The sequence below is a fragment of the Salvia hispanica genome, chromosome 6 (genome assembly GCF_029641045.1).
Source record: "Salvia hispanica isolate PSC_SH4W2 chromosome 6, Shi_PSC_v1, whole genome shotgun sequence".
NCBI classification, from domain to species: domain Eukaryota; kingdom Viridiplantae; phylum Streptophyta; class Magnoliopsida; order Lamiales; family Lamiaceae; genus Salvia; species Salvia hispanica.
The window spans coordinates 24,512,617-24,649,576 of NC_142697.1; the positions used below are offsets into that span (position 1 = coordinate 24,512,617).

The following is a 136,960-nucleotide window of genomic DNA, read 5'->3' on the forward strand; positions in this document are numbered from 1 at the left end:
ATTCTATTTATTAAAATCAGTCAAAGAGAAATTAAAAAATAATAACTTGATGAAAGGAATTAGTAGAACTCTATTTTAATGTTAATGTCTATAATTGGTTAGAATCCAGTAATTAGATATATAATTTTTTTAAGAGTATTTATTTTACAAAGAATATTCTTACATATTTTAATTAAGAAATGATCTAATAATTTAAAGGAAAATGATATGCTACATACATGAACCCTACTTTCGTTTGATGCACTTTTAATATTATTTGTTTTATTTTATATATTTATTTCAACTCTAATATATTAAAAATGTTGTTGATATTTTTTATTTTGTAATAAAATTATAAAATTATGTTTATATTAGGTCGCGTTAAATATATATTTGATCCTTAAAGTTTAACTAGAACAACATTTTATAGTAACATATTTTTATACAATTTGATAACTTCTTGAGAAGTTACTCGCATTACACTACAATAAAATTTAAAGCTCGATTTATCGTTTTCACTATTAGTTCATATAAATGAATAAAATAATAAAGAAAATAAATAGAGCATTTGAATTTTATAAATTTTATAAAATAAAAATATCAATAACAGTTTTTAGTGTATTAGAACCAAACAAAATACATAAAACGAAACAAAAAACCGTAAATATGTAGTATCAAACAAGTATGATGCTTATACTGTGTAGTATCAAACAACCGGGATCCCTATCCGCGGACTACGAAACAAACAACCGTAAATATGTAGTATTAAACAACTGGGATTCCTATTCACGGACTGGCTAAGATGGAAAAACGAAACTCCTATTCGCGAACGGGGGGTGTGTTATACTAAATGATCATTATATTTTTGTGTACAATTGAACAATAAAATATTATATCGTGTCTCAATGTGTATATAGATATGTTTGTAAAAAATATTCTTTTTTTACATTATGTCATATTGTAATTATGCTTGGCCGATTCCAGTTAATCGGTTGATTTCTGTACCGACCCTTTAACAGAATTTGGATCCGAAAAATATATTGGAGATTCAATTTAAAAAATAGAACTTCGATTGATATAATATTGTAGTTTTACTTACTTTTGTTTATACGAATGCTACAATAAATTCATTGCTTTGAAGGAGTTTATAGTATCATACTTTATACTACTAATATTTATAAATGTAATACCTTGTACATTTAAATAAAAATTTATTTGGTATATTTTATTTATTTTTAATAATATTTTTTTAAAACAAAAATTTATATATTTGTTTTGGTTTTCGTGTTTAAGAATTTGATTTCTAAATGTCTTAAAAGTTGTCCAACATAGAGTGAGAGGGCGCACTAGTTACTTGCACTGTTGCTTTTTGGCTCGTCACAGACTCCTTACACTATTTATAGTTTAAATTAGAACTAATGCATTTAATTAATATGTTAATTTAAGTTAAGGGCTCCTTTATTAAGTAATGTCTCATTACACTTAAAATTCTAATTCAATTACACTAAAAATCAATCTCAAATTTACGGCCTAAAATGAAAAGTGCGAGTAACATGAGACGAAGGGAGTATTTTAATTAAGAATAATACTAGTATGTTTTTCTATATATACTTATAATATTGAAAATATCTAACTAAAAATAATTATACAGTGTAATGTTTACATTTATTTTATATATAAGTTATTTAAATGTTAATGTTAAGTATAGTAGACTCTAAATATTTATACAATTTTAATATCATGAAGATATTTATATTATGATTTCAAAAAGTAATATATGTATATATATATATATATATATATATATATATTAAACAATTAATATAATAATATAAACTAGAAAACAAATAATTGTAAAAAAAAAGAAAAATCGAAAAGAAAGCAAACATAAAAGAAACATATTTATATACTGATTTGAAAAGTAACTATGCATACTAAGCAATTAAAATAATAAATAAAAGTATAAAAAAAACTAAAACGAAAGCAAATATAAAAGAAACGAAAAGATTTAATGACCCAGTTTGTTATTTGTGCACGAGGGTATATTAGTCTCAAAAAAATTGATACTTTTAAGATGAACAAATTTCAAATAAATTAGTATTTAATGTACTATTTTTTTGTTTTATGGCCAGCCACGTTATCACCATCAACAAATCTATGTGAGCAAATTTTGTACAACAAAAAACTAGTTTGTTTGACAAAAAATAGGTCTATTTATGCATTTAATTAAAATATATACTGCATATATAGTACATGAAAGGTGCATAATATTGTGGTTATATATTTATGATTTGTGTAGAATTTTTTTTGTTTTTTTTTGAACCATAAATGTAATTAGTGCATATTTTAATTCAAATTTTAAAAATAATAGAAAGAAAATTCAAATATAAAAGTAAAAAATGATGTTAAAAGCTAATTAGTCTTTTTAACTTATCCACTTATTATATTTGTAATTTCAATATATAATTAATATATCAAATTATTAATATAACCTTATTTTGGTTGTACAAATCGTTTCTCTATTGCCATTTAGAATCACATAGATTTGTTGTTTGAGTATAATCATATCTCCCACAAAAATAACTAACCGTATCCGTGTGAGATCATTTTAATTATGACTGAAAGAGACTCGAAATCCTAGGTGGCCCATGTCATAAATAGACATGAACGACACTCATGCTATCATCCTATAATCACTGGTCCTAATCCTGACGTCACTCCCCCTTTAATGGTCAGACAGCTAGCATTAAATTTTGTATTTCTCCCTCAATCTCTTGGAAATTCGCATCACAGAAATTTTGAATTATGGTTCCATAATGCTGTATCGAATAAACATAGGTGGTTTCCCTCATAAATTTGATTAGGTAAAATATTTATAATCTCCTCAAAGAATGCTACAACAGAGTAACCAACGCATTAATTCATACTCCTATTTAGTCATGTATAAATAGTGTGTACACGGAAATCATCACACCCCAGATTCTGAATCTCTCTGATTAAAGTATTTCCCTCTCACCTTGTAGTGCGTGTTGCTGTGAGAATATTGGGTGAAACCCTAGAAATGGTAGGAAAAGAAGCAAGCTGCAACGATCCCAAGGCGGAGCTGAAGAAAGGGCCGTGGAGCAGAGAGGAAGATCAGAAACTGCTCACATATATCGAACAGCATGGCCATGGCAGCTGGCGAACTCTCCCTACTAAAGCTGGTATTGTTTTTGTTTTTTCATGATTTAACATATGTAACTTAACCAAACGAGAAATATTAATTTTTTATTTTTATTTTACAGGGTTGGAGAGATGTGGGAAGAGCTGTAGATTGAGGTGGACGAACTATCTGAGACCAGATATCAAGAGAGGAAAGTTCAGCAATTACGAGGAGAAGACAATCATTAGGCTCCATGCTCTTTTAGGCAACAGGTCATTCCTAAACATTATCAATCATAATCATTCATTGTGTTTGTTTACTTTCCAGTTTTAGCTTTCTGCGCCCATACCTTGAGACCTTCAAATCCCAACATATGTTTTTCTATTTTCAAAGCATTCACTTTTTGTATAAAACATACTCCAATCCTACCAATAAAATATTTTATTTATTTTACATTACTTTTCCAGTAATTTATTGGATAGTTATATTTAATTATACAATCAATAATCAATAATATATAAAAGTATAACTTATCATAATCCACTAATTTTTTTTACTACTTTTTTATACAAATTCAAATAATTTCTTGAAACTCGAGCGGTTAAAAAATGGGACATCTATTAGAGGATGGAGGGAGTAGTATTTTAAATATTTTAACTTTCACATCTTACTAACTAGGGTAAACACAATTTGTTTTGTCGGATTTTTTTTTAAATGTTTAACAGAAACGGCAATGTTATACCAAATTTATCAAGTATTTTTCGTTTACATTGGTCATTTTTATTTGAGTTCTGATGATGGTGACGAGTTTTGGAACGTAGATACAATATGTAAAAAATACTAGGTACTAATAAATTAACGTATGTAATTAAAACGTTACTCGTTTAATCACATCATTTTTTTGGCATCAATTATGAATGGAATGTTCTTTTTATAGGAGTAGTAATGAATAATCGTTGTAGTATTTTGTTACAATAGAAAATGTCTTAATTCATAGTGACGTGTATCTACGACATTGTCGCATATAGCAGATCTAAGCACATGACATTCATCTATCAGGTTGGTTATATTTGCTAATTAGCTTTGGTAATTACCTAATGTTCAGGTGGTCAGTAATAGCAGCTCATTTACCGAAACGCACCGATAACGAGATCAAGAACTACTGGAACACTCGGCTGAAGAAACGTTTGACGCGGATGGGCATCGACCCGGCAACCCACAAGCCGAAGAACAACCCGTCCGGCTCGGCTAAGTCGCAGCAGCACGCCGAGCTCAGCCATATGGCGCAGTGGGAAGCCGCTCGCCTCGAAGCCGAGGGCCGCCTCGCCCGCGAGTCGAAGCTCATGTACAAACTCCCGTTCCTCCGCAAACATTCCTCCCCGCCTCCACCGAGGCTCATGGCAGCGGCGCCGCCGTGTCTGGACGTGCTGAAGGTGTGGCAGTCGAGCGCCATCCCCAGCTGCTTCTTCAGCTCAGCCGCGAGCTGCAGCAGCAGCCTCGAGTCGCCGACCTCGACCCTAAACTTCTCCTGCAACAGCCTCCCGGCTCCTCCGGTGGCGCCGAGCGACTACGGCGTGGGACGTGTGGATGGCTACGCCGCCGAGGAGGAGGGCAAGATGGACTTTTCGTATCAGCTGGACAACGTTTTCGCTGACTGCGGGCTGCCGGAATTTGCTCCGTTTAGTCAAGACTCCGACCCACTTCCCCTCGTCGGAGAATTTGAAGATAGTAAGAATTATTGGAATTACTTGCTGAATTTGGTGAGCTCGCCGATGATGGAGGTGCCCATGTTGTAGGGGTGGTTAAGGGGGAAATGTGCTAATCTAGATTAGGGTTTAGGGTTAATGTTGCCAATTAAGATATTGTTGTTGCTTCTCTCATGATTACATAAGATTAGCTAGTTAGGGTTTCTTATCTTTAAAGCGTTCCTTTTTTATTAAACAAATTTGAAGTTGGGAAGATATGTTATTTTAATTTTCTTATGCTCATGCTATTATTATATCGTAAATATTCGCATACAAAGAAAAATAATTAATAACCTGTGTCTGAGGTCTCCCGGCAGGATCGCCCCACAATTATAAACATGTTAGCACACCATGTTCACCAATCGAAACAGTTACTGCGTGAAATCATTGGTGATGGCATGATATATATTACAGTATTAGAGTGTGTAATGTACCTATAATATTAATTCCAAATGCCTATATTTGATCAAATGTGGTTTAATTTGAGTGCCACCTCATATATTTCTAATAGTATATTCTATAGTACAAGCTGACGTCTAAATCATACTCCCTCCCTCCGTCCCAAGATAAGTGACTCATATTCCTTTTTGGGACCTTCCAAGATAAGTGACTCATTTCCTTTTTTGGTACTCTCTCTTACTTTTTCTCCCTACTTTATTAACTCTCTTACTTTATTCACTTTTCACTTTGCTAAAAAAACCTCATTTCCTTAAATCCCGTGCCGAAAAGTTTATGGTCACTTATCTTGGGACGGAGGGAGTATATATCTTGCTTTGTTCAATGGTGCATACCAAACTAAATAAACTCTGCAAATGGGTGTGATTAATTACTAACTATAATTAATTTAACATTATAAGATTTGAAAGATCTAATGGTCTATAAATTTCCTTATGTAAATTTATTTTTTTATTTTTTTAATATTAAAAACTCTAAATTTAGGGTTTCATATCAAAATGTGAACACAGTGAATTGAATATATCAACACCATGTTTTGAATATGTCAAGACAGTTTCATATTGACATTTTACATGTAATAAGTTGACATATTTTGTTAGTTATATTGACATTATCTGCTTGACAAAAAAAATACGAAAATTCATAAAAAAATTTCAGATTTTGATCTTGAAACATATGGAATTGAGATTTCGTTGGAATTCTTATCAAATTATCTTTAATTTGATGTATGTTGTGTGATAAAATAATTTAAATTAAGATAGTTATAATCATTTAAAGTTTAGAGATATTTTTCATAAGTTAGTTACAATTAATTTTTTGTAAAACCCATGTCATACACAAATTGCCTATTTTTTTTTGGACGGAGGGAGTATATTATAATGCGACCACTGCAAGTCTGGAACCCCATATTATAATGCGACCACTGCAAGTCTCTCTGAATCATATTTTATTGATTAAGTTCTATGCAATCATAAAGAAAAACTACTTACAGATACTTTAAATTTACTGCTTATTATATACTCCATGTTTGTCGTACGGAAAGATTCATTGTATGTACAAGAGAAACTTTGGATGTCTTTATGAACTACTAGTACACTACTGAGAAAGGATGGGTTTTTATTATATTTTGAAAGGACGGAAGAGTGACAAGTGAGAACATAAAATTTAATTATAAAAATTACGAGGGGTTCATGAAGTTTTATTGCATATGCATAAAAATCATAAAAGACATTTGCATGGAAACAGACTTAAAAATTACTAGAGGTTCATGAAGTTTTCATTATATGATTGTTTATTTTAGGATTAAATTACGAGATTATTTTAATAGGAGAGAGGTGAGTATGAGTTGTTATTATATGATTATTCATCTAGAGTTAGAGTTAAATTGTGAGATTCAATCTTATGAACCAAATATAATATATCTTTAATCAAGAGGCAAAACCCTTAAAATATAATCAAAGGATAATCTATACAATAGCGTGGGCTCAGTTAGTTGAATGGATAAGTTTCCATTTAGTATAATGGATTCATTCATCATCGTATGAATGGGCCACAGCTATTGAACATTGGGCCTAGTAAGCGAATGATTTTTCACGAAGCCCAAACAATCAAGCCCAATAACTATCGGTTGAGTAAAAACAAAAAAGCTGTTTCAAGTCCAAGCTTTCTCATTCAAACAGCGCCTTGTAAATGGACGCTGGTGACCGAGGGGTGAAGAAGATGGCCGTGACGTCAGTCGCGGCAATGGTGGCGGAGACGACGACATTCCCGATCGATCTTCTCAAAACTCGCCTCCAGCTCCACGGCGAGTCCGTTCAGTCTGCCCGCCCAGCGTCGGCGCTCAGGATCGCGCTCGAGATAGCTCGGAACGAAGGCCTTTTGGGAATGTATAGAGGCCTGTCTCCCGCTGTTTTTCGTCACATGTTCTACACTCCTACTCGAATTGTCGGCTACGAGCATTTGCGCAACAAATTTGTGCGATCGTCTGATCGTTCTCTCCCCCTTTACGGCAAAGCAGTAATCGGTGGGATTTCTGGAGCTATTGCTCAGGTAGGTTTCGCTTGATTTTTCTATTCAATTGCATAAATATTGCACATACTTCGCGTTCGGAATTGTTTTTTTTTTAATTTCTCCTTAGATGCCGAATACAATAACACTACGATTTTTATCCTTAAAATTCTTAGTTTTGATTTATTCATGGAGTAGATTAGCTTTACTTATTAGAGAATAGACATTGTGAATACATGGAAAATTCATGCTGTTTTGAGTTCGGAATTGATTGATTAGGAGAAATGTATTTTTCTGAAGAAGCCTGTATGATTAAAATATTGGAAAAACTAATTTATTGATTCATATCCTACTCGGTAGCTATTTAAAGAAAAAATTGTATAAATGATTAGAGAGTTAGACTGTTAGGGGAACTTCATTCGGGTTATAGACTGGATTTCCAGTATGTATCAGATTGAGTACTTGAAGGATGATTACATGATGCAACACATTCAGAGTTGCATAATTCATCAAAGTAAATGGTGGATTAACATACTGTCATTATATATATTCAAGTTATCAGCTAAAGCTAACGTCCTCAGAGGATAATCTTTTGTCCAATTGACAGACGCTGATCCATATTTTGAATTGGTTTGGGTCTAAAAACAATATTCATAGGCACATTTATATGTTGTTCATTAATATATTAAGGGATGAATGATTCATAAATTGGTGTTAAAGATCATATGCTGGTTGGAAGGAAGATGCATTGTTATGGTATTTGTTACAGGATAGGCAGGATGAACGAGATATTTGTGAAAATTTGGTTTATCAGCATTCATGATCAGGTTGTGAATGGGTTGAATTAATTATCCCTTGTTGTGTACTGAGAAATTACACGTGTCTATGTTTACGTTGTAGAAGTCAATGCTTAGATGGATAACTCATGAATTTGGGTTTTGTAGCATTTCTTCATTTCTATGTTGTTCAGTGTATTATATATTATTGAAGCTTTTATTGCATTATTGCATACCTTGTAGATCGTCTATTCTGGAGTCCAGAGTCTTCGTATAAATACTTCTTAATAACTATTGCTACTTAGTTTCTCCCTGAGTGTTCTGATTTTTGAACACAAATAGTGTTAGGTAAGATATATAATGATGATTTTATGACTTAGGATTAGGGAATCCTTATTAGAAGACTTGGATAACTTAGAATCGTATAAAATACTTTCAGATTAAGTATTTTGAGTGCATAAAAACTATGATCGGATAAGACTAAGTTTCTCCTTAGATGATTGTTCATTCTCTGATCTGTATTTAATCAAAAATCAGCCTAAACCGTCGACAATTAACTGCCAAGGCAGTTAATTAACTAAAACTGATTCCAAACTGTTAATAACTGTTTAAAAACTGTTAAAACAGTTAATTCAAACACTAAAATAAGATAGAACAAGCTTCTAATGAAGCAGCCGAATTGTTTAGAAATTAAAGTGATAAACACTAAAATTCCAACATTCTTCCTTAGAATTAAAGTGCTAATACACTAAAATTCCAACATTCCTCCCCTATTTTAGTGGATTTATAAGCATGATCAAATCAAAAGAACAGAAAACAAAAATTATGCATAAATGAAAATATCACAAGGATTGAATTTCCATTTTAGTATATCAATGTACAAACATTCTAATTATAAGAGTGGTCTAAGACTTGAACTCTTACAATTCCTTTGAATATCAGTCTTAATATACACATAATTATCAAACAATTAATCTAAACCTGACACCTTTATAACAAGTCTAGTGTCCATATCCTTCAACAAACATTTATAAAGCTAAGTCCAGAGCTTTATTGGAACAACTTGGATTCCATGTTTGTATAGGTAGCTTTTCATCTTGTTCTGTCAAAACAATTTGCCAAAAAAACTATTAAGAAGCAAAACTTCAACCTCCTTCAAACTGACAGATTATTACACATACCTTGGATGGTTTGAACATGTGTCTATCTCACATATTTAGGCTTTCCACATTGAATTTCACATCTAATATCAAATTAGAAGGAAATTGGGTATCCCAAACAGATAAGATTAGATGGACTTGAGCCCCACCCCTTTAGCAGATTTGATAACTAAATCTTTAGCCAAGCCTTTGGTTAGATGGTCTTCCAGATTTTGTTGTGTCCCAACAAATTCAACTGAAATGACCCCATGAGTGATCAGCTCCCTAACCATGCTATGTCTGACACCTAAATGTCTAGACTTCCCATTGTAAACTTGGCTATATACTTTAGCCAATGTTGCTGCACTGTCACACCTTATAGAGATAGGTGATATAGGCTTAGGCCATAAAGGAATTTCATAAACCAAATCCCTTAACCATTCTGCCTCCTTTCCAGCAGCGGCTAGTGCTACAAATTCTGACTCCATTGTAGAACTTGTGATGCAAGTTTGCTTCTTAGAAACCCAAGAGATAGCTCCACCTCCTAGCAAGTAAATCCAACCACTAGTAGAGGAATGATCCTCTGGATTGGCTATCCAACTTGCATCAGAATATCCTTCTAAGATAGAAGGAAAATCTGAGTAACACAAACCATAGTTTATGGTTCCTTTGAGGTACTTAAGTAACCTCCTCACTGCTTGCCAGTGATGAATACTAGGACTATGTGTAAATCTACTTAATCTTCCCACAGCAAAAGCTATGTCAGGCCTAGTACTTATCATTGCATACATTAGGCAACCTATTACTTTAGAGTATTCCAATTGTGAAACTGTTTTTCCTCTATTAGGTAAGAGTTTTACATTAGGATCCATAGGTGTGCTAACTGGAGTACAGTTTCCATAATTGAACCTTTTCAACACTTTCTCAATGTAATGAGATTGTGTGATAGATATTCTGTTAGGAGCCTCTTTTATTATCCTAATTCCCAATATGACTTCAGCCTCACCTAAATCTTTCATTGAGAACTTAGATGATAGGAATTTCTTTGTCTCATCTATCTGGTCTTGACTAGTACCAAACAGAAGCATATCATCTACATAAAGGCAGATAATAATTCCTTTACCAAATTTATCAAACTTAGAATAAACACACTTATCAGCTTGATTCAATAGAAAACCATTTGATAAAACAATATCATCAAACTTTTGATGCCACTGTTTTGGTGCTTATTTCAAGCCATATAATGATTTGATCAACTTGCACACCTTGTGTTCATTTCCTGGTAAAGAATATCCCTCAGGCTGCTTCATGTAGATTTCCTCATCCAAATCACCATTTAAAAAGGCTGTTTTAACATCCATTTGGTGTATAAGGAGTTTATGAATAGAAGCCATAGCTACTAGCAATCTAATAGTAGATATTCTAGCTACAGGAGCATAAGTATCAAAGTAGTCTATCCCCTCCTTTTGTCTAAATCCTTGAATGACAAGCCTAGCTTTAAACTTGTCTATAGACCCATCAACTTTCATCTTTCTTTTAAAGATCCATCTACACCCCAATGGTTTACAACCAGGGGGCAGATCAGTTAATTCCCAAGTGTTATTTTGGAGTATAGAATCCATTTCATCATCTATAGCCTCTTTCCAGAATGAGACATCTCTAGATGACATGGCTTCTTTGAAAGTCTTAGGATCCTCTTCAATTATAGAACAGTAGGGGTACTGGGATTGTAATTCATCCCTTGATCCTTCAATAAGATGGATTTGAAAGCCTTTATCTAGATTACTTTGATTTCTTGGCCTTACACTCCTTCTAACCCAATGTTGAGTTGAAGGTTCCTCTGATTGATTTTCAGAAATTACTAATCTATTTTTAGAATTAGAAAATAGATCCTTAGGCCTTGTGATAGATGTGAATCTATTTTCATCAAAGATTGCATCTCTTGACTCTATAACAGAGTTCACAGAGACAAATTTGTTAGGTTCTAAGACATAAAACCTATAAGCCTTTGAATGATTTGCATAACCAATGAAAATGCAATCAATTCCCTTTTCACCCAATGTCCTACGCTTGGGATCAGTGAGTTTAACTACTGCTCTGCAGCCCCACACTTTAAGATAGTTTAAGTTTGGAGGTTTTCCAAACCACAACTCATAAGGTGTAGCTTTACTTTTCTTATTTGGAACTCTATTTAATATATAGCAGTAATCATAGCTTCTCCCCAAAAACCTTCATTTAAACCAGAATATGATAACAAAGAGTTAACCATTTCTTTCAACACTCTGTTCTTTCTTTCAGAGATTCCATTCTGTTGTGGAGTATAAGGGGCTGTTATTTGGTGAATTATTCCCACTGATTCAAAATAACTAGGATCATAGTATTCACCTCCCCTATCAGATCTAAAAATCTTTATAAATTCACTCTTTTGTACCTCAACTTCTGTCTTATATACCTTGAATTTCTCTAAGGCTTCATCCTTAGAACTTAGCAAGTATACATAACAATATCTAGTTGAGTCATCAATAAAAGTAATAACATACTTCTTATTTCCAATTGATGGTGTTGAGTGAAAATCACAGATATCACTATGGATTAATTCCAGTAGTTTAGATTCTCTCACAACATTATTGAAAGGTTGCCTTGTGATCTTAGTTAACATACATGTTTTACATTTATCTTTGCTAACTGTAAAGGCAGGGATTAAGCTACTTTTAGACATCTCAATTAGTCTTTTATAATGCACATGTCCTAACCTTTCATGCCACAAATCAGTAGTTGAAAGTTCATTAGAAGTCATCACATAAGCAGAATTATCAACAAAGCAAGATTCAATATTTAATCTTAACATACCATTGCATAAATAACCAAAACCAACAAATACACCATGTTTAGATAAAATATATTTATTAGCTTCAATAACTTGTTTATAACCTAAGTTATTAATTACAGTGCCACTCATTAGATTCTTTCTAATGGTGGGAACATACAATACATCTACTAAATCCAACTGTTTCCCAGAAGTAAAAGTTATCCTAACATTTCCTATTCCTTCAATCGATTCACTAGAACCATTCCCCATTCTAATCACTGATCCATCAGTGATCTTCTGCAAGGATGTAAACCATCTCCTATCCTTGCAAACATGGTTTGTAGCTCCAGAATCCACCCACCAAGTGTACTCATCATCCTGTACATAGAATGAACTTGGTGTATCCGAGATATAGTTCTGAATAGAAATATTAGAATTGAATAATTTCATACCTTGAGGTACACTTGGATCCTTAGATCCACTTGGTCCAGATTTTGAACCACTTGTACTTGTACCAGCCTTGAAAACTTTCTTTCCAGACCTACAATCTTTCTTGTAGTGGCCTGGTTTCCCACACTTCCAACAAACAAGTTTTTGTTTCTTATTCTCAGAGGACTCTCCTTGAAACATTTTCCTTTTCCCTTTAAACTTCTGTCCACCTTCCACCATATTAATGGAAGATAGTCCAGCCACACTCTTTTCCTTGTTCTTTTCCATCTCCTGAATCCTTAAGGATTCTTCAATTCTGAGATGAGAACCAAGTTGCACCAAGGAAAGTTCTTCCTTTTGATGCTTTAGAGTATGTTTGAAGTCTTTCCAAGAGGGAGGCAATTTATCAATAACACTAGAAACTGATATGGCTTCATCCATATGCATCTGGTGTTGTTGAAATTGTCCAAGAATCCTTAGTAATTCATTATATTGTTCCATCACAGGTCTAGAATCTAGCATCTTATAATTATTGAAATTACTAACCAAGAATTTCTTACTAGAAGCATCCTCTGCCATGTATTTAGATTCTAGAGAATCCCATAATTCTTTGGAGGATTCAACATTCTGATAAATATCAAAGAGTGAGTCAGTCATACCATTGAGAATATGCCCTCTGCACACATAGTCATCATTCTCCCATTTCAGCCTCCTTCTGGTTTGTTCCAGAGATTCATCTTCAGTCGGTTCTGGCATGGTAGTTGTGAGTACATGAACAACCTTCAGGGTGGTTAGCAAGAAGTGCATCTTCTTTCTCCATCTTCTGAAATCTACTCCTTCAAACTTCTCCAGTTTTGTGAAGTTTGCAGTCATCTCCCTCACTGAATTGGGTCCAGTCATCTTCAAATTACTTGATCTTTGTTAGGTAAGATATATAATGATGATTTTATGACTTAGGATTAGGGAATCCTTATTAGAAGACTTGGATAACTTAGAATCGTATAAAATACTTTCAGATCAAGTATTTTGAGTGCACAAAAACTATGATCGGATAAGACTAAGTTTCCCCTTAGATGATTGTTCATTCTCTGATCTGTATTTAATCAAAAATCAGCCTAAACCGTCGACAATTAACTGCCAAGGCAGTTAATTAACTAAAACTGATTCCACAAACTGTTAATAACTGTTTAAAAACTATTAAAACAGTTAATTCAAACACTAAAATAAGATAGAACAAGCTTCTAATGAAGCAGCCGAATTGTTTAGAAATTAAAGTGATAAACACTAAAATTCCAACATTCTTCCTTAGAATTAAAGTGCTAATACACTAAAATTCCAACAAATAGATTATCCTTTTACTTGCAACTAAAGAATTTTTAGTATTACCTTTACCTTGTTTGTTTATCTTTTATGTGCTTCAAAGGCAACATCAACATGAACTAAATTTTGAATGGATTTATGTTTATTTATGTTATCTAATCAAGCAACAATTATAAGAATTTTACATCTTTTAGATGATACATTTCTCAAATAATTACTGCATAATAATATTAAAAAGCATGTTTTTCCTTTGATGGAAAAGTACTGATGTCGATAAATGTCAAATCATGCTCTTCTAGATCTAGTTATTGTTTGCATTATATTTATATTTGCTTTTCCAGTATAGGTCATTGCTAGCCCTGCGGATCTCATCAAAGTAAGGATGCAAGCAGATGGCCTTATTTCGAGCCAGGGACTCCAGCCCCGGTATGCAGGGCTTTTTGATGCCCTGAATAAGATTATTCATGCTGAAGGAATATTAGGCCTCTGGAAAGGTGTTTCTGCAAATGTGCAACGAGCATTTTTAGTTAACATGGGAGAATTAGCTTGTTATGATCATGCCAAACGGTTCATAATCAAGAACCAGATCTGTGATGACAATATTTATGCTCACACTCTATCTTCCATAATGTCTGGCCTTTCAGCCACTGCTTTAAGCTGTCCTGCAGATGTTGTTAAGACTAGAATGATGAATCAGTCTGCTTTGGAAGACAAGATAAAGTATAGAAATTCCTATGATTGCCTTGTGAAAACCGTAAAGGTTGAGGGATTGAGGGCATTGTGGAAGGGATTCCTCCCGACATGGGCTAGGCTTGGACCTTGGCAGTTTGTATTCTGGGTCTCTTATGAGAAGTTCCGACAGATTTCTGGGTTACAATCCTTCTAACTTAGTCATGAGGTGGATTTTTTTGAATGTTTGTACCCTTTTCCTCTTAATTTTTATGATGATTTAGTCAAGGACTGAATGCCGCATGATTTGTAGTTTCTGCTCGAGGCATTAGCTCCTATCATTCAGGCTAAATGGCCATAATTTTTTATCTTCTGGATTCAGTACATGTACATATAACTAGTATGTGCAGCTAACTGATATAAGAGACTATACGTGATTCGGAATTCATTCTTATAATTCAATTTATCTGGAACTGTAAAATCTTAAAAGCTTTACTTGTTGGCTACACCGGAAATTAGTTGTAGCCTGAAAAAACTAAGCTCATTTGAAGAAAAATTCTCGAGTGCATCGCTGCATCATTACCAGTAAGGTATTGGTCACCAACATCTATGCAGAGTATTTGTTCTTAATTATTTTACTGGCTCTGGCAATACCTTTTGTTCAATGTGTGTTACTTTGTATGGAGTACTTTTTTACAGCAGGATTGGAGATGATTATTTTGTTACTGCTACTTGAATCATGCATATGTACTTGGTTTTGACTTGCTCTATACTTGTAAGAACAGATAGGCAGTATGGGAATGATTAGCCACATGCAAAGGAACGATTTCTTATGCTCAGGATAGTCGACTCTCCAAATGTGTATGTCCCATGCTTTAATTTTGTTTGTAGGTCTGTTTGACTTAATATTAGCCGTACTCACATCACATCATTATGTTTTTATTTTTCTAGGAGAATTATTCTCTAATGGAAGTGGTGTAAACTAGATGAGGACCTACTGAGACTGGTGCACAGAATTAAACATGTACTTATTCAAGATTATTCCTGCTAAACAATTTATATTTATCTGATGATCTGATCCTACTTCTAGTTGGACTTAGCATGTTTCAAATGTGGACTAAAAGATATGTTAACAAGCTTTATCTGTGAGTGTAAGGAATTTGAAGTTGGATGGTCTGATATGCCAGGAGTGTGTGCTTGTGTTGTTTGTTTTTTTACAGATGGTAGTTTTATGATGACATTGATACCATAGAAATCCGCTATGAATGCAGGAAAGCTCGATATTTGTGGAGCGCGTCCAGTTGGTTAAGGAGGGAAGGAATGAGGAAGTGAGGATGACCAACCAATTTTATGTAAGTTGTTAATATTCTTGGATTTGGTATTGCTGCAGTTAAGGCTATCGAGTTGTGTGCCTCACAATGGCAGTCTGTGGAAGTCATTACTGAGATTATTGATGACTGTGGCGCCACCCTCTCCTTACTGCTAATGACTTCTCATACGCCTCCCTTTCTCTCTACCTTTCTTTTTTGCCAAAAAACATTCTACTAGTGTGGTCACACCATGCCTCTTTTCATTTTATCAACAGACTTATAATATCTCATTTCTCAAGCCTCGTCATTAGCGAGCAATTAATTTTTATTTTTATTTTTAAACATTCTACTACTACTTTGAAGTGTTCATTTTTTTCATCTCCAATATTTTTTCAACTTTTAAAAATAAAATAATTGTTTGTCGATAGATGCTGCAATCAACGTTTCTTGATACTCATTATTAGAGTTAAGTTCACATGCATAAATAAAAGGTTTGTAGTATGTGTTTTATGTAATTATTCTTAATTAATTCATAGTGTTTCACTACGTGTTCTTTTATAATGTTATTATATTCTCGCAAGTCGCAACGATGGTATTTGAATATTTTACACGTTTTGGTAATTAGGTAGCTTTTAGAATATGGGATTAAAAGTTAAAACGCGACTTTTGAAAACGAATTATAAGTGTGTGTTTAACAATGATTTATGATATTTTATTCATGTTAGTTTATTTTGTTTTTTTCTAGATGTGGAGTCACCAAAAAATTTAATACTATATTTTTTTTATTAAAACTAAAATAAGACTGCAAACAGAAAATCACTATTCCAGTATAGCTAGAGGTACGCAGCGGTATCCTATCCATGTTGACGAATATTAAGCTTCTAAGAACTTTAACGTAAATCTTATGTGCAACATCTGGCACACATATGTTGAATGTTTGTTTTTCGAATTAAACATAAATAAACAATAATAAAATAAAGATAGCAAACAGAAAATCTGATTTGCTATAATTATATAAGGGAATTTCATGATATTGATTTCATTGGCTTTTCAGTTAATTATGAGCATCTCCAGAGGAGAAGGTAAATAGTTAGAAAAAAGAAATAACTATAATATTTACTTTTTCTTCATAAAAACTCGTGAAAGTTATTTGGAAAAATATTATGCATTCTTCAATTTAAAAGATATATCTTTACCTCTTCCCCATATAAAAGGTAAAATAGTACTCAATCCGTTCCAGAGTAGTAGAGTCATTGTTCCATTTTTAAGAAAATGATGTGTTAAGGGTTAAAGTAGAGAGAGTAAAGTAAGAGATAAAATAAAATAAGAGAGATGAAAAGAGAGTAAAATATAAGAGATGATAAAAGTTTTTACTAAAAAATGAAATAACTCAACTACCTTGTGACAACCCAAAAAAGAATACTCCTACGACTCAACTATCTTGAGACGGAAAAAGTATATATAAAGTAACACATTTTTCAGTTCTTACTTTTCATTCCCTCTTACTTTATCATCTCTACTTAGTAATTTTTCATATGTCTAGGAGTATCTTTTTAATTTTGTTTTTATATACATTTTCAGTTTATCTTTTTCCCTTGAAATTTACCTTTTTTCTTTAAAATTCACTACTAGGATGATTATAAATATAATTATAAACTTTCTCTCAAAACATTCAGATAATGGATTACACACTGGAGCAATTTTGCATCATGAGCATGTAACTACTAGCAGTTAGTATTACTAGTTCTTTAAGATTTATTGTTTTCACGCTTAGTCTCAAACATCTTTGCTATTTTGATCTAAAGTGTTAATTATTCATAGTGATGTATTATTACTCATCTCTCTATTATTTTAACAACGCCACAAATCATTTAAATATTAGCCAAATAATAAAAAAAAACATTAAGAATATGAATTATAAAAGTAAAACGAGGCTGAATATTGGATAATAATCAGAAAATATCAAAGTCAACTATTTTCATATCCTAAAATTCTTCCCAAATGATGTATAGATGCGTGGGAGGTGTAAGATAGGTGTAAGAAGACATGCAATTTGTGCAAACTGGTTTTAGATCACTTTTTGTTGTTGAGAATAAATTAATAAAACAATTTTTATTTAGTTAAAAGTACTACCAATTCTACCATATTGATTGACAGTTGACTTATTTTTAAAGTGACCTGTGACGTTTGAGAATTAAACAATTAGGGAGAAAACACCCATTTGCACCACGTGTCCATAACGGCGATCACATATATAGGCACACAGAATATAAAAAGGGTTCTTTGTTTTTAAATATTTGCTGTTTAGATAAAAGTAAATGAGTGATTGTAACCAGGAAAAGGAAAAGCAATTTGTCCATAAACTATGTAACAAGGAAAAGCAATTTTTTAAACAGATTTAGATGTGTACAGTGAGTTGTAAAATTCCATCACTTCATACATAAATATGGCTCTGAATTCCAGTACCAATATGAACTGGAAAATAATCACTGCACAACGGCCTAACTCGATACATTTACTATTGTTCATATTTATAACGTTAAGCCCACAATAAATAAATCAAATCAATACATCACCTTATTTTCAAAATGAAATAAATTGCATTACAAATAACACTTTATTGCCCACCACGTTCAGTGCATGTTATTAATGTGCTGTTTAATTCCTTGTAGGAATTTATCACTCTAGAATTTTCTTTCAGTGAAAACAATAACTGCTCCTCAATGATATATGGAGTATATTGGATTTACTTATTATTGTGTATTTATAGGATCATGTGATATGATCCAATAAATCCAAAATTACTTTATTATACAAACCCACCGTGAATCGGCCGTTGGCGATTTATCGTTTTTTTCTGAAAAAGAATAAATACATTTAGTAGTACTCCTTATTAACTTTTAAATTGCAAAATAAAGTGAAAGAGATCATTATTTAATGATTTGTTTGGGTTTATAGTTTTCAATTTGTTGTTATTTGATATTAAATTTATTATCATTTAATGATACTAAAATTCAAGTAGTATATACAGCGTTTTTTATATTCATCATTAACTAAATCTATAATATTTTTTACTATTTGTGGCAGTTATTCAGCTGCACCAATGTGATGACTGATTGAACCACTCACAATTTGGATCGAATTCTAAAAGATTGTCATGAAACCAAAAATAGATTAGAATCAATGAGTTTCTGAACTGCATAACCCTTTTTTGTATTTGGTTGGTTCAGTTTCCATATTTGATAGAGATACAGATCAAACACGATTTTTCATTCCTTTTCTATTATCAAAAGTCCAAACCAAACAAGAAAGAGCCGGTTATACCCACATTTCTTCTCCAGTTTTTAGTTTCCACTTTTATAATAATATTATAATGTTGAAAACCAAATAATCAGATTCATCGAGTTGTACTTTTCTATGATTTCAGTTTATATTTCTATGATTAAAGTGATAATTACACTTTGAGGTAGAATTTCAGTGTGCAATTTTACATGTACTATATAATTAATTTAACTATCACCCGTATGTATAACGTTGACTTTTTATATAAAGGATATCAATTATCTCATTTTTTTATTGGTGTGAATTTTAATAAAATTGTTTGACTTGTTAAGAAAAGCGATAACCAGTGATGTGACTGTTATATACTTAAATTCATAATAATTGGATTACGAGTGTAATAAGTTAATCAGATATGAGCCACTTATCAAATTTACTACAAGTGAAGTGAAATAACTAAAATGGACTATACGAAAAATAACAAAAATAAGACAATCAATGGGGACCAACAAGAGTAATTTGTAAACCTTAGCTAGGAGATGCATCGAAATGGATAAGAGACCGTTGGCCGCTCTTAGAGCATCTCCAAGGGGAGAGGTATATGAAGATAACTGTCATATTTACCTTTCTTTTATGATAATTATTATCCAAGATTTTTTTTTTGAGAAGGTATTATACGTCTTTTAATTTGAAAAATGTATGTTTTACCTCTCCATCAATGCAAAAATAAAATCTTATAACTGCCATATTTACCATATTTGAGAATGTATATATTATACCTTTATGCTTTGGAATGCATAGGTCTCGTATTGTTTTTTTTTTATTTTTGAAAATAATTTATCTTTCTATATATCTTTTCCCTTTAGGTTTTGTTATATTTTTTTTGGAATGGTATATTTTATTTTTTTGAGAAGATAAATAGATGATATACTTTTAATATATACTCCCTCCGTCCCAAGATAAGTGAGCACAAACTTTTCGGTACGAGATTTAAGGAAATGAGGTTTTGTTAGTAAAGTGGAAAATGAATAAAGTAAGAGAGTTAATAAAGTAGAGAGAAAAAGTAAGAGAGAGAATACTAAAAAAGGAAATGACTCACTTATTTTGGACGTCCCAAAAAGGAATGTGAGTCGCTTATTTTGGGACGGAGAGAGTATTTTTTAGAATGCAAATAGATGCGCTTAGAGTGAATGTTGGTGCATATGCCTCAACAAGAAGTGACTCCTACTTATAATTTGAAATGAGTCATAAATGAATCAAAACACAAGAGAAGATAGAGATTTTGATAATATATATGTATGAGATTGCATATTTGTGATTTTTTTAACGAATTTGACAGATTCTGTTTATGCCAACAAGATGCATCTTTTTTTTTAGCAATTAGCCTATAATAATTTAAAAATAGGTGACCCACCCCCTTAAAGTGTCTCAAAGAGCACAAATATGGTTCTCATTTGATCACATGTACATATGTATATACTGGTTTGTAGAATTATTTTTAATTAAAAATCATTAAGATACATTAAATTCAATCATTGCAATTGAATGTCGATTAGTATATGCATCTTTCTTTCAAAATAAAAAACCTTGAGAGGTTAATTGTTTAAGCTAGTGATAATAGAAAATTTCTATAATCACTCTGATCCAATTTAGTTTCTCATTGATCCCATCTTGATACTTATAATCCTTAGAAGTAGATCTTATCTACTACATAACCATTTATTTATTTTTCAGAAAGCTAATGTTATAGTAGCCGAAACAAGAAAATCATGTTCTTGTTATTATATTGGACTCCTATGTCAACGATAATTTTGGGTGCTTGGTTATATTTTATGGGCATAATTAGTAATTCAGATCAGATGTACCAATCCAAACATTAATGTTCTTTCCCTACGTTAACAAGAAAATCAATATGTAAACAGTGTATCCAACAGACATCTACTTTATAATAAATGTAGTATTCATTGTTATAAAAAAAATTCTGGTTTACACAATCACTCCAATTTAATCCATTTGTCTCAAAAATTAATATTCACATAGAATTTCGAACCATAGCTACTAATACCTCATTCTCATCTCTAATGCATTTATAACTTCTCATGTGGCTATAAATATACATACTTTTATTTTATTTTCTTTTTCAGATTATCTTGAATTTATTTAGGTGGTCCCTAATTCTTTTTCAACATTAATATGAATCACCATTTAAAATATAGTAGATTCAAATTAGTTTCAGTTAAGACCATTCATCCAATTTATTAACAAATTCATTCAACTACTATTTTGTTCCTCGAATAGGGTCTTTTACTTCGGTTGGCTATACTTTAAGAGGTAACGAAAATCAAATATTTATATCATTTAATTAAGCCTTCTTTCATTAATCTTTTGCATACGTTCCATCTTTCATACCGTCAATCCACTAAATTTTAGTATCATTACTATACGCATATTTCACAATTTCACAACAAAACTTTAATGGAAACCAATTATAAATTGATAATGACCAAAATTATAAAGTGATGATGTGATGTACAGTTTTTGGGTGCATATGAGAATTAGATACTTAAGCATGTTTTTTTTTTTAAATTTAGTTTTTTTACCCCATTTATTTTGAATCGATATTTAGCACGTGGAAACCACGTTTTCCGTAGTGATTCCACTACATTGTAATTGCAAATATCGTAAATTTATAGATCGTGTTAATTAGAAATTTAGAACAATTCAAATTTATACTAACACTTTCTCCTTGCTTTATAAAAAACATTTCTTATAGATCAACCGCCCTTAATAAAATTTAATAAATGGAGTTCAACTTATTTTTATATGCACACTTTTTACTTTTTCAATCATATAAGTAGTACTTAATAAATTCGAGACAAGTTCTTTTCCAAATCATTTACATCCACTTTTTCTTGGGAACTCTCTTTGGTGACTTATGCATTGGGTGTGTCGTGCTCTCTCTGCTAATTCTTCTCTTTTTATTTTCTTGTTGGTTTTGAGCCTTTTAAAAAAAAACAAAAAAATTATATTAAGGAGGAAATTACGAATGAAATCAAAAGAGCTCGAACTTGGCACCTCATACAATAATGTCGAAGCCCATTGCCGTTAGGACAAAAGCTCTGGACTTGGTTTTGAGCTTGGTGTTTCTGCTCTTTTGATAGATTGTTGGTTAGCTTTTGCCTTGACTGTGTTTTTTTGTTTTTTATTAGACGTTTTGGCTATCGTACTTTAGCTTGACTTTTTGATAGATTATTGGTTAGCTTTTGTCTTGACTGCTTTTTTTGTTTTTTATTGGACGTTTTGGTCATCGTACTTTAACTCACCACAAGCTGTTGGCTCGAGCATTTGTTTTTTTTATCAAAAAAAAATTTACATCCATTTAGAAAATGAGTATTCAAAACCGGTGTAGCCGTATAGCATATTTAGAAACATCCCTAAAAATATATACTTAGTTCAAAGTAGAAAGTATAAAACTATACGTATATATTATACCCAAAACCGTAGGATTTAAATATTGTAGATGTAGGGTAACATGGAACACTAATTGAATATTTGGGACACTACTGAAATCTGTTAATTACTCGGGCCATACTCTCATAAACATCTTAATAACAACCACAGAAGAATATCTACTTAGATTTTACCATTATAAATACTCTTATGATTTGATATCCATTATTATTATTATTATTATTATTATTATTATTATTATTATTATTATTATTATTATTATTATTATTATTATTATACTATTATTTTGTTGATATATTAAAATTCCTAATATTATTGATAATCCAACAACTGTAACGTCACCCAAAACGGAGAAGGAAAACATTAACACGACAGGTAAAAATCTAAAATGTACAAGTACATTGAATGATAAAAATTTTGGGTCATCCAAAAAATTCGACCGCGCAATTTTTATCTGTATCTTGATAGTAGAAATAGGAATCGGTTTAGGATGTTTAGAAAACAACCATAAAACTGTGTACTTGAAAGTAGAAAGTATTAAGCGATATATTAATGTAACATATAAATATTGTAGGTGCAGAGAAAAATGGAGCACAGTTGAGATATTTTGGGACCATAGGTACTAAGTAGCATATAAATTTTGTAGGTGTAGAAAAACAAGGAACACAGGTGAAATATTTGGGACCTTAAGTATTTTGATTCCTCTAAATATGTCAGTGATGGTAAACAGACACATTATGACTAATCATATAAGTTTTTTTTAATTGTTTTTAACTTCAATTTTATAAAATTTTCCCTTAAAAAATTGGTGGAATTCCATATATTTCCAAGTTGATTAGTTGGAATTTTCCATATATATTCATATTTTGAATTTTTCTTATTCCATGCATGGATTTTCCATATTTCCATACATGAAAATTGATTAATGGGAATTTTTCATATTTTCATAAAAATGCATGAATTTTACATACTTCCATATATTCTTTAATTATTTTAATTAATTACTCCCTCCGTCCCATAATAAGAGCCACTCTTATTGTACGCACGGGTTTTAGAATATGAGACCCACTTTTTTATAGTTTTATAATAAAATGTGAGTGAAGTGAGATAGTGAAATGTGAGATACTTATGATAAAAATGAAGTGTGACTCTTATTGTATAGGACGAACCAAAATAATAAAATTTGATTCTTATTGTGGTTCGGAGGGAGTAATATTCCATGCATGAAATTGGTGATTGTTGAAATTGACTCACGATTAACGGAAATAATTGTGTTAGTTATTTAATGAGATCGGTTATTTGATTGAAAATAAAATAGATTCATTATTTATTACTCCCTCCGTTCCATAGTAATAGGGGCATTTTTCCATTTCCCTCCGTTCCATATTAATAGAGTCATTTCCTTTTTTAGTAAAAGTCAATACATTTTTCCATACCTACTTTACTCTCTCTTACTTTTTTCTCTCTTCATCTCTCTACCTTTTTCATTTTCCACTTTATTCTCTCTTTACTTAACTCACCTAACACAATTTTTCTTAATCTCCGTGTCGAAAAGTTTTGCCTCCATTATTATAGAACGGAGGGAGTACTATACTATAATAATAAATTTATTAAATTTAACAATAAACATTACTATGGAATTAATAGTATAAATTAATGCGAGAGACATGGGAAAGGGCATGGAGGGAGGAGCCCACTGTGAGAAACTGAGAATTACGGTCTAGTAAAAAATTGAGGAGAATGATGACGTGCATGATAAGGAATGCTCTTAAGCTATTAATAACCCAACTCATTATACTTACCCTAATAATACTAATCACTTTTTAAATTTTCGCGTTAGTATTTCACTTAAATCTCAAATCATATAGTACATCACGATGCCCAACCCAAGCCTCTCATTTGTTACCCATTACTCAAATCTCAATCTAAACCTGACATTTTTTATTTCATCTTTCTTTTTTCGTAAAATAAAAATAAATAAAAAATACTTAATTAAATTTTAAAATTTATTTTAGAGAGAAATATAGAATTATGAAAATGGAATGTGATTATTTTGGTATTTTATATATAAAAAATGAATAAAGAAGTATTCATATTAAGAATTGCGATATGATTCATCGCACCACAACGCGTCTGCTATTTTTTTTTTTAAAAGATTATAAATAATGGTTCTCATATGAGTCTAACTTCTTTCATCCATTCTTCTCTATCCTCGTAGAAGTGAAATGTCAATTGTTGTATCTCTAACAATCAAACTCATATTTAATTTGAGAAAAAAAATTGTTGTATTAGGAATTTGTTACTCACCTTCCTCCTCTCACATCCTAAGATCAAAATTGTGAACTAAAACCAGAGATCCTGTAGCTTCATTACCAATGTTACTTAGTGCTCTTGTTTAATTAGAAGCACATCGTACTAATTAAGTCGCCCTTCATCGTCACATTAGTAAGTAATCCTTGCTCACAAATAGTTTCCCTTTTTACTTATTTTGGAAATATCATAATTAAGGTTATGGAGTATTATTTATTCCCAACATATCCGATTCAGGAACATATATAGCGAATGTTTTTTCCTTTCCTTTTGAGGGATAAATAAATTAAGAAATTTAACATCGAGTTTTAGAATGTGACTTGTCACGAAACCCATTCCGTGTTTTCGACATTTAATATAAGAATGGAATGTGGTTGATCTAAATATTTCTAGCATCTAATAAAATGTACTACCTCCGTCCCTCAAATTTTGACACAATTTACTATTTCAGTTCGTCCTTGAAAATTTGACACACTTTATTTTTACCATTTTTGGTAGTGGATCACATATTCCACTAAGAGCACCTCCAAGAGGAGAGGTAAATGGAGAGGTAAACTAATATAATTACCATATTTACCTTTTCTTCATGGAAAATCATTCTCCAAAGGGAGAGGTATTTGAGAAGGTATTATACCTTTTTCCATTTTGAAGAAGTATCTTTACCTCTCCATCAATGGAGAGGTAAAATCATGTAACCACCATATTTACCTTCTTTTTATAAAAAATCATTCTCCAAGGGAGAAGATATCTGACACTTTATGTTTTTTTAAGGGTTTTTGGCTTTTTAAACCAAAACCTTTCCCCGAATTCTGGTTTTTCCCATAAACTATGAGATTTGTTTTTAAAACCACAAACTTTCATTTCGTTAGGATTTTCCACCGGAGGGTCAACGACGAAACCCGGGTTGTCTACGTATCAATTTTAATCCTATTTGTCACTAAATTGATTACATGGATCCTATTTGACACAATAATACATACAGTCACAATTATTACATAACAAATGACAACTTCTGAATAAACAAAACACAACTTTAACATTTTGAATTATGCTATTCGGGTCGGAAATGTGCTATTTGGGTCGGGTTGGGAAAATCCTAACGAAATGAAAGTTCGTGGTTTTAAAAACAAATCTCATAGTTTATGGGAAAAACCGGAATTCGGGAAAAGGTTTTGGTTTAAAAAACCAAAAACCCTTTTTTTAATGCATTTGTACTACTATTTTATTTATTTTTAAATGATATACCTTTCTATATACCATTTATCCTTCGAGTTGAGTGATTTTTAGAAAGTTATGTTGCACTTTTTGGGAAGGTATAAACATGATATATCCTTTTTATTTACCTTCTCCCCTTGAAGTTGCTCTAACTCATTCATATTCACATTTTATTATAAAATTAATACTTTAAGGGCTTGTTTGGTAGCTATGTCATGTTTCGACTAGACATGATACCATTATGATAGTAATCATAGTTTCGATTAGTTAATTTACATATATTGGGTGTTTGGTAGATTAAGATAATTGTGAGTTATCTTATCGTAGTGTTTGGTACAATCGTTTCGATTAGTCACAAGTAAGGATTAAAATTATGATTGTCAAAATTATCCTCATTAGTTTAAGTTAATTACTAAACTATCATCATTTTTGCCCTAATAATTCCTATAAAATCGTTTTGTTTAAAATTAATATCTTTTCAAGCTAAACTCCTTACAAAAATTAGCATCTTTATATCAAAAAACTTATATTTATTTTGGTATTCTATTTTTGTGAGCATTAATAATTTTGGACAAATTTTATGAATAATCAATTATTATTTTGGGCAAATTCTATATGAAAATATTTTATCAAGTACCAAATTTTATATGTTCAATTTTTTGAAGTTTAAAGCGTTATGTTTAAAACAAAAGTAATTGCCTTCAAGTATTACGTAATTATAAGTATAATATAATATAATGTAAATAAAGTAATATAATGAGAATATAATATGATTTAATGTAAAGTAATATAACGAGAACATAAAGTAATATAATGAGAATATTATAATATAATATAATGTAAATAAAATAACAAAGTAATATAATTAGAACAACAAATTGACATCAACAAAATTCTTAATATGATTTAATAGGAAAATGACGTCCTTCAATACAACAACTAAGTAAAATTGATGGGTTAGAAATTTTGATAGGTAAAATTGTATTTTGCTAACTTAACTAGGCTTCCATGATAAATAACATAGGATTTTTGGTAGTTACAAATATGACTAAAACATAAGATTTTCAGTGGGCTTTGTGCGGGCCGGAAATAAAACACGGGCTACTATGTTTGGTAACATAACTACCAAACACACAAATAAACCCAGATTAATCTCTTATCTAGGTGAAACATAGCTACCAAACGGCCCCTAAAAGTAGGACTCACATCCCACCAACTTTTTCAACTCACTTATCATTACATTTCTTAAAACTCGTGCCGAGTCAAAGTGTGTCAAAATTTGGGGCACAGATGTAGTAGTAACATAAAAGCAACAAAACTTAGCTAGGACCCTTTGAATTTAATCTGTCCATCAAATGTTAATTACGTGGGCCCATTCTCTCATAAACAAATCACCACCTAACCAAATTTACTAGTCCTGTACCACAAAATAAATCTCACTTAAATATGAAGAGGAAATTAATTGGTATTGTACCAACAAAACTCTAGCTTGCAACCTAATTTCGTTGATATAAATATAACACAACAACAATATCACTGACAAAATACATGAATAATAGTAGTATTAAATTACTATTCTCACATGCATAGAAAAGCATCTAAGTTTTAATTTACTTTAATAGTGCGTGACTGAAAATGAAATCAGTTGCTCTGATTAAACATGTAGACGTGTTTAGTAGTACTAGTATTTATGAAATTCAGGTACTAGTCAGAAATTTCAGAGCTTCCGGTGAATAATATCCTTTAATTTCAACTTTTTATATTAGGATTACTAATTTCCAAATAAATCTCGATACTTATATAGCTTGTTACTTTTGATTTGAAATTTGGCTGATCGATTGCTAAAATCACACCTTATAACCAAATTTTAAATATATCCAATGAACTTAAAAAGTGGCCAGAAAAATAGGAATAATGATACCATAAAAACGTTACTATAAAATTCATTTGAGCATACAAAAATCAGTGAGCCAGTGAGGTATCTATAATGATTTATTGGATCATTATCACTTTTACTTTATTAGTACTACTATGTTTATAATTTATAAACAGTGACTATTGCTAGTTAACGAGGCAAGCATCGTGATTAATTACTCAAATTATGGGTGATGCGATATGGGATTTCTATTGAAAACATATCCTATATTAAATCATTACTTATTTGCATTACCGCTGAAAATTGCGTAACCAAAATATATTTATCATAGAGAGATCATCATCTATTCCGATTAAGTCACAAAATAATTTCCGTAGTACTTACTTCCTTTGTCTCATTAAATATGAAACATTTTTTTTGGATTATCTCATTAAAAATGAAATATTTACTAAAATAGAAATACCATCATCTCTACTTTTCTCTCTCTCTTATTTTATTCCTTCTTCATTTACATAAAATCTCGTGCCGAAAAGGAAATGTTTCATATTCGTATTTAAGGGAGGAAAAAGTGCTATAAACCCCATATGCATGTGCCATAATTGAAAAAAGTGCTATAAATATTTAGCTACTGCAGTTACAGAAACTAGATTACTCCATTATAATTGCAATACATATTCTATACATTCATGATTTTTAATGTTCTGGAATTAATAATCATGGCTCCAGAAAGTACGATAAATATAATTATTCCTATTAAATTTTTTAGATACATGATAAATACAATTACATATATACAGTGATTTTATTTAAAGGGAGCAAATTAATATAGATAGTATAGCTATGGTACAGTTCCTTAAATGTAAGGTGCTACTCCTACATATACTATCAGAAAAGAAATACAACTAGAATTGTGCAAGCCTACTAATGGAATCTAATGACAAGGCAACGTCTTTAAACTTACTACTTTGATTATTTTTTTCCTTTTCTTTACCTGATTCCCATGACCAGCTTGACAGATAAAATCAAATTCTTAAAATAATAATAATAATAATAATAATAATAATAATAATAATAATCATCGATATTTATAGTAACATTATTAATCTTATCAACTCCTTAAAATTAATTATTCTTAGATGACTATTTTAGGATTTGGCATAAATGCATTAAAACGTCCTTACCGTGTGTTTTTTGTTGTAGTGTTAGTTATTCGCTAGTCGCTACGTAATCATGTCAAAATTACAAATTTTATGCTAGGGACGACAATAATGAAATTAATTTGGCATCAAATCACAAGAGTATTTGTATTGGTGCAAACAACAAAAACTAGTTTGGCCTACTAATTAGCAAAGTAGATGAATCAATTTAATTTTACGTTGTGATTTGATGTGGCTACGGTATGGTAACGTCGCAAAACAAATCAAAATTTCAATGGTTCCAATTAATCTGAATCTAAATGGCAAATTTCCAAACTTCGCCTCCTAATATTAAACAATGTGTTTTGAAATGCTACAACAAACGTTATTATTATTGGTGCCCCAACTAAAATTACAGGACACAAATAAAAGAGTCCTGAAAATCAGATTAGGTTAATTTATCATTAATTTAAGAACGTTTTATTTTTCGTCCTAAATTGTTGTTATTTAAAAAAAAATTCAACCAAGTAATTACATCTCGATTTTTGTGTCTTTAAAAAATCAGTTTTTTTAGAAGTACCTAATCTTTCAATTTATTTTAATTAAATATCTTCTAAATTCCTCTTAAAAGTCCCAACCTGTTACTAATATTCTAAAAAGTGATACAGTGCCAAAACAAAATTAATTTTAATACTTATGTTCGAAACTTCGTTTTAGCACTCGAAACCAACATGGAGGAGCCAACTATACATGTATTCTTACTTCAAAACAATTCAAACCAAATTTTGTAAATTAAAAGTATATCTAAATAAAATTTGCATGGACCATGTGATCAGCTAGCTCCTCTTTCACATCTTCAAAACAATATAACAACTTTATTTTCCATTTATATAAAAAAAAACTCTTGTACAGGAAAATTTTCAAGTAGTACGATCAACAGAATCACATTGCACTTTCCAATACTATACATGCATGTTTTAATTTTTAGCTAAAAATATCAGCACAATATATCGTTAAATTCTCAATTATTTTATCACATACTCTTTTAAAGTCATACAAAACGAAAGCAAAAAAAGAACAATTTGCATATGTATTATAATAGTAGTAGTATATAATTGAACTACTCGAAAATCCAACTTTTCATTTCACTTGAGCAGTAAATAGCAATAAACACCATACCAAATCCTATAGAGTAGTAGATAAAAATAGTAGCAATAAACACGTTAGATCAAATCCTATAGAGTAAAATTGATAAATGGTCTATGAAGTATGAACTGAACTTTGCACATTTCATGTATTTTTGCACCTTTTCAATTTAGACTAAAAATTTGATACATTTACACATTCCAGATAAATAACATATTGCATGGTAAAAATCATACTCCGTAGTACAACAAAATTGGTGTATATTCTGTTATTCCTTTAACCATAATATAATAAGTATATAATCGAACCTATATATTTTAAAGTATTAATATCAGAAATAAAATCCTTTTAAATACTGGTGGGAGTAAGTAAATACAAAAGAAATATACTCTTTCAATACTTTTATTCATTAAATCAATTTAACCATTTCATAAAGTGTTATGATAAATGACAATTACTTGGGATTAATAACCATATCATTGTTTTGGGTAAATTTTCAATTTTATATATACATTGTTCTCATTGTCATGAAATTGAGCTAAGAATTGATGCGAACTCTGAAGAATGTTTGGAGGCTTGGGGCAATAATTAGTTTCATTTTTAGTTTATTCAGATACAGATATGCACTATTTAAAATTCTGTAGATTAAATATATAGTCATTAATTAGTTCCCGTAGGGTCAACCCCTAAATGCTATTGCAACATATTAGGTTGATTAAGTATTGTGTATCTAGGAAAAAAAATATCTATGTGCACCTAACTTTGGGCCTTTTAATGAAATAAAAGTCCGAACTTTTAACATTTTAAAAATTGATAATCCTTACTATATTAATTACTCTTAATTTTAACAATTATGTTCCAATGTTCGTTTTTAGCACCCGAAACCAACATGGAGGTCCCAACTCTAAACTATATGATTTCAACCTTAAATAACAAATGGATTGTCTTATGCCAGTTCACATCAACGTCCTTTTGTATCAAAATTTTTATATAAAAAATTATACCTAAATAAAAATTTTATGGACCACCCAATATGGAAATGTTGAGTGTGAACTCTAAAAAACGGTCAAACTTACAAGTACACAAATTGCTTAAATCACACAAAATTCCTATTTCGAAATTGGAAGCTAGAAAGTGAAAAGAATAATACAACAACTTTTTTTTTACCTTTTATATACCAAAAAACTCTTGTAACAAGAATATCGTAACCAAACCAATACCATCATGAGTGACATTGCAATATCCAACATTTGACATGTTTTAGTTTTTTTTTTCTTTTATTCGACCCTGACATGAGTCATGACATGAACTGAAAATATCAACAAAACATATTGTTAAATCCACCCACTTTTACTCGTATACTCTTTTAAACTCACACAAATTAAAGGAAAGCAAAAAAAAAAAAAAATTAATATAAAATAATAAATTTGAATGACTCGAAAATCCAGCTTGATATCCCTTGAGAAGTAAATAAAAATAGTTGCAATAAACACGTTCATACCAAATCCCATAAACACAGTATTCAAAAGCATTAAATTGTATTATCGTTGTATAAATTGTACAAACGCAGAGAGCTACAAACTCACATCCATCTATCTAGCTTAGCCCTCCATCAAACAGCATACGCACCTCTCCATCTCTACTCTAGATTACTTGAAAAGGAAAACAAAAAACATGGGCCGGTCCCCATGCTGCGATAAGGAAGGCTTGAAGAAAGGGCCATGGACTCCCGAAGAAGATCAGAAGCTTCTCGCATATGTCCAACAACACGGCCATGGCAGCTGGCGCGCTCTCCCTCCTAAAGCCGGTATGTATGTCTATATTCACCTGTTTAACTGCAAGATAGATGAATTATCTACCCTACCAAACAGACCAAACCCTTATAATTACAATATGCATGTATAATGAAATGATGATGATACTGTTTTTCTTCTCTAATTAAATAGGGCTGCAGAGGTGTGGGAAGAGCTGCAGATTGCGGTGGACGAACTATTTGAGGCCAGATATTAAGAGGGGCAAGTTCAGTTTACAAGAAGAGCAGACCATCATTCAGCTTCACGCCCTCCTAGGAAACAGGTGATTAATTAGTTAGAATTTTTTATAACATCGATGATTTAGTTGAATATGATGGCTTGGTAATTAGGAGAGATAGAGAAATGTAGGGAATTAATTTGATTTGAGCAGACTGATTAATCCCTAGTCAATTTGTAGGACCTAGATAGTTTATCTGTGAGGAGCAAAATAAATGTGTATCCATGTGTGAGGAGTAATTGCTAAGGTACATAAATATTGTTGAAGATTTGAAGTGCACCATCACCATCCAAACACTTTTACTATATCAATCATGCTACAAAAATGGCATTATCTCTCTCTATGCATCTTTCAATATCTTGTAAAGTCATTTCCTAATCTTAATTGGACTGCGATTTATAGGTGGTCCGCGATAGCGAGCCACTTGCCTAAAAGGACTGACAACGAAATCAAGAACTACTGGAACACTCATCTGAAGAAAAGGCTAGTGAAAATGGGGCTCGACCCGACCACGCATAAGCCCAAGAACCACGCCCTCGGGTGCAGCCAGCCGAAGCAGATAGCCAACCTGAGCCACATGGCTCAGTGGGAGAGCGCCCGCCTTGAAGCCGAGGCACGGATCGTTCGCGAGTCAAAACAGCTCGCGTCCAACTCCTTGGCCTCTCAACTGATGAACGCTGCCTCCGCCTCTGGCCTTGTGTCGTCGCGGCCGCCTTGCCTCGACATACTCAAAGTCTGGCAAGGCACGTGGATGAGGAGTTCGAGGAAGGACCTCTTTGCCGCCAACGCCAACCTCGAGTCCCCCACGTCGATATTCAACTTCGGCGACAACGCCGTCGGATTGATCAGCTACGGCGGCCCATGCACGGCGGATCAAAACAAGGGCATAATGGGGAATTCGGTTGAGCTGCATGATCATATCATAGACCCTAATTACACCGTGGCTGATTCGATGAGGTTTCCGAGCTTCTTGGATGGCTTCGGACACGATGGCAACATTGTGTTCGAAGATAATAAGGGCAACAACTACTGGAGCAATATTCTCAACGTCGTCAATTCGCCAATGGGTTCGCCCGTTTTCTAGCTTCACTACTATACAAAATAATATTCCAAGTTCTAGGGTTTTAGCGTTTTTTTAATTAATATAATTATATGTGTGTGTGTGTGTGTGTGTTGAGGTTTAGGTAATCTGAAATTCATGGATGTCGTCGAAGACGGGTTAACAATGTTGTAGTGAGTTTTTTTTTTTTGGTTAAGATTGAGTATGTTTGTTTTGTTTATCAGTGTGGATCATATAATTAATATAAGAATAAAAGTTGAAAAAACTTTGTTATCAATTTCACAATGCATGTAATATGCAGTAGACACATTGACATTTTAATTAAATGCTTATATCCTTATTAATATATGCCAGAATCGTGGTCCATTGATCTAGATTGATCAAATTAAATGATGTCAGAATCTATTTACTTATAATTAAATATGAAAACCAAACGTTGTAAACGGCCTTCATTTTCATTCCAGATTTGCAGCATTTCATTATATTCAGTGGAATGGACAGAAGCATCCTATGATAAATAATTAATCCGGTGAACTTTGCTAACCAAAAAGAAACAGGAGTATATAAAATATTATATCAAAGATGTTTTTGTAAACATACTTTCCTTTTAAAATGTGTTAAACACTTACTTATTTCTCCAGAAACGGATGCTCTTTTTCTGCGTTTTTCAAGATTCGATTCTATTCAAGCGAAGCATAAAGTCAGACTGATCACTTACCACTCTGGAAATAGACTTTTAATTAATGCAAGTAGAATTGAAGTATCGATTTCAGGATTCTGTATTCCTTCATGAAATCATAAGAGATATATATATATATCATGTATAGTATGGAGGCTGACAATATATATAGAAGATCGTGTAATCAACATCATATATACTTTGACTGATTACATCCAAAATACTAGTAGGATTTGGTTGGTGGTGTGTTTAATTGTGTTTTCTCTATTTTTTTAAAATACTGTAAATTATTTTTTTGCTTTTTCTTTTTAAAGGGGTTGGATATATAGACTATAGTGGATGATCTAATAGAAGTACTCACAATCTAGCTCAATATTCTATAAATTGTTTGCAGTTTGGACCGATCAATCGAGGAAATTGATGGTGGTGCGTGATTGACCTTCATCTTTAGAGTATGTGTTGCTTGCGTTGCAGTGCCTTATTTTTACGTCTTTGTTTGATCTTGGCTGTTCTCTGCTTTCTTAATTTAGGTATATAATTAGTTGTTTATCTTGATGCGTGTAAGTGTTGCTCTTGTTGGCTACTTGTTAAAAATGACAGCTTTTGCTTCATTTTTTCACTCAGTTTTAGCATGATTTTTTTCTCAATTCGAAAAAAATATATTCATATTATTAGTCTACAATAACATAAAATTTGAAATTATTATAACGACCCTTTTAAATTAAAAGTATCCGAGTGGTCGGCCCTACCCTACCCTACCAGGCCACAGCATAGCTCCTTCCTTGGTTGCAAGCCCCCGTTGTGGCAAAATGCATAACAGAGGAGCTGTGCACATCACAATCTTCTAATTTTTTTTATAAAATTAGATTATTTCCTTTTAATTATACATAAATATGTGGATGATGTGAACAACATCCCTTGCTATACATTTTGCCCGAGTAGGGGACCAAGCTCCCCTAGTTGCATGCGTTTTTTCGATAAAACTACGTACTATTGCATGTGATTTGATGTACTACTATTTTATGTGCAACTAATTTGGTTAGATTATTTATAAGTTTGAGTTTATTGGGTCTCAAATCTCAATGAAAAAGTAATGTGTAAAGCAAGAATCTAGTAGTACTATAATAAACGGTGAATACATGAGATCCGCTAAAATTACAACAATAAATGCACCCCATCAGCAACAGTATCTCCACTCATGATTATATATTTATAAAAGGATATTAATTTTTCAGCAGCCAGACTTGTCAGAATTAATTCATACAGTATATATAGAGGTAGTAGTAGTACTTTATTTTCTCATACGCTATTATTATATACTAGTTCTTTAAAAAAATCGGAGCATGCATGCAGTAAGTCAAACAGTGAAGTACTGAAAATCTTCAATACCCTCTCATGATATGAAAGTTGAAAAATGCATTCCAAATTATTAATGTAGGTTCCAAACAGTTCTATATTGTAATTGAACCGTTGAGTAAAAAAGTTGTTAATAAATCTGAGGATATGTGAATTATATTATTAGATTTTGTAATAATGTTAACGTCCGTGTCAGCTTATACCAATTATTACAAACATGCAGTCATAAACATATTCGACAAAAATATTTATTACATCTAGTGTTTCTTTCTGTGCGTCGGTAGATTTCTTAACTTCTAATACCAAAAATGTCATGTTCCAATTCACCGTGACACAATTTTTTATATTTTATATTACCATTATCAAAATAAGTAGTTATTAGATGTAGTTGTTCCATGGAGACAAGTAGGGAGTACCTTTTTTTATTTTATGTTTATTTTCAAAGGGTTTCATGGACAAAAAAAATTGAATATGCCAGGAAAATGGAGTAAATTAGTAAGTACTCTTCCTACATGTTTCTTAATTAGTTTGTTTCTGAAAAACAGGTTCTGCCGTTCTGAATCGTGAGTAATACTAATAAATAAAAAGTTTGTGGTACTTTTTGTAAAGAAGAAAAATGAAAAGAGCAGTTGAGGGTGAAAGTTGGCAAGCAAAATTGTTCATGTTTGGGGGTGTAAAGAACTCGAGGAGGAAACAGCAGTGGCCAAGTTTTTCTTTCCCTCATTGATCTCCAACTTCCAAATACTCGCCATTAAATGTTCTATATTAGTAATTAGTATCATTTTAGAATATCAACTATTAAATGTTTTATTTCATTTTTATTGATTTTGATAAATACACCTCATATTTTATTATTATATAAAAGGTTTTCCATAATTTTTTGAAGTTTGTACTGAACCCAAGTGATATTCATATTCATGGATGGAAAGGTATCTTTTATTTTCATTTGTCTCTCAAATTGTTGGCTCTACGGCTCTCTAATTGCTACTTCTTTCACAAAATAAAATAATGAGCTATGTATTGTTTACTTAAAGCCCAAAGAAAAATGAAGGAGATCCAAAGAAAAAAGGGCACATAAAATTCTCCTCTACTTCTCTCTCATAGAAGGTTACAAATGGGATGGCAATTGAACTTTGGAGTACAAAAAATACCAAAAACCTAATTAATACAGTTAAATGGATTTTCTTCTTTGGAATAACTCTTATTGTACTGTCTATTTTCTTTAGTAGAGTCTCCCGCTTAGTTCGGAGAAACACCCCCCTCTCTCACTTTCTTTGTATGCGGTTGTGAATTTGTGAACAAGGCTTATTTCCCCCTTTTCTCAGCCATTTATATGTATTTAGCTATACCAACTACTACAATGCAGTAACATGTTTAGTAGTAATATAATGAGATAAATATTGATGACCCACCAAAGATACAAAATAATCACATTGTTGACTTTGATTGACGCTAGGGCTCACCTTCATAAATCATGGCATTAATCCTACCTATTACTACAATTTACAACCACATATATACTTCTTCAAGATTCATGATAATGTACAAAACAAACATTGCTTTGATATTTTTTCCAAAATATAATTAATACTCCATCAAACTAGTCAGATCATCAAGTCTTAAATGTGTCCTTCCAAATATTTACTGGTACCGGTAAAAAGGAGTAGTAACTAAAGTAATTCTTGACAAGCAAATTTATTGGAGTCGATTCTAAAAGTTAATATAACTATGTTGCGTGTGGTGTGGCTATCATATTTCTGACAAAATATTAAGTACCAAATAATACTACTATAAGATACCACCACCATTGTTAGTGGAATAGTGGTTGCTTTGAATTATTAATCTGAATAAATAAATACTCCTACCAACTTACAAATGTTTTTGGATGGAGTATAACTTACCAATCAATATACTTTAATTTGATTGTATATCAAGAGAATTTTCAAAAGCTGTCAACTTACATTATAGTGTAGTGGGCACTATTTATTGTAAATATTTCCATAATAACAATTCTCATTTGCTAATTTTTAGTAATATTTCTTGGAAAAAAATTTCGTAAAATTTGATGTTGAAAAAAGTAGCAAATATAATTTGGAGGTTTTTAATTATAACCAATTTAAGGAGAAGTACAATATGGCTACATGTGATGTAGCAGCTGGCCTATAGTATCCATCTTTTCATACATTTAATAATATGATGTAGACTAAATTAATGTCTTGTAAGTTGTGGGTGTACTCTTTAACTATATAGTTATGGACATCTCCAAACTCACGTACGGATTAATATGATTGAGTAATGATGATTTATAACACTTAGCAACTGTTTAATTAGAGCATAATACATACACATTACCTGCCATAATATATATAACTATCACACGAAATTTTAGTTATAAGAAATTTGACTTTCCTTTTGAGTGGTCCACACAGCTCACAATATCTATCACACGTTGGTGGATTCTTACTCCACTCATACACTAATTAAAGACATTTTATCATGATAATTGATAATATAATTATATAGTAATATATTATACCAAATGCACATAGAATTGAACTAAACACCTCTGTCTAAATAAGAAATGTCTTGTTGTTGTACTTCAACTGATTTTCGCAGAAATTTGCTTATTTTAAGTTCACTCTCTAAATATTGACTAAATGAAGATGTTACGCTTAGCAAAAAGTACATGTAATAAATTAACAAAGGGAAAATTTGGTGACATGTAACAAATATAGGGTCCCATATAGTGTATCGCAGTAGTATTTCTCTTCGTCTCGTCGGAAATCAACTGTATTTGAAGTGTTCCCTCAGGTCATAATTGATTTGCTATAGTTCTAAATGTCCCATAACTCACTACATAACTCAATCGACCATGCTTCTGATATTTCACAATCATCTTTTGATTGATGGTTCCATTGCCTGAGATCTTACGTGGAAAGCTAGCTAGAAAAAGTCTGGTGATAACATAAATGCATAAATATATAATTTGGTCTTTTTCATGGTAGTAATTTGTGAAAATAATAATAGCACGGATATTATTAGGTGATTCACAACATTATTGAAGGTTGGACCACATGGATTTTGTAATGTCTTACTAGGTACTACTCCATAATTTTAGATGCTATGAAGCAGAGTTTGCAAATAAAGAATTAATCTAAATAATGTGATGTTTCAACAGGTAATGTTTCCACTATAAAAACGTGTGCATATAAAATATTGAGATGTGGGGTGATGATTCATTTACTACCCTCCAGAGCCCAAAACTAAAGTCCAGTAATTCGAATAAATGGATCCACTTGCACATAAATTTCGAGTGTAACAAAATCTTGCAATCATATAAATAACTGTACAGCTATACAGCCCAACTTTTGGTGGGCCTGAGAGCATCGTTTGAGCTCAAACATAATTGTGGAGTATTTTTTTATACTAGTTTAGAGTTTGTCATGGCAGCCCTTTAAGCACTCCATCGTTTATGTAGAGTTGAAGGCGAGAATAGGAGGAGGAACAGAACATACCGAAATAGATGATTGCTAAACAATCCTCCGACGAGGCCAATCCTCTAACAAGACCATACCATAAATTACTGTCCTTAAACAAAAATCCGACGCTCGAGGCATCCCTTTTCAAGAACTTCATTCATCAATTTAAAGACTACGAAATAAAGATAACATTGACGCATACACTTCTAACATCAACCAATCACAACATTAAAACATGGGATTCATATCACAATTTGAAACAAATAATAATGGAAAAGTAATATAGGATTGATTACACAAAAAAACAAACATATCACAAAATGAATCCAGTCCATCTCTCAAACTTGTCCACTTCACTCCCTTGAGAAATAGCCAATCCAATCCCACTCCTCCCACCTCTCCCAACCCCTCTGTAATACAATCTCCATTGTTCATCCATTTGAACCAAGCATGGTGATCCAACACCCTCACTATCCCACCCACCACCGACACCCGACTCCTCGAAAACAGGTCCGTCTCCTACCTTCCTCCACTGCTTCAATCCATCCAAAGACTCCGCCACCCCAATGCTCCGCCTCTCCCCATCCCCCCCGCCAACCCCTTCATACACCATCACGTACTTCCCGTCTCTCCTGTCCCTCAGCACACGCGGATTCACCACCCCGCCCTCATCAAACGCCCCATTAGCCCCTGCACCCAGTATCCTCCCCAACTTCATCCACCTCATCCCATCCCTTGATCGTGCAATGCCTACTCCGTACGCCCCTGTCTCCGCATCAAAGGAGTGGTAGTACATTCGAAGATCCCCACTCCCATGGAAGACCACTTGTGGGGAGGCGATGAAGGTCGAATCCCACTCGCCATCCGCCCCCACGTCGATCAAAGCACCACTGTGATGCTCCCCCTCGATCCGAGCCCAATGCCTCCCGTCCTGGCTCATGGCTAATCCGGGCAACGACCTTGGGGAATCCTCGGAGCAGAATCCGGTGTAGTAAAGCCAGTAAACGGCGCTGTTAGTTCTGACTTTGGCGCTGGACATCACCACGACTTCAGAAGGCCTAACGCCGTGCGTGTCAAACGCCCACCAATCTTTGCTGTTGCTCATGACCAGCCCCACATCGGCATTTGATCGAACACCTTCTGTGCCTCTCTCCCAGTGAATGCCGTTGCCGGAGACCGCTAATCCGATTGAATCGAACCCGGGATTCTCGCTGCAGCGGCCGTGGTACCACATGTACCAGCGCTCCTCTTCGTCGCCGAGGTATCTCTTCACGACGGGAGAGCCGATTTCGAGATTATCCCACGAATTATTGGCGCCCAAATCGAAGATTAAGCCCCTCGAAAAGGATGAAAGTTGCGGGCTTGAAATGGGAGCGGATTTTGATTGGATTGTTGAATTTGGGAGTGAACCGGAAGTGGGGTGGGTTTCGTCTGTGGCTTCTTGATTGTTGGTGTTTGGTTTTGTGGAGCAGTAGAGGGTAATCTTTTTGGCCGTGGAATTGCAAGATGTAAAATTGAGGAATTGGGTTTTTTTGGGCGGCAACTTTGCGGTTAATGCGGTTAAGTTAGTTGGTATGTGACGAGATGCTGCTGTGGTTTCCATGGCTGCAGCAGGCGAGATTAGGGAAATGCACGATGGGAAGTTCACTTCTTCTAGATTCTAAAAACCAATGGAAGACTGACACGTGTAACGCCTTTGAACTTTTGTTGGTATGAAAATCAAAAATAAAAATTTAGATATGAGTACTACTATGTCTATATGACTATATCATAGTTTCTTGAAGGAAAAATGTCAATTTAATAGTAGTACTAGTATGATTGTAAAGCTATACATATATACACATGGTTTGCTTAATTTGTGGCAGTGAAAACGGATAAAGAATAGTGCAGTCCCCCTTTTAGTAGATAAAGAAGCATACAATTGTAGTACTCCCTCCGTTCCACAGTAATAGAGCCGTTTCATTTTGAGCACTCATTTTGAAAAAATAATAATAAATAGTTAAAGTGGAGAAATAGTAAAGTAAGAAAGAAAATATTATAGATAAGACTCTTCACTACATTATTTTCTCTCTTACTTTACTCTCTTTCCACTTTAACTATTTATTACTATCATTTTTTCAAAACGAGAGTTCAAAACGAAACGACTCTATTACTATGAAACGGAGGAAGTAGTATACTTCATAAAGATAAAGCAAAGGAAGATGCCACAAAATCTTCAACTGAAGAAAAAGAAACAAAGTTGTTTATCAGAAATGTGGAGAAAGCATCCAAGAAAGAATGAATAGAAATTATGAGTATGCAAGCAAGAGATCATCATATATATATTCATAAAATTTTGTGTTTTATCACTTTATGACATAACACAATGAAACATGTTGGTATATATTCAATGATCGTGAACTGCAGCCAGCTTATCTTGAAACTTGGTAGTATCACATAAACGAGAGAGAAAAGGTGAGTTTGATAGAGGGAAAACTGGAAATGATCGAGTTGAATAGTAATTCTCTTTTTTCTTTTTTTAATACTCACATCCCCCTTAATCTTTAATTTATCACATAAGTTTTAATCAGGCACAAATTCAATAACTTGAAAAAATAACTAAAGTCAGAGTTTATTAATTTAATTGGAGATATCAAATATTATTTATTGCATTCTTTGGATGCATAGAAGATTAATTCGACGTCGTTTCCAAGTCTCTCATAAACCCCCAAAACAAAAACAAAAACTCTCATTCAGTCGTTCAGTTCAGTCCATTTCGATGCTAAGATACGCCGGCAGAAAAGCGGACACAGGCTTCCGCCGTCTGGCCCACTCATTGGCTCAACCTGCGCCGTTAGCGACCGCAATCAACCACCATTTCAGTATCACATTGCCGCCGCTTGTTTTACCGGAAAATCATGACGAAAATAATAAGGGATCTCATTTTATCGATTCGCCCTTTTTCGGTGGAGCTATGGAGCTGATGGCGGTCCCCAAGAGGAAGGTCAATTTTACTTTCGTATTTGTAATTTATTGCTCAATTTTTTATTTTTCAAATAACCTACACAGTTTTAGTTTCTCTCTTTTCAGTCTGCCTTGATTTTTTTTGGCTCAAGGTTTAGCGTTTTAGAGAAGTATAGAAATGAATTTATTGAAATTTGCATAATCAATGTTACTATCAGTTCGTGTTCGGATTTGGACCTGTTAAGTTATGTTAGCTTTCGTTTGTTTTCATTCCCAATCTTGTTCATCGCCTGATTTGGATCAGGAAAATGCAAAGTGTTCTTAGGTGCATTATCAATTTGAGTTGTTGTGCTTTTATCCTGATTGTGGGGCATCAGCTGTAGCATCTATGTAAAAATTTGATTTCTGGCCGTGCATGTCTCTAATGTGAATCTGAAATACTCTCTATATGTTCATCAATTTCAGGCTTTAACTATTGTACTAAAAGTTTGTCGTTGGAACTTTTGAAGAATGAGTTCTTAAGCATTTAATAGGTAGTTTGTATTGGATGTGGCATTAAAAACTAGTGCTATGTATTTTCCCTAAATCTCTCCGTATGTCGTGAGTCTTGGGGGCTATCGTTGCAGCCATTTACAGTTCACATTCTTATGCCCTGGTTCTGGTCCCGTACTGGGGAATTGAGTACTTAATTTAAATATCTCTCTATCCATTTCCTCTCATTTTCTTTTGCTAGCCATTCGGCTGAATGGCAACACACGGCTTCATCTTTGGTACCCTTGTGCCTCATTGATCTGGTTTTAGCAGAGATTGTAAATTTCTAGTCTTTTTTCCCTTTGGCCTCTATGATTGCATGTTATTCCATGTACAACCCTCGACAATGATTCGCCTTGCATGCTAAGTAATCGAACATGAAATTCTTTCTCCAGGTTTCTCCACACAGGAGAGGTATTAGAAATGGACCAAAGGCTTTGAAACCTGTCCCAGTAATAATCAAGTGCAAGTAAGTTGTTTCTTTCCATCATTGTGGCTGCCTGCACTTTTGTAGAAGTTTGTTTTTGTGGAACTGAACTTGAGTATCCCTAAGTTCAGTTAAGAATAGCGGCAATGGGTTTCCCATTGTTGTGTAGAGACTAGAGAATGACTAAATCTTCAGACCAATAACATGTCATTTGAGATTTGATTTTCCTCTGTATTGCTTCTCCGTAGTGATTGAATGTTAAAATGTTGGCAGGGTATGCGGCCGTGTCAAGCTACCTCACTTCTTCTGTTGCAGCGGGATCAAGCCAAATCCTGAAGAAAACAACAATTAGAACTGCCTTTTGTGTTCTTGATCTGCTGCACGAATTGAAGTTTCCGTGAAATGAAATTTGATCTACTGAGCACATTGTCGCTTAGATTTAGATGTGATCATTTTTACCAGATTATGTACTCCCCTTTTGCAGTTGTTGAGCAGGATGAGGTTCTCGTCTCCGTTCTAAATAATGCTTATGTTGAATTTTGGCGCTGCATTATGATTTATAGAGGTATAGATTTTGGAAAATGATTGTATTTCATTTATTTTGGTTTTAATTATCATAATGGCGTGTGTGCTATAAACTATTTTACCAAATGATAGTGAGATTAATTACAAGTTCTACAACGGCAAAACTGATAGATCGAAAGTAGGGCTGGGAGAAAATATCAAAAAAATGATATATCTCTCTTAACGTATTGAAGAATATTGAAAAATTATCGAATTTTTGGTATATCGTACTTTTTGATAGGATACCGTATTGTAAGTTTTTGATACGATAACGATATGAATTTTCTTATATCGCGATATATCATTTTATATCGAATATACGATATATATCGATATTTTCGATGTACTGAATTATATTGAAAATCAATACATATCGAATTATCGATATATACCATATATATTGAAATTCAATACATATTGAAATTATATATTTCGATATACAGGTATTTGAACGGTACGATATTTCGGTATATCATATCGATCTTTGATATATCGTTATGAACAGTATATTGAAACTTTCGATACGATATCAATATTTTCGATACGATACATGATACAACGTTTTTGATACGATATATCGTATCGACTTAGCACTAATCGAAAGTATCATAATTACAAGTTCTACAAAGGTACTCCACAAACTCCAATTGCAATAAACTCTGTTAAAAGTTTCAAAATGGTATTGACGATGAAAGTTTAAACTATATACTTTACAAAATAATAAATTAAATATTGCATTGATTTATTTAAATACATGTATTTAAAATCCCAATCTGTGATGGAGGATAAAAAACCATTTAAAGATTTAATTAGAATTGAAAAATGAAAGTGAGGAAGATTAGATTGGAGACCGCCATTGTACAAGTTTCGAAGCTCTGAAGATAAAGTTAGGGTCTCCAAGAAAAGAATGCAGTTTGTCTGTTAGCTTCAAGTAGCGGTCCCGCCGCTGTCGACTAAATCGATGGTATACGTGTTAGCAAACGGTGGGAAGATCGGCGGTAATAATAATAATTGTATAACAATCAAATCACCATTCCCATCCACCTTAAACCAATTCATACGCCTCCTCCTTTGGCATGCATCATTCACCGAAAACACGCCCAATTCTCGAATGAACAACCAATTTTAAGGTATTTTTTATTTCTCTGTTTCGATGTTAATCTATTTGGTGGCAATGCTGAATTCTGATTGTTGCTTAGGTTTTTTGGATTATTGATATAGCAAGTGTTTTTTTGGCTCTGAGTGTTGCATCTGTTACAGGAAATGCATATACTGTGAGTCTGTGTGTAATGTGGATCATTAAATCGAATATCTACCAGTGTATGCATATTATTGTTTTCCTTTTTCTTGGAGAATCTGTAACTAATGTTTTGGCCAAATATGGGCGTTGGTTTAAGGCATGCAGGTATGGTAGGAGCATGAGATTGTTATGCTAGATGTATTATCTTCATCGTTCTAAAATTACTAACTCAACTGATCAGTTTGTGTTACTGAGTTTATTTTGTGATTAGTTGCAAAACTTCTCCTTTTGCACTGACTATGACTAAATCATTATTTTAGGTAGACTGATCTAAAGCTTTTACTAGTATATGCATAATGTATGAGCAAGTATGCTTGTGCAAAATCAACTTTCTTGTTTTCGACATTGATAAGTTTGGATTGGTGTAGCTGATGAAATGTTTCTGTGTTTTGAAGAAGACACATGCATCTATGAAATTTGGGAAAGATTTCAAGAAACATAAGGTGCCGGAGTGGACAGAGGCATACGTCGACTACAATGAACTCAAACACATATTACACAGAATACGCAGTTTTAGGCAAAGCAATCCGAATCTAGCAAGAGCTTCTTCGAAGAGATTCTCACTCAAGAACTTCAACAGTTCGAGTCTACGTGAAGCCAATATCGACAGTCATGATGATATTGAGAACCAAGTTATAGCTGTTCATACTGTTCTACAAGAGAATTCCAGAAAGTTATATAACACCAGATTGATTGTGGCCCCAACAGAAGGAGAAGGTAATGAGAGAAATTTTTTCAGAAAACTTGATGATGAGCTCAACAAGACGAACAACTTTTTTAAGGATAAGGTGGAAGAAATGATCAGAGAAGCTGCTTCACTAAAGAAGCAGATGGAGACATTGGTTGCACTAAGGATCAAAATAATTAATCCTAGCTCTCATGGATCGATTCCACTGAAGTCCGTCTGTTCGGAGATCAGCAATTTGGATCCATCGAAGATTATACCTCCAGGCAAAGCTGAAAGTATTGGTAGGTGATATGGCTAGCAAAATAGATAACCACTTTCAGTATTTAAATCCCTATTTCTTTGGGGTTAGTTGATCTTAATTATATACTTCAACTGCTTACTTGATCATAGTTGTACACCACATTATGCTTCAACTGCTTGCTTGATCTTAGTTATACACCGCTTTATGCTTCAACTGCTTTAGTTGTGTAAACAAAATGAAATCGATGGATAAAGATAGACAGGTGATTAGGCTGATCTAAATAACTATGCATAGAGGACATCTTCATGAAGTTTTAGCATTTATAAACCAAAAAGCATGTGCCACTTCATGAAGATATCTTCTATGCCCTCTGATGTGAAATATTGAATAATATTGACCTGATATGGGTCGACAATTTGACATTTCTGGGGAATCAAATTGATTATTTATGTCATGTGATTTGATTTGTTCGCTTTTATTCTGCTATAGTACCAATATTTTTCTATAATGATGCGTTTCAGTTTATATATGCAGGGAAAGTGGATAGGAAACCTGGAGGTGAAATGAGTTGTAGAAATCAGCAGCAGCATGGCTCTTCTGGTGGTGATGCAGTTCTGATCTTTACACTTCACAATCACACATAATTTGCTCATTTTTCGATTGAAGATAGTTTTCTTTTCTTTTTAAAAACTGAAGTACTATTACAGGAGCGGACTTGAGCTTTCAAGAGCAGCAATCTGATAGTCATCCTGTGGTTGATGTCCTTCACACAAATAATTCGGCAGATAGGGAAATCACAGATGAACATGAAACAACTAATTTAGATATCCTTGATCGAATAAAGATTCAAAATACATATGATAGTCCAATGGCAACTATTAAAGGAGTCTTCACTGACACCAGGGAAAAAGGTCTAAGTTACAACAAGGAAGAACTGAAGGAGGTTGAAGAAAGATTAAAGACTGCGTTTATTGAGTTCTATCAAAAGCTTTGTCTTCTAAAGCATTACAGGTACACTTTGATGATCAAAGACAGCATTGTTTTTTTCCTTCTAAAAGTTTTTGTTTCTCTTATGATGTATTTGTTGAATGAACAAGCAGTTTCATGAATATCTCCGCCTTTTCGAAGATCCTCAAGAAATATGATAAGGTTCTATAACTGGTGGTCTTATCTTTTTTCTATGTTATGGTGGCAATCTTATATTTTACACAAAAGAGTAGCAGTCCATGGTTGTCCGGATCCCTGAGTATATGTAAGCGTTCTAGTTACTTATTGCTTGCAGATAACGTCAAGGCTCGTTGCAAGATCGTACATGAAAATCGTGGATGACTCTTACCTTGGAAGCTCTGATGAGGTGTGTCTGATTCTTCGTTCTTATACAGAAAGTCTAATAATTTAATTTACATATTTAAAATATAGTAGATCTATGCTGCTTCTTGTGAAACCAGTGATGAATTTGTACAGTTTTGCTCCTATAATCCCAGGTTATAAATCTGATGGAAAGAGTTGAGGCAGTATTCATTAAGAACTTTTTGAATTCCAACCGTCAGGGAGGAATGAAACTACTTAGACCCAAACAGAAGATTGAGAGGCATCGAATAACATTCTGTTCGGGTAAGTTAGCCGACCAACATTGCACTTTGATATTATGTAGCTGAAAGCTACAAGTATTATTATGAATGCGTATCTATGAAGTTAATTGCTGTATTTGTCTTCTAATTTTTGGTGGTTCCAGGTTTCTTTTCTGGTTGTTCAGTCGCGCTAGTTGTTGCTGTTATTCTACTTATGGAAGATAGAAAACTGATGCACATAAAGAGTGCAACCTTATACATAGAAATTATCTTCCCTCTCTATGGGTATTAATATACTGCAAGCATAAATTACCTTTTTCTACGTGCTTTCTTACTATGCTACTGATTTCCGATTTAAACTCTTTGCAGCTTCTTTGCGTTTACAGTGCTACACATGCTTGTATACGCTGCAAACATTTATTTTTGGAGGCGTTACAAAATCAACTATCCATTCATATTTGGGTTTAGGAAGGGGACTGAATTAGGCTACCGAGAAGTGTTTCTACTTAGCAGTGGTCTTGGCGTGATGGCTCTTGTTACTTTCCTAGCACACCTGCACGTAAAGATGGACTCAGATACTCAACATTTCGAAACATATATTGAACTTCTCCCTTTAGGCTTAATCATTGTGAGAATATGAAAAATTTTATATTATATACTGAAAGTTTGTTGTGCTACGCCATGTGTGTTCTAATTATATGCTTATTTATAGGTTGTTCTAGCAATAATGTTTTGCCCCTTCAATTTCATGTATCGTTCAAGTCGTTTCTACCTGATAAAGTGTGTGTTTCGTTGTGTTTGTGCTCCTCTTTATAAGGTGAGCTCAACACAGACAGGTTCTGTCAATGTAAATATCATCACAGTTTTCAGTTAGTCTCTGATTTGGTAATCCAATTTTATCTTGTAGGTTACACTCCCAGACTTTTTCTTGGCTGACCAACTCACTAGCCAGGTTTCACATGTTTTGGTGATATTCGATGGTTGTGATTTCTATTCTCTATTCTGTAGGTATCTCTGTGAGCAGTTCTTGTGATCTATTTGACTACAGGTACAGGCTATAAGGAACTTTGAGTATTACGTATGTTTCTACGGTGGTGGTAGACAATTAGCTCGAAGGTTGACAAGATGCAGCAGTGATGAAGTCTATAATGCTTTCTATTTTGTCATTGCAGTTGTACCATACTGGTTTCGCTTTCTTCAGGTTCAGAGCTTTCCTTTCTCTATATCCATCTCTCTTTTCCATAATCCTCACTCTGAATGACGGATTAAACAACGGTATCTTCATTCATCCATCATTGCAGTGTGTGCGTAGGTTGTTTGAAGAGAAAGAATCGGTTCACGTATACAACGGTCTGAGGTATTTCACGACGATTGTTGCTGTCGTAATCAGGACAGCGTTTGAATTCAGAAAGAAAACAGTATGGAAAGTGTTGGCATTGCTGAGCTCAGCAGTTGCTGCTATAGCCAACACATACTGGGATATCGTTGTCGACTGGGGGCTTCTGCAGAGGCAGTCCAAGAACCCGTTTCTCAGAGATAAACTCATCATCCCTCATAAAAACGTCTACTTTGTTGCTATAGTAAACATTACACAAACTCACACTTTTTTTCTCTGCCTCCCTCATACCTTTTGATTCACATCTTTCTTGATCCACTCTGTCACAGGTTTTGGATATTTTTCTCAGATTCGCTTGGCTGCAGCTTGTCTTGATGCTAGACGTGCATTCGCTGCATGGGAAGACGGTGTCAACAATATTTTCATGCCTAGAAATTCTGCGGCGTGGGTTATGGAACTTCTTTAGGTAAATGTAGCCACTCTTGTAGCTTTTGGATATGCTGAATGGAAAGGGAACTAAGATGAGTTTGTATTGATCAGGTTGGAGAATGAGCACTTGAATAATGTAGGAAAATTCCGAGCTTTCAAGTCAGTGCCACTCCCTTTTACTTACTATGAAGATGAGGATGATAATGATAATGAAAAAGATGAAAAGGACGAGTAGATGTTGATGCTTACTTTGAAATTCTATGAATTTTGAGCACGTTTTTGTTTTTATGATTTTGCTGCGGCTATAGCCTAAATTATGAGTTTCTCTTGGGGAATAGTTTTATAATAAAATGTACTTGATGAATTAATTAATGCATCTCTTCAATGTGTTGTAATCAATCATACATGTATCTACTACTACTTCATATGAGATACCAAAATATGATATGAATTCATAATTCAGGTATGTTCCAACTAGAAAAGGTTCTAATATTGAAATACTACAAAATTAAAGGGTATATTAACTTCCAATTATAAAAACTTTTACTCAGTTCTTAAATTGCGAATAAATTCAAAAATACTGGTTTAAGTTAGTAGTATGATAATACATGAATTTTCAATTTGTTTTGATTTTACCATGAAATTAAAATCTCCCAACTTTAAAATGATGTGGAGGCTAGAAATTGCTTGCATGTTGGTATGTTAAACAAACTCATTCCGACCTCAATAAAATGATGTGTTTCTCGTGCCATTGCACTATTGTCCCCGCTTACTGGAACGAGGTCGTTTATTGTTACAATAATTTTCCCATTAAGAGGGCTATGTGTATTTAAACAACCTTAGATTTCGTCCGTCATAATTGTAAATTTAAAATTACACATAAATTGACCAGCCAAATGGTAAGTAGATCTGATATTCCACTTCTACTCACATTTTATTATAAAATTAATATATATAAGTGTACCTTATATAGTCCACTAACTTATTCAACTACTTTTATTTACGTTTTTTTAAAGTCTATGCCTATACTAAATGTGGGACGAACTTTTATTTACATTTCTTAAAGTCTACGCCTACACTAAATGTGACACTTAATGTGAGACGGAGGTGGTATGTTTCACTTATAATGGAATAGAGGGAGTACAACAAGATATCCTGGCAACAAGTTTTCCGGCAAATTTATGTTTTTCGTTTAACTTTAAATATTTTCGTCAGATATAAAAATAAAAACAGTACTGAATATTGCAGCGGGGGTTTAACAAGAGGTTTTAGCACACGCAACCGAATCCGACCTCCTCTCCGGCCGCCGCCAGTCGCTTACCATGGCTTCCTCTAACTCCACTAAACCCCACCAATCCGATTCCGACCAGCAACCGCAGATCCCCGAATCAAGAACCCTAATCCATGAAACCCTCGATCCACCAGCAGATACAAAGACTGCCGGAATTCAAGAAAATCCGAAAGCAGAAGAGACCCCTTTGGAAGATGGAGATGCGGAAGGGGAAGAAGAAGAGGAGGGTGAATGTGGGTTCTGCTTGTTTATGAAAGGGGGTGGATGTAAAGAGACATTTGTGGAGTGGGAGAAGTGTATCGAGGAAGCAGAGAAGAAGGAAGAGGATGTAGTGCAGAAGTGTTTCCAGGTGACTACAGCTCTTAAGAAGTGTATGGAGGCGCATTCAGATTATTATGCACCGATTCTGCAGGCGGAGAAGTCTCTCGAGGAGGAGGCGGTGAAGCAGTTGGAGGAGGAGAAGGAGAAGGAAAAATTGAGCGGGGAAGAAGATTCGGAGAAGAAGGAAAAGGAGCAAGTTTTTTAGGGGGTAATGTTTCAAAGAAGCTATCTTGATTTGGTGGGACTGATCTTCGTTTTTTCATGGTTGCTCATTGTCAAGATTCGAAGAAGATATTTTTTGTTTTCAATAATTAGATAGGATATTGAGCTGACCCCTGCAATCATCAATTAATTACATTGGGCATAGAAAGGAAAATTTATCATTGTATACTGCATATCACTGTGTTAACTCGTTGGATCGATTTATTTTGAGGATATTTGCAGTCTGTTTATATAGTTTGTTATGTGCTGCCTTGATATGCATGTTCATTTCTGGATATGATTTGTAAATGTGACTCTCTCTGAATAGGGAAGAAGCTTGGAAGCTAAAACGAATAGATATGTATGTTTGAGAGTTGTTTGGTTGGAGATGAATGTGGAATACTTTTATACTTTGTATCCATGAGCTTGAAATGATCATTATAAATGCATCATATGTTCAAACCTAAAGAATATAGGAGACTTCTGGAGTTCTCCTTGCACTCTTTATACTTTAATACTTTTGAGTTCTCCTTGTACACTTTGTATGAGCTTCTATATAGTAGGAGTAGTAAAGAGTTCTTGGATACTTGGAGATTTACAAATTCTAATCACTTTCGACAGATATCCAAAGGCGACTTCTGGAAGGCTGTCATTCTATCCTCATGTATAAAGGAGTTACTGTGTGCCTTCAAGATATTTAGCATCTCTAATTACTTACTTTTCTGCTTATAAGAAATATCAGGGTCTACTTTTCTTCCTCATATCACGCACTATTGAGCTTTCTTCTACACATCTCACGTCACTTGAGGGGCAGATTTATATCATGTCAATGCACGCCATTTTGACAATGGCTACTTGATACTTAGGTCTTGAATGATGCAAGGAATACAAGTGAACTGTGAAACTTTGATTGACAATCTTTATCGTTGTCTTTATGGTCTTTACAGTAATTGTTCATGCTGTAATGAAGTTTGGCAGATGTGGAGTTGGTCATTAGGAATGGATCTGTTCTTTGAAGCAGAATAAATGTTGATAATGCTGAACACCGTTGAATATTATGCAAAGATACTTTTCAATATATGGATTAGACGTTTTACAGTTACAATTAAGCATGTGTTAAAAAATCAAGGATATTACCTAATTTATGATGCAGGTGAAAAATAGCCTCCTTCGCTGACATCTCACTAAGAGTTCAGCTCAAGGTGCACTAATTTTACCATCTGAGCAGACATTTGGAGGTTCTTCATTCGAATCCACTATTGGCCATTAATTCTACCCCATCCCCTGTCATCCTGATTATGGTATTTCCTTCTGTTAAGCTTCTGCTAATAAATTGGATAAAGTATGAGGTAGTGTTCTTACTCTCTGAGTTTCCGACATATCTTCAACTTCATCAACTAAATGTGATTGTTCATAAACTGGGACCTCCTATGTTAGAAATGAATAGAGGGAAATTTTGATGTGTACTTTAGCTATCATTCCCTTTAGACGGATATCCATAAGGGTTTTATGCATTTTAGAATGCGAAAAGGAGATTCTTTGTTAACATGTTTTGTTCCTTGGATTACTTATTTTTCTTCCTTGTACTGCTAATGAAGATAGTAGTACTCCAGCCTTTCCAGTGAATCCTTCAACCTACTCTCTTTGCAAAGAATATATTGTCCACTTATCTGTATTTCTTCCTTGCAGGAAATCTAGGTAACTAAGAAATGCAGTAGTATTGTACTATCTTTATCTGTGTGTTCTTTGCTGTCATTTTTCATGCTGTGTTTAGGTTTGGCAGATTAGAAGTTAGTCATCAAGCATGGGTCTGTGCTTTGAATCTGAAATTTGTTTATAAAAACATTTAATATTATGCAAAAAGACTTCACAATATGTGAATTTTTCCGATTACAATTTGAAATGTGTAAAGATACAAAGAATAGGCCACGTTCTTAACCCATGTACTACAAATCTTGCAGCTGCATTTCTAATCATGTTTGTGTCCATCTTCATCGTAATTGAACGGTAATGGCACTGATTTGAAAGCTCGGAATTTTCCAACGTTGTTGAGATGTTCGTTCTCCAGCCTGCACATTTAAGAAACTAATTCCATTACACGTGACATATTTATTACCAGAACAAAATTCTTCCATCCAAATTTGAAGATTGTAATGACCTGAAGAAGTTCCAGAGACCGCGACGAAGGATCTCTAGAGAAGCCACGAGGGTAACCATTGTCTGCCTATGCAGTGAGAAAACGGTGATCCTCATCACAGTCTGCATCCATGCTAATCTCAGCAATACATTCAAAATCTGCAGGGAAACGAACAATATTAACTGTCAGTTACCACAGTTACTATGCACCAAAAATCTGCTTCTAGAGAATTAGTGGTGTTCTTACAATGGCTACAAAGTAGACTCTCTTGTATGGGACAAGCAGCTTGTCTCTCAACCATCTGTTCTTGGATTTGCTTTGTAGCAGCCCCCAATCTACGACTATGTCCCAATACGTGCTGAGGATCGTTGCTAAGATTGAGGTGGTCCAAGCTATGATCTTCCAGGTAACCCCATCGTTGAGTATGTAGGCTGTTCTTGCACACACTGCTAGGATTGTCGCCAGATATTTCACCCCATTGTAGCCTTGATGAGGGTCTCTTTCGTCATAGAGGCGACGCAGACACTGCAAAAAATCAAGAAACCATGAGTTTCGCAGCTGCCATGAACACTATTTTGCTCTCTGATGATTGATTTTAGATTTTGATTCTATGCACCTGCAGGAGGCGCCATACGTATGGGACTCCAGCGATGATGAAAGAGAAGGTGTTGAAAACATAGGATGATTTGCAGTTGCTTTGCCTGTGTTTGTAGTCTCCCCAACCATAGTAGCAAATGTAGAACTCTAGACTTCTTAGAGCTTGAACTTGGCTTGTTATCTGGTCAGCTAGGAAGAAATCTGGCAATGTAACCTTCAAGAATAGTATGCATCACTGTGTTAGTTTAATCAATCAATCAATCACAAGATTTTATGTTTCTTCTTACCTTATAGAGAGGAGCTAAGAGGGAGTGGAAGGTGCAGACGAGTAGAAAATAGCGGCTCGAACGGTACAAGATGTTGAGAGGGCACAGCATAATCACAACCACAAGCTGCACAAAAATATGACAAATGTTTAATCTTCAAGATATGCATATTTCATTAAACAAAACTATGGTTAAGATTATTACCACTACTAGTCCAAGAGGAAGTAGTTCAGTAATGGGTTTGTAGTCAGCTGTGATTGGATCCATTTCCATGTCGAGATTCGCAAGAACACTGGCTAGAGCCAACACACTCAAACTGAATCCAAGAAGCAGAACCTCTCTGTATCCTAGTTCTGTTCCTTCCTTGAATCCAAATATGAAGGAGTAATTCACTCGATACCGCCTCCAGAAGTATATGTTTGCAGCATACATTATTATGTGGAGAACGATGAACCCAAACAAACTGTGACACAAAATCATTCAGCTTAGTAACAAGTTTATATAAATTAAAAGAAAATGGAGAGATGGTGAAGAGGTTTGATTTTTCTGACCTATAGAGGGGAAACATGGTTTCCATGTAGATCGCTCTCCCTTGGTGGTCAAGTATTTTACGTGCACGAACGATCAGAATCAGTGCTACGATAAGAGCAACTGTGCAACCAAATAGAAATCCTGCAGGACATAGAATTCATGCATGTTATTTTTCAGTTCTGAGAAGAAAATTTGCGCTTGAGACAACGCCCAATATCTTACCCGTGGAGAATGTAATTCTATGTGTTTCCCTTTTTCTTTTAGGCCTCAAGATGTTCATTCCTTTGCTGCGGTTCGAGTTTGAGAAATGCTTGATGAAGGTGGCTTCTACCCTCTCCAACAGCTTGCTCACCTATAATAACAAAATATCCATATTTCAGATTGAATTTTACACTACAAAGGAATTTTTGAATGTTTTTTTTTACCTCCTCAGAACTGCCCAAATAGGAGTTATCAACCATTCTCATGTAAGATTTTGATGCACTTCTTTCTGCAACCTTATCATATTTCTTCATGATCTTTGAGAATGCCATAATATTCAGAAAACTGTTCCAATTGCACAAGCAGTATGTAAATTACAAAATCAATATTCACAGCCTTAACGTCTAGAAGTCATATATATACCTGTAGCTTTTGAGAAGCCTCAGCTTCAGATAAAATCCAACAAAAGCCCTCTTAAGCTGCTCTTCTGCTTTCTTCAAATTATCCTCAGTGAACTTCAAATCTGCCTGGTTAGGAAGATTGAGGAATCCTTTGATTGTCGAGCGAGGTGTTTCTTGAGTAATGTTAAACTTGACCTGTTTAAGAACCTCTAGAGGCGCCAGCCTTTTCGCCTCGGTATCATTCTTCTTCTCTTCTTGAATCCTTGCATTTACTGCCTCCATCTCAACAATTCCTTCTCTCCTACTAGCCTCTGATTTAGCAGACGGCCCGGGGCCTGGTATCCAATCCTCTTCATCTATACCAGCCATCAGAACTCTTCCTGCATCATCACAACACCCATCATTTGCACTCTCAACGCGACTTATTAGTATTCTACATGAAACACACTCACACACATCTTGTCTAAAATTCCATGAATTAGTACTCACACACACACAAAACAATCTTGTATGAAAACTCACTGCTTGCTTTGATAGCAGAGGGGCTGTTGGCAAACAATGCAGCTGAAGAAGCTGCAGTATCTGAGGCAAGCTGAGTGGTGTCCTCCACACTATTAGTCCATCCCTGTGGATGCTCCACCTTCACACGAAACGCGATCAATGCCTCCATCTGCTTGTTCAGCTCAGCAGCCTCCTTCATCACCTCATCAACTTTCAGCCTATAAAACCTCAGCACCTTATTGAACTCATCATCCAGCCTTCTAAAATACACCATCTCGTACTCCCCTCCTTCGTCTGCAGCCATCAGAAACATCGTCTCTGAACGCTCCTCGCCTTCTCGCCTCACGTTTTGCACGAGAATGGCTTGACTCTCAATGTCAGCTGCAGCCTGATGAGAGCTTGGGGTGTTCACCCTCTGTGTTAGGCCACTGAAGGCTCTGTAAAGAGTTTGGGATCGCCTCGGACCAAACGGTTTGGCCGGTCTGTTACTTTTGAAAACTTGGATCTCTTTTATAAGGCTTTTCAAGAAATTATAATCTGTGTAAGCTTCTTGCCATTCTGGCACCATTTGTGAAGCAAATTCATTACCAAACTTCATGTTTCTTTTTTGTGAGTGTGTGAGAGATTTAGTGAGTTAGCTAATGATGGACAATGCAAATATAGGTTGCAGTATATAAGAGCCGACAAAACTATTGTTCTAATTTAAATATTCAGCTGCAGAATTTTCAAATCAGGTGGTCCAGTGGTCTTTGTGAATATTCTGAGACACATACTCCTACACCTTCAATTTAATTTTGTCAAGAATACTGGTTTTGATATTGATCTAATTTAATTTATTGGTGACTTTTTATACTCAATTTAAGTTCAGTGACAAAAGTGTCATTTATGTGTGACAAATCTCGTGTGGAAATCAATCTATGCTTTATATGTGTCGTATTAATTGACCCTAATTACAACTTAATTTGTTTTAAATCAAACTTAGTAGTAGTAAAATTTACTACTACTATTGATAAATATACATGATAGTTTAAATGAAACTTTATATCCATGAGATAAAAAAAAAGATGAATGAAAATTTTATGACAAATTCACATGTTATTTTGAGCTTAATTTGAAATTATTATGTAATATCTTTTACTACTAAATTTACTTTAAAAAGTTATGAATATTTGAAATTTTCACATAAGGGTTTCATATATAATTCTCCTTCCGTCCTAAGATAGTTGAGTTATTTCATATTTTGGCAAATATTTTACCCACTATACTTTACTTCCTCTTCACCTCTCTTACTATATTCCCCTTTTACTTTACTATCTTCACTTTAACCTTTAACATACTATCAATTTCTTAACTCTCGTGCTCAAAGGAATTGTCTCAACTACTTTGGGACAGATGGAGTATAAATGAAGTAGAATCAATTTATTTTAAATTAATTATTTTTATGAAGTGATTTTTACTGAAAAATATTTAAAATATCCAATTATGCAAATGTACATTTATGCACAGACAAGAAAAACTATCAAAACGCAGATACAATGAGCCATTGACCCCAGTAATAAATTTCATTTTATCCACGTACGGTCTAAACACAACTCATGTGATAGATACAATTTCAACTTTATTGGAATTTAGAAAGTGACAGTTGTTGAGCTTGTCGTCTTCACATCCACTTGTTCATGAATTTTCAACACCAAAGCAGTACGTACGGAGTACTACTTATTTGGTAAGTGGTCAAGAGCAGCAAGATTTAAGTTCACTAACCACGGATTAAAGAAGCAAATAAGTTCACTAACCACGGATTATACTCCCTTCATTCCGTCGTAGTAATGTTTATGACGCTCTCCTTCTCCATAATAAGAGTCATGCTTATTTCACTTTTGCTTAGATAGTAGATCCCACGTTCCATTAACTTATTTCATTCGCATTTCTTATAAAACTAATACTCCTATATATAAGTGGGATTCACCTTCCATTAAATGACTCAACTATGAAGAAATTTCTCAAAATGGAAATACGACTCAACTATGGTCCATGAGCTTGAAATGACCAGTGTAAATGCATCATATTCAAACCAAAATAAGATTGGAGCTGCTTGAGTTCTCTCTGTGTAGAAGAAGCATTCTATGATTTTTTATTGCTGTTTTTTAGGGTGGTTTCATAGCTTCTAGATTAGAGGATGCCCACTATTTCTTTATTCTAGATACAGATACACTTTTTTCATCAATTTAAAAAGCTATAAAGAAGAAATATGGTTAGTCACTTAGTTAAGTATACTTGTGATATTTTGTAGGATATGCCTCGTGATTGTCGCCTGTGGGGTAGATAAATTGGTGGAATATTAATTTTGTCAGTAGTACTATATGGAGTAGTTAAAATCATTAGTACTATTATTTTGAAGTAAGGATATTACAGAAAGTGGTTTAAAAAACATCAATTATTATTGTCTGGGATCTTTATCTTTATGTTCTTTGCTGTCATTTTTCATGCTGTGTTTTGGTTGGAAGATTTGAAGTTAGTCATCAAGCATGACTGTGTTCTTTGAATATGAAATTACTAGTATATGAAAGAATTTGATATTATGCAAATGTGAATAAAAAAGATTACAATTTGGAATGTGTAAAAGATCAAAAGAATAGGACACTAGTTCAAAATTTTCATTCTTGTTGCAGCTGTATTTTTACTGATCTTTATCTCCATCTTCATCGTAATTGAACGGTAATGGCACTGATTTGAAAGCTCGGAACTTGCCAACGTTGTTGAGATGTTCGTTCTCCAGCCTGCATATCAAACAGATTCTGTTACACATGATTCATATTTATTTGAACTAAATCCATCAATCCAAATTTGAAGATTGTAATGACCTGAAGAAGTTCCAGAGACCGCGACGAAGGATCTCTAGAGAAGCCACGAGGGTAACCATTGTCTGCCTATGCAGTGAGAAAACGGTGATCCTCATCACAGTCTGCATCCATGCTAATCTCAGCAGTACATTCAAAATCTGCAGGGAAACGAACAATATTAACTGTCAGTTACCACAGTTACTATGCACCAAAAATCTGCTTCTACAAAATTACTGATGTTCTTACAATGGCAACAAAGTAGACACTCTTGTGTGGGACAAGCAGCTTGTCTCTCAACCATCTGTTCTTAGATTTGCTTTGTAGCAGCCCCCAATCTACGACTATGTCCCAATATGTGCTGAGGATCGTTGCTATGATTGAGGTGGTCCATGCTATGATCTTCCAGGTAGCCCCTCCGTTGAGGGTGTATGCTGTTCTTGCACACACTGCTAGGATTGTCGCCAGATATTTCACCCCGTTGTAGCCTTGATGAGGATCTCTTTCGTCATATAGGCGACGCAGACACTGCAGAAGGCGCCATACGTATGGGACTCCAGCGATGATGAAGGAGAAGGTGTTGAAAACATCGTTGGATTTGCAGTTGCTTTGCCTGTGCTTGTAGTCTCCCCAACCATAGTAGCAAATGTAGAACTCTAGACTTCTTAGAGCTTGAACTTGACTTGTTATCTGGTCAGCTAGGAAGAAATCTGGCAATGTAACCTTCAAGAAACAGACACAAATATGTTTGTAAGAAATAAGAATAGTGTGCAGCACTTCATTGGTTTTAATCAATCAATCAATTACAAGATTTTATGTTTCTTCTTACCTTATAGAGAGGAGCTAAGAGGGAGTGGAAGGCGCAGACGAGTAGAAAATAGCGGCTCGAACGGTACAAGATGTTGAGAGGGCACAGCATAATCACAACCACAAGCTGCACAAAAATATGACAAATGTTTAATCTTCAAGATATGCATATTTCATTAAACAAAACTATGGTTAGGATTATTACCACTACTAATCCAAGAGGAAGTAGTTCAGTAATGGGTTTGTAGTCAGCTGTGATTGGATCCATTTCCATGTCGAGATTCGCAAGAACACTAGCTAGAGCCAACACACTCAAACTGAATCCAAGAAGCAGAACCTCTCTGTATCCTAGGTCTGTTCCTTCCTTGAATCCAAATATGAAGGAGTAATTCACTCGATACCGCCTCCAGAAGTATATGTTTGCAGCGTACATTATTATGTGGAGAACGATGAACCCGAACAAACTGTCACACAAATTCATTCATCTTAGTGAAAATTTGATATAAATTAAAAGAAAATGGAGAGATGGTGAAGAGGTATGATTTATCTGACCTATAGAGGGGAAACATGGTTTCCATGTAGATTGCTCTCCCTTGTTTGTCGAGTATTTTACGTGCACGAACGATCAGAATCAGTGCTACGATAAGAGCAACTGTGCAACCAAATAGAAATCCTGCAGGACAAAGATTTCATGCATGTTAGTATTTTTCAGTTCTGAGAAGAAAATTTGAGCTTGAGACAACGCCGAATATCTTACCCGTGGAGAATGTAATTCTGTGTGTTTCCCTTTTTCTTTTAGGCCTCAAGATGTTCATTCCTTTGCTGCGGTTCGAGTTTGAGAAATGCTTGATGAAGGTGGCTTCTACCCTCTCCAACAGCTTGCTCACCTATTATAACACAATAACCTCCTTATTTCATATGCAATTTCTACATTAAGAATGGGAATTGTGAATGTTTTTTTGTACCTCATCAGAACTGCCCAAATAGGAATTGTCAACCATTCTCATGTAAGATTTTGATGCACTTCTTTCAGCAACCTTATCATATTTCTTCATGATCTTTGAGAATGCCATAATATTCAGAAAACTGTTGCAATTACACAAACAGTATGTGAATATAACACCAACAACATTAATAAAAAGCTGGCTAGAAGTTATATATGTACCTGTAATTTTTCAGAAGCCTCAGTTTCTGATAAAATCCAACAAAAGCCCTCTTAAGCTGATCTTCTGCTTTCTTCAAGTTATCCTTAGTGAACTTCAAATCTGCCTGGTTGGGAAGATTGAGGAATCCTTTGATTGTCGAGCGAGGTGTTTCTTGAGTCGTGTTAAACTTAACCTGTTTAAGAACCTCCAGTGGCGCAGGCCTTTTCGCCTTGATATCATTCACTGCCTTCATCTCAACATTTCCTTCTCTCCTATCAGACGGTCCGTGGCCTGGTATCCAACCTTCTTCATCTATAACAGCCATCGGAACTCTTCCTGCATCATCAAAACACCCAATCATTAGCAATCTCAACATGAAACACACACAAATACACAAATATTGTCAGAAAACAATCAAGCATTAGTACATAACTTATTACTAGTATTCTAACATGAAACACACAGAGAGAAATCTTGTCTGAAAACAACAAAGATATAGTAGAAAACTCACTGCTTGCTCTGACAGCAGAGGGTGTGTTGGCAAACAATGCAGCTGAAGAAGCAGCAGCATCTGAGGCAAGCTGAGTGGTCTCCTCCACACTGTTAGTCCAGCCTTGTGGATGCTCCACCTTCACACGAAACGCGATCAACGCCTCCATCTGCTTGTTCAACACAGCAGCCTCCTTCAACACCTCATCAACTTTCAACCTATAAAACCTCAGCACCTTATTGAACTCATCATCCAGCCTTCTGAAATACACCATCTCGTACTCCCCTCCTTCGTCTGCAGCCATCAGAAACATCGTCTCTGAACGCTCCTCGCCTTCTCGCCTCACGCTTTGCACGAGAATGGCTTGGCTCTCAATGTCAGCTGCAGCCTGATGAGAGCTTGGGGTGTTCACCCTCTGTGTCAGGCCACTGAAGGCTCTGTAGAGAGTTTGGGTTCGCCTCGGACCAGCCGGTTTGGGCGGCCTGTTTCTTTGCTTGAAAACTTGGATCTCTTTTATAAGACTTTTCAAGAAATTATAATCTGCGTAGGCTGCTTGCCATTCTGGCACCATTTGTGAAGCAAATTCATTACCAAACTTCATGTTTCTTTTTTATGAGTGTGTGTGACAGATTTAGTGAGTTAGCGTATGATGGAGAATGCAAATATATATACGGGTTGAGGGAGGAAACTATTTCAATAAAAGAAATATTCAGCTGTTGAATTTTCAAATCAGGTGGTCCAATAGTCTTTGTGAATGTTCCGAGACACGTAAACTTTTTTAATTTAACGAACATTTTCAACTCAAAAAGAGTATTTTACTGTGGTCAAGATTGCTGGTTCAGATCTATTCAATACAGATCTTATTTAATGTAAAGGTGAATTGTTTTCACCCACTTTTGACATGGTACGTAGGAAATAACGGTATTTAAGTACATTTTCAACATGTCGTTACGGGTCAAAAACTGTGGTAGTATTAAGTTATTAACACAGTGTGTGCACACGATCTATAAGCATAATGCAAATTACAACTTTTTTAGTTTTAAATCAAACTTAATAAATTACTATTAAAGATAAATAAATTTTAATTGGGTATTAGTAAACTTAATTTATTAGTTTTAATCAAACTCATATCCATGAGAGATTACATGGGATTGAAATGACCAGTATAAATTCATCATATATTCAAACCAAAAGAATATAGGAGCAAGGATTCGGAGTTCTGCTTGAGCTTTAGTAAAGAATTTGGATAAAGATGGGAGATTTACAAATTCTATATCGTTTGGAGTCATTTGTTAAAATGATATGAACCTTAAAACGAATAGAAAAATAAATTTAAAAAAATGGCTTGAATTTTTAGACAAGTTGCAAAAGTAATTCCACCATTTTTACAAATTTCAATGTTTCATTAAGTTATGGCCGTTTTTACAATTTTTAATTTAAGCTTAGGTCATAATAATTATGAATTTTTAAAGTTATAAGGCTTGCAAGTTACTCAGTTTGCTATGATAATATGGGAACGTTGGACTAAATTTTTAGTGATTATGTCACAATAGCAAACACAATAAAAAAAACAATTCATACTTTAAATTTATTTTAATTTTGGGATTGGAACGTTAAATTTGAACTCTAATTCTCTATTAAAAGTGAGGTCACATCGCTTGGTGTCACCTAACACGTCGTCTTATGATTCCCTAATGATTTGGTAGTAGTTAAATAAAGTACAAATGAACTGAGAAAAGTAGTCTTTTGACATTTTTTTAATCTTTGAATGTAGGATAAGTTGGCGGATTTTGAATTTGTTGATAAAAAAACATTCTTTGTGGTTACAATATGTGAATCTGACTGAGTACAATTGTGTGTAAAAAATGAAAGAATATGAATCTCATCTATGGTGCAGATGAAAAGTATTTGAAAATTCTTAGTCTTATCTCTATACAAATGCCAAGTCTACTCATCTTTATCTTCATCTTCATCGTAGTTGAATGGTAATGGCACTGACTTGAAAGCTCGGAATTTGCCAACGTTGTTGAGATGTTCGTTCTCCAGCCTGCGCGTACATTATAATAAACTAATTCCATTACACAAAATCCATCATCCAAATTCATCATGTTGTGGCTGTAATAACACTAACCTGAAGAAGTTCCATAGACCGCGACGAAGGATCTCTAGAGAAGCCACGAGCGCAACCATGGTCTGCCTATGCAGTGAGAAAACGGTGATGTTCATCACAGTCTGCATCCATGCTAGTCTCAATAACACATTCAATATCTGCAGCGAAAACGTGTGTATTAGTGTAAAAGTCTTGCTCTTATTTGAAAAATATTTGCGATGAACTTACAATGGCTGCAAAGTAGACACTCTTGTGTGGGATAAGCAGCTTGTCTCTCAGCCATCTGTTCTTGGATTTGCTTTGGAAGAGCCCCCAATCCATGACGATGTCCCAATAAGTGCTGATGATGGTGGCAATGATCGAGGTGATCCAGGCTATGATCTTCCATTCTGGCCCTTTGTTGAGGGTGTAGGCTGTTCTTGCACACACGGCTATGATTGTTGCCAGATATTTCACCCCGTTGTAGCCTTGGTGGATGTCTCTCTCGTCGTAGACACGACGCAGACACTGCACATGATCAAGAAATTAACTCTCAGTATTTTTTTTGCAGCTTAATTAACATGATTGTTTATGTTATGTATGCACCTGAAGGAGGCGCCACATGTATGGGACTGCAGCGATGATGAAGGAGAAGGTGTTGAAAACATCGTTCGATTTGCAGTGGTTTTGCCTGCGTTTGTAGTCTCCCCAACCGTAGTAGCAAATGTAGAACTCTAGGCTTCTTAGAGCTTGCACTTGGCTTGTTAGCTGGTCTGCTAGGAAGAAATCTGGCAATGAAACCTTATACAGAGGAGCTAAGAGGCAGTGGAAGACGGAGACGAGTAGAAAATAGCGGCTCGAGCGGTACAAGATGTTGAGAGGGCACAGCAAAGTCACAATCACAAGCTGCACAAAAATATGAAAAATGTTTATTCTTCAACATATGCATATGTATATATTTCATTAAATAAATCATGGTTAAGATTATTACCAATACTAATCCAAGAGGAAGGAGTTCTGTAATGGGTTTGTAGTCAGCTGTGATTGGATCCATTTCCATGTCTAGATTAGCAAGAACACTTGCTAGAGCCAACACACTTAAATTGGCTCCAAGAAGTAGAACCTCTCTGTATCCTAGTTCCGTTCCTTCCTTAAGTCCAAATATGAAGGAGTAATTCACTCGATACCGCCTCCAGAAGTATATGTTTGCAGCGTACATTATTATGTGGAGAACGATGAACCCGAACAAACTGTCACACAAATTCATTCATCTTAGTGAAAATTTGATATAAATTAAAAGAAAATGGAGAGATGGGGAGTATAGCGAAGAGGTTTGGTTTCTCTTACCTATAGAGGGGAAACATGGTTTCCATGTAGAGTACTCTGCCTTCTTTGTCGAGTATATTACGTGCACGAACAATCAGAGCTAGTGCTATGATAAGAGCAATGGTGCAGCCAAACAGAAATCCTGCAGGTTTTCTTGCATGTTAGGAACAAACATTCCATGGAAAATGGACCTTCCTGACAGAAAATGCCCAACTTCTTACCCATGGTGAATGTGGTTCCATGTGATTCCCTTTTTTTTTTAGGCCTCAAGATGTTCATTCCTTTGCTACGGTTCGAGTTTGAGAAATGCTTGATGAAGATGGCTTCTACCCTTTCCATCAGCTTGCTTACCTATACCACCAACATAATCACCTTATTTTCCAATTGCACTTTTTTACATAACCAAGGAATTTGTGAATGATTTTCACCTCATCAGAGCTTCCCAGATAGGAATTATCAACCATTCTCATGTAATATTTTGATGCATGTCTTGAAGCAACCTTATCATATTTCTTCATAATCTTTGAGAAGGCCATAATGTTCAGAAAACTGTTGCAATCACACAAACATGTAAATTACAAAATCACAAAATAATACTAATAATATCAACTGCCTTAAAAAAATGGCTAGAAGTTATACATACCTGTAGCTTTTTAGAAGCCTTAGCTTCTGATAAAATCCAACAAAAGCCCTCTTAAGCTGATCTTCTGCTTTCCTCAAATTATCCTCAGTGAACTTCAAATCAGCCTGGTTAGGAAGATTGAGGAATCCTTTGATTGTCGAACGAGGTGTTTCTTGACTCGTGTTGAACTTCACACGATCAAGAATCTCCAAAGGCGCCGGCCTCTTCTTCGCCTTGATCTCATTCTTCTGCTTCACTTCTTGAACTCTTTCACTCACCACCTCAATACCATTCCCATCTTTCACATCCTCATGTGATTCATCACACTGCCCTTCACTATGCGCTACCGAACCTTCTTCGTCTATTACAGCCATCGGAGCCCTTCCTGCACCATCAAAACTCCCTAACATGAAACACAGCACAAACAAAAGAAAACAAGATTTAGAAGAAGTAAAACTCACTGCTTGCTTTGACAGCAGAAGGTGTGTTGGCAAACAATGCAGCTGAAGAAGCAGCAGCATCTGAGGCAAGCTGAGTAGTCTCCTCCACACTATTAATCCATCCTTGTGGATGCTCCACCTTCACACGAAACGCAATCAACGCCACCATCTGCTTGTTCAACACAGCAGCCTCCTTCAACACCTCATCAACTTTCAACCTATAAAACCTCAGCACCTTATTGAACTCATCATCCAGCCTTCTGAAATACACCATCTCATACTCCCCTCCTTCGTCCGCAGCCCCCAAGAACATCGTCTCCGAACGATCCTCCCCTTCCCGCCTCACATTCTGCACCAGAATGGCTTGGTTTTCAACATCACCTGCAGCTTGATGAGCTCCCGGGGAGCTCACCCTCTGTGTTAGCCCACTGAAGGCTCTGTAGAGAGTGCGGCTTCGCACCGGACCAGCCGGCCTGGCCAGTCTGGTTCTTTGCTTGTAAATTTCGATTTCTTTTACTAGAGTTTTCAAGAACTCATAATCTGTGTATGCTTCTTGCCACTCTGGCACCATTTGTGAAGCAAATTCTTTGCCAAACTTCATTTTTTTTTCTTTTTTTTTTTGGTGATAGATTTACTCACTAGCTATTGGATGAGAATGCAAATGTGGAATGCAGTGTATATGTTAGATAAATAGTTTTTTCAAAATCAGGTGATGTTTGTGAACATTCAACGTTGCAAGGTATTATATATAGTCAATGATTAAATTTATATACGCAGACAAAAATTAACAGAATGATCACAGTGCAGAAATAGTTTGACCCTTGCACCAATTATTAATAATATTTATCATATCCATTGTCTAAGCACAACACATTTGATATATACTTTAACTTTGTCGGAATATTGAAAGTGACAAAATTGTTAAGCATTTGTCGCTTTTCAGATCCACTTGTTTAAAGAATTTTCAACACCAAACCAGTATTTTGACAGTGGTCAATATTGCTGGTTTTTTGTTGGATTTGTAAAGCCTATTATTTCATATATATGCATATAAATTTGTGATTTAAGTTCACTAACCACGGTTTTGAAAAAAGCAAGATTTCAACGTTTCATCTTTTGCCTAATTCAACTATTAGTTGGCATTAGTGTCAAACCCAAACTCGTCAAACTGTTTTTAATCATTCAAATGCATGCATTGATTTTACGTATATATTCTACGTATAACTAATTAAATTAATTAAAAACTTGAAAAGGGAGATGACAAGATGTTCGAAATTAGTCCACAAATGAAATAATTTTCAAATCATTGAAACAATCTGCTATAAGGTAAAACGACGTACGAATGAATTAGTAGTGGCTAATTGATGTATAAATCATGAATTATATGCAATAAGTGTATGAATTTCAATCCATGCACATGTAAAATTGACCAAGTTGCTTATCTTGTGCACGGCGTGTGGGCGGAGATCCCTTCGGATTTCTTCAGGGATATCCAAAGGGCGAACGAGGTCTAGGGTTCTTCCCCGTCCTACCCCGTGAAAGAAAGTAAAAACTTGTCAAATCTTTTTAGACTTAATATATAACAAGTCTAATTATAGAATAACTAACCATACAACCATTAGCAACAGAAAGTATATAACCGAAAATTCTTGTATTAAAATTACATAGAGTACGCCCATAAAATAGAGAATTAATGAAGAAAAGCTAAATGCAATCGTGAGTCATATCTCATTTCCTAGCTTTTGGCTTTTGCATCCCCACGATACAAATAATTTAATTCAACGTGTAGCTTTTGTAACATTAAAACATGTGATACAGAGAACAATAGTGTAATATAATGTTGTTGGTTTCACATATTTTAAACTAGGCAAAAAAAGTTGGTAAAATTGCGGTGAAATGAAACGCGACGTGACTTGAAGAAAGTTCCATGTAACGCGTGATTTAAGAATAAAAAGTAGGGGAAGGGCCTCAAAAGCATTTCCTGTTTATTTTTTTTTGGAACACACGCAAAATTATTAATTTATCATTCAATTCAAATCAATAGTAATAAGGTATACTACTTTATAATGTTAAATAATTGGAATAAGTTGGTACGTGGCAAACGTCAATTTATACGTAAACTTAATGCGCAAGGATTAAAGTAGAGAAGCTTCTCGGCAACGACATGTATAGTGTTCGTAAACTTTTTACTATTTAATTTCTTTTGTTTTATAAGGTGTATTATTAGTTGCTTAAATTAGACCTACAAATGCAATTGAGAATCTAAGAAAGTCGTTCAAAGATTTCATTTCTTACTTTTTCTTTTTTTCTTTTATTTATGCTATTTTATTTTTATTTTTTTTGTTCTTTAGCATAATCGAAGGGTTAGTCTAATTTTTGACTTGAATATATTCGAGCACTTCAAAAATTTTTTTAAAAAAAAAGGTATTATTAGCTCACCAAGAGGGGTATGTTTATATTGATGGACATCCGCAATTCATGATTTTACGATGTAAAACTATTGTTTACAAATGTAATTTTGATATATTTAATTCTGATTCAGTAAAATTAGTGCACCTAAAGTGAATTAATAATCAATTTTTATTAATTCATCTTATTAAAATAATCTTATGCAGTCAGTCACTGAATAACTCTATTGCCAATAAATTCTTACGTATAAAACTACCAATCTATATATAATTGTATCGATTACAATTGGTTGCTCTCCAATGGGCAACAATCAGAACATTATGCCAAAATCTCGAACCGCCACTAAAAATGTAAAATATAGTTCCGGCCAAAATGACATTGTTATCTAATCTATAAAATCCATCCAGCACTTTTTCAAATCAGTTTTTATGGGAGTCTATGATTTTCGATTTTTTTTCCCAATAAATGTAGTTTGCGTCTCGAGTCTTGAATAATGTACTCTTAACTGGTTTTGATAGAGATAAATCAATCAACATTCATCCATAAAAGTAGAAGGCATGGAATCCTAGAAATCTAATTTTTATATATGTTAAATAGAAACAAAACAAAATTATAAATGGAAAAAATAATACTAAGATAATTCGCAATAGAAAGTTTTTTTTTAATCGGGTCTGAGAAATAAAAGATTTAAGCGTAAATCACTCGATTATAATATAGCGAACTAGAAAACAGCACATAATTATTAATCAATACATTAAAAATTGCGCATCGCAATGTAAAAATGGCCCATGCAGGTTTCGAACCTGCGACCTTCGCGTTATTAGCACGACGCTCTAACCAACTGAGCTAATAGGCCTTTTGTCAAAGCTTACCGGTCATATCATTATTACCAGTAAATATAGATAATAGTAATATTTTAATGGTATAGAATGATTAGTGGAATTAATTGCATAAAAAATTAGATTTGTTTTAAACTTCAATAATAAAAAAATTCTATACATAATTCAAATAAATAGCTTAAAGGATAAAAAAATTCTACACATAAAACACCATAAATTTTAAAATTAATAGTACAACTATTTTTAGGATAAGAGATAAGAGTATAATAATAATTGTTTTCCAGTAACCGAAGGGCATAAACATGAATACTAATTCACGTGTAATATTTCATAATTAGTTTATGGACTAAGTATGTAAATATATGCAGAGAGGGTTTGACAAATCGATGAGTGACGATGACATCTAATCAAAGTATTCTCTGTCCTCTAAATTTTGTTACACTTTAATCGAACACGAATTTTAATAAATATGATAAAAAAAATGGATTGAAAAAATTAGTTGAGAGTGAGTCTTACTTTTATATATTAGTTTTATAATTAAATGTGAGTTGAAATTTGAAATGAGTTAGTGAAATATGAGGTCCACTACGATAAAAATGGTAAAAAGTGAATTGTGACAAATTTTATAGGATGGATGGAAATAGAAAAATGTAACAAAATTTAAGGGATTGATGGAGTAATTATCTACCAACTTAAGGGTATGCATGATGCATCGGCAGCAATATTAACACTGCATTGAACACTGATCATATTCATATAGATTGCACATACTATATCTCGAAAAAAGACAGATGCATTCACACATAAATCTAGGTATTTATGGGTAAAACTTGTGTGATGAGTGTTTGACTGTTTGCTTATAATTGCAAATGGACTTTTTTCAGGGATCTTTTCCTATCTATTTAACTTATACTTATTGCGTCCGTAATGATTGCGAAAATGATGTGAAAATTTATGAAAATATAAATATAAGTAAGTTTAACTAATGATTAATGAGAAAATTTAATAATAATGATTAATGAGAAAATTTAATAATTTTGGTTGAATGGTTGTGATTGGAAGAAAAGTCTCATAAACCAATCAATTCGAGTTTAATAATTTTAATTGAGATTTTACTTTTACTAGTTGAATGGGATCCTCATCCCTTGCATAAGTTTGTTTTGTTTTTTGTCATATAAAAAAAAGAAAAAAAAAAGAGAGGAAAAATGGAGAGAGGTTTATCCGAAACCAAAAATCTTGATCAACAACCACCTCATCTCCCAACTGTCAATCCACACAAAACTGGTAAGAATCAAATCGGAGAAACCATTCATGGCGTCTCTCTCCACCATCCACCATTTAAATCCTTCATCTTTACTCAAACCCCGCCAAGATTACCGCTTCTCTCCCTCCAAAACCAGACCAACTTTTCATCATTCCAACAACCGATCACTCTCCTTGAATTCCGTTGTCTCCTCCTCCACAGAAACCGAGCCCAAAATCCCGCAAACTGTCGATAGATTCTGGCAATGGCTCAAAGACGAAGGGATTGTGTCGTCCAAGACCCCCGTGAAGCCGGGGATCGTGCCCGAGGGGCTCGGCCTCGTCGCGACGCGCGATATCCCGCGAAACGGCGTCGTTCTGGAGGTCCCGAGAAAGTTTTGGCTTAATCCAGACGCTGCCGCGGCCTCTGATATCGGAGCCCTTTGCTCCGGATTGAAGCCGTGGATTTCCGTTGCTCTGCTGTTGCTGCGGGAGAGGCTCAAGGGGGACGACTCTAACTGGAAATACTATCTTGATGTTCTTCCACAGGGAACTGATTCTACTATATATTGGTGGGGTTTGGTTGAATTTCATTGTTTTTTCCTCTTCTGTTAAAATATTGATAAGTGTTGTTCCACTCCAGTGCAGGTCAGAAGAGGAGCTTCTTGAGATTCAAGGTCGGTTTCTTGATTTGTTTTCATCATAAAAAATTGATCTTTATGCTACTACTACTTTGATTTGATTCAAATAATGTTTTTCGCTTGATGAATGAGATGATATAGGTGTTGTGATTGATAAATACTTTTTTTTTTTGCAGGGACCCAACTGTTGAGCACTACATTGAGTGTTAAAGAGTATGTGAAAAATGAATTTCTGAATGTAGAAAAGGAGATCATACTCCCAAACAAGCAGCTATTCCCTCTTCCCATAACATTGGATGATTTCTTCTGGGCATTTGGAATGCTCAGATCAAGGGCATTTTCGCTTCGCAGCCAAAATCTTGTTATCGTCCCCTTTGCTGACCTGGTAACCTCTTGAGTTTCTGTGACTTATACTAGTTTCACTCATATGTATAAGATACAAGAAAATGTGGTTAGGATACTTTCTTGGATCGTTGTCTGCAGATCAACCACAGCATGAAGGTTACGACTGAAGATCATCTGCACGAGGTCAGAGGGGCAGCAGGGCTGTTCTCATGGGATTATCTGTTTCAAATAAGGAGCCCTTTATCTCTCAAGGCTGGTGAGCAGGTGCATTTTCCATCAACATTTCTGCAGTTCTAGCATAAGTTTCAGAGCTTTCGTGTTTCATAATCTGTTTTTGGGCAGGTTTTCATCCAATATAGTCTCAACAAAAGTAGTGCAGATATGGCTCTGGACTATGGTTTTATTGAACTGGAAAACACCAGTCGTAATGGGTTCACTTTGACACTTGAAATATCCGAATCTGATGAATTTTTCGAGGACAAGTTAGACGTAGCTGAGATGAATGGTTTGGGTGAATCTGCCTACTTTGATATCAAGGATGGCCAACAAGCTCTCCAAACAGAAATGCTTCAATATCTCCGGCTTCTGGCGCTTGGTGGGACTGATGCCTTCCTCCTAGAGTCGATATTCAGAAACAAACTATGGGGATTTCTCGAACTGCCAGTCAGTCGTGCCAATGAGGAACTCATATGCCAAGTAGTTCGTAGTGCATGCAAATCTGCACTAGCTGGCTACCACACCTCCATTGAAGAGGTAACAACTAATGAGTTTTTTATTCACTGTTTTGAGTTTGTTATTCACTGTTTTAGCAGGATCATTTTGAGCTTACGTTAGAATGGAATTTTGCAGGATGAGAAGCTGATTGAAGAAGGGAATCTCAGCTCAAGGCTAGCAGTGGCAGTTGGGGTAAGAATAGGAGAGAAGAAGGTGTTGCAGCAGATAGATGATATCTTTAGAGAGAGAGAGTCAGAGTTAGATTTTCTTGAGTATTACCAAGAGAGAAGGCTCAAGGATCTTGGTCTAGTTGGTGAGCAAGGTGATATCATCTTCTGGGAGCCTAAATAGAACACTCTCAAAAGCCAAAACACTTTTATCAGTTGATGCTTGTTTGGAAGGGATGTCTCTTTCAAGTTTTGAGCTAGGAATTTGTATTTATAATTAGGGTTCGAGTTTCTATAACACTAATTCACTGAAGATCATTAATAAATTCTTATCTATTAAGAAAATAAGATACTATTAACAAACTGGGGCAACTTTTATATAAATAGCATAGCAGGGAATCATGTGATACAAACTGCAGCCACCAGCAGCAGAAGAAGAAAAGAAATGCTTATGAACAAAATGAATGAAGGCAATTCTAGTATTCATGCATTTCTTCATGCAACTCATATATCATACCGTGTGATGACCAAAATCACATACCTATCAATAAGTTAGGTCTCTTGCTATTTAACTCTAGATTCGTCGAAGCATTCTGCCAAGTTGAAGCCTTTGCTTTCTCAAATGGCATCAATGCTCTCACTCGAGACCACTCCATGCTCAATCCGCATATTCTATCTCAGTAGCTCCTCGTCGGGAGGTGAATCTCACAAAGACATGGTAGCATTTCCAACTGGAGACAAGTTAGCACAGCTCGTGGCTTCACACAGGCACTCCTGAGGATTCGCATAGAAATATTCTTCTTCTTTGGGCTTGTCTGCTATAACTCTACGGAGAGAGGGCTGTCCCATTTTTGTCTCATGAGCTAGCCGCACAGCAGCTGAAAACTCGTCCCATGAGAGAGTTCGGTTATGATGTAAATCCAACAATTCCACAAGTCTTCTACGATCCAGTTGGAATGTTTTCTTAAACCCAAGATATCTGCAAAAGATTAGAAAATGGGGATCTTATTTAGTGTTACTAGATTTGATTAAGATATAACATCCACCACTTAGAAGAGTTCATCCCCGTACCTACGATGGCCTTCTACAACCCTTGCCATATTGCCGTCATACGTGGGAATAAAGATATTACTGGCAACAGAAACCATAAAATCAAGCGCTGCCATTTGAGATGAATGGTTCTGGAACTGCCGCAAATCTTCAGGGTCTAGCAGCATTTCCTTTTTCACCTGAATTTGTAAGATGGTGGAATCTTAGTGAAGTAGCAAACTAAAACATCAAGAGCGACGCGCCAAATAAACTAAAGAGATCCACATTTAACACAGTTAATTTCATGAACTTGTGTTTGTTTGAAACTCCTGTCCACGGTCCACCAGCCATAGTATCCAAACCCCAAATATTTCTGGTAAATACTCATTTTCTGGTAACAAATTTGAGCACACGCAGGCACATATAAATAGAGATGGGCACAAAGAAACTGACTTACAATCCTTGGAAAAGCATCTCTTAGTGCTGCAAGTCTCCGTTCACTGCCATAGATCTCACCAGATGCAATATAGATCTGCGTATCTCTGCTAAAGTCCAATGCTTGCAAAATCAGAGCCATCTCTTCCGGAGTAAGAGGGCATAAGCCACGTGATCTCTTCTCTTCAGATACTATCTCTTTTTCTCTCCACCAAGGGAATGCATATCTGATGCATAGAAGTCAAGAACGAAACAAAGAAAGTTAGAAAACCTAAGCAGCAGTAAATAAATGGCAAGGATGAGTATACATCATGCACCTAAAACACCGAAAACATAGACGAACCATCCTCTCGAGTTTACAAATTAAGTTCTATTCTCACTTTATCTCAGGAAATAGACATCATCATTCCACCAAAGAAGTGACAGATTTGTTGAAGCAACTACCTCATTCGTTTGAGCTCTTCTGCTTCCTCTTCGGTGCATCCATGTGTGCATCCCGAGAAAGCCAACATGTCCATCTCATATCTCAAATGCAAGGCTAAATAGGGTCCTTTCTGTTGAATAATACTGACCAACTTGTTTCCCAGTGACTCAATCTGAGGGGTAAACTTTAGTGCCTGAAAATTGACACGGCACCTAAGCTTCTGAAGCTCCAGGGAAATCCCATTGTTGGCCAGCCTTGAATCTGTTCGGTTGAAGTGTAACACTTTGTGCTTAGCAAATAGTGGAAGAATCTGCAAAGGTAGATTTTAAAATTTGTCCAGCAAACCTCTGATTAAGAAATGGTAATAAGAATACATTTATTTTGATTTAACATTGCAAAAACTACAATACATTCATTCTTTTCAAGGTTCCAAAGTGTTCTCAGTTTCTATGTAGAAATCATGAACACTAGTTATAGAAGGGGGGAATCGAGGTCCTGCAATGATTCTTAAAAAATCATCAGAAATAAACTTACGGACCTGTTGTAAGTAGTATTGCTCATTTGACCAGCTAACAGGAGCCTTCACAAGTGGTTGATATCCATATCGTCGGCCAAACCTCTTTGGTAACCTCTTGACTATTCGGACTTCATCTCTTAATGAATTGATGAAATGTTCCACATCAAAAATATCCTCGAAATTGCTGCATGTTTAGCCAACCATTTGAAAATGCCTATGAATGAAAGATATTAATAATCCATATAACAACAAATACCTAGGGTCGGCCCAGAATGATGTCTTGTCAAGCTTCGGAACAACCAGTGTAAGATTTAAAAGTCGAGCAATTGTCACCATGTCACATATCTGAAACTCCATATGTGCAATATTAGACAAATGAAACACGGCCAGTGAGAAAAGGAGAAAGCAGACACAAATTCATACCGCAGAGCGCATTTGATTCAAGCCACCGTTGCAGGATACTTTAAGAAAGCCATTACTTGTGTAATTCCCTGAAAAGTACTTCAATGCTAAACAAAACAAAACATTGCTTCTACTTCCACTCAATCCTTAGGAAGAAACAAAGAATGAAAGATCCTTATATGAAAACAATGTATATTCATAAACTAAGCAACAAACCACCTTCTTCCTAAACCAGTGCAACTCAAATCAATCAATTCTTCACAAAAGTAGTGCATCCTACTCGAACATTACTCATTCGTCCGTTTTTCTAATTGCAATAACCACCCCTACATCATTCTACATTGGCATATTTCTCTTCACAGCATAGCAATGCAACTCATAATTCATAAACACAACATCCTATCAACAAAATACCACATCAAAATCCACCACGAATTCTAAGAAATGCTACTCACTGGCTGCCAGCGGAGGCGGAGTAGGCAACGATCCCTCCTGATGGGCCGACATTTTCCCGGAGCCCGGATTTCCGGTAAGCAAACGAGGGTGCCAGAGCTCCCCAACCGCCACGAGTTGAACCAAGCACGTCCAAATTAGTATACTAGAACAAACCCTAATAAACCACACCTGCAACCTCGTCCTCTGTATCCCCGGCAGCCCCTGCATTGCAGGCGATTTCTCCACACTTTTCTCTAATCTAGCCGCCTCCATTGAAGCCTCATTACCATAGCCAAATCTTCATCTCGGTAACAGTCAGCGTAACCTAAATTCGTGCAAAAAGAATTGATCTTTATGTGATTTGCGTGAGATTCGGAGGTGGGCGCTGATAAAGATTCAAGCGCCCTTGGTTTGAATTAAGGCCTAGAACATTAACACTTGAAAAAATGAATTTTTATGAATAGGTTAAAGAAATGGGATCGGGATCAGAAATGGGGGATCTAGATTGTAGAGCGAGAGAGCGGTTGATTTGACGAGGGAAAATCGAGTAAATTAAATGAGGAGTAAATCAGACGGGAAATGGTTTATTAGTTTGAGGAAAGTGTGAAACGAACTGCAAAACTGCTATCTTGTTTTCAGCAAGATCTAGAGAGTGGGAGAAACGCACGGTTGTATTTAATCCATCTCGCTCTATTTCTTCTTCACTTTCATTACTCGATGGGCTTTTGCAGATTTGAAGTTCTTTGTTTGGTGGCCTAAATTTGATACACAACTTTTAGAGAATGTGGGAATTCAATCTAATAGTATTTTCTGCAATTGTATAAAAAAATGAGGAATTTCTGTTCCAAAATCACTGATTAGTCTCTGACTAAAATTATTAATTGCGCTTACCTGCCAAGATAATCCATTAATTTAGTTAATTTCTTGATTTGATTAACTAATTGGGAATATGGATATGAGAGTTATAGTGGATTTCCAAATTATGAGGCGTTAATTAATGCGTGTGACTGTGATGAGTAAATAACGGTGATAACAATTAAATATGTGTATTTTTTTGACATTTTCAAAATTCATAATTAAATAATAATAAAACCAAATACTGCGTATTTTCACAATCCAGAACCTCAGCAATGGAGTATTTGCTGCCGACTCTGAGGAAGAAGCAAGAGGTCGATTCTATCATCAGAGACACCATAGACAAAGTCCTCGTCCTTCGCTTCGGTCTCTCTTCTGATGCCGTCTGCCTCCAGCTCGACGACGTCGTACGCGCTCCCCTTTTCCCTTAAATCTTCCTATTTCCCCCAAATTATTCAGAATCACAGTTGATTTGATGTTACCATATGTTTATTGGTCGGAAGCTGTATAAATCGGCGAAAGACGTGTCAAAATTCGCGACGGTGGGGCTAGTGGATGCGGCGGAGGAGGAGATTCAAGTTTATCTCAAGTATTTCGATATTACACATGTCCCCTCCATCGTCTTCTTCTTCAATGCTCACCACATGAAAATGGATTCCGGGTACTCCTCATTCAATTCAATTTTCGCCTTAATTTGATTTTGTATAATCAATTGCACCGTCAAGGATCTTCAATTGTGAATTTGTGATGGAAGGGTGAGAGAGATAATATCGAATCCTCATGTTTCCCTAAAATGCAGCTTTAGTCAAGTGGAATGTGAATTGTCCATTTATTTGATAGTTGAAAGATGATTTGATGTTAGTGGAATCATTTCTCTTTGTCCACCATAGACATAAGCATAGGCATTGCTTAATGGATTCAATTAAGCAATGTGCAGTTGCATAACTCATCTCTGTTTCTTTCCTATTGCAGAAGTGCGGATCACACTAAATGGGTTGGTACATTTCAGAAAAAGCAAGACTTTGTGGATGTTGTGGAGGCATCTCATCTCTCTCTCTCTCTCTCTCTCTCTCTCTCCTTGTCACTGGATTCTTGAGTGAATGCTTCATCACTTTTGCTTCCTAATTGAGCAATCTCATCCTTCCTTTTAACATTTCATCATAAACCAGCTAGCCGGCTAACTTCTGATTTCTTTTTCATAGTATGGCATCTTTGCCAGTCCATGCATGTTTGAGAATTAAGGACTAACTTAGATCATAACTTTGCATAGGATCTCACCCTTTCATGTTATGAGCCCCTTTGAAGAGTTCTAACCATGGCTAGTTTCACATGTCAGAAATATGATATCCCTTGAGGCAACACATGGAACCCTTTGAACAAATGAGAATCTTTTAGTTAAGTCTTCTTTGTGAAATATCTAAACAGATGTAGAGATTGATGGTCATCTATAGTGGTTGGGAAAAATCTTTATAGGACTTCTAGAAAATGAAGGTGTCGTTGTATTTGGCTTAGCTTCAGTAAGTAGCTGAAGGCTCACAGCAAAGGAGGCAATATCTGCAAATGAATTAATCAGAAGACTTGATACCTCTTGCTCTTGCTCGTATACTATGTTCTTTTTCGTTTTCATGTGCTTGGCCGTGTTGTATATATAAAGTTTGTTCTCGTTTCTGTTGTGTATATTCACATTGAAGGAATGTATGGTACAAGGACGTAAATCTAGCATTTGTAATTGCAGGCGATATTCAGAGCGGCAATGAAGGGCAAGCTGATTGTAAACTGCCCGCTTCCTCCTGAGAGAATACCAAAGTTTCAGTTGCTATATAAAGATGTTTAGGAGGTTCAGTTGCAAAGGTTACCACAGCAATAAATCTCTGTTGTTGCGATGCAATAACACTTATATGGTATTGTCTGTAAACGACAGAGAAGTATCGCGAAGACCTATTGAATTAACATTACTTATTACGTTCTAACATCTAACTTTCTTGTCTATAAGTTAGGAAGAACATATATTCTCAGGTGTACTTTCACTTTCTGTTTTGGAATTTTGTTCCTGTAACTGCTGAAAATTATACATTTGAAAGTATGATATGACAAAATACATGCAATGTGTTCAATAGCTGAATGTGATTGATTAATTTGATTTCAAGTTGCTAAAAAGGAAGCATACATATTAAACTTGAAAACATGGTAATGAGTCATTGTCATGCTTCAATTTCATAACATAACAAGACTGCAATAAGTTTGATCAAACTATGCTATCAATGATTGTATCAAAATGAATTGAAGATAAATTTTTTAATTGATAAGGCGTCAAGCAATTAGGTCTATCAGTGTGCTATTATAATGGGCTGTAGGAGTAATATTTATGAGATTTTAAATTTATTGGACAACATTTTTTATAGGAGTTTAATGGGACTTGGCGTATTATAAAATTACAAAAAGTAATCATTTAATTTAGATACTATAATTTCTACAGATTCTATTTTCCGTTTCATAAATTTGCTTTGGATATATTCACATAAACGTTTTCTTGGATTAATACAATTATTATTGTTTAATTATGTATTCATGATTATTGAAGTGAAGAGAAATCTACTGTAACGCATGCTACTAATAGAGTTTTGGTTGTCAAATAGATTCAACGTGGCAAGTACTAAAATCCTACGTGTAATAATCTCATTGGATATCGAATAACTTGTGACGCGATAAAAGAGCAGCGCAATAAAATATTGCAATTAGCATATTCAACTTTGACTCATTGCAATTTCTGATCAATCTGTGAATTTTGGGCGAGAACTCAATTACTTGGTCTGAATTCAGACATCAATAATTTTCCTAAATAAGGGGGAAAATCCCTTCTTTGTCTCGAAATTATCGATTGTTTTTTTGTCATCGTTGACATGAAAATCCAAATCCAAAGAAAGGGTTTTTTGTTCCTTTTGATTTCAGTTTTCTTGTTATGGAGCCCGGCGGAATCGATTCGGTTCGATCTGGAATCCGGTCACACCAAATGCATATCGGAGGACATCAAGAGCAATTCTATGACTGTTGGAAAATATCATATTGTAAATCCCAACGAAGGACACCCTCTGCCTGACTCTCACAAAGTCACCGTTCGGGTAATTTTCTCCTCAATTTGTATGTTCTTTTTTGTGCTGTTTCGGTTTTTTGTCAATTTCTATATGATTTTGCCATTTTTATATCTCGAGAGCAACCCATGACGTTGACAGTTTTGAGCCATAATTTTCTAGGTTTTGCTTTGTTTGGCATCAGATTAGTTTTAATTGAGTTGATGAATAGGAATGGTTTCATCTCGGGAAATGATCATTAGAAAATATTTTGCTTAATAATGTTTTGGGCAGGTTGATTAGTTTAAAAATCGTTTCTTGGATCATCTTCTTTCATAAGTTTTGCTGAATGGAGATTTTGGACTGGTTTTTTATTAGTTTGAAACTCTTTTATTTGATTGTTTCAATTCCATACACCGAATGCACGTTTACAGGTTACATCAGCATACGGAAACAGTTATCACTCATCGGAACATGTCACTGAGGGGCATTTCGCATTTCAAGCAGTCGAGGCAGGTGATTACATGGCTTGCTTTTTTGCCGATGATAACAAGCCTTCTACTACCGTGACTGTTGACTTTGACTGGAAGTCCGGCATTGCTGCCAAGGAGTGGAGCAGTGTCGCCAAGAAAGGTTCCGTTGAAGTAAGTGATTGTATACAGTATGCACGATACTCTTCTGTTTTGCGTCAGCATGTTTTATATAAGCTGTTGATTTGGTATATCTTTCATTGCTGGCATCATGGTTTTCACTTCTTCGGGTTGTTGAATAGGGTTTAGTTGCTGGGTTATTTACTTGTCACTTTAAACCTAAACCTTAGTTGTATTCCCTGCAATCATCTATTTAATGAAAAGAAAAAGAAGACTGCCTTTGAAAAGATTTCTTCCATCATATGGTGCAAAAAAATGTGGTTTTTGCTTTTCACTCAAGAATGGTGCAGCAAAATATGAGTTGTGTTGATACCAATACCATAATGCTTTCGCTTCTCTTGGTACTGCAGTCTGCTCTTGCCTAATGTGTTAAGAATATTTCTTCTCCGATGGCACGTTTCCAAGTCCCAGTGTACTTCAAATTGGCTTTATATGTTCTCTTGTGTTTCATATGCCTTTTTGTAAATCAAATGTCCCATTGTGATTTGAACTATTTTCTTTTATTTGGTTTCCCTGAATGTTTCAAATATCCCATAACTGTTGACGATAAGAAGGCATTTCGGTATGTTTTGAATTTTGGTTGTGATACTGATAAAATTTAGCGTTCTTGAAATTATTCCCTTCTATCTACTTTTATTGTTAACTTTCTTGGGTTTTCTTTCCTTGTGATCAGTTGATGGAAATTGAACTAAAGAAAATGTTAGACACAGTCCAAACCATCCACGACGAGATGTTCTATCTACGTGAAAGGTGAGTCAGATCAAGATTCTCTTATTGAAGTATGTCGATTTACTGTGTTTGAGTTAGTAGTTAATGCTATCTTATTGCAGGGAAGAAGAGATGCAGCTGCTGAATAAATCTACTAACAGCAAGATGTTCTGGTTTAGTTTTCTATCGATTCTTGTTTGCCTATCTGTATCTGGAATCCAGCTATGGCATTTGAAATCTTTCTTCGAGAAGAAGAAGCTCATCTGATCTAATGTACTTTTTCAGTAATTTATAAGCATTTCTGCGTACTGTAAAATTACTTAGAGAAGAAATGAATTACAGTTTTGATTCGATTTGGCAACAGAACAGTAATAAATTTCATTTTGTGTTGTTATAGGCGTTTTTATTTTTAGACAGTATACTTAATTTTATTTTTTAACTTTGTCTTTGTTATGGGCTAAGTTGAAAATCAAGACTAGCTGTTGAGTGTTGAATATCTCAGCCACAACCAGTGTAAAACTATCAAACTGAAACCCAATAGAGAAATCAGAAGATGACCTTTACAATTTGAATAAATTTTAGAATTCCCTCTATCAAACTGTTTTGAATATCTCAGCCACAACCAGTGTAAAAATCAAATAAAGAAAGAAGGATGAACAACATGACTAATGGTATTAGTAATGGGAGTAAAGAACTTGGGGAACCTGACAACATAAAACTCTTGCAAAATGAGATTCCCCACTGTCTAAATAAACTTCATACACATGTAGGATGTAGCTAACCTTTGCTGTAATCTATTCACAAACCCCAACATGTTATGCTGCAAATAAAATGGAGAAACTAGACAGCGTATGTTTAACTGAGGAGCTCAGCTAGACGAAAAGAGGTGCCAGTGATGATCAGATGTCAGTGTTTCCTTAATCTTTTCAAGTCTCTTCAAAATCTCCAAGAAGGGAGGTCTGTGATTCATGTCTGGTGCCCAGCACTGCTCAGTCAGCCTAAAAGAAAATATCGATCGACAAAATGAGTACTCATGTGTTCTGCCTCAGATTATAAGGATGGTGGTTCACAGACATTTAATGACAAAACAGCTACAGAAAACAACAATGCATTCCTCAAAAACCAACATTACAGACATTTTTGCTGAGGTGTGATCTTTTGTGACCAACATTCTTATGATTATCAAAGTATGCATATCAATATCCTACAGTTCAAGGAACATTTCTAGCACTGTTCTGATCTCAGTAAATAATTTATTACCTATGTTCACGTCAACTTGAAACAATCTCATCAGATTTTTACAAAAAAATAGTTCAGCCATTTATACTTAATATATGAGCTTCACTTCATATCATGCTACTTCACTATTTTCATACTTACTCTCTCAATTCTGATGTGTAGCCTTTGGCCTTGAACAACGGTCTGTGTCCTTCAGACACATATCTAGCAGCTTCATATGGTTCATAAGCTGCCATTGGTGGCTCACCTTCAAGCATCTGCAATAGTATAGAGTTTCTTAATGTTGGATTTGATGATACACAAATTCCTCATATATCTTTTTGTTGGATTAAATAAAAAAAATACCTCATATAATATCATTGCGAAAGAGTAGACATCAACTTTCTTATCATACTTCCTGTGCTTGAAGACTTCAGGCGCCATATAACGATCTATTGAAATCACAGAGAAAGGTGAAGTGTTAAGGAAAAGCCATAACTTCCAGCTTTGAATGAAACAAATTTCTAAATAGTTACTCACAGCTTCCAGTCTCGCCTGTCAATTTGTATACATCGTGAGAATGTTGCACCTTTATGAGCTTGCTTAGCCCAAAATCTCCTACCTTTAGATGGTCGGCATTTGAGTTGACGAGAAGAACATTCCTGCAAACAAAGCATACACAGATATTGCCTTGGAACCTTAGAAGGGAAGCAGGAATTCTCCAAGGATAATCATAGATATACAAATATTTCACACCAATTGTCGACATGTATTTTGTGAGATACAGTGAGAGGTGGCAGAATGTAGATGTATTAAGCAACTCATTTACCCTTTTACCACCATAAAAGTAACTAACCTTGGCTTCAAATCTCTGTGTATTATAACATTTGGCTCACTATGGAGATAAGCCATGCCTCTGCGCAAAAGAAAAATAATGCAGAAATCATCTATAATTATCCAAATTCCATGCCTCTGCGCAAAAGAAAAATAATGCAGAAATCATCTATAATTATCCAAATTCTATGTATTTAACAGGTATTTCTCTCTCATGCAACAAAATTGGAGTAGTCTTCCAAAGTATAGTAGATTCAGCTGTTGATATCCCGATGATGCTTCAAACTGATTTTCTTTACGAAAATAGAGTGGAAGATTATTAACTAAATCGAGTACCTGGCTATATCCAGTGCAAAATTGACTGCAGTTGATGGGGTGAGCGACCCTTTTCCCTTTAGATGCTGATGCAAATCACCCTGTACATGATTATAAAACAGGGCTCAGGTCATATGAACTTTCCATATTTCAAAGGATAAATTTCTAATGAGGACAGAAAGAACATTCATTTACCCCTCTCAAGTATTCTGTCACCAACATTAAGGGCTTCCTTTCAGTGACAGCTCCTAGAAACTGGACAATATTTGGATGACGAAGCTTCACAAGCAAATTGACCTCATGCCTGAAGTCCTGGCTGAATTCGGAGCAAGAGAACTACCTTAATGTTAGGAAGAAAATGCCAGAAATAACACATAGTGTGGTGTCAACTCAAAAACTTCAAATTAATAATGCATTGAATGGCAAAAAAGAAATGGCACATCCTCTAGAACAATTTCGGACCCAGAAGTAAGATATGCCAACGTTGTATGACCATAAGCTCCATTCAGGAATCAATGCATGAAAAAAGGACACTAGCCACTGTATTTAGAATTGAAAAGGAAAGGCAGAAATGGGAAGTTTCACTGCAAGAATGATAGTATATCATTACTGAGGAAGTTTGAAAGACATACATCACCAATTTGTCATCTGAAAGGTTGGGCAGGATGCGTTTGACAGCGACAGGTGTTCCTCGCCAACCAGCTTTTAGTATCTCCCCGAAAGACCCCTAACAATATAAGTTGTCATCAGCAAAGAGCTTTCAAGTAACATATCAAAAACAAGAGCAATGTTTTACAAATTACGACTTAAATGGAAGTTAGGCTTGCTGCTTCAAGCAGGAATATTCATTAGTGTTCTACAAATGAATTCAGACCTTCCCTATCAGAGTCGAGGTTGCAAAGTCTAGCTCAGAAGGCTCGATCTCCCAGTCACACTTGTTAGGTAGAGGGGGTGCAACAGGCCTTGGCTCAAAATGGCTTCCACTCTGGCCCTGCAATATGCCCCACTCAATTATCAAGCTAAGTAACTATAGAATGGGTTCATAATAATTCAGCCATCTAATGCATCTCGTCTTATCATCATTTATGTCAGGAAAGATAACTGGTAGGAAGCTCCACGAAAAAAAAAAAGATGGCATCCTATGATTTCAATTTCAATCCAAAGTTATACTTGAGAAACAGAAAATCCCCGGCTTAACAACAAGACAGAAAGTAAAAGGGGAAACAGAGGATATCAGCAAATACATAAACCAAATAATGATACCCCACAGAATCTCTGAGCAACCAGAAACAAGTCTTTGCAGAAAACCCTTAAATCAAAAATATTCAAGGCTGTAAGATAGCAACAAAGGGAAGAACTTACATAAGACAGTCCTCCATACGACTTCAATAATACAATAATCCGAGATCTTTTAGCTCCTTCAGCATCAGCTAAAGGCTGTTACCAAATTCAGGTATAAAAACAGTTAATAGAAAACAACAGTATATTTTCAGCAAATCACGAACCAAACAAGAGAAGAAGAATTATGAATAAAAAAACTCATAAACACCAAAGTCTCCCTCTCAGCATCTCCACGAGTCACTCAACAACAACAATCAGCCAAGCAGGTCATCGAAATCGAGCAATCAAAAGCTGCATGGACACACACGGCCTAACGATGATATAGCCTCACCGTGTTCCTCCATCGATCCTGGGCGTTAATGTCAGCTTTGTAGTCGAGAAGACACTTGGCAATGTCGACCCAGCCGTGGATGGCAGCGACGTGGAGAGGAGTCCGATTATCGTAGTCTCTGGCGTTCACCAAAGAGGAATCCTCCTCCAAAAGCCTTCTGACGGCCGCGACGTCGTTTTGATGCGCGTGCCACAGAATCAGAGACGTCCTGCTCACCCGCGCCTTCTCCTTCTTCTTCTCCATATCCTCCGCTGATCCGCCACTTCCGCTCATCTCTTTCGCACTTCAATTTCTTAACGATCAAAACTGTATATTGTTGGCAATCAATCAAAGATCTGAAAACCACAAATTGTTAAAAATAAAATTGATCTGTACGCATAAATTGGAATTTCCTTAGAACTCAACTCTGAAAACGAAATTAAACTATGAGAAAACGTTGTGGAAACGCTTAAAACTGCTGAAACTACAAATTGGCTGCATGCTTTATAAATTGATCCTATTTACATGAAGATGAATTTTTTATAAACATTTATATTAAGATTGAAGTTTTCATCAACGATTAGCTGGCAATTTGAGAACCAAAATGGAATTCATTTTATACTGTAAAAATATTTGTTATGTCGGTTTGAATAATTCCATTAAATACTGGAGAACTATACTATAAAGATAAACGATCTTAAAATAGTGATTATGATGATAAAATTTTGAACGTCTTGTTGAGTTGTCGTAGAGGTCAAAAGAAAATAGATTAAACTTGAAGTGGCTAAGGATATAGCTTATTGAAGAGTATAGTACTATTTTGGTCCTTTATATATGGCCGATTTATGATTTTGGTTCAGAACATTCACTTTTTAAAAAGTATCCGAAATAAATGAAAAACGATATCGTTTGCATCCTATTTTTGACGGCACCGTTAATTCTCGACGGCCAATCGTCAATTAGCGAAAATTTGACCGGATTAGACTTAATCTGAGATTATTAGTTGGTTAATTTTATGTTAATTATTTTGCTAATAATTCAATTTTTTAAATATTTTTGAATATGAATAATCAAACACATTTTTCACTAAGTACCCTAACTAGGAAATTCAAAACGACACTCTCTTTCTTTTCTTTCATCTCTCTCATCACTCTCTAAGAAGAACCCTAGTTCTTCATTCCGACCAAGAAGCCCGTTTCCGACCAAAGCCACCCGATTCCGACCGATTCCAACCGATTATTGTTGGTTGCCATGAGGCATGAGTTGGAAGTCGCCGTACCCAAACCACCGTTACACCGAAGGTCTCGGCGACGTTAAAAAATCATATGTGAGGTAGAGGAAGAAGACTGAAACGAGCGATTCTCGAAAATCTGACACTGAACAAGGACCGTCAGTTGCGTCGGGATTTGTGGGTTCTAACCCTAGCTCCGACGCGGATGTCCATTCTTCTCCGAAAATGAAATCTACTTCTTCAGTCGGTGACCCCGATTTTGAGAGGACGAAGAAGAAGGCCGGATATCCCCTTCATTTTCACCAGAAGCCACCGCTCCATCTACTTCGTCGTTCTGAACGGAGAAGACCTTCGCCTCAAATTCCAGAACCTCCTCGTTCGCCTCAAATTCCAGTTCCTCCTCCTCCGCCTGAAAATCCAGTTCCTGAATTTCATTCAGAAGGTAATGTTGTTTGAAATTTGTTTAAAATTTGTTTGAAAATCGTTTGATTGCATGTTTGCTTACTAGGGTTTGCATTTATTGGTTGTGGTGTATTTAATATGGTGTTGTCATTATTAAGTGGTCCCATTGAGTATGATTTGAATATATGTCAATGATTTTGAGAATTTTTAGGGTTTGGTGTTATCTGGAAATGGTTTATTTGTCTGCATATAATTTTGACTTGTGAAAGGGTATTATGTGGATTGGGTGTTGGGGAACCAGACGACAGAGGACCATTTTTCTTGTCTGTAAATGTGTAGGACTAAGCTGATATGTAGAGCATAAATATGGGACCAATATGTTATCTTATATTGTTTAGCTATGATGACTGATATCATCTTACATGCAGATGGGACCTTCGTTATAAGATTGCACTACAATGGTGTCAATGCTGAACTTCAATATGTTCACAACTGCGATCCAGACAAATGGTCGAAGCTCGAGGTTGATGATGTGTTGGAGAAGCTGGGGATGGATGTGACTGGGTTAGAGTACTTCTATCGGATTCCTGAGATGAACTTCGAGGATGGAATGGTGCGGCTTTTTGACAACAAGTCTGCAATAGAAATGGCAGAGTTAGGGGTCAGGGCTGGGGTGATTGATGTATATGTCATTCACCCCGGGGGTGTTGGTGAGTTGTCAACGGGCTCACAGCCTGTTAGTCAATTAACACAAGAGAAAATTAAAAGTCCAGTTAGAGTTACAGAGCGTATAGATGGTTTAACCGCAAGTGAAGACGATCGGAGCAAAGAGGAAGGTAATAATAAGGGGTATGGTAATGGTGATGATGGGGGGTCTGGTGATGGTGATGATGAGGGAACTGATGATGGTGATGATGAGGGACCTGATGATGGTAAGGATGAGGGAGCTGGTGAGAGTGAGGGAACTGGAGATGATTGGTTAGTACAAAGTTCAGCCAGTGAGTATGAGGTGGAGAGTGAGGAAGGATCTGAGAAGAGAATCTTGTGGCTGTGAAAGGCAAGGGGAATGGTTCTGGAAAGGGGAAACAAAAGGCTGGAAAGGGGAAGGGAAAGGCTGAGGCTGTGAGAAAGGGAAAAGGGAAAGTTAAGGATGTTGTGAAGGGAAAAAGAAAGGGAAAGGGGACCTGCAATGAGAAAGGAAAGGAAAAAGAGAAGGCTGATTCCGATGACGACAACACGGGGCAGCCTACATTTGTGGACAACGACTATGATCTGAGTAATAAGGAAGAGGACAACATGATGACTTCTCAAGTTGAGGGATGGAAGAATGTTGTTAATTCCATGAGAGTCCTTGGTGATTTAGATGATGGTGGGGAAAGTAACACTCTTCGGAGTGATTCACCTAGCTCGGACACCGATGAGGCTGACTTGGCGGGCGACGGTGACTGTGATGTCGTGCAAAATCTGAGCCGAAGATATAAGCCTACCAAGGACAGAAATGATCCAAGGTTGGAAGTGGGGTTGCGGTTCAATACCAAGGCCGATTTTACAGACCTTATACGTCATCAAGGTATCCAGTTGGGTAAGAAGTTGAGACTCAAGAAGAACAACAATGTTCGTTGTATTGCCTACTGCAAGGGGTTGCTGCGAAGTAAGAAGGTTAAAGTTGGTTGTCCTTGGACGGTTTCATTATATTATAGGAGTGAACTTGGATGTTGGCAGATTGGAGCTCTGCGTGATATACACAAGTGTGAGGGTGCTTCTTACAACCACGGTTATGCTAATGCCAAGTATTTGGCATGACTATTCAAGGAAGATATGAGGTTATTTTCTGGGATGACAATTGCGCAATTTGTGGAGAAGGTGCATATGGAGTTGAAGATAACAATTTCGGTGGGAAAGGCGACGCGTGTAATGGCACGTGCGAGGAAACTGATCGAGGGCGATACAATCCAGCAGTACAAGAGGCTGCATGATTATAGGGCAGAGATCTTGAAGACAAATCCAGGGAGTACCGTTGTCCTAGCAACTAGGCGCCTATCGGATAGAACTGACAAGTTCAATGGAATCTACATAGCTTATGAAGCTTGTAAGACTTCCTTCAAGCAGCATTGCAGGCGTATTATAGGAGTGGATGGTTGTCATCTAAAAGGACAAGGGAAAGGCATACTCCTCACTGCCATTGGATTAGATCCGAATGATTAGATCTTTTCCGTCGCCTATGGTGTTGTAGCCATTGAGAATACGGATACTTGGAGCTGGTTTTTAAGTTTGTTGGTTAAGCATCTGGACATCAAAGATTCGAGCAAGTGGACATTCATTCCAATAGACAGAAGGTACACAATTACATTGTAAATTTGTAAAGTTTTTTAGGTTTGTTGGTTAACTATTAGCTAATCTTGTTTCTTCGTCATGGGTAGAGGCTTATCAATGTTGTCCGAAGCTGCTGCCATAGAGCCGAACACCGCTTTTGTGTGTGGCATTGATAAGGCTAATTTCATACATCGGTTATGTGGTGAAAAACACTTTATTTTGTTGGGTCTAACGCAGTTTTTAAGCCAGGTGTGTGAAGGAGACGCTAGATCCAGGAAAAGCTGGAGGCAATGGACTAGCGAAGGAAAATGAAGGAAAGTAGCAGAGTTGAAGAGAAAAAAAATGACTAGACGAAGGAAGTCAATAGCTGAGGGCAACAAAGACTATTCATACCTCGCTGGACCCACTTTAACGCCTATAAATAAAGGAGCATGCAGCACACACGAGAGACATGATTTTGCTCTCAACTCACACACTCACACACACACTTGGGAAATTTGGGAATTCTGGGGTAGTTAAAGGTTTCTAGGGGTTCATCTTTGGCAAAAGTCAGTGGTAACACCGTCCTCACGGAGGGCGAAGAAACAATCTGTTTACATTCAGCTTTTCGCACTTTTATTCCGTCGAACTTCATCGTTTTGGAAGTCGATTTGGTTGTTTGCTATTACCGTTATCTATGCATTGGTTTATGTCATGTTGGTGTTTATCTTGTGTTGATTTACGTTGATTCTGTGTTTTTGAGGTTTAATTTCGGAAGTTGAATGTTATTCTCTGTTTTGGATAATTATGTGCTTGATCTGGGAAAGAGGTTGTGGATCTGTGTTGTTGTTGATCGGTGGTTGTTTGGCGAATCTGTAGCTATGGATATACTTTTGGTCGGAGTTTGTGTCTGATGCTTGGATCCGGAGTGGATTTAGCATCCGAAGTTGGATCTGAACAGGGGAATCAAGTTGTGCATGGATTTCAAACTTTTTGCTCTCTTTTCATTTTACTTCGTCTAGTAGTCGCAGATCTGCTTAGTTTTAAACCGTTCTTCGTTTAATTTGCTTTAAATTCAGTCTGCTTCGTTTCCGATTCACGTTCCATCTCTGTTTCTACTGAAATTTTTATGCAAATTGATTGGAGAAGATGATGTCGTTGTTAGTTGGTACTTTAGTTAGTTGTTTTTCAGCTTTTCATCCGTACTTTACCTTTTTCAGCAAATGGTCCCCACCGTCAGTTCATTTTCCATGTCTAGGTAATTTAGGAAATAGTTTCTTAGATCTAGTGATTGTCTCGTTTTCCAGTTATATGTATGATTTCTGTTCTGCCTAGATCTAGTTGTCAGCATAGCAGATTTCACTCAAAGTTAGTTTAATTTCCTCAACCCAAAAATGCGTGGCAGCAGCCAACCCAAAAATAGTCCCGAATCCTTGAGCACGTCTAATTACGCATTCATCTCTGTGGGATCGATCCCTACTTCCATGTGCTAATTTTAGTATACGTGGTTGAGGGTTTTGAAGCGATATTCTGTGTGTCCGACGACCGAGATGTTAGAGTTTGTATACTAGAAATCACCTTTCGAGTGATTGAATACTGTTAAAACTCTTATTTTATTTTCCAAATGAATAAACAGATTATTTTTGTCATAATGTTGTTATATTTTACATTTAATGGTTGTTTATTGCATATTTAAATGTATAAGTAATTTAACAAAGTCTAAGTCTTTGTTTTAGTAGACCGGTTGTGGGCGTCGTCCACTTTAAGGTAACACGGTCAGTTCTAAACAAAGAAAAAGAATTATTTCACAACCTAGATAGGCTTAGACTACCTATCATGAAAGGTTGCAATGTCAGTCTGATTATTTCTAAGCCTTACTGAAATAAGATGACGTTGGTGTGGTATAGCACTGAATGGATCTAACAGCGAGACAGTCTTTATGCTATCTACTGAAAGACGAGGTCTCGTAAATTATTTCTCAATCAATGTACGTTAGCATTGAGCATACGGTATTGATTATGCACTACTTTGACTTACCAAATGGTGCGGGTTTTTCGCAACCCAATAAGCCTGGTATATTGGGTAGTGGTGATTAGTATCTAGCGGTGCTAGGATTGCTATTATGTTGAATCGTGCGCGAGGTGAGTCTCGTTTGATAACATCCTCAAGAGAAGCTTGAAATAAGGTTTTATTATTCGGAACCTAGCTAGTTGGAGTTTAATTACTCTATGAATAATAAATAAGATTTTCTTGCTGAGTCCTCTCTTGGAATAAATAAGATATTAATTAATTAAGTCCATAGCAGACAATAATTCATTAATGGATGTTTCTATCTTAAGTGCGGGAAATAAATATAAAGTATTGGAAACCCGAAGTACTTGTAATTTCGGATTTGGATGGGGAGTGCAGTATTACTTCTGTAGTGGCTGCTCGTAATATTCCAATTTTAAGCTTATATTAAATTGGGTTGAATTTAATTAGTAAAAGCTAATTGGAGGAGCCCATATCCAAAGCCTTCCATAGATCCCTGTCTGGGCCCAATATGTGACTTATTATAAATAGGAGAATAAAGGAGACAGAAAATACACTTGTTTTTCTCTCAAAATTTTCGGCCCTCTCTATTCCTAGTAGAGGTCGAATTTTTCTCCTCCGTGGGAAAGGATTTCTGTCTTCTCTATTTAAGTCCTAGTGTGCTGGTGAGATCAGCCCACCCTGATATCAGTTCACAAGTCCGGGAACCAGTCAGAAGATCCGTGGTTTTGTACTAAAGATCTTCACGAGGAGAAGGCGCTAGCTATCTTCGATTCTTTGGAGAATCATCAAGGTATAATGGCTAAACCTTAGAACAGCATGTTTTAGGTTTCATTTAATTTAAAGCATGTGATTATTTGAGTTATGAGCATGATACATGAGATGATTACGCGAATAGAATTTGTCTAAATAATCCGCTAAATAGATCTGATTATTATGTAATTGATTTATGCATGCGCTTCCGCTGCCAACCCCTTCAATTGGTATCAGAGCCAGTCTTTGGCTCTGATTATTTGGATTTAAATTTCGCGAAATTCATGTATGCATGCGTTTTTGTTTTCGAAGCATGTTCTTGTTTTTGGCTGTATTTTTATTATGCATGATGAACCCAAGAACTATCGAAACAAAGAACTCAAATTATTGGAACGCACGAGACGTGCGATTCGTCGGCGCTAGCGCCGAGACGAATCGCGCGACATGCGTTGCAATTAGGGTTGTCGAGCGAGTGGGAGCGTGGGAGGTGATCGGCCGGCGACACGCAGACGAGGGTGGCCTCGTGCGCGCCGCCGGCGAGACCGCCAGTCCCGGAACGCCCCGGGAATCGTGTCCGATCAGTGGGAGAAATACGGCGACCAAGCGGCGACGTGAATGCGAGCGAGGGCTCGTCCACGCCGCCGACATGACCGCGTTAGCAATCTTCCTTGGATATCCGGCCTTCGACGGCGGTAGAAAAAGGCGGACCTCGCTGCTCGTCGAGAGCAGCGGGCGTCTTCTTCGCCGCGGCAAAACCCTAACCCTAGCCTAAACCCTAACCCTAGCCATGCCCTGACCGAGCGACGCTGAGCAGGAGCTACGCCGCCGTGAGCGGTGGCAGCTCGTTCATGGGAGTTCGCAGGCGGTCGGAGGGCAAGTCGCCGGTGCGGCGCGGCGGTCGTCGCGCGCTAGGCGACCTCCGGCAATGGAGACGCGGCGCGATCACGCCGCAGTGGGAGAAAGCGGGAGCAGCCGCGCCGTCGCGCGGGCTGCCGGCGGTGGCTGGGCGGCGAAATCGCCGACCCGGCGGATCCACCCCGGTGTGATTTTGTTGTTCGTCGTGCGTGCGAACCTCGTGCGACGAGATATCGATGAAATCTTATTTTTAATGATTATTTAATTCCTAAATTAATAGATATCATTAAAATATTATTATTTAATTGAAATAAAATATTTTGGGAAGATTTCCCTAGATTTTAGGAATATTTTGATTATTTTCTATATCTATGAATATTTTATATCCTAGATGATGTAGATAAGAATAATTAAATAGTTTCCTAAATTATATTATATATCTAGAATCCTAATTAGGATAGATATGTAGGATTTCATTAAATAATAAAATATATTCTCTTCCCAATCTTAATAAGGAATTAATTTAAGATTATTTATTCATGTCCGTAAAAGATATAAATAATTAATTATTTTAGATAAATCTTATAGAAGACATGAATATGGATTAGTCTTTAGTAATTAATATATTATCCTTTAATAAGATGTTTAAAAGATTATAAAAGATTTAATTATCCAGTCAATTAAATACCAACAAAATTTAATTAAGCCTTTAATCTGCACTAAGGCTAAGGATAATTAATGAAAAACCATAACTTAAATATCTAAGCGATAATTACGAACTATGTTTGTATATGGTCTCCATCGATTGGTCCACAACTTATGAAGCTAATTTCTAATATTATCGCCACCCATGCTGTGGGGACAATAATCCTAAGAAATAGCGAGTTCGTATAGGTGGACTTCTCAAATGTAAATAGTATGGACTAGAAAGTGGTTTCTAATATTATCGCCACGCATGCTGTGGGGACAATAATCCTAAGAAATTACAAGTTTCAGAAGTTCAAACAGAATTTACGAGATAGCTTGGTCTTGTTATCAACGCACGAGCATTGTTATGGGAGTGTGTTGTAGAAACGAGATTCTGTAATGCTAAATCTGATGGTCGTGCTTGGGCAACATTTGGCGGCCATGCCGTGCTGCGGTCTCTGGACTATTCGTCGGTGTTGTGACCAGTAAAAATGTTAAAATTTTAATGCGTATTGACCTCTGCTTGAGGGTACAAAATTTTAATTTTACAGTTGTGAGAATTTGAAAAGTTTTATGGTTTAATCTACTCAATTTCTTCACATAAGTTTATGACAAATAGTAAATATTCTGTTTTGTAGTGCAACCTAAATCGTCAAAATGTCACTCAATCCTCTTTCTGCAATTCTTAAAGAAAACAAACTCGAAGGCCAAAATTACATAGAATGGAAACAAAATTTGGACATCGTTCTTACGGCTGATGAGTACAAGTTTGTGCTCACTACTCCTCGGCCCCCAGTGCCGGCGGCTAATGCCGCGCAGGCTGCGCGAGATGCCCATAGACGGTGGCACAAGGCGAATGAGATGGCTAAGTGTTATATGTTGACCTCCATGTCAACAGTGCTTAGACATCAGCATGCCGCCATGGCAACTGCCACCGAGATTATGGAAAATCTCACGAATCTTTTTGGTACTCAGAATCGAACGGCTAAGTCTCAAGCCTTTCGGAGTATCATGTGCAAGTCTATGAAGGAAGGCTCGTCTGTGAGGGACCATGTCCTCGAGATGATGAGCCACCTCAATCAAATTGAGGTTTTGGGAGGCGTCATTGATGCCGAGTCCCAAGTTACTATTATCCTTCAGAGTTTGCCCCCTAGCTTCCAGCAGTTCAAGCTCAACTTTGAGATGAACAAAAGGAATTACACCTTGGCAGAGTTGTTGACTGAACTTCAGTCGGCAGAAGATCTCATGAACCAAGCTAAGGCTGCGATGGTTAGTTCGTCACATCGTTCCTCTGGCCCTAGGCCTGGCGCAGGAAAGAAGAAAGTGACAAACCAGGTTGCACCTAAAGATGATAAGGGAAAGAAAAAGAGGAGGTCGGGAAAGAAGCAAACCGGAAAGTGTTTCAAGTGTGGAGAGAAGGGGCATTGGAAGCCAGATTGCCCTAAAAGGAGCAAGGCTACAGGTATGCACCAAGCTTTAGTTGTTGAGTCATGTTTGGCTTCGACTTCTTCTCATACTTGGGTTATTGACACTGGAGCTACTGATCATATTTGTTTTGATCCTGACTTAATGCAGGTGACAAGACGGCTATATGATGGAGAGATCGAAGTTCAGCTGGGCGACGCTACTAAAGTGGCGGCCGTTGCAGTGGGAGACGTTTATTTGCGTTTTAGTAGTGATAGATTTTTGATTATGAAGAATGTTTTGTTGATACCTTCTTTTAGAAGAAATTTAATTTCAGTTTCTAAATTGGTTTTTGATGGATATTCGATTTCTTTTAATGACAGTTGTGTTATTAAGAAAGATGGTTCTTATATCTGTCGTGGTATCATGGAAAACAATCTGTACACAATCGTATCTACACAATATAATGATCGCAAATTAGAACTCAATAATGCATCGAAAATTTCAAAGAAAAGAAAAGAACCTTCAAGTTCAATGAACGAAACGTACTTATGGCACCTTAGACTTGGTCATGCCAACCAAAGGAGGATTCAAACACTTGTGGATCAAGACCTTCTTAAAGGGCTAGATACTGAATCATTTTCCACGTGCGAATCCTGTTTGGAAGGCAAGATGACCAAGAGACCTTTTAGAGTGAAAGGAAATAGGGCCAAGGAAGCACTAGAACTCGTTCATACTGATGTGTGTGGACCAATGTCAACCGAGGCAAGAGGCAGCTTTCGCTATTTCATCACTTTTATTGATGATTACTCGAAAGTTGGATATGTTTATTTGATGCGCTTTAAGTCTGAAGCTTTTGACAAGTTCAAGGAGTTTAAGGCTTATGCTGAGACGCATCATGGAAAACGTATCAAGAGCCTGCGATCTGATCGTGGAGGCGAATACCTCAGTGCCGAGTTTTTGGACTACTTATCAGTAGAGGGAATTGAATCCCAAACGACTGCGCCGGGCACACCTCAGCAGAATGGCGTAGCTGAAAGAAGGAATAGGACCTTGTTAAATATGGTCCGATCGATGATGAGTTATGCACGACTGCCTATTTCGTTTTGGGGACATGCCTTGCTTTCCGCGAGTCATATTTTAGACAATTTACCGTCAAAATCTGTTCCTGCTACTCCATATGAGTTGTGGACCGGGCGTAAGCCTAATCTAGAACATCTCAAGATATGGGGGTGTCCAGCTCATGTTTTGGAAAAGGATCCAACTAAGCTGGGCTCAAGGACAGAGGTATGTTTGTTTATAGGGTACCCCAAAGGTTCGAAAGCTTATGAATTCTATAGTCTCCGAGACAAGAAAGTCATTGTGAGTACTCACGCGACATTCTTAGAGGAAGACTTTGTTATGAATCATAAACCCAGCAGTGAGGTAGCTCTTGATGAGCTCACTTCAGTCACAAGTTCCATTAACCAAGAACAAGTACCATTAGTACAACCAATTCCCGAACCTTCAACTTCTACACCTAACATTGTAGTGCCGCGCCGCAGTGGGAGGGTCTCTCATGAGCCCGAAAGGTACATTGGTTTGGGAGAATCTATGGATCACTCTTCGGACAGTAGTGTACCAGATCCCTGGAATTTTGCAGAGGCGCAGGCGGATATCGATCATTGCGAATGGGTGAAAGCAATGGATTCGGAACTACAATCTATGATAGACAAAGACGTCTATGATTTGTCCGTCCTACCCGAAGGCTGTACTGCCATTGGGAGCAAATGGATATACAAACGTAAACGTGGACCCGATGGACGAGTTAAAGTCTTCAAGGCAAGACTAGTGGCTAAGGGGTATACCCAAAAGGAAGGTGTCGATTACGACGAGACCTTCTCCCCAATGGCCATGCTCAAATCGATCCGAATACTATTGTCTATTGCAGCTTACATGGATTGGGATGTATGGCAGATGGACGTTAAGACTGCGTTCTTGAACGGCAGTCTTGAGGAGACCATCTACATGGAACAACCCGAGGGTTATGCCGTCAAGGGCAAAGAGCACATGGTTTGGAAGCTTAAGAAAGCCATTTATGGCCTCAAGCAAGCATCTAGGTCATGGAATCAGTGCTTCGATCAAACTGTTAATAAGTTTGGATTCGAGAAATGCCCTAACGAGAGCTGCGTGTACAAGAAGGTAGAAAAAGGGAATGTGGTGTTCTTAGTTTTATATGTAGATGACATTCTTCTAATTGGAAACAATAAAAAGATGTTGTCATCAGTACGAACTTGGTTGTCGAACCAGTTCGAGATAAAGGACATGGGAGACGCGGGACACATTCTAGGCATCAAAGTCCTTAGGGATCGTGAGAAAAGAATGTTGTGCTTATCCCAAGAACCCTACATCGACACTGTACTTAGTCGCTTTAGCATGCAAGATGCCAAGAAAGGTTTCTTACCTTTTAGACATGGCATCCATTTATCTCAAGAGATGTGTCCTAAGACAGCATCTGAGATAGCAGAGATGAGAAGGATACCATACGCCTCGGCTGTTGGTAGTCTCATGTATGCTATGCTTTGTACAAGACCCGATATTTGCTTTGCTGTTGGCATGGTAGCAAGATATCAATCAAATCCTGGCCAAGGACATTGGACTGCAGTAAAGAACATACTCAAGTACCTTAAACGGACTAAGGACTATGTTCTAGTTTACAAAGCAGGCGAGCTATGCCCTTTGGGATATACTGATTCAGACTTTCAAGCTGATCAGGACTCGAGGAAATCTACTTCTGGCTATGTGTTTACCTTAGGAGGTGGAGCCGTGATTTGGAAGAGTGTAAAACAGAAATGCATTGCAGACTCTACCATGGAAGCCGAATATGTGGCCGCTTCGGAGGCTGCAAAGGAGGCTGCATGGCTCAAGAACTTTCTTATGGACTTAGGTGTGGTTACGAATCTGCCCAAGAGCATCACCATTTATTGTGACAATTCTGGTGCTGTGGCTAATTCGAAGGAACCAAGAGCTCACAAAGCGAGCAAACACATTGAGAGGAAGTATCATATCATCAGAGATATAGTGCAGAGAGGAGACATACAAGTGGTCAAGATTGCGTCAGAGAACAACCCGGCAGATCCCTTCACTAAGGCATTGGCGGTCAAACCGTTCGAACGCCATGTAGAAGGAATGGGAGTTCGACTCGCTCGAGACCTCAACTCGCTTTCAGTATAAGTGGGAGAATTAGACGTAGTGCACATTTTTTTGTATACTCGAAAGCTGTTTTGAGTATAAGTGGGAGATTGTTAGAGTTTGTATACTAGAAATCACCTTTCGAGTGATTGAATACTGTTAAAACTCTTATTTTATTTTCCAAATGAATAAACAGATTATTTTTGTCATAATGTTGTTATATTTTACATTTAATGGTTGTTTATTGCATATTTAAATGTATAAGTAATTTAACAAAGTCTAAGTCTTTGTTTTAGTAGACCGGTTGTGGGCGTCGTCCACTTTAAGGTAACACGGTCAGTTCTAAACAAAGAAAAAGAATTATTTCACAACCTAGATAGGCTTAGACTACCTATCATGAAAGGTTGCAATGTCAGTCTGATTATTTCTAAGCCTTACTGAAATAAGATGACGTTGGTGTGGTATAGCACTGAATGGATCTAACAGCGAGACAGTCTTTATGCTATCTACTGAAAGACGAGGTCTCGTAAATTATTTCTCAATCAATGTACGTTAGCATTGAGCATACGGTATTGATTATGCACTACTTTGACTTACCAAATGGTGCGGGTTTTTCGCAACCCAATAAGCCTGGTATATTGGGTAGTGGTGATTAGTATCTAGCGGTGCTAGGATTGCTATTATGTTGAATCGTGCGCGAGGTGAGTCTCGTTTGATAACATCCTCAAGAGAAGCTTGAAATAAGGTTTTATTATTCGGAACCTAGCTAGTTGGAGTTTAATTACTCTATGAATAATAAATAAGATTTTCTTGCTGAGTCCTCTCTTGGAATAAATAAGATATTAATTAATTAAGTCCATAGCAGACAATAATTCATTAATGGATGTTTCTATCTTAAGTGCGGGAAATAAATATAAAGTATTGGAAACCCGAAGTACTTGTAATTTCGGATTTGGATGGGGAGTGCAGTATTACTTCTGTAGTGGCTGCTCGTAATATTCCAATTTTAAGCTTATATTAAATTGGGTTGAATTTAATTAGTAAAAGCTAATTGGAGGAGCCCATATCCAAAGCCTTCCATAGATCCCTGTCTGGGCCCAATATGTGACTTATTATAAATAGGAGAATAAAGGAGACAGAAAATACACTTGTTTTTCTCTCAAAATTTTCGGCCCTCTCTATTCCTAGTAGAGGTCGAATTTTTCTCCTCCGTGGGAAAGGATTTCTGTCTTCTCTATTTAAGTCCTAGTGTGCTGGTGAGATCAGCCCACCCTGATATCAGTTCACAAGTCCGGGAACCAGTCAGAAGATCCGTGGTTTTGTACTAAAGATCTTCACGAGGAGAAGGCGCTAGCTATCTTCGATTCTTTGGAGAATCATCAAGGTATAATGGCTAAACCTTAGAACAGCATGTTTTAGGTTTCATTTAATTTAAAGCATGTGATTATTTGAGTTATGAGCATGATACGTGAGATGATTACGCGAATAGAATTTGTCTAAATAATCCGCTAAATAGATCTGATTATTATGTAATTGATTTATGCATGCGCTTCCGCTGCCAACCCCTTCACGAGATCTTCCAACGATCCGTGAGTTCCTAGACCCTGTGATCTAGTGGATTCGCTGGACCTAGGAGGCTTGTTATTCCTTTCTGAGCACGCATTCTCTAAACAAGAAGAAAAATTAAGCAGCTTCAGGCATATGCACAACAACTTCAAGAAGGTGTTCCCATCTCCAACGCTAAAAGACAAGACTTGGGAAGCAGCCCGTTCAACAAATGAATACGCCTTCGGGAAGGTGATGGAGGAGGTGAAACAGCTGAACATCGCTGCACACACGTGGCTTACCGTGCACACTGCCAAAGAGAGCTGGAGTCGAGCTTTCTTTAAGTTTGAGGCCCAGTGTGACATTCTAGTTAACAACATTTCGGAATGTTACAACAAAGTCCTATTGTTTGCACGGGAGAAGCATTTTATGGCATGCTGGAATGCATCGGAATGTATTTGATGGACAAGTTCACCACCCGACGGAAGATGGCTGCAAAGTTGGAGGATTGTGTCGGGCCCAAGATAAGGAAAAAGATTGAGAAGATAAAGGAAAAGGTTGGCGATTGTATGGTGAGAGAGGCTGGTGAATGGGTGTATCAGGTGAACACCAAATTCAATGAGCAGTTCGTGGTCGATATACTAGATCGGACTTGCAGCTGCAGGCGTTGGATGTTGACCGGGTTACCGTACCAACACGCTATTGCTACTATTCAGATGACTGGGGAGGATGTGGACTCCTTTGTAGCTAAATGCTACTCCACGGAGACATTACAATTGGTGTATGCGCCCATCATCTACCCGGTACATGGACCAGATATGTGGCCAAGGACTCCTCATCCCGATATCGTTCCACCAGACCTTACCCGATTGCCCGGGCGTCTGAAGGGAGCAAGGCAAAAGACGGCTGAAGAGCTAGCTGCAAGAAGCAAGATCAAAGCAAAGGCAGCAAGGATAGCCCGTCAAGTTGTCACAGTCCAAGATGGAGAGGATGGACGCCAGAAAATGTCGAGGAAGGGGCTGATGCCAGAGTACAAGTGTCGGCTTTGTGGTGAAAAAGGACACAACAAAAAGGAGATGTCCCCAAGGCATTCAATTGGGCAAATCGAAAGGTATAACTTTTTTTTGAACTATTTTCATTCAAATGTAAACCCTAATCAATGACACTTCTTTTCTAAACTATTTGTAGGGTCGACGGTTAGGAGGGAGCGTAATCGTGATCAAGAACAGCAGACTTGTACATTGTGCAACCAACCCGGCCACAATAGGGCAAGTTGTTCAAGTGCGGTTGCGGATATGTTTGAAGAACCTGGCTCCTCAAATGCTGCTACCTCTGCTGCCTCTGTTCCCGCGAAGAAGAAACCACCCAGCAAGAAGAAGGGTGTTTGATGTTGGCGTTTGACTTTAAAAATCGTGTCGTGTTGTGTAACAAATACAATGAATATTTGGTGTTGATGGTTTTGTGGATTTGATGCTTTTTGGAGTTTGATAGTGTTAAGGTTGATACATTGCCTTATGACAATATTTTTTTTTGGATGTAACAAGTAACTGCGGTTGTTTTTTAGCATGTATCAAGGTGTAAATGGCTTATGACATTACCTTATGACATTATCAGGTTTAAACGGCTTATTTTGTGATCTGTTGTTTGATGCGTATGAAACCAACATCACTCACAAATTTTGTACATGAAACTCTGAATTTGGTGTGCTTAAATGTTCAGGACCAAATGTAAGTAAAAAATTTGTAGGAAGGACTACTTTGACTTATGCTTTAGGATTCTCCAATTAGGGCTTTCTGGCGATTTTGAACATCACTACAGAATTCAAATACGAGCAACACAACAACAAATTCAAATCTACTTCAACATTCAAAGAGGATTCACAAATACTACATCAAATTACTTGAATATACACATAAGTGTTGCAACAACAACAAAACAAAGAACAACAAAGCTCAAAACATTGATTAATTTCAGGACTTTTTTCGTAATTTCGGTCAAATTCAAAGCCAGCTCGTCAAAAACGGCACCACCGACCGAGGATGACGAAGAAGAGGCCCGATTTGGCTCGTAATTTCGACATCACGATTCGGCTCGCACCACTTGAAGAAACTGCATTCCTTCGTCTCACATGTGAAGTAAAACTTCCCCCTCGACGGTTTGCCTTGTCCGATGACAATACGGAGCGCCGCCATCGTCTTACAATAGCAGAAAACGTAGCTAAATTGGAAGTCTCCGAAGTACGGCCGCGGTCGACGGAGAGGTCGCGGTCGACGGAGACGGAGTTCCGACTACACGTCGAACGGGCCATGTTCGAAGGTGTTTGGTTGTTGCAGAGATGGAGAAAAAGAATTAGGGTTCTTGGGGAGGAAGAAGAAGAAGAAGAAGAAGAAGAAGAATGAGCGGGAGAAAAGGGGGGGGGGGATTTTAATGAAATGAGTTTTGGATTTTGTGTTTATTATTATAGTATTTTCATTTATTTTAATTTAGGGTTTAAAAATGTAAAAGCCGAAAATAAAAAAATATAAAATTAGCTACAGTAATTAAAATAAGCTAATCCGGTCAAATTTTCGCTAATTGACAGTTGACCGTCGAGAATTGACGGTGCCGTCAGAAAAGGATGCAAATGATATCGTTTTTCATTTGTTTCGGACTTACTTTTTGAAAAGTGAATGTTATGGACCAAAATCATAAATCGGTCGTATGTAAAGGACCAAAAGAGGATTATACTCCTTATTGAAAATTAGTTATACACTTCTCCTTTTGATCTTATCCAAAATAAGTCACGGGAATAGTCCAATGAACTAAAAGGGGAGAAAAAAGTTGTTTATAGTGTGCTCACTTAATTTGAAGATTTGAAATGGTAAGAATATGCATATAAAATTTTCTGTTCAATGATGAATCGATACAAAATTAATAGTTTTGGTGCCAATTGCACTATTGTACATGCAATCTCCTTGATTGTGTTAGTTTATGAGACTAATTGAGTACTGTGTTATAGGTAAGTATAATATTACTATTTAGACATTACTCCTAAATAATAAGTATAACTGTATAAAACTATTAACTTTATTTTATCTCTATAATTTTACTTGTTGCATCTACCATCTCTTCTCTCCTTCTTCATTGCCGACCAAGTTTGCTATGATAAATATTATAGCCTTATAGGGCCTCCCTCATGAGAAAGATAAAGTTTATTTCAATCACAAATCACATATCACTATGAGAAGATTTAAACATAGTAGAAACATCCGAATAATTGAAGCCCAAGCCCAAGCCCAGCATCAAAATGGGTTGAATTCATATGGCAACAGCCTTTTTAAAATAAAAACATCAATACAATACCATTTTGAAAATTTGATACAGTATTAAAACAAGATTTGACTATTGTGTGATTTACAATGTAGATATAAATCAGATAAAATTCAAGTTAAGTAGTGGGAAAAAAATACATGTGTGCTAGCCAATCAACTTTCTTAAACAATAATGTTTCGATTTTTTCATGAATGGGACCAATTTTGTTTTAATAGTTAAATTAAATTGTACTCCGAATAAAGTAGTAAAATTAAAAAATATAAACAAATCCTAATCGCACAATCAATACATTAGAAAATCCGAAAAAATGTCCCTAAAAAGAATAGCAAGAAAGTGATAGTTCCGGTTTTTCAATCCGCAAAAGCAACTTTTATTCAGAATCGGGTTCCAGCTTCCACTTTTCCTCTCAAAGCCCGCTATCGGGCCCGATATTCATGCGGGCTGAGCTAACTTTTCTGCATAATTCATTTACTAGCGCACTCAAACAAAAAACTCAGTTTACTTCTTTTCCTGGCTGGCGGGCTGAAATTGAAACGACACACTCTGCTGCAAAATCCGGCCCGCAGCTTAGGAGAAGAATGGAGAAAGCAATGGTGAAAATGGGGAGCATAAAATCTGGAAGCTTTTGGCTGTCCAAGAAAGCTAAGGAAGAGTTCAATAACATCACTCAAGATCTCACTGTATCTATTTTTCCATTCTTCTTCTAATTAATGGAACTTGTGTTTATTTTGTTTTTATTTTTAGTGTTGCAATCTGTAAGATTTCAAGAAATAGTCAATGAGTCGGGGTTTATGGTATTCACTGACTTTTTTAGGCTTATCCCTTGTTTTGGAACTTAAGTTTATAATTTTGTGTTAAATGAACTTTTCATTTGTTTATCTTTCTCTAGATGTTGCTCTTGCTACTACCAATTGAAGAATAGCATAAATTTCTTTCAGTTTTGATCGGAGTATACTTGCCTATTTTGCAGACTGTCTCAAATGTTGTTGAGGAGAAGGCAAAATGGATCTTCGATAAGCTAAAAGGTCTGTTTCATTTAAATTGCTGATTCCAAATGCAAAATTCACTCCCCTTCAAGTTAGATTCAAATATGTGATGAATGAGAAGAAGATAGTCTTATGGAACTTTGCATTTGAACATAACTTTCTTGACATCTCTCCTTCCTCCATAGGAAAACCACTAAGAAGCTTGCCTGATCTTCTACGGGAGTACAATCTCCCACCGGGCCTTTTCCCGACCAACATTACAGCATACGAGTATGATGAGATCAAGTCGAGGCTGACTGTTCACTTGCCCTTCGCTTGTGAGGTGAGCTTCAAGGAGTCATCTGTGCTAAGGTATGCCCCTCGGGTCAAATGCATTCTCCTCAAGGGTAAGCTCATCGGCATAGAAGGAATGAAGACCAAGGTCCTCGTGTGGGTCAAGGTCACGAGCACGGCTGTTGAGGGTAGCAAGTCAGAGAAGCTCTCTTTCACTGCGGGCGTTAAGAAGTCGAGGCCTAAGGATGCATACGTCGTGCCACGTGAAGCTGTTAGAATCGAAGAATTTTGAGAGGATGATACATTCTACTATATCTCTGTTTTGTCAGCCCCATATTTTGAAGTTGGTTCACGTGTGAAAACATCTTATTTTCAATCTGTTTTGATGAGTTTGTTACTTAACAATGCGAAAAGGCAAAAGGAACTGCAGCAATTATTATAGCAGTGTGTTTCAATAATAGTAACACAATGAATATGTTCTTGCAGCAATATTGTCAAAAATTTGGCTGCAGCAAAAGAATGGCGTATATTGTATCTTTTTCCCTATTTAACTTCCTATAGAATCCCTAACAATCTCACAAATTGAGATTATGTTTTCTATTGCCAACAATATAATGATGCACCACTCCAGCAAATCTGACTTCCGATTTTGGAGCACTTCTTGAAGAAAATGGATGTTATGCTGCAGGAAAACATTAGAAGAAAAGTAGTTCTCAGTCATAATATCTCTAGCCATTGTTTCGCGCCAGAAACATAGTGGGTGTATAGATCAAGCAATCTACTCTGTGATATCTCCTTCAACATACCATATATTTTGGGCGATGGATAGATTGAAAAAGCATAGAATAGAGTATTTTGAGTGATTTATCAAAGCATATGGTTGATTAGCCTATGTCATCTTTATATATCCAAGTTATCACTCAAAGTAAACGTTCCCTTTGGAATAAGTAATCAGTGAGACCTTCAAGCTCGAGAAAATTTAAGAAGTCAAATATTTTTCAGAATCCAAAAGGGGAGCTCTCTGTTCTCTGTATTTATAGCCCAGAATCCCAAATAAAGCATCAGAGTTGAAATGTGCATACCTCAACAAATTTTAATTTAAAATCAAGATTTCCGAATCGCTGTGCAACCTCGTATTCCTCGCGAAGGTAGTCAAGAATTTGGGCATATTTTGCATCCCTCCAAGCGATTTCTGATCTGAAATGTGCATAATATAAACATTAAACAGTCAACAATCAATGCAAGAGACGAAGTAACTAGTTAAATGGGAATGCTGACATGTAGTCAAGTTTTTTCTTCAATTGACACTAATAGACATGGAAACTAAAAACTTGTGAGGAAATAACCTTGGGACACAATAAATAATTTATTACAAACAGATAATTATTTGATCTAAATAACTACTAAATAGGTTACATACATCATGATTACACCAACATTAACCTGTAAATTACCTATCAAAAATACCAACTTTTAGAATCACGTCAGCTAAATTTGAGTTAGCCTTCCCAACAAGTTGAAACAACTTTTTGCGGTCCATGGTGAAAGTGCCAGTTTTCTGCATTGCACGATTTATCTGTGCAAATTCCTCAACCATACCATCGACCTGATACACACAAATATACGTTTTGAGTACATTTTTCTGAATTTGAACTCACTGTTCTCTGATTATGCAAGGTTGATCGATAAGGCAGCTTGCAGAATATTAAATTTTAACTCCTTGTCACATTCTATTGCAGCAATAAACTATGAAATTCTACAATCTACAGTAGTTTATACATATCTTAAAGTAAAGAGTAGTATCTATCTGTTAACCTGTGATACAAAGTAGTCCAGAGCAATGCTTTGTCCGAGAACACTGCCAATTATGCGGATGCTATCCATGTCTAGGTTTTTCAAAACGATGTGATTCAGACCTCCCTGCATATCCTCAACCAACAAAGGCTTCTCTTTTATAGCATAATCTGATGCAAAAAGCAAAATTTTAAGATAAAAAAAATGACAATGCCTTGGAAATTCAACAAATAATCAAGATGTATGGGAAACAAATATGTGGACGCTGTAGGAATATCTAATACCGAACAACTAACACTCATATTTACTTCTCGGCTGATTTAGTTTCTCTGATGGTCAAAAAACTTAATTTGTGTTACATGATAAGAGTAGTGTTCTCTTTCCCTGCTACAAAACACTCGCCTTTCCCTGCTGCAAAACACTCGCCCAAAGCAAGTGGAACCATCTTATCTAAAGAAAAAAAATGCAGATAGTGAAAACAGCCTAACCATCTTTTCTCATTTCTGTAAGCAATCCAGAGGCATGTTGTCTAACAGTTTGCAGGTAAAAATCAACTTCATGATCTTCAACATTGAAGAGGATTGCTGAACCATACTGGTAGACAACCATGTAACGATAGCATCTCATGTCATTTCCAGCTGCACCTCGCTGACAAAAACACTTTGAATGAGGATATTCGATCAAGAGCGTCACTTTAAAGTTTAAATACAACCAACTGACATTTTATTTAACTTGGCTATTTGATCTATGAGCACCGACGTCCATATCAGATGTATATAAGTTCTATGGTGAAGAATATAGACATGAAGACACTATAGCAATGGTTGGTGGAAGCCTATGAAATCTACATCGGATGTATATAAATTCTCTTTTTATGTCTGCAGAAAATGAAGACATTTTTGTCTTCCATAGCAGTTTCAAGGCTTTTTAATGCATCTATCGCAAAATTTTGTTCTTTAGTCTGTATATTCACAACCCATCCCCTAACTCCTGTTCATTTCCCATCAAACCCAGCATAAGAACTGCAAGGTTTGATCCCATTGCACTGGACTGGAGTAACTAATCTTAACCACTTATTCCAGAAGCAGAGTTTAAATTCTCAAGATTGTGATGAATTGCAAGGATCAACTAGTAAGCAAACATTAACTTACAGTTTCCCAAGGAGGACCACAAAATCTGAGAATAATACTATTTGAAGAACGTGAAGTCGGAGGAATGACATGTTTTGAATTCTCAGCTTGCATACTCTTCAAATCAACACTGCCAAAATCATGAATCTGAGAGAGCTGCAAATCGAGATGCAACATCGACAAAAGAAACAAAGAGGAAATCGGAAGTGTAACAGTGCAAGTGAGTGGATCTAACAGCACACAAAATCATAACTTTCAACAAGCATAACGAGTATCAGAGTAAACACAAATTCAATCACATAAGCTCTGCAACTAATTTTTCCTTCAAAAATAAAAATTGGAACTGCAAATTGACACGATCGTTACATTCCATCATAAATAAATAAAACAGTGGAACCAACCTGGTACAGAGAAAAAAAGCCCTCACTGAGATATTCCCAGCCTCGTCATCTTCAAACAACTCCTCCAAAATCTTATTTGCATCAAAATCATTATTACGGGAATCTAATTCTTCGACGTAGGGTGGAGATGCGGGGAGGGCAGAGAAGTGCCTGAAACTCGAGAAATAATTCCTTGGCCTTGAAATTAATGGTGAATTTTGGGATCTAATAAGTGGGTGCCTGCTCAAATTTGGGTTATTAATGGATTTGGAAGCGGATGCGATGCGGGAAACTGCGACATAAACTCTCCATCCCCATCTCCCCATTCACTGGGGTGAACAGTGGCAAAATTCTTTGCGAGCTGTTTAAGTTCTTGACCCTTAAATTATATCGAATTCACACCATTTTCTCTAAGTGTAGGGCGGAATCCTTTGGTGTGGTCGATATTTGTTGTTGCTGTTGAATGATTTTCAAGACACCTGATTTTAATTGAGACTTGGGTCACAAACCCTAGCATATTCACTGACACTGACACCTGCTTCATTTTCACATTTTTACACCCAGAATTAATGTTATTGCATCCAATCAACGCCCAGTTAAATCTATTCTTATTTTATCTAAAAATAATAAACCTACTCTTCTTTATTTAGCTAAAGATAATGAATCTACTCTTCTTTTTTTAATAAAAAGAGTATACATACGCTTTGGCTATTTGTTATCGACAATGCATGCGTACAATCAATGAATCGTGTACTTTATATACATACTATAGTTACTACTAATATTAATTTCTAATAGAGTACAGTCAGTACTTCATATGAAGTGGAATGTGGATTGATAATATATGTATAAAACTTATTTAAGAAATCTATCTATCTATACATACATACATATAAAAAATGGGAGTTTTGATCTATATCTATCTATGTATACATACATACATATAAAAAAGGCGACTTAGATCTTATTTTGAATTTTATGAATTCTGAATATAGATTTGAATTTATATATATAAGGTGTGAAGTTGGATCTTTGCATTCCAATGAGAAACCGCAACATTACCGCTGCGTTCAAATGACGACCTAATCAATTACAATATTATTATATGATTACACTATTAGTCATCCAATATAAAATTTTGAATTAAAAAATTTAACCACCAATAAATTACAATATTATAATTAATTGCAGAAAAGGCACTATCATTCTTTGATATTTGTTCATCTACACTATAAATATGTAACATGTGCAAGATTATAATTACTTCTTCATTGTCTTATTTTATTTGTTGAAATCATGGAATTCACCTTCCCTAATGGTCTTAAACCTTGCAATACGATCATTCGAGTACGGTGTGTGCGTGTTTATGAATTCATTAAACGTGGAGACAAATCAAATGTAATTTCCTTGGAATGTATTTTCCATGTCAGGATGGTATGAGTGTCGCTTCTTACCTTATTACGATTTTTTAGGTATTATCTAAACCACTAACTGTTTATTTTTCCACGCAGGGCACTAGAACTCAAGGCACGCTTCCACACTATTTACAAAATAAGTTTCAAGACAACATTAAGGAAGGTTCAATTGTTAATATCTGCCATTTTTTGCACGAAGAAATTGAGTACGTACTCCTATTACGGATCATGCATTTGTAATAGCTATGTGCTCCAAAACACGGATATCTGAAGTTGACGATCCAAATTTTCAAGATTTATGTATTCGTTTAAGACATTTAATCTAATCAAACAAATCACAAAAATGGATGAAGAGCCTCTCTTTGGTATTTTTTGAGTAATACTTTTGCAATTATATTGTTATTATTGTTATTATTATTTGTATTAACATTGTCACTACTTTTATTTTTGTAGACATAATTGGTGTGGTTATCAACCTAATTCTCGACTCATCGAGATTATAATTGTTGATTCGCAATGAGGGTTGAAATATCGATTTGTTTTTATTTTATGTTGAAATTCATTTTATATTATGTTGCTTATAGACATAACACCATTTGTTGTACACTCTAGGGGTGATATTGTTGACTCATATCTCGAGTAAATGGAAAAGGTCATAGAACAAGTTCCTATCATTATAGTCCAATTTTGTAGATCTACTATGTTTCGGATGATACTTCTTTTCTTTATTTATTTATTTATTTTTTTTGGAATATTTGCGTAAACGATTAAAGTATAGTGGCAGATTAATGATTAAATATAAGGTTAGATAAACATAGTTAGTATATCGCATCTTTTTTACTTATCTATTTTCAGAACTGTTTTGTGATGATTTTGATTCTTTATTTTCTATTTTGACTTGTCTGTTCTCGGATTTAATTTATGTATGTTTTCAAAATTGATTTGTGATGATTTTTATTCTCTGTTTTTGTTTTGATTTGTCTGTTCTCCGATTCAATTTACATCTGTTTTTCAGAATTGATTTGTGATGATTTTGATTCTCTACTTTCTTTAATTTTTCTGATTAATCCTTCTCTGTTTTTCGGATTTTTTCTCAATCACAGGGAATTTCTTTGTTGTTGTTCATTTTTTGTGGCTTCCTTCTCGGAATGACGTATGGCTTTAGTCATGTAACTGCTTTCTTCTTGACCGGAGAGTCTTTTGGACATAACTACAATGTAGTTGTTTTCACTTGCATATTGGAGTTCATAATCGCACATAGATGCATCATATTGTCCAGATTGGCTACCCGTTCTACTAATATGCATTTCCTTCTTGTGTGGTACTGTATAGTTTCATCCAAGTACCAAGAATTCATATTGTTAAAAGTCTTGTGTTTATTTAAAGAATATCTGATTTGATACAACTTTTTTGTTTGTGTTTGCAGATAGCAGTGGCTATGTTGGTTTGGTCAGTTGGTCTATTCCTCATCTTAGAGTGGGTCGTGGAGGTGGCTGCTGAAGTAATAGTATGATCTGTTCATCTTTGGAATATGTTTATTATGTTATTGTTGAGATTGAGACTACGTTTCCCCTGCATTACTACTATATCTTTTTTGGATGGTGAGATTGAGACTATGTTTCCCTTGCATTATTATATATGTCTAACTTTCAAGGGCGCCTTTTGTATATTATTGTGTTGATATTGGATAGTGTTGGTTTTGTAATGTGTCCTTCCTTCCATATTCCGAGGTTGTTTATGTTGGGAATAATCGCAGCGGAAATTGCAAATTAAATAAATCCACAAAAGAATCTATTTAGGAGATTATGTAGATCGATTCAATTTCATGCTTGAACATGTAGAGACATATAATTGCGCAATTAATCACATAATTTAAATTAAATTATGATGTTGAATACTTACAATAATGATTCTCCAAAGAATCGAAGTGGCTTGCTCCTTCTCCACGTGTGGATCTTGAAGCTTGATTGTGAATGCAAGACCAAAGATCTTCTAACCTATGACCCTTAACTCTATAGATCTAAATTCCTTGTGGGAGGAATCTTTTAGAAATTATAAGGATCTTGAAGGAGAAGACAAGAAAAACCAAGAACACACAAAGAGGAATTTCGAGTTCCTCTATTAGAGAGAGAGGGCCGAAAATTCCAAGTGTGGAGGCTAGGGTTTTGTATTGTTTTGTCTCCTCTCCTTACATCCTTATTTATAGAGTTTATGATGGGCTAGGTTAGGGATCTATGGGGCTTGGATTGGGCCTCCCCAATTGGACTTTCTTTACTAATTAAATTATAACCCATAATTCAATATAAGGCCAATGGAATATTTCTTGTGCCACTATCGAAGAAATACTGACCGCCCATCCAATCTGTGATTACAAGCAATCCGGGTTAACCTCTTTAATATATTATTTCCCGTGTCTAAGACTTTCTATATCCATTAATTAATTTGTAGTCTGCTATAGACTTTAAATTAATTAATATCTTTTTATTTCCAAGAGTTTGTCTAGTACGAGATGTATATCAAAATATACTTTTCCTTTTCTATTTATTCTTGGATTAAATCCAAACCGGCCGGGTTTCCGAATAATAGAACTTCTCTCGAACACCTCTTGGGGATATAGTCAAACCACGCAGGCACACGATTCAATGTAATAATAAAACTGACACCATACTAGTTATTAATTACTACTACCCAAGATATCAGGAATATTGGGTTACGAAAAACCTGCACCTATTGATAAGTCAAAGCAGCGTATGATTAAATAACGTGTGTCCTATATTATTACAAAGATTAGGAAATATTAAATCTCCAAGACATCGTCTTACAGTAGATAGCAACAAAGACGTGTCTATACTTTAGATCCATTCAATGCTATACCACACCAGTGTCACTAGTCATTCTCAAGGTAAAGACGACTTCCGGATGGAGACTGCAACCTTTCACGATAGGTAGTGATACAACTAGGTTTTGAGGGAATTGATTTTATTATTTGTTGAGAATTACAATGATTTACACGCCTCATATAGGCTCCAATTTCTCCCACATATGATAAGTTACTAATGCTATACCTAATTCTAAACAAGGTATACAAAAGATATCAATCAATTACTAATTATTCTCCCATTCTTTGATTGTGTAGGATCTCCCTTGATTGTGTAGGATCTTTTCTTCCAACACTCCCCCTCAAGTTAAGTGACAGGGTTACCGATGCTTAACTTGTCTAATACTCCATGAAAAGATTGGGAGTTCACAGCCTTCGTCAAGATGTCTGCCAGCTGATCTTCTGACTTAACATACGGTAGCTCCACGATCTTGGCATCAATTGTATCCTTTATAAAGTGTCTATCCACTTCTACATGTTTGGTTCGATCATGTTGAACCGGATTCTCAGAGATACTAATGGCTGCCTTGTTATCACACAGTAATCGACATGGCTGGGTCGATTTGAGCTCCAACTCAGTCATGAGTCTCCTAAGCCATAGTACTTCGGTTAACCCACTCTTGATCCCCCGAAATTCTGCCTCAGCACTGGACAGAGCTACTACCTTCTGTTTCTTGCTTCTCCATGTAACAAGATTTCCCCCTACAAAGGTGAAGTACCCAGCTGTTGACTTGCGATCATTCGGATTCCCTGCCCAATCTGCATCTGTATATCCATGTATCTCTAAGTGGCCATGCTTCTTGAACAACACTCCATGTCCTGGTGTGCCCTTCAAGTACCATACTATTCTCAATACAGCCTCCCAATGTTCTTCCTGAGGTGCATGCATGAACTGGCTTACCACTCCTACAGCATAGGCCAAATCCGGCCTGGTGTGAGATAGATAAATGAGCTTTCCCACTAGTCTTTGATACTTTTCCCGATCAGCCCGCTTAGCTCCTTCTCGGATCTGTAATCCGTGATTCTGAACCATTGGAGTGTCCGCTGGTTTACAATCTATCATTCCTGTTTCTGCGAGGATGTCAAGCACATACTTCCGTTGATTGATGAAGATACCCTGTTTTGATCTCTTTACCTCAATGCCTAAGAAGTATTTTAAGGCACCAAGGTCTTTCATCTCGAATTCTTTAAACAAATTCTTCTTTAGCTGACTTATCTCCTCTTTATCATCACCAGTAATAATCATATCATCAACATAAATAATAAGACATGTAATCTTACCATTTCTCTTCTTGAGGAATAAGGTGTGGTCCGAGTTGCTTTGTTTGTATTCATACTTCTTCATCACTTCAGTAAATCTTCCAAACCAAGCTCTCGGAGATTGCTTCAAACCATACAAGGTCTTCTTTAGTTTGCAAACATCCCCATTTAAAAAATCTCCTTCAAAGCCTGGTGGAGGTTCCATGTAGACAGGCTCGGTCAACTCGCCATGTAGGAATGCATTTGTTACATCAAATTGATGAAGAGGTCATTCTCGGTTAGCTGCAATTGAAAATAGCACCCTCACTGTGTTGATTTTAGCTACCGGTGAGAAGGTTTCAGCATAATCCACGCCGTAAGTTTGGGTGTATCCTTTCGCTACCAACCTAGCCTTGTATCGATCGATAGACCCATCTGGTCTTCTTTTGATAGTAAACACCCATCTACATCCCACAGTTGCGGCTCCTTTGGGTAGTTTGCTGACCTCCCAAGTTTTATTTTTCAACAGTGCATCCATCTCCACAAGCATTGCATCCTTCCAATGCTTTTTCTGCCAAGCCTCTTCTGCAGTATAAGGAATTTCTTCCTCCTCGTAGAAAGCCGCCTCAAAGGCTCTCGCCATCTTGGTTAGGTTCGCTTGTGCAAAATTTGCAATTGCATACTAACTCCTTCTTCCTATCTTTTCCGGAGAATATCTTTTTGGGGGGACCCCCCGAGTGATGCGATAGGGAAGTATGTACCTCCCGGTGGTCTCATCTAGAGCAGTTTCTGAATCAACGGGGTTAGGAAGAGTAATTTCATGAGGAGGATCGAGAATTACCTCAGGTGCCTCAGATACCGGTTGAGGAGGATCATCAGGCGGTGGTGGTTGAGAGGGCTCCGTGGTTGAGACATGCTCGGTGGCCGTGCTAACCTTTTCTGTTGAGTCCTCGTTGGAGAGATTTGACCGAGGCACAAACCAACTTAGGTAGTCAAATGTTTTTTCTGACTCACTCTCCCCCTGACTACTAAAGTTGGTGTGGTAAAAGAATTCTGTTTCCAAAAAATTACAGTTCATTGTGGTTACGACTTTTCGTGTGATTGGGTCATAGCATCTATACCCCTTTTGATTAATCCCATAACCTAAAAAAAACGCATTTGGTGGCACAAGGTGATAATTTGGTTCTTTCGTGGTGTTTTGGGATATGGACATACACTGTACATCCAAAAACTCTGGGCTGGAGGTTCAAATGTTCGGGAATTTTGGTAAGCTTGGTCAAAATATCAAGAGGTGTTTTTTTTGTTTAGAATTTTTGTGGGGAGTCTGTTCATAAGGAAAATCGAGGTGGCTACAGCTTCGGGCCAAAAAGATTTGGGGACTGGATTCAATCATTAAGGCTCGGGTGATCTCAAGGATGGTTCGGTTTTTTCTCTCAGCTACCCCATTTTGTTCAGGTGTATATGGGCAGGAAGTTTGGTGGATCAGCCCTCTTTCGGTAAAAAAGTCAGTCATTTTTTGGTTCACAAATTCCCTCCCATTGTCAGATCGAAGGGTTTTTATAGTGGTCTGGAATTGGGTTTGAACAAGTTTAAAGAAGAGAATGAATTTATCAAACACCTCAGATTTGTGCTTTAGAAAATATATCCATGTCATCCTAGTGCAATCGTCTACAAATATCACAAAGTATCTAAAACCATTCCCACCAATAACGGGTGCAGGACCCCAAACATCAGCATGAACAAGGGAAAAAATGGAATTCGTACGAGTATTCGTAGGTTTAAACGATTGTCTGCGGCTCTTGGCCAAAACACAAGTCTCACAAGCAAAATCTTTTGGAATAGAAAGTTTAGGAAAAAGTAAACTAAAATAACCAGGGGAGGGGTGTCCCAGTCGTTGGTGCCAAAGCCAAATCTCCCTTTTCGTGGACCCGTGAGCCAGCATCACACTTCCTTGTTGAGCTATCTCGTCCACGTAGTAGAGTCCTTTGTTCTCAGTGCCACGCCCAAGTATCCTCCTCGTCCGAATATCCTGCAAAATACAAAAGTCGGGATGCATCAGTAAGGTACAATTCAATTCCTTCGTCACATGACTTATAGACATCAATGGTTGGGACAAGGTAGGAACATAAAGATAATTTGAAAGTCTCAAAGTTGGGGATATTTCAATGGTTCCCGCCCCGGCTACAGTGATTAATTCCCCACTAGCAGTCTGTATATATGTCTTAGTAATATCACTAAAACTAATAAAATCATCCTTATTTGGGGACATGGTGTCGGTGGCCCCACAATCAAAGATCCATCCCTTTTTCTCCCCCTCAATTCCATTTTTCACAAGATATGCAGCGGAAATTCGGTTTAAGGGCTCAAACTGATTTCGAAGTTCAATAGGACTAATTTGGACAGTACTAGAGATATCAGGGGGTTTTTCACAGTAATCCATAACTTGGGGTGTAGCATGTAAGTTATCATAAATTGAGGGGTCTTTCAGCAAAGCATGGGGTATTTTATCTAATTTTCGGAAATAAGGGGGGACATTTTGAAAACTATTAAAAAAGCTAGGGTTAGGGTTGTGAATCCCCAACCCTTTACCTCCATTCACGCCGTCGTCTCCCCATTTCTCATTCCAGTGAGTCTTCTCTGCGAAATTGCCGGCTCCGACGATGCCGCCGCCTCCGCCTCCGCCGGAGGCTTCCGGCCCTGCTTCCCTCGTCCGTTCAGTACCTCCCGATCACCGGGATATGGTTTTCCCGTCTCATTCCCGACGGTTAAACCGACCGCCATCTTGGCCCTCGCCGTCTGCCTCTCCTCCCACCAATCGGGATACCCTACCAGTTGGAAGCAGGTCTCCCGTGTGTGCTTTTGCATCCCGCAATGGGAGCACCATAGTTTCGACTTATCCACCGGTTTGCTTCCCGGGCGGTGGGCGGTGGTTGTCGGCCGTGAGTTTCCGCTCCGATGGGGTTGCCTCTGTCCTTGTGCTACGAGCCCATGACCGATTCCTCCAGAGCCGGAATCAGCGCCGCTGTGGCCGCCTTCGGTGGTGGTGTTGGAGGAACTTGGCGGTCCGATTCTGCGTCGGGCTGCCTCCTTCTTCACCCAGCTGTAGGAGGTCTCTATTGGGGGTGGTGACACCTCCTTGAGAATGTCTCGACGGACTCCTTCATACTCTCCGTTCAGTCCCGCGAGGAACCGGAGTACTCGTTTGGTATTTGAGTACACTCGGAATTGGCTTACCCCTTTGTCACAGCAGTCGATCGGCTGCTTCTGGCACCGATCGATGTTGATCCACATTCCATGGATCTTTCGATAATACGTCTCCAGATCCATATCTCTCTGTCTAATTGTGTTTACCTTGTCCTCCAGGTCGTACGCGAGATAGAGGTCCGCCTCACCCTCATATGTGACAGCAAGGTTCTCCCAGAGTGCCTGGGATGTCTGATGATGGGCGAAATCCGCGATTATGTCTGTCTCGATGTTGTCCACGATCCAAGAGAAGACGATAAGATCCGTCTCCTCCCAATCCTCATACTCCTCGCTTCCTGGCAGTGGCGAGGCTGGTTTTCCAGTTATGTGGGAGTAGCCTCCCCTACTCCCGATCGCGACTTTCATTAGACGCGACCACAGTGGGTAATTCCTTCCGTTGAGTTTGAATGCAACAGTTACATTCTTGCTCGATCGTGTCTTGTTGTTTGATGATTCTGTCGTTGGTTTCTTCTCGTCGTCTGACATTTTAGATCTGATTTGAATTGGTTTTCTCACTTGGTTTTTTCTGTTTGGCCGAGATTGGTATGGGTGATGATGAAAGGGATTCTAAGCCTTAGTTTAAAACCTGGCTCTGATACCATGATACAACTAGGTTTTGAGGGAATTGATTTCATTATTTGTTGAGAATTACAATGATTTACACGCCTCATATAGGCTCCAATTTCTGCCACATATGGTAAGTTACTAATGCTATACCTAATTCTAAACAAGGTATACAAAAGATATCAATCAATTACTAATTATTCTCTCATTCTTTGATTGTGTAGGATCTCCCTTGATTGTGTAGGATCTTTTCTTCCAACAGGTAGCCAAAGCCTATCTAGGTTGTGAAAAAGTTTTACTTCTACAAGGTACCGGTTGGGCCACCTACTGTGATGACCTGTTCCACGACCCAACCTTCAATGTAGAAGACTTAGACTGATTTTACTTTCCGGCGCTTTAATTATATAATTTAATATATAATTAAATACGGTCAAGACCCATTAAAGTAAAATACACAGTATGAAGAAAACATTTATTATTCTCATTAAATGAAGAGTGTTTACAATATACAAGCAATTTATCAAATTCAAAATAAACTCGAAAAATGCTTTTTAGTATATCTGTTCCAATAGTTTACTGAGATGAAGCACCTATGGTTCACAAATAATGTATTGAAGCTGTTGATAGGAGTTTACGTGACATCATGCGGGTGTGTAATGACATGAGTATGGAAATGCCATTTGGTGGGATAACTGTAGTGTTTGTCGGTGAATTTAGGCAGATATTACCAGTTGTTCCTAAGGGCAGTCGACAAGATGTTGTGAATGCTACTATTAATTCTTCATATCTATGGAGGGACTGTGAAGTTTTAAAGTTGACCAAAAATATGCGACTTTTGGGTATTGAATCTGATGAAGAAGCATCCAAATTGGACGAATTTTCTAAGGGTGCGTTCGGTACCTCAGAATTCAAACCGTAGAATTGGAATTAGAGCTTCGAATTCCAATTCCACAATTCTAATTTCATATAATACCATAAGAATTATAAATCAATTCAATATAAAAAAACGGGTCAGAATTTAAAAAAAAATACGTGAATCTATTTCCGGGTCAAAACCTCAAAGGGTAAAAAAAATTCTGTCGCATTTCTTCTCTCCCCCTCTCCCTCTCTCTACTCGTGCCCTAGCGGCTCTCTGCGACGGTGCCCAAGCCTACGATCAATGCATGTGACTCTGCCCTAGCTAATTAATCTCTATGATCAATGGGTAATCAGGTAATGCCGGTTGTTTTTCCCTTTAATTTCCAGTTGTGGATGAAGCAGTGGTGGTGTTTTTGCTTTCTTTGTATGGCTATAGTTTTGCTGTTGTTCGCCTTCTTGGTGTTACATTTTATTATGGATTGATGCAAATTGAATTGAAAGTCTGGTTTACTTTGCATGTTCAATTTGATATGATGGTTTACTTAAAACTTTTACTATTTGTTAAATTTAGTACATGGATATCCATACGTCTGACTCTAATTATGGAAGTGATGGAAGTGAAGAGGAGAGTTCTTCTCATAAGATATTCATTATTCGTCATGCTATGAATTATGTTGTCTTAGTCGGTCAATGACATGAACAACACATGGTGAAAGAACCAAGTCTTGACTTTACCTTAACACGAGAGATATATATAAGACGACTTTATTATGGAAGTGACACGACTTGTAAGGATCAACTCTGGTTGTCTAGGCACTGTTTCTCTGTGTTGTGTTCCAAGTTAAAAGAATTGGGATTGAAAAACTCAAAAAATATCACGGTTGAAGAAGTAGTTGTCATGTTTTTATATGTCATATCTTTTAATTTAAAAAACCGCAAAGTCGGTTTTGATTTCATTAGATCCGGAGACACTGTTAGTTGATACTTCCATGTAGTTTTAAACACTATATTAAAATTAGGAAGACAATATATTGTCCAACAAGAAACAGTAATGGAAGGCTTCGAGAATGAAAAATGGAATTGATTTGAAGTAAGTATTATTTCTATTCGTTTATTTTTGCATGAATCAATCTTATAGTCATATTAATTAATTAGTATTTTGGTGATGTAGAATTGTCTCGGATCACTAGATGGAACACATATTGAAGTAAGTGTTCCATTGAAAGATCAAGGGAGGTATATAAATAGAAAGGGTAGGATGACAACAAATGTTTTGGTCGTGTGCTCCCGTGACTTGAGGTTTACTTACATTTTACTGGGGTGGGAAGGATCTGCAGCAGATAGTAGAGTATTACGAGATGCTCTTTTTACAAAAGATCCACTCATAGTACCCAAGGGTATGTTTTGGTTGGTAAATTTTATTTATTTTCCTTTGATATCTTTTTTTTTTGCCTAAAGTAATAATCAAGTTTCACTTATTTTGTAGATAAGTATTTTCTGGTAGATGCGGGATACACCAATGGACCTGCCTTTCTTGCTCCTTATAGAGGTGTTCGATATCATCTCAATGAGTGGTCCAATAAAGACAATTATCTACAAAATCCAAAGGAGTTATACAACCTCAGACATGCAACCGCTAGGAATGTGATTGAATGAGCTTTTGGACTATTCAAAAAGCGATGGAAAATTCTTCGTGTAGTGTCTTTTTATTAATATCAAAACACAGGTGAATATCATCAATGCTTGTGTTATTCTTCATAATCTTATTTGAGTTGAAGCACCTAATGATCCGTTATTGGATGAAGTTGATGCCGAGATTCAAACTAGAGTTGCTCAAGAAGGTGATGTTTATAACAAGGAAGAGGCGCAACCACATGTTTATAATGAGATGGAAGAGGGATGCTCAACACTCATCGAATTAAAATTGTTCAAGTTACAAATGAGTGGACTAGATTTAGGGATAATCTAGTTGAAGCTATGTTTCTTCATTATCAAGATAGACGTAGATTATGAAACTAAATATTGTAATCATTTGTTGATGCATGAACTAGATTTTCAGCTTATGAAACTATGTTTCTTCTTTTATAATCACTTGTCTTATTTTTGTCTGTGATCGTACTATTTACTTATTTACTAACAACTGTACAATATTGTCTTAATGATTTGGAAAATGATTGTATTAGTTTGATATTGTTTCAGGAGTATATTATTGAGATGATATGATTTGAATATAACTAATTCATGTATAATTATTTTGTACTCTTTCGTCCCATCACAAGCGAAGAATTTCTTTTGGGCATGGATTTAAGGAAATAATATTTATTGAGTTAAAGTGGAGTGAATAAAGTATGAAAGAGAAAAAAGTAAGAGATATAAAGTGATAATAAAGTAAGAAAGATGGAATATAGTAGGAGAGATGGAATAAAGTAATAGAGAAAATTGATTTGTTTTTTGCTAAAAGAGAAAAAATTGAAAAGTTGATCATTTATGGTGGAGCAGAAGAAATATTTAAATTATAAAGGCACATGCACCATATATTTATATAGATAGGGGTCTATTATATAGGTATATATTTCATATAAAACTGTTTTTAATATCGAAAATAAGAAAGTAGTTATCATTACTTCATTATTATATCGTATATAATGTTTGTTTCATTTTATGATATACTTAAATGATTTTTTTTTTTATTTTAGAGAAATCTAAAATGTAAAAAGGTAAAACTTATTAAAAAATAATTATTTTAAAAATATTGAATTTTAATTTGAATTCCAATTCAATTCCAAATCCTTTATTTTGAGTACCAAACAAAAGATTTGGAATTGTAATGCAATTCCATACCAATTCTTTAATTATACTCCCTCCGTCTCAGAGAAGATGTCACACTTGGGAAATGACACGGGATTTTATGAGATGTGATTTTGTGTGTTAAGTGGTGAGAGAAAATATAATTTTATAATTGATGTGAGAAGAAACTTTTTCCAAAAGAGGAAATGTGACATCTTTTGTGGGACAAACTAAAAAGGAAAGTATGACATCTTTTGTGGGACAGGGGGAGTACCAAACAAAGGATTTGGAATTGAATTAATTCAATTCCTTCCAATTCAATTCCATAGAATTCCAATTTCAATTCAATTCCAATTCTGTGTACCGAACAAACCCTAAGTGGATTGCATCCATTGGATATGGGGTTCTGGAGGGTCCTAATGATGGTCACATGAAATTGATCTTCTTGTTGATAATGTATTGAGAGATAGTGGGGATGCTATACTTGCACCGACTTTAGATGTTGTTGACATGGTTAATGAATTCAGGATTTCATTCGATGATTCAGAGGGCCGTGTTTATTTGAGCTCAAATAGCATATCAAAGTACAACTTCAAATGTTTTTGCTAGATTCATTCAGTTGAATTTTTGAATAATTTAAAATGTTCTGGTGCACCTAATCATGAGTTATTATTGAAGGTTGACTCCCGTAATGTTCCTTAGAAACATAGACATGCTAATGGATTATGTAATGGTACGCGGTTGATCATTACACGTTTAGGTGATCCATGATCATGTGTTAAGAGGGAAAAATATTGAGGGTCATAATATTGGCCATAAGGTGTTGATTCCTAGGATGTCATTAACGCCGTCTGATCCAAGGTTGCCATTCAAATTTCAACGACGCCAATTCCACTTGGTTGTGTCTTCTGCTATGACAATTAACAAAAGCCAAGGTCAATCACTTAGAGCATCTCCAAGGGGAGGTAAATGGAGAGGTAAACTAATATAACTACCATATTTACCTTTTCTTTATGAAAAAACATTCTCCAAGAGGAGAGGTATTTGAGAAGGTATTATACCCTTTTTCCATTTTGAAGAGGTATCTTTACCTCTCCATTGATGGAGAGGTAAAATCATATAACCACCATATTTACCTTCTTTTCATAAAAAATCATTCTCCAAAGGGGAAGGTATTTGAGAAGGTATTACACTTTATATTTATTTAATGTTTGTACTATTATTTTATTTTATTTAAATGATACATCTTTCTATATACCTTTTATCCTTGGAGTTGATTGATTTTTAGAAAGGTATATTGCACTTTTTGAGAAGGTATAAACATGATATACCCTTTTCATTTACCTTCTACCCTTGGAGTTGCTCTTACTCATGTTGGCTTATTTTTAAAAGGACCTGTTTTTAGCCATAGACAATTGTACGTTGTCGTGTCAAGAGTTACAAGTCGTGAAGGATTGAATATTTTAGTTTGTATCGAAGATGGTGATGGTACTTGTGATTTTACTGTTAATGTTGTTTACAAATAAGCTTTTCAGAATTTGTAAATTATTATTAAATTGTTATTGAGTTAACTTTTGTTAATGCTTGATTTATTTATTTTTTCGCTGTATAATTGATTATTTTATTTTTATATTGTCACCACTTTGATATTGTCAACACTAATTTTATTATCTTTGCACAATTAATATTTACACCAAAAATCAATTGAATCTCCAATGTAGTTTCAGATACAATTAACTTCGTAATATTTGTCATCTGCATACCCTTGTTAGTATTATCACTTCGAGTAAATCTTAAATTATTCTTTAAATTAGTACTCCTTGTTCACCCTCGGACGACGTCGTTACGAGTGTCTACTCTCACAAGACGCAATTTGTATAGAAAAGAGTGACTGAGAAAGCCCTACTGAAATCGAGAGCAAAATCCAATATAAACCATTTCTCAGATCAAACGGAGCTGGAAGTTTGATAAGAAAATGGCAATTTCAGGAGATCTTAGGGTTTCAGCAGCTCTGAGTTCATACAGATTCAATCCACTTCGCACGACGTCGCATTTCCCCCCTTCTAAGGTTTTGTCTCGCCGCCAATTTCTCAAATTTTCTAATTCATTTAGGATTTCCTCTAATTTCGTCTAGCTTTTTCTTTTTTTTAATATGTTTGAGTTTAACATGGGATAATATGAAACTGATTGAGGGTTGCTTTCAGCATTTTTGGGTTATTTTTATAGAATTCAGAAACGGGGCTATCATTATGTTGTTGAATGTTGGAAAAGTTGCTCATAGAATTTAAATTGACTAATTGTTAGTATTTTTTTTTTCTGGTTAAGGTACACTGTTAGAGTTTTTTTTTTCAGCATTTTGGGTAAACTGTGTAGGGCATTTTGAGTTATTGATTGTTAGATGAGTTGCCCAGAGAATTACTAATTATTCTGCTCTTTCTGGTGAGAATACATTGTTTGAGATGTTATTGCGTTATTCCGGTGAAGGTTCGTGATTTTCTTTTTTAAGCATAGTATGTTTAGAGATTATCTTGTTCTTTTAGTGAAGATACATTGGCTTTTATAACTATGAATGGATCTTTTGAAGGTTTATTGTGTTCTTGGTGATGGTTCTGCATTTATTTTCATTTTTATGGATAGTAGAACTTTAATTAGATTGATAATTTTCCTAATTGATCTGGTGCTCAATGTGTGTTCACATCTTGTTCAGTTCACGAATTCACGTTTATGTATTGTGTTTGTGCCACTCTCTTTTTGGATATATAGTCTGATACTGTATTTCATAGTACCTCTTAAGTTTCTCATTTCCATATGTTGTGCTTTACATTTGCTTCTAATTAATTATTTTTGGGGGCAGATTGAACTCTAACATGAATATGGAAATTGGCATAGTTAGGTTGTAGTTGGAAAACTGAAGATTTCAGTATTGTTCATTCTTAAACACAATGGCTTTTCTGTACACTGTAGAAAGCAGGGTCCACCGAGATTCATACATTTCGAGTCTGCTACAAACATTTTAGAAAGAGCATGAATTATAAGCTGCATTATTAGGCTGGTGCATATTGCTAACCCTTATGTTGCCCCTCAGGGGGTGTTTCCTATGATAGACTGATAAAACATAGGATTAAGTATTTGAAGGGTAGAAGATCAGACAAGCTCAAAAGTCAGCAAAGTAAATGGTGGAATAGCTTGAATATTTTTATCAATCCATCCTATCAATAAAAATATAGGCACCCCTCCCCCCCAAGGGAATAAATAGTTTATGGTCTGTACCATGAGGAAAAATAAAATAAACTAATATCATTGATGAGGTTAGAACCATTGCCTTGCATTTTGATCTGAAACAAAAATATTTCGTCCCTCTACAGGTTGATTGTAATGTCTTCGTCAATGGTGCATCTAGTGTTATCGAGTCAATGCCACGTTCTTCACGTGCTGTTCTTGATGTCCACAACAATCGTTGTCACTCTAGACGGCCTCTTCAAGTTCTTGGAGACTATAAGCTTTCACAAAATCCTTTCGGCCAGGAGGTTGAAGAATTCCTCCTCAACGCGATCAACTTGAACTTCTTCGAACGTCTAAACTTGGCTTGGAAGATCATATTTCCATCACCCATGTCCCAAAGGAAGTCCAATGCAAACATTGCCAAGCAGCGCCTGAAGATGATTCTTTTCTCAGATCGTTGTGCAGTCAGCGAAGAGGCGAAGCAGAAGATAGTAAGCAACGTTGTCAGTGCACTGTCCGATTTTGTTGAGATTGAATCGCAGGACAAAGTTCAGTTGAGCGTCTCGACAGACCCAGATCTCGGCACCATCTATTCCGTCACGGTGCCTGTGCGGCGAGTGAGAACAGAGTATCAAATTGACGACGAATCCGGATCCATTACGAATGTGGAATACAAAGACACCGGAGAGAGCTCAGGCTCTGTTGACGTCAAGTTTGATTTCTACATTCCCAGCGAGGATTTTAGCGTGTGAAAAATTGTTTCTTGAGACACGGTGAGATTATATGTTGCTGAAAATTTGTTTCTTTTTTTTCTTCATCATCTTCTTAAGCACTAGGGGTACTGCTACTCGTATATGGGTTTTGTAACCACTGGAGCATAATATTTTCTGTATATATTTGGAATTTGCTAATTGAACGAATGCTTCTAATTTTATGTTTGCAAATTTTAGAAAGTCGTCACTTTTCTTGATATTTTTTTCTTGAGCAAAGATGTTTTGCTGTGAAACTTTATTGGTTATATGATACTATATCTCCGTCCGCCAAAATTTGTCCCATTTTTTCGTTTTCGGCGATCCTTCAAAATTTGTTACATTTCACTTTTATCATTTTTGGCAGTGGGCCCATATTCCACAAACTCATTTTTACTCACATTTTGTTATAATACTAATATATAAAAGTAGGACCTACAATACACTAATTTTTTCACTCACTTTTCATTATATTATTTCTTAAAACCTATGTTGGGTCAAAGTGTGACAAATTTTGGTGGACGAAGGTAATATATTTTAACGTACTAATGGATCAAATATAAATATAATAATATAAAAATGATGAGTCTTGATAAAATTAATCTCAATAATCTTTCTTAAAAATTAGCCCCTTTTTCCTATGAGCCTATTGATGCCCCGACCACAATTTAAAAAATAATACTAGCATAAAAAAATACTACTATTTCTTACCTTTTGATATGAGTTGGGTTTAACGCACAATTAATAAAATAAAATAAAAATAGAAAAAGATTTAATTAAAATATTATTAATAAAAAAGGGGTCAATCGAAATAATTCAATCTTGGTGAATCTTCAGTCTCAGGGAGGCGGGAGTTTCAGGTTTAAATCGTTTTGCATTGTATTTCAAAATCGTTCGAGTTTCTCGGCCTTGGCACATTCTTCAGTAGAATGAATGGTTCTTGCTTGAATTTCGACAGCCCCATTCGCGACGCCATTTCCAGGATCCGTTTTGCTCCGGGTTCCAACAATCTTTTAATTTCCTCTTGGGATTCGGTAAAACCTATTCCCCCAATCACCTTTACTTCTCCGATCTCAGTGTAATGCAATTAACATCTTGTGTTTTCGAGCAGACACTCCGACTTTTCGATGTGGATAAATGCGAGCTCAGGTTCGAAGCTCCTAATGGAGGCTCGGGGCTTCTAGATTGCTGTTTCGAGAGTGAATCAGTTGCTCTCACAGCAAATTCTGATGGTTCCGTTATCAGGTTTGCCGTTTGCGTTATGAGTGTATTTGATATTCCTAAAATTGGGGATTTTTTTAATCTCTGATTAGAATATAGCCAATAATTGGGGAACACATTGTTCTTAGCTAAATTACTGCACCATTCTTGTTATGTTTGCAAGTCACCAAATTTTCTGTGGAAACTGACATTCAGTGGAAAGATACCAGTAAATTGAATCATTGTTATGCCATGAAATTTGTTAAATTTTAAATTTACTAAAATTGGGCAAAGTTCTGCTGTAAACAGTTTAGTATCTCTGTATCAGGCCTGATTCTATTTCTAATAGAACATCTTTTACAACTCATTCAGCAACTTCAGTTATTTCCATCTTGAACTGATAATGCTTTACATGGTGTTAGATTTGATTTTAAAATCTCCTAGGTATGACATGGGTGTGGGGAACAGCAAAGCAATAGGGAAACATGAAGATTTGGCAACCTGTATTGAATATTCTGAGGAAAAATGTAAGATATTGGTAGAATATAATCCTTTAGTCATCTGCTCGCTACTTCCATTTTTAAAGGATGTGCACGAATCAGGGGTTACTAATCTTATACCTCTGGGATGATAATGAATGTAATACAGACTACAGAGGGTTTGTTTTAAAAATATTTTGATATCGTCCAAGTCGAGAAGGTTATTTCCTTCAAACTACGCAAATAGCAATATCTATGAAATCAGTATGGCGTTCAAAGTGCTGGCCTGTTACGATTTCTGTACACCTGAAAATAGCATATGCAGACTCAAATTTTTCTATATATGCAGGTCAACTCATCAGCGCCGGATGGGATAAAAAAGTAAAATTTTGGGATCCGCGCTCAACTAGCTCTCTCGGATGTTTGAGTAGTTTAGGCATGGAGGTAGAATCCATGTCTCTCTCAGGATTAAGTCTGATGATTGCTCACAAGTCATCAGTGCATCTTTATGACTTGCGTTGCTTAGATAAATCACTTGAAGCCAAAGAGTACTTCATGGACATCCATATAAAATGTGTCCGTACAAATTCAGAACTGGAAGGTATTCCAACAGTAGTTATGTTTCAGTCCTTGGTAGAAATACAGACATATCAAAATTTTCTTGCGACCTGAGCTTTTCATAATTGAGTTGGCTGCCCAAATTTACAGTGTATCTGTACCTCTTTATCCTGGTTGGGCTTGTTTTTTCATTTCTACAATGGCATCACTATGCATGTTAGGGCCATTGTTTCTTTTGGTTCTAATAACTGAGTTGATCTACATGGTGATGCTCATTCGTGCAGGGTTTATAGCTGGATCAGTTGATGGACGCGTTGCATTAAAACATGTTGGTCAATCCAAAACAGATGAAGGGTCAGTATAATTTTGTGTATAGTAATGCCTACTGACAATTATTTTCTTCTTTTAGCTCTCCTTTTCACTTTAATAATCAAGAACTCTAGATCTAGAGTGAAATGGTCCTTGAGTTCTTAAAAGAATCACAGGAGCTGGAATGGTTCTCAAGGCTGAAATAGGCACTCAGATATTTTCTCATCTTAGTCTTACCAGGGGAACACTGCAATTAATTAAGTTTTTTTCTCAGATTAATGCTACTGGAAACACTTCATAAATAATACAAACATTTAATATTGAAGTTCATGGCTTGTGGACATTCTTATTCAGATTTTTTTACTATTTTTCAATCCTGCACTGTAATGTTCTCTTTAGAGTTTGAGATTGTTTTCTTTGAAACATGGAGGACTATTTATTATAATGGACCTTTATTGGCAACTCATGCACTTGGAATTATTAAGTTTCACCTTGCTTTGCAACTAAGTTTGAACTTCTGCAGATATGCTTTCAAATGCCATCCAAAAGATAAGAATGGAAAACAACATCTGGTGGCAGTAAATGACATTGCATTTAATCCATCGTATGTGTCTCGCTCATTTTTAGCTTTCCACTACACACATTTAAAGACACTTGACTATATCATTACCTATTTCAGCTTACGTGGAGTCGTTGTTACTGGTGATAATGAGGGTTATGCTACGATATGGGATGTCATAAAGAGGAGACGGTTGCTGGAGGTATGCTAATCTTAACTACTGTGATGGCTAGTGCCTGTAATATGCAGGATGCTTGACCATTTCCATTTTCTTCTGTAAATCCATTCTATGTTGGCGCCCCTTAACTCTACCATGTTCTCATAAACATCCCTCTTGATTCCAGTTTCCCAGATTTCCAAACAGTGTTGCATCTGTGGCATGTAATCACCGGGGGCAGCTCTTGGCGGTCGCATCAAGTTACACTTACCAGGAGGCCAATGAAAGGTACCCATGGTCACTCAACTTCCCTGTCCTATTCTCTGTCTTGCGTATCCATCTCCTCAAGTTGCTATGTATGAACCAATTTTCAACTACACAACACTTTATGCATCATTATCATCACTTCCATTACAAGAGAAGCTTGACTATTAAGAAAAAGGTGAGTCCCATGTCTTTATATGCATCAACAGCTGAGCCATGAAATCTTTCCAAACCAGCACATACTTCCCTTATCTGCAGGCTAATTTGGGCGGTTTATTTCTTTAACCACCTGATATTTGCATTTCAGAACTCACTCTTATAGAGGAAGATTTGAGTAAATTTTAAATCTGGTAGTTCATGATTTGTAGCATAATGAATGCTTAACAAAGCATACACTTCTTATGTAACAGAGAAGAGCATCCTCAGATATTCATGCATCATCTCGATGCTCAACAGATTGAATCAAACTCAGCCAGTAGTTCGAGGAAGACATAATTGAGGACAAGTCGTTGTCGAGGTCATTTTTCACCTTCATTTCTAGAAATGCAACTTAACTTTTAGTTGTATACTAGTATGTTGCTACTTGATTTTGATTTAACTTATTTTGCAACTGTATGCAGCAAGTAATGTTTACTTTCTTTGTAATACATGTGAAGAGCTGAAATGCAGCAGTAACAGTAGAATATACTATTAAATTAGAGGAAGTCTTGTTCGATCCATTTGTGACACACTGAATTGATTGCGCAAGTTTTCCACTTCACATTATGCTATTTCATCACGTTTTTTGAGCATCAGATATTAGGAATTTCCATTATTTTTCCAACAGTGGAATACTGGAATTGTCCATATTCATTGTATCATTGTATATAGCGTTTCAAAATTTTCCATGTCTTTTAAGCTTTATCAGTACTTATAAAATAAAATGAAATAAAATTTAATACTGCCTCATACTGTATGAAATAGAGGTTTTAGCATACACTCTCTGTCAGTGAAAAACTCTCTCATTTTCACCTTTTGGTGTCTATGACATAAAGTGTTATTTTAGCTAAAGTGCATCTCAATCATATAACTAAATCATTATATGAGGTTTAAATTCTACTGATTCAATTCACTATTTTTTTACAAAGTTAAACAATTTCTTCACTATTTTTTTTTTATAAAGTTAAACAATTTCTTTAAACTCTTATAGAGTGAAAATTAGACTATATAAACAGTGAATGAAAAGAGTACTCCTACTAACTTATTCCTTTCAATTATTTATGGTGTATATTTTTCTATGAGCATTTAAGAGAATTGAATTGTATTGTGAGGTGATGCAGTAATATACTTTCTTTGACCCATTAAAAATGAAATATATATATTTTTAAATTATTCTAATAAAATTAAAATATTTTCTAAAATAAATATATCACTATTTCTACTTTTTTCCTCTCATAACTTATTCTCTTCATTACTTACAAAACAATATTACGTGAAATCTCATACCGAAACAAAGATTTCATATTTAATAGAACAACATTACGTGAAATCTCATACCGAAACAAAGATTTCATATTTAATAGAACAACATTACGTGAAATCTCATACCGAAACAAAAATTTCATATTTAATAGGACATGAGGAGTATATTAGTACTAGTATTATAAATTAAAAATAAAATTATTTTAAAAAGAAAAAAAAAAATGTTAATCTTATGACAACAAGCATAGGCTACTAGAAGGGATTTGGTGGGGATTCAAAATTAAATGAATTTATACCAAATTTTCCTTTTTGGTCGGAATATTATTCCATCAATTATTATACGGAGTATTTTTTTAATTTAATAAATCAACGGTAACGAGGTATTCGGTCCACAGTAATTCCCGTGGGTGAGGCTGTACCGTATGTCTCCACTCCCAATAATAATAATAGTAAAAGGCTCAAGAGATAAGCACAAGACACTGCGTCGTTTTGACGCAGATATCTCAAACGAATCCTGACCGTCAACCGCTCCACTCGCCAATCAACGGTGATAAATCAATTTGAAATTGTGAAAACCCTAAATTCTCCATCTGAACTCCACACGACTCGAACCCTATATATCCAAAAAACCCATCGTCAATTCTCTCGCCCTCAGCTTTGCCTTCCTGCAATCACTCCCAACAAATCCTTTTGCTTTCAGGCCATTCTCTCACTCTAACCGCCGCCGTTGAGGATGTCGGACGAGGAGCATCAGTTCGAATCAAAGGCCGACGCCGGCGCCTCCAAGACATACCCCCAGCAGGCCGGCACCATCCGTAAGAACGGTTACATTGTTATCAAGGGCCGCCCCTGCAAGGTTTGTTTCACGTTCTGTTTCTCCTTTTAATTGATTTCGATGGATTTGATTTCATTTGTTTCGTTTTGTTTTTCCCCTCAATTCGTCGGATTTGATCTCGGTTTCAATCCTGCTCTGTTGTTGATTTTTAGTTCCTTTAGATCTGAGCAATATTATCGATTTTATGTGTTTTGCCTATTTGGTTTTGCTCAGTCTGCGTTTCGTTGATTTAGGTTTTTGGCTACGGTTTCATGGACTTTTTTATTCCTTCTAAATTTAGTTTGTGATAACATACAGTCGTATTCCAGTTTCGACTTTTTTGCTTTCATCATGATTGCTCGTGATGGAATTCTCATCTCTCTCCTGTCAATAGATCCCTACTATTTTTTATTAAATTTGCTTGCTTTATTTCCGACTTTATAAAGCTAATCAGTCATCACATCCGATTAATTCAGCAAATTTGAACTAATAACATTGTTTCGTGAGTTGGAAAATATTCTTCGACCTTTGGTTCAAGCAGCAATAAAGCATGATTTTTTTTAATTTCAGTTTTCAATTGCTGATCTCATAATATTCCCTTCCAGGTTGTGGAGGTCTCAACTTCCAAAACTGGAAAGCACGGTCATGCCAAATGTCACTTTGTTGCAATTGACATCTTCACTTCCAAGAAGCTCGAGGATATCGTTCCCTCTTCCCACAATTGTGATGTATGCATCTTCTTGTTGTGAACCTAAAATCGATATCTTGCTATGCATGAAAGCCTTAATCTTAGCTTTTCTCTCCAGGTTCCACATGTTAATCGCACTGACTACCAGCTTATCGACATCTCCGAGGATGGATTTGTATGCGTCTCGTCTTGTTTACATTGATCCCTAACTTCAAATTACTTATATAGACTATTAACAATGAAATAACTAAATCCATAGGTGAGCTTGCTGACTGACAATGGTAATACCAAGGATGATCTCCGTCTTCCTACTGATGAGGCTCTCCTTACCCAGGTGAAGCTTTTCCCATAATTGTTCTTCCCTTTTGGGTTAGTAATTTACCTGTCTCATGTGTTGTTCGACTGTGGCTTTACCTTTCAGATCAAGGATGGGTTTGCTGAAGGGAAGGACCTTGTTGTGAGTGTTATGTCTGCAATGGGGGAGGAGCAGATCTGCGCTCTCAAGGATATCGGTCCCAAGTAGTGTGGGATTGCTATGATCTGATAATTATAGTTTTCTAAATGATGGGAGGATCATTTTCAATCGTATGATTCAGAATAGTTTTAGACTGGATTGTTGATGGTTGTGTCCTCGACGATGAAGGAGGCCACTTTCCTATTGTTAGGATGGCTATTATGTTTCTTTTCCTCTTTCCATTTTTGTTTCTGCTTGAACTGCTGTCATGTTTTATTACCGTGTGGGATTTTAGATTTGATATGTTGGAAACTGGATTCTTCTCATGTTGTTATATATATGTGGTGAATCAAGATTAATTGTGATGGATTTTACATTGTAATCATCACATTGTGAAATAAGATGGCTGGTGTTTTTATTAGTGGAAAATAAAATCTTATCGATGAGTTTGTATGATGTTATTTTACCCTTTTTGTGCCACAAGAAGGTTGGTTTAATATTGAAAATAAGAACAATAAGAGCACATACTAGGTAGTTAAATTTCCTTGACAACGTAGGCATCAATTTCCCAATTTGGCAATAATTGTGCTGCTATTGTTACTTCAACTTTGGGAAATAAATTGACGGGGTTATAGAAAGCTATTTCTTGTGCTCCACTTTCATGGCTGGTTGAAAAGCAGTACGAAAGAAAAAGTTTTTAACATATTATTAGTGTGAAGAATGAGTCTCGGCTCATTAGAGAGAAAAAAGTTTTTAAAATTAGAGAGTTCACATACTTTTCAAAAGCAGAGGAAGTACTGCGTGAGATAATGAAGCCTTCTAAATCATAAAGATTTATGCACACTTGCGATTAAAACTCATTAAGTACGGTGATCTCATGGTACAAACATGAGAGGAGCTTTAGAGCATCCGCAACGCTGTCTCGTTGCAGTCTCGGTCTCGTCTCGACGAGACGAGACGGCATCGAGACAGCGTTGCGGCTCCCGTCTCGTCTCGACGAGACGAGATGTCTCGACGCCCGACGCGTCCCGGCGAGGCAAGCCTCGAGCTGACGTGACACGCGCCCGGCGCCACGTGGCGCGCGGGCGGCTGGCCCACTCGCCGACCCGCGAGTGGGCGTTGGATTCATGACGTCATAATTCAATTTTTTTTAAAAAAAAATCAGATTTAAAAAAATAAAAAGATTAAAAAAACGGTAATATGACCGTTGAACGATCATATTTTTAAAAAAAAAATTTTATATTCTATATATACTCTTCTCCATTCTCCATTTTACACACAAACACACATCTATTCTCTCATCTCTCTTTCTTTCCTCTCCAATCACTTCTATAAAATCATTTCTTTATTTTTTTCTTCTCCCAAATTTAATCAATTATGGATCCATTTGAGCAAATGCGTTGAATAATGGAAGAATCGCTAGAAGAAGATCGACGTAGGGAGGAGGAAGCCGCCGCGCCTCCTAGGCGACGCTGGACATACATCCACCGTAACCGGGAGGAAGCCGCCGCAAGGTTGGAACGTGATTACTTCAGTCCGAACCCGGTGTGTGGAGATATCTACTTCCGTCGCCGTTTTCGTATGTCACGCCCGCTATTTTTGCATATCGCGAGTACATTGGCGGCACGGGAAGAGTTCTTCAGAGAAGGGTTCGGCGTTGTTGGCCGTCCTAGCCACACGACGCTCCAGAAATGTACTGCGGCGATCCGTCAGCTTGCTACTGGACAAACGGCGGATGCGTTCGACGAATACCTGCACGTCGGAGAATCCACTGGGCGACTTTGTTTGTTGAACTTCTGCAAAGGCGTCCGGGCAGCCTTCACCGCCGAATTTCTGAAGAAGCCAACCACCGCAGATTGTTAGTTTCTGCTCCGTCTTCACGAACAAGTGCACGGATTCCCCGGGATGCTCGGGAGTGTTAATTGCATGCATTGACAATGGAAGAATTGCCATGTGGCGTTGAGGGGGTCATACACGAGCGGCCACAAAGGCACCTACCCCACCGTTATACTCGAGGCCGTCGCCGACTACCGGCTATGGATTTGACATGCGTATTTCGGGGTCCCCGGCTCGAACAACGACGTCAACGTGCTCAACAACTCCGACCTTTTCGCTGAAGTTCTGAATGGTAAAGCGTCGGCCATCAACTTCGTCGCTAACAATCGCCAGTATAAAATGGGGTACTATCTTGCCGACGGCATCTATCCGAAGTGGCCAACCTTCGTAAAGACGTTCAACAGGCCTACGGACGAAAAGCAGTCTCTTTTTGCGCAGAAGCAAGAGTCTGCTCGCAAGGATGTGGAGAGAGCGTTCGGGGTTCTCCAAGCTCGATGGAACATTATCAAAGCCCCGGCTCGACAGTGGCTTATGGAGAATATGGTCGACATCATGTATACGTGCATAATCTTGCACAACATGATTGTCGCCGACGAAGGATCTGAGGCGGAAAATTGGTTCGACCCTGAAACCCCGGGAAGCTCAACCGCAAGTAGTCCGCCTCGAACGGGAGTGCATCCGTCTTTGCAAGAGCGATTGTCTATTCGGGCAAGGACACGTGATTCTACCGCCCACGCCCAACTCCAGGAGGATCTAATAGAGCACATTTGGGCAAAATTTGGCAACCGTTAAATGATCGTCACTAGAGAACTCCTTCTGCTTCTTTGCCTTCATTTTTTTTATTTGAGTTTAAGTGTGCAATTTGTAATTTCTAGTTTTTTAATTATGTCTTTTTTATTTTTTTAGGTATTTAAATTGTAATTTTATTTTATTTATAATGAAGTGTGTTTTTTATTAATTGAATTTGTTGCAATTAAAAATAAAAAATGAAATTGAATGAATAGTTAAGAGATGGTTAAGAGATGGAGGGATGCAGGTACTGTCTCTTAGTTAAGAGATGAGCTGAAAAGTACAGTAGGGCCCATAAATAATGAAAAGATGAGACGGTTAAGAGACGGATTAGAGACAGCGTTGCGGATAGCATTAAAAAAAAGAAAGAAATTAAGGGAAGACAATCAATCCAGTATTCTCATCCTATTCAATGCTACTGGTATGCCTACTATATCAATTATTCACCACAGTATGAAAAATATTAGTGGTCCAAAATTGACCAAGTAATTCATAGTACCTTTTGCTTGTGCTCTTAGCCCTTAGGTAGTGACCTGAAAAATAGAAGAAAGAGTGAGACTATAGAATAAGACAAAAATATGAACAACCCAATAAAGGAAGAACAAGAGACAGTTCCTCATAGTACAGTAGTATCTTCCATTTAATGTTTAAACAATAATCAAAATCACAAAATTTTATTAAATTCACAATTCAGAATAGTACTATAAAATTATAAAGTTCAATATTTCACAACTGTCTAATCCGTATACAAAAACGATGACTTTTGGTATTCAAAATGAGATTTTTTTTTCTTTTTATTTCTTTTCTTATTTTAATATAACAAGCCGTTCTGTACACTGATAATTGAGAAAAAATATAAATATTACTATCATTTAATATTATATTTTTAAATCTTATAAGATTGGTTAAATTTTGATCAAAATTCATGATTTAAGAAACAATTATCTCTGTATTTTCTTATTTTATATATTTGGGTATTTTAATAGAATAATCTCTCTAAATCGACTCTGCATTAGAAATTAAATCATACTGTATAAACTTGAAAGCGGCCCATTTGAGTTGCTTGAATTTCATAATGGGAATCATCTCAGTATTTGGGCCTAAAATTAATCTTAATATTTTTGAAAGAGACCGTGTATTGCTCACAATAATTACTCTAGTAACATTCGAAACTTTTCCTCTAAAATTTAAATCCACTTCATTATTTGGCTTAAAAGGAATAAAAGTTTTTCTTATATTTTTTAGTTCAATTTTAACAATTTTTTCTCTGCAAACACATTTTTAAGCTACAGTATGATCTAAGAGCATCTCCAATGGTCGGCTAGCGACCGGCTAGCCGATTCGCGGTGCTGGCCGATTGGCTAGCCGAACCATTGGAGGCGGCCAGCGGGAAATCGGCGAGCGGGTCGGCGTGGGCTGGCCGATCTGGCGGCCCGATCGGCCAGCGCCGTTTTTTTTTTATTTTAAAACCTATATAAACGCGATTTTAGTTTCATTTTCATTTGCACCACTTGTTTTAACGAGTTTTCTCTCTCTCTCTAACTTTCTGTACAAGAGCATCATCGAGCGATGGATCACAACAACGAGTCCAGTCCAGCGACGAGTGGATCTCAGACTCCCACGGTACCTGTTGGATCTGGATGGGGCCAGATGGGCGGACAGATGGGCCCAGGGTTTAACGTCCCTTGGGAGCAGTTGATGAGGATGATGGCCGGTGCGCCGGGGGGGATGCAGGGGGGGAACCGGGGGTATGCCGGGGGGGATACCGGGCGGGGGGCAGGGGAGCCAGGGGAGCGGCGGGCAGTCAGCGTCGGGGTGGGGAGGTATGCCCCAGATGCTGTAGCAGATGATGGGGATGATGTGGCAGGGAGGGATGCAGGAGGGGATGCAGGGGTCACCGGGGTGGGGACACGGTCTATCGTCCCTCTCTGGATTTTTTGACGGCTTCGTCTCACACGTCGACCCCAGTGGAGACGCAGTTCACTGGCGATGACCTTTTGTCATTGCATGACATGGGGATCGATTTCAACGATCCGGACACTCCCGTTCCAGCGGGGCGGGCCGCGGCGAAGAAGAAGAAGACGAGGGGGAAGGCCAAGGCGGTCGGCGAGTCGTCGCAGCCCGTTGTTGACGACACCCCCGGCCGGAGGAAGTGGACGGAGGATGAGTACGCTGGGGTGGCCAGGGGGTGGTTGGAGGTGTGCGACGATCCGCTGGTTGCGAACAACCAGCGGGTCGTCAACATGTGGGCGAAGATTAGAGCTGCCTACAGGAGGCATTGCCCGCACGGGAAGGACTTCAGCAACGAGGAGGTCCGGAAGGGGTGGGAGCGCACCAGGGCCGCGGTGGGCCGTTTTGCGAATTTGTACGCCAACGCCCTCCGTCAGCTCACTAGTGGGCAGAATGAGGACGACGCCCGGAGGATAGCCGCGAGTCAGTTCCCCTTGGAGGGGAAGTATAAGGAGTTCACCTTCTGGGAGTGCTTCTTGTTGCTGAAGGACTCCGAGAAGTTTCGGGCGGGGTGCGACGCTGGGTGGCCGAAGAAGCAGCGACTAAACTATAGCGGCGACTACAGCGACAGCAGCGGCGGATCCCACGACCTCCCCCCGGATGCTGAGGAGTTTCCATCCCCTCCTTCATTTACTGGTCGCCCCCGCCCGGTTGGACAGAAGCGGGCGCAGCGGGCTGCGAGGGGCGGCCCCCCCTATCGCCCCGCGAGGTCCAATCCTCCGCCCTCCCACCCGCCCCACTCGAGTACACTCTCCATTCGCGTAACCAAACACAGGCTCAGATGTACAAGGTCTTCTAAGATTGGAGGACCGCCACTGACCCCACGGAGAAGATGTTTCTTCACTCGATGCTCGAGAGCATGCCGGTTGATTTGGATGTCGCGAGGGCACGGCTAGGGGGTTCCGACGTGGGCTCAGATACCACGGGTGGCGGCGACGGCGACGGCGACGGCGACGAGGAGTAGAGAGTGGCGGGGCTCGTGTGTGGAAGCCCTTTTTTTAAAAAAAAAATCATGTATTTTTTTAAAAATCTTTGTACTTTTTTTGAATAAAATGAATTAATTTTCCCGTATATGTGTCGTAAATTTAATTCTGTAATTTAATCGTAATTTTAATTCCGTAAATGTAGTATTTTTTGAATTATTTTTTTGCGGCTGGCCTATGGCTGACCTAAATCTGATGTGACAGGTGTATTTTTAATACTACTGATGTGGCAAAGGGAAAGAATGGCTAGCCTATTGCTGGCCTATTTAGCATTGGAGATGCTCTAAACATAAAGTTAGGTAGGATCGTGTTACTCTTTTTCGTAGCTATAAAACCTCGTGCCTTACACGTAATCAAATACAGTAGTACCAATTCAACTTGCTATATTCAGTTAAAACTATATAGAACTAATATTAAAAGCTGACTTAGTATTATTTATTAACACATAGCTGATTAAAGTATTAATTTTTCATATGAGTATAAGTTAGTGTATAAGTAATATGTTAACAGTATATTAATAATTTGGAAATCATGATTTGGTACTGGATTTCAAATTCCAATACACCACTTTAAAAAATCATAAACAAACTGTTATAGGTGTAAGAAAGTGAAATGTAAAAGTTTTATACTACTCCACGATTTACAATTGTCATTTAACAAATACTCATAATACAAAAATGATAGTACTTTTTTTTTGTACATTATACTACTAGTAATTATTTTTTTCATTATCTGGTGTGATATATTTTGAAAATAATTGCGTGTTTGTATTGTAGCACCTACTTAGGTACGGCTTAATTAAGGCCTGCTTCCATCACGTTAATTTAATTAAATGCAGGCCAAAATTTAAGTCGACCCCACCAATATAACGATATGGATACAACCAAACATTTTATTCGTTCGATTTTAGTACTAACAAATTAGATTATTTAGAGGATAACAAATTGAGTGTTACTTAACACTATAAAATGGTAATTGCGTTAATAAAAAATATTAACTTTTCATAAGCAACAAACGGATATTGATAAATTGTAAGTTATGAAATTTTTGAAAGATTTTTTTTAATTTAAATTAGAGCACAAAGAGTTGAAAAGGAGCATGTATACTATTGACATATTTATTTGCAATTGATTGATTGAATGCAGAAATCTGCTAATGTCAGTGTGTAAGTTATTGTCAAACCAAACCACCAATTAATTGCAAAATAACTCATATTATAAGCTAATAATGGTTAGAGACCTGGAGCTT

The 136,960-nt window shown here is 36.3% G+C and overlaps 20 protein-coding genes and 1 non-coding gene across 30 annotated transcripts; 13 read left to right on the forward strand and 8 right to left on the reverse strand.

Moving 5' to 3' along the window:
• The first annotated feature begins 2,766 nt into the window (after positions 1-2,766).
• LOC148923410 (transcription factor MYB106-like) lies at positions 2,767-5,064 on the forward strand. The gene is made up of 4 exons (XM_089060447.1): positions 2,767-2,843; positions 3,003-3,182; positions 3,264-3,393; positions 4,227-5,064. The coding sequence occupies exons 2-4, from the start codon at positions 3,041-3,043 to the stop codon at positions 4,915-4,917; spliced, it is 963 nt and encodes a 320-aa protein (XP_088916573.1). The 5' UTR covers positions 2,767-2,843; positions 3,003-3,040; the 3' UTR covers positions 4,918-5,064.
• Positions 5,065-6,996: 1,932 nt separating this feature from the next.
• On the forward strand, positions 6,997-16,125 carry UCP3 (Mitochondrial substrate carrier family protein). 4 transcript variants are annotated; one of them, XR_016132519.1, is made up of 5 exons: positions 6,997-7,371; positions 14,149-14,700; positions 15,257-15,332; positions 15,423-15,495; positions 15,743-16,125. XR_016132519.1 is itself a non-coding variant. In XM_089060448.1 (3 exons), exons 1-2 carry the CDS (start codon positions 7,012-7,014, stop codon positions 14,686-14,688), a joined length of 900 nt encoding a protein of 299 aa, XP_088916574.1. In that variant the 5' UTR covers positions 6,997-7,011; the 3' UTR covers positions 14,689-14,700; positions 15,743-16,125. The 4 variants fall into 4 exon arrangements, 1 of the variants encoding a protein (XP_088916574.1); XR_016132520.1 differs by lacking the exon at positions 15,423-15,495; XR_016132518.1 differs by lacking the exons at positions 15,257-15,332; positions 15,423-15,495 and having other exon boundaries at positions 14,149-15,061.
• A 15,657-nt stretch (positions 16,126-31,782) lies between these two features.
• On the forward strand, positions 31,783-33,582 carry LOC125205522 (transcription factor MYB106-like). Its single transcript, XM_048104522.2, has 3 exons — positions 31,783-32,021; positions 32,161-32,290; positions 32,648-33,582. Exons 1-3 carry the CDS (start codon positions 31,889-31,891, stop codon positions 33,327-33,329), a joined length of 945 nt encoding a protein of 314 aa, XP_047960479.1. The 5' UTR covers positions 31,783-31,888; the 3' UTR covers positions 33,330-33,582.
• A 5,457-nt stretch (positions 33,583-39,039) lies between these two features.
• On the reverse strand, positions 39,040-40,504 carry LOC125205521 (Arabinanase/levansucrase/invertase). Its single transcript, XM_048104521.2, has one exon. The coding sequence runs from the start codon at positions 40,420-40,422 to the stop codon at positions 39,133-39,135; it is 1,290 nt and encodes a 429-aa protein (XP_047960478.1). The 5' UTR covers positions 40,423-40,504; the 3' UTR covers positions 39,040-39,132.
• Positions 40,505-41,514: 1,010 nt separating this feature from the next.
• On the forward strand, positions 41,515-43,302 carry LOC125205523 (uncharacterized). The gene is made up of 3 exons (XM_048104524.2): positions 41,515-41,802; positions 42,689-42,762; positions 42,994-43,302. The coding sequence occupies exons 1-3, from the start codon at positions 41,578-41,580 to the stop codon at positions 43,070-43,072; spliced, it is 378 nt and encodes a 125-aa protein (XP_047960481.2). The 5' UTR covers positions 41,515-41,577; the 3' UTR covers positions 43,073-43,302.
• Positions 43,303-44,087: 785 nt separating this feature from the next.
• Positions 44,088-49,248, forward strand: LOC125207182 (phosphate transporter PHO1 homolog 10-like). Of its 2 annotated transcripts, none has more exons than XR_016133020.1 (15): positions 44,088-44,414; positions 44,980-45,553; positions 46,048-46,113; positions 46,221-46,524; positions 46,614-46,662; positions 46,796-46,867; positions 46,998-47,127; positions 47,249-47,369; positions 47,454-47,712; positions 47,797-47,901; positions 47,992-48,036; positions 48,133-48,285; positions 48,386-48,620; positions 48,740-48,886; positions 48,961-49,008. XR_016133020.1 is itself a non-coding variant. In XM_089061972.1 (15 exons), the coding sequence occupies exons 2-15, from the start codon at positions 44,995-44,997 to the stop codon at positions 49,082-49,084; spliced, it is 2,403 nt and encodes an 800-aa protein (XP_088918098.1). In that variant the 5' UTR covers positions 44,093-44,414; positions 44,980-44,994; the 3' UTR covers positions 49,085-49,248. The 2 variants fall into 2 exon arrangements, 1 of the variants encoding a protein (XP_088918098.1); XM_089061972.1 differs by having other exon boundaries at positions 44,093-44,414; positions 48,386-48,664; positions 48,750-48,886; positions 48,961-49,248.
• Positions 48,959-52,669, forward strand: LOC125205641 (uncharacterized). Of its 3 annotated transcripts, none has more exons than XM_089061975.1 (3): positions 48,959-49,008; positions 50,098-50,669; positions 51,816-52,669. In XM_089061975.1, the coding sequence occupies exon 2, from the start codon at positions 50,172-50,174 to the stop codon at positions 50,664-50,666; it is 495 nt and encodes a 164-aa protein (XP_088918101.1). In that variant the 5' UTR covers positions 48,959-49,008; positions 50,098-50,171; the 3' UTR covers positions 50,667-50,669; positions 51,816-52,669. The 3 variants fall into 3 exon arrangements, with proteins under 3 accessions (XP_088918101.1, XP_047960656.1, XP_088918100.1); XM_048104699.2 differs by lacking the exon at positions 51,816-52,669 and adding an exon at positions 51,284-51,570; XM_089061974.1 differs by lacking the exon at positions 51,816-52,669 and having other exon boundaries at positions 50,098-50,913.
• LOC125205640 (phosphate transporter PHO1 homolog 3-like) lies at positions 52,492-55,937 on the reverse strand. The gene is made up of 11 exons (XM_089061973.1): positions 55,318-55,937; positions 54,818-55,175; positions 54,619-54,739; positions 54,416-54,545; positions 54,214-54,334; positions 53,867-54,125; positions 53,684-53,788; positions 53,416-53,610; positions 53,046-53,324; positions 52,821-52,957; positions 52,492-52,731 (listed from the first exon to the last, which is right to left on the reverse strand). Exons 1-11 carry the CDS (start codon positions 55,892-55,894, stop codon positions 52,632-52,634), a joined length of 2,382 nt encoding a protein of 793 aa, XP_088918099.1. The 5' UTR covers positions 55,895-55,937; the 3' UTR covers positions 52,492-52,631.
• Positions 55,938-57,850: 1,913 nt separating this feature from the next.
• On the reverse strand, positions 57,851-61,192 carry LOC148923412 (phosphate transporter PHO1 homolog 3-like). The gene is made up of 10 exons (XM_089060375.1): positions 60,597-61,192; positions 60,106-60,421; positions 59,906-60,026; positions 59,698-59,827; positions 59,493-59,613; positions 59,146-59,404; positions 58,963-59,067; positions 58,383-58,856; positions 58,158-58,294; positions 57,851-58,073 (listed from the first exon to the last, which is right to left on the reverse strand). The coding sequence occupies exons 1-10, from the start codon at positions 61,174-61,176 to the stop codon at positions 57,974-57,976; spliced, it is 2,343 nt and encodes a 780-aa protein (XP_088916501.1). The 5' UTR covers positions 61,177-61,192; the 3' UTR covers positions 57,851-57,973.
• Positions 61,193-62,346: 1,154 nt separating this feature from the next.
• Positions 62,347-66,045, reverse strand: LOC125206419 (phosphate transporter PHO1 homolog 3-like). The gene is made up of 10 exons (XM_048105672.2): positions 65,074-66,045; positions 64,634-64,997; positions 64,419-64,539; positions 64,212-64,341; positions 64,012-64,132; positions 63,656-63,914; positions 63,271-63,570; positions 62,914-63,192; positions 62,707-62,843; positions 62,347-62,622 (listed from the first exon to the last, which is right to left on the reverse strand). The coding sequence occupies exons 1-10, from the start codon at positions 65,651-65,653 to the stop codon at positions 62,523-62,525; spliced, it is 2,391 nt and encodes a 796-aa protein (XP_047961629.2). The 5' UTR covers positions 65,654-66,045; the 3' UTR covers positions 62,347-62,522.
• A 2,198-nt stretch (positions 66,046-68,243) lies between these two features.
• TRNAI-AAU (transfer RNA isoleucine (anticodon AAU)) lies at positions 68,244-68,317 on the reverse strand. The gene has a single exon. It is a non-coding gene; the product is annotated as a tRNA-Ile (tRNA).
• Positions 68,318-69,500: 1,183 nt separating this feature from the next.
• LSMT-L (Rubisco methyltransferase family protein) lies at positions 69,501-71,669 on the forward strand. The gene is made up of 6 exons (XM_048104037.2): positions 69,501-70,114; positions 70,191-70,219; positions 70,360-70,568; positions 70,667-70,792; positions 70,871-71,281; positions 71,378-71,669. Exons 1-6 carry the CDS (start codon positions 69,612-69,614, stop codon positions 71,591-71,593), a joined length of 1,494 nt encoding a protein of 497 aa, XP_047959994.2. The 5' UTR covers positions 69,501-69,611; the 3' UTR covers positions 71,594-71,669.
• A 95-nt stretch (positions 71,670-71,764) lies between these two features.
• On the reverse strand, positions 71,765-75,450 carry LOC125205213 (O-fucosyltransferase family protein). Its single transcript, XM_048104035.2, has 8 exons — positions 74,672-75,450; positions 74,238-74,305; positions 74,071-74,159; positions 73,836-73,998; positions 73,318-73,607; positions 72,896-73,100; positions 72,481-72,638; positions 71,765-72,388 (listed from the first exon to the last, which is right to left on the reverse strand). Exons 1-8 carry the CDS (start codon positions 74,922-74,924, stop codon positions 72,115-72,117), a joined length of 1,500 nt encoding a protein of 499 aa, XP_047959992.1. The 5' UTR covers positions 74,925-75,450; the 3' UTR covers positions 71,765-72,114.
• Positions 75,451-75,746: 296 nt separating this feature from the next.
• LOC125204123 (mRNA splicing factor, thioredoxin-like U5 snRNP) lies at positions 75,747-77,622 on the forward strand. 2 transcript variants are annotated; one of them, XM_089060304.1, is made up of 4 exons: positions 75,747-75,913; positions 76,010-76,167; positions 76,479-76,500; positions 77,242-77,622. In XM_089060304.1, exons 1-4 carry the CDS (start codon positions 75,782-75,784, stop codon positions 77,338-77,340), a joined length of 411 nt encoding a protein of 136 aa, XP_088916430.1. In that variant the 5' UTR covers positions 75,747-75,781; the 3' UTR covers positions 77,341-77,622. The 2 variants fall into 2 exon arrangements, with proteins under 2 accessions (XP_088916430.1, XP_047958640.2); XM_048102683.2 differs by having other exon boundaries at positions 75,755-75,913; positions 76,479-76,545.
• Positions 77,623-78,246: 624 nt separating this feature from the next.
• LOC125203528 (transmembrane emp24 domain-containing protein p24delta9-like) lies at positions 78,247-80,326 on the forward strand. The gene is made up of 4 exons (XM_048101894.2): positions 78,247-78,625; positions 79,009-79,218; positions 79,898-79,974; positions 80,055-80,326. Exons 1-4 carry the CDS (start codon positions 78,407-78,409, stop codon positions 80,197-80,199), a joined length of 651 nt encoding a protein of 216 aa, XP_047957851.1. The 5' UTR covers positions 78,247-78,406; the 3' UTR covers positions 80,200-80,326.
• A 259-nt stretch (positions 80,327-80,585) lies between these two features.
• On the reverse strand, positions 80,586-84,519 carry LOC125204265 (serine/threonine-protein kinase VIK-like). Of its 2 annotated transcripts, XM_089060303.1 has the most exons (12): positions 84,377-84,519; positions 83,972-84,277; positions 83,662-83,736; positions 83,174-83,290; positions 82,932-83,026; positions 82,495-82,615; positions 82,321-82,400; positions 82,007-82,066; positions 81,691-81,812; positions 81,517-81,602; positions 81,313-81,428; positions 80,586-80,930 (listed from the first exon to the last, which is right to left on the reverse strand). In XM_089060303.1, exons 2-12 carry the CDS (start codon positions 84,242-84,244, stop codon positions 80,801-80,803), a joined length of 1,275 nt encoding a protein of 424 aa, XP_088916429.1. In that variant the 5' UTR covers positions 84,245-84,277; positions 84,377-84,519; the 3' UTR covers positions 80,586-80,800. The 2 variants fall into 2 exon arrangements, with proteins under 2 accessions (XP_088916429.1, XP_088916428.1); XM_089060302.1 differs by having other exon boundaries at positions 83,972-84,519.
• A 17,481-nt stretch (positions 84,520-102,000) lies between these two features.
• LOC125207460 (uncharacterized protein At5g01610-like) lies at positions 102,001-103,297 on the forward strand. Its single transcript, XM_048106814.2, has 3 exons — positions 102,001-102,313; positions 102,604-102,658; positions 102,805-103,297. Exons 1-3 carry the CDS (start codon positions 102,068-102,070, stop codon positions 103,182-103,184), a joined length of 681 nt encoding a protein of 226 aa, XP_047962771.2. The 5' UTR covers positions 102,001-102,067; the 3' UTR covers positions 103,185-103,297.
• An 11-nt stretch (positions 103,298-103,308) lies between these two features.
• On the reverse strand, positions 103,309-106,678 carry RRG (sporulation protein (DUF155)). 2 transcript variants are annotated; one of them, XM_048106811.2, is made up of 7 exons: positions 106,218-106,678; positions 105,838-105,946; positions 105,175-105,346; positions 104,708-104,856; positions 104,347-104,498; positions 103,975-104,089; positions 103,309-103,574 (listed from the first exon to the last, which is right to left on the reverse strand). In XM_048106811.2, exons 1-7 carry the CDS (start codon positions 106,520-106,522, stop codon positions 103,440-103,442), a joined length of 1,137 nt encoding a protein of 378 aa, XP_047962768.2. In that variant the 5' UTR covers positions 106,523-106,678; the 3' UTR covers positions 103,309-103,439. The 2 variants fall into 2 exon arrangements, with proteins under 2 accessions (XP_047962768.2, XP_047962770.2); XM_048106813.2 differs by having other exon boundaries at positions 105,175-105,334; positions 106,218-106,676.
• A 14,346-nt stretch (positions 106,679-121,024) lies between these two features.
• Positions 121,025-123,331, forward strand: MINE1 (homolog of bacterial MinE 1). The gene is made up of 2 exons (XM_048101991.2): positions 121,025-121,248; positions 122,546-123,331. Exons 1-2 carry the CDS (start codon positions 121,156-121,158, stop codon positions 123,152-123,154), a joined length of 702 nt encoding a protein of 233 aa, XP_047957948.1. The 5' UTR covers positions 121,025-121,155; the 3' UTR covers positions 123,155-123,331.
• Positions 123,332-123,870: 539 nt separating this feature from the next.
• LOC125205819 (Transducin/WD40 repeat-like superfamily protein) lies at positions 123,871-127,470 on the forward strand. Its single transcript, XM_048104966.2, has 11 exons — positions 123,871-123,879; positions 123,989-124,011; positions 124,110-124,185; positions 124,263-124,396; positions 124,796-124,878; positions 125,180-125,431; positions 125,673-125,742; positions 126,221-126,301; positions 126,377-126,458; positions 126,601-126,701; positions 127,088-127,470. Exons 1-11 carry the CDS (start codon positions 123,871-123,873, stop codon positions 127,170-127,172), a joined length of 996 nt encoding a protein of 331 aa, XP_047960923.2. The 3' UTR covers positions 127,173-127,470.
• A 1,279-nt stretch (positions 127,471-128,749) lies between these two features.
• On the forward strand, positions 128,750-130,515 carry ELF5A-3 (eukaryotic elongation factor 5A-3). The gene is made up of 5 exons (XM_089060355.1): positions 128,750-128,994; positions 129,558-129,680; positions 129,759-129,815; positions 129,900-129,974; positions 130,062-130,515. Exons 1-5 carry the CDS (start codon positions 128,872-128,874, stop codon positions 130,161-130,163), a joined length of 480 nt encoding a protein of 159 aa, XP_088916481.1. The 5' UTR covers positions 128,750-128,871; the 3' UTR covers positions 130,164-130,515.
• Positions 130,516-136,960: the final 6,445 nt, after the last annotated feature.

Excerpts from the sequence above, each read along its gene's own strand:
- LOC125204265 (XM_089060303.1), bottom strand. The coding sequence starts at position 84,244 with ATGAGCGGAAGTGGCGGATCAGCGGAGGATATGGAGAAGAAGAAGGAG. Across the intron at positions 82,616-82,931 it reads TCAGATGACAAATTGGTGAT|CCAGGACTTCAGGCATGAGG; the intron begins GTATGTCTTTCA and ends CTCCGAATTCAG. Across the intron at positions 81,813-82,006 it reads CACAGAGATTTGAAGCCAAG|GAATGTTCTTCTCGTCAACT; the intron begins GTTAGTTACTTT and ends CTTTGTTTGCAG.
- LOC125205521 (XM_048104521.2), bottom strand. The coding sequence starts at position 40,422 with ATGGAAACCACAGCAGCATCTCGTCACATACCAACTAACTTAACCGCA.
- ELF5A-3 (XM_089060355.1), top strand. The coding sequence starts at position 128,872 with ATGTCGGACGAGGAGCATCAGTTCGAATCAAAGGCCGACGCCGGCGCC. Across the intron at positions 129,681-129,758 it reads CCTCTTCCCACAATTGTGAT|GTTCCACATGTTAATCGCAC; the intron begins GTATGCATCTTC and ends TTTTCTCTCCAG. Across the intron at positions 129,816-129,899 it reads ACATCTCCGAGGATGGATTT|GTGAGCTTGCTGACTGACAA; the intron begins GTATGCGTCTCG and ends CTAAATCCATAG.
- LOC125205522 (XM_048104522.2), top strand. The coding sequence starts at position 31,889 with ATGGGCCGGTCCCCATGCTGCGATAAGGAAGGCTTGAAGAAAGGGCCA. Across the intron at positions 32,022-32,160 it reads CGCTCTCCCTCCTAAAGCCG|GGCTGCAGAGGTGTGGGAAG; the intron begins GTATGTATGTCT and ends CTAATTAAATAG. Across the intron at positions 32,291-32,647 it reads CACGCCCTCCTAGGAAACAG|GTGGTCCGCGATAGCGAGCC; the intron begins GTGATTAATTAG and ends TGCGATTTATAG.
- LSMT-L (XM_048104037.2), top strand. The coding sequence starts at position 69,612 with ATGGCGTCTCTCTCCACCATCCACCATTTAAATCCTTCATCTTTACTC. Across the intron at positions 70,115-70,190 it reads ACTGATTCTACTATATATTG|GTCAGAAGAGGAGCTTCTTG; the intron begins GTGGGGTTTGGT and ends ACTCCAGTGCAG. Across the intron at positions 70,569-70,666 it reads TCGTCCCCTTTGCTGACCTG|ATCAACCACAGCATGAAGGT; the intron begins GTAACCTCTTGA and ends CGTTGTCTGCAG.
- LOC148923410 (XM_089060447.1), top strand. The coding sequence starts at position 3,041 with ATGGTAGGAAAAGAAGCAAGCTGCAACGATCCCAAGGCGGAGCTGAAG. Across the intron at positions 3,183-3,263 it reads AACTCTCCCTACTAAAGCTG|GGTTGGAGAGATGTGGGAAG; the intron begins GTATTGTTTTTG and ends TTTATTTTACAG. Across the intron at positions 3,394-4,226 it reads CATGCTCTTTTAGGCAACAG|GTGGTCAGTAATAGCAGCTC; the intron begins GTCATTCCTAAA and ends CCTAATGTTCAG.
- LOC125206419 (XM_048105672.2), bottom strand. The coding sequence starts at position 65,653 with ATGAAGTTTGGCAAAGAATTTGCTTCACAAATGGTGCCAGAGTGGCAA. Across the intron at positions 63,915-64,011 it reads ACCATGTTTCCCCTCTATAG|TTTGTTCGGGTTCATCGTTC; the intron begins GTAAGAGAAACC and ends TTTGTGTGACAG. Across the intron at positions 62,623-62,706 it reads GGTCTATGGAACTTCTTCAG|GCTGGAGAACGAACATCTCA; the intron begins GTTAGTGTTATT and ends ATGTACGCGCAG.
- LOC125205819 (XM_048104966.2), top strand. Across the intron at positions 124,879-125,179 it reads TGAATATTCTGAGGAAAAAT|GTCAACTCATCAGCGCCGGA; the intron begins GTAAGATATTGG and ends CTATATATGCAG. Across the intron at positions 126,459-126,600 it reads AGAGGAGACGGTTGCTGGAG|TTTCCCAGATTTCCAAACAG; the intron begins GTATGCTAATCT and ends TCTTGATTCCAG.
- UCP3 (XM_089060448.1), top strand. The coding sequence starts at position 7,012 with ATGGACGCTGGTGACCGAGGGGTGAAGAAGATGGCCGTGACGTCAGTC. Across the intron at positions 7,372-14,148 it reads TTTCTGGAGCTATTGCTCAG|GTCATTGCTAGCCCTGCGGA; the intron begins GTAGGTTTCGCT and ends TTTCCAGTATAG.
- LOC148923412 (XM_089060375.1), bottom strand. The coding sequence starts at position 61,176 with ATGAAGTTTGGTAATGAATTTGCTTCACAAATGGTGCCAGAATGGCAA. Across the intron at positions 59,828-59,905 it reads ATTTGGGCAGTTCTGATGAG|GTGAGCAAGCTGTTGGAGAG; the intron begins GTACAAAAAAAC and ends GTGTTATAATAG. Across the intron at positions 59,405-59,492 it reads ACCATGTTTCCCCTCTATAG|TTTGTTCGGGTTCATCGTTC; the intron begins GTCAGATAAATC and ends TTTGTGTGACAG.
- LOC125205641 (XM_089061975.1), top strand. The coding sequence starts at position 50,172 with ATGGCTTCCTCTAACTCCACTAAACCCCACCAATCCGATTCCGACCAG.
- LOC125205523 (XM_048104524.2), top strand. The coding sequence starts at position 41,578 with ATGCTAAGATACGCCGGCAGAAAAGCGGACACAGGCTTCCGCCGTCTG. Across the intron at positions 41,803-42,688 it reads TGGCGGTCCCCAAGAGGAAG|GTTTCTCCACACAGGAGAGG; the intron begins GTCAATTTTACT and ends TTCTTTCTCCAG. Across the intron at positions 42,763-42,993 it reads CCAGTAATAATCAAGTGCAA|GGTATGCGGCCGTGTCAAGC; the intron begins GTAAGTTGTTTC and ends AAATGTTGGCAG.
- LOC125203528 (XM_048101894.2), top strand. The coding sequence starts at position 78,407 with ATGAAAATCCAAATCCAAAGAAAGGGTTTTTTGTTCCTTTTGATTTCA. Across the intron at positions 79,219-79,897 it reads CCAAGAAAGGTTCCGTTGAA|TTGATGGAAATTGAACTAAA; the intron begins GTAAGTGATTGT and ends CCTTGTGATCAG. Across the intron at positions 79,975-80,054 it reads ATGTTCTATCTACGTGAAAG|GGAAGAAGAGATGCAGCTGC; the intron begins GTGAGTCAGATC and ends ATCTTATTGCAG.
- MINE1 (XM_048101991.2), top strand. The coding sequence starts at position 121,156 with ATGGCAATTTCAGGAGATCTTAGGGTTTCAGCAGCTCTGAGTTCATAC. Across the intron at positions 121,249-122,545 it reads CGCATTTCCCCCCTTCTAAG|GTTGATTGTAATGTCTTCGT; the intron begins GTTTTGTCTCGC and ends GTCCCTCTACAG.
- RRG (XM_048106811.2), bottom strand. The coding sequence starts at position 106,522 with ATGGGGAGATGGGGATGGAGAGTTTATGTCGCAGTTTCCCGCATCGCA. Across the intron at positions 105,947-106,217 it reads GCTTTTTTTCTCTGTACCAG|TGTTGATTTGAAGAGTATGC; the intron begins GTTGGTTCCACT and ends TGATTTTGGCAG. Across the intron at positions 104,857-105,174 it reads TACAGAAATGAGAAAAGATG|ATTATGCTATAAAAGAGAAG; the intron begins GTTAGGCTGTTT and ends TTTTTGCATCAG.
- LOC125204123 (XM_048102683.2), top strand. The coding sequence starts at position 75,782 with ATGGAGTATTTGCTGCCGACTCTGAGGAAGAAGCAAGAGGTCGATTCT. Across the intron at positions 76,168-76,478 it reads CACATGAAAATGGATTCCGG|AAGTGCGGATCACACTAAAT; the intron begins GTACTCCTCATT and ends TTCCTATTGCAG. Across the intron at positions 76,546-77,241 it reads ACTTTGTGGATGTTGTGGAG|GCGATATTCAGAGCGGCAAT; the intron begins GCATCTCATCTC and ends TTGTAATTGCAG.
- LOC125207182 (XM_089061972.1), top strand. The coding sequence starts at position 44,995 with ATGAAATTTGGGAAAGATTTCAAGAAACATAAGGTGCCGGAGTGGACA. Across the intron at positions 46,525-46,613 it reads TGTCTTCTAAAGCATTACAG|TTTCATGAATATCTCCGCCT; the intron begins GTACACTTTGAT and ends ATGAACAAGCAG. Across the intron at positions 47,128-47,248 it reads TCGAATAACATTCTGTTCGG|GTTTCTTTTCTGGTTGTTCA; the intron begins GTAAGTTAGCCG and ends TGGTGGTTCCAG.
- LOC125205640 (XM_089061973.1), bottom strand. The coding sequence starts at position 55,894 with ATGAAGTTTGGTAATGAATTTGCTTCACAAATGGTGCCAGAATGGCAA. Across the intron at positions 55,176-55,317 it reads CTCTGCTATCAAAGCAAGCA|GAAGAGTTCTGATGGCTGGT; the intron begins GTGAGTTTTCAT and ends GTGATGATGCAG. Across the intron at positions 54,335-54,415 it reads TAGAATTACATTCTCCACGG|GATTTCTATTTGGTTGCACA; the intron begins GTAAGATATTGG and ends TATGTCCTGCAG.
- LOC125207460 (XM_048106814.2), top strand. The coding sequence starts at position 102,068 with ATGCGGGCTGAGCTAACTTTTCTGCATAATTCATTTACTAGCGCACTC. Across the intron at positions 102,314-102,603 it reads ACATCACTCAAGATCTCACT|ACTGTCTCAAATGTTGTTGA; the intron begins GTATCTATTTTT and ends CCTATTTTGCAG. Across the intron at positions 102,659-102,804 it reads GATCTTCGATAAGCTAAAAG|GAAAACCACTAAGAAGCTTG; the intron begins GTCTGTTTCATT and ends CTTCCTCCATAG.
- LOC125205213 (XM_048104035.2), bottom strand. The coding sequence starts at position 74,924 with ATGGAGGCGGCTAGATTAGAGAAAAGTGTGGAGAAATCGCCTGCAATG. Across the intron at positions 74,160-74,237 it reads TGAATCAAATGCGCTCTGCG|ATATGTGACATGGTGACAAT; the intron begins GTATGAATTTGT and ends ATGGAGTTTCAG. Across the intron at positions 73,999-74,070 it reads TCATTCTGGGCCGACCCTAG|CAATTTCGAGGATATTTTTG; the intron begins GTATTTGTTGTT and ends CTAAACATGCAG.